The following is a 144179-nucleotide window of genomic DNA, read 5'->3' as shown; positions in this document are numbered from 1 at the left end:
CGACCGAAAAATTTCAACTAGTTTAAACTTTTCCAAAAACAACCCGATTTCATTAAATTATTACAAAAAGGTTTTCAATACAATTAATTTAGAGTATTCCCAGAATCACATCACAAAACATAAACATGAGGAGCGGTACGATCACGCCTTTGCCTTGCCACGGTCTCCTGAAGAACCTGAAAACATTAAACCACAACTGTAAGCCCGAAAGCTTAGTGAGATATCCCCAAAATACCAACCACATATACCATACACGCATAACATGCCATATCATATCCGATCACAGAACAGCCATGCACTTCGGGTCTACTGTGTGACTGGTCCGCCGCTCCGGCCAACAGTCCACCTGGTCCACCCTCCGAGTCTAGCCATATACATCGAGTCTGCAGTGTGATTGGTCCGCCCGCACCGGGGCTTCAATCCACCTGGTCCACTCTCCGAGTCTACAGTATGACTGATCCACCCGCACCGGGCCTTCAGTCGGCCTGGTCCACTCTCCGAGCCTCGGCACGTTTGGTCCGCCCTCTTGAGGCCTACAGCCTATCTGAACCGCTCGCTGGGCCTTCGGGACAACCGGTCCGCCCTCGGTATCTTGGCCTACAGCACAAAGCAGGACCCGCCTCAACCCAACGCCAGTCCAACAACCATGTGCACATAAACATACAATCATATAACAATTCATAGTCAACAAGCCGATCTAACGGATCACATAACATATCATCATCCTAACCAGGATACCGACCTAACCGGTCACTAGCATAGCATCACTCTACATAATAGGATACCGACCTTTAGCCCATCAACTTTACTCTTGATATTCCAGGATGTTACAATTCTCCCCCACTTAAATTAGGCTTCGTCCTCGAAGCCTGTGGCAACTCAACTCCAGAATTACTATCGCATTGCATCACCTGGCATTAACCAGACCAAGTTCCTCAAAGCACAACCATCGAAACCCCAAAACCCAATTTTTCCTTCCCGCGGTGTTCCGACCACCGCTTCAAGATGGCCACTGGCCTCGCCCTCTGACCACCACACTTACCAACTTATCAACTTAGTATCATTCCATGATACCTCACCCGTTCCAATTCACAACAATCACTCGACTCAACGAGCTAGAATCACCATGAACCACCAAACACCCGATCTGAGTCCAAACTCCATCCGCTCCAGGTTGACAGAAGGACACATCCTTCAATCTCATAGTAACTCCCAAGAGTTTCTCCACCGCAATCTCATACCCATGTTGAACTGGCGCTAGCATCTTCGGGTTGGGAAACCCGATACACTGACCACACCTCCAAACATCCCCCAGGATGAATCACCACTACATATACAATTCCTTGATCAGAATCTAGCTGGGAATCCAAGACTCCATCCCTGCATCCCTTCCGAGCCCCTTGGTTCTACACCCTCGGAATTTCTTCCGAGACCTCAGCAGGCATCCAATCCGGATGTGATTCCATACCACTGCCGCATACGCGACTCAATGACCATAATTGGATCACTCCCATCATAACTTTGCACTGCTGCTTTCACTTCCGTGAATTTACACTCCCTCTCGGAGCTACATTCCTCTCCCTTTCTTTATCAAGGAAATCCACTTGGCCGCCTTGTCACTACGACAAGTGCCACGGTGTTTGTCCAACGCTACACCATTCCCCTATAACATAACCGCTATCCATGCATCACACATGCTCTGAATCTAATCGCAAGGACTCTCGAGTCCATGCACTATCTCCACTAATCGAGATCAATACCCGGGGCCAGACCTTCTAATGTTATCACATCGCGACATACTCAATCCATTTCCTCGAACCGATATAATGACACCTGCAGAGTCTTCAGCATGACTGGACCACCTCTCCAGGCCTTTAGCCCATCTGGACCACTCTCGGAACCTTCAGCAGGTCTGGACCGCCCTCCAGGGCCTTCAGCCTGTCTGGACCGTTCCCCGAGCCTTCGGCCTGACTGATACGCCCACCGACCTTCAGTCTATCTGCACCGCTCAACCAGCATCCAACATCCCGAATTATCCTTCCAGGAAAACTCTCCCATGCACATTGTTCTAGCCATCTAGGGGTTCCGAACTCTATCTCCACCCTACACACTCAATCCCGGCCCGATCCCAGGCCTTCCACCAACAATCACCCTTGGTCTGTATCCCGCCCCGCATGCCTGCCACTTACTTATACCAGCCTGCGCTCTCGACTGACAGAAACATTGCTGAATCCCCAGCAGCTAAACACCCTCACATGCTCATTGATCTTCCGAAGAATTTTCCAATTCTCCCCGCTTATGGCACTAACTATCAACCACCAGTCGCCATCACCGACCTCCCTCAACAACCCTACACAACACAATCACTGGCACGCGAACTGATTCCCACTAGCACTAGCAACCTTCACAAAATCTGTAACATCCCCCTCTGGCACGTATCACAATATTGTCCGCTTTGGGCCACTCGGCACGAGGACTTCCCAGGGGGTCACCCATCCTGGTACTACTCCCGCCCGAGCACGCTTAACTGCAGAGTTCTTATGGGATCTGCTGCCCTCACGGCTTTAAAACGCGTTGTGATAGGGAAAGTATCCACACCCCATATAAGGAATGCTTAGTTTTCCTTCCCAGCCGATGTGGGATCAGATCTAACTAAAGTGGGTTAGATCTGATCCCACATCGGCTGGGGAGGAGAACTAAGCATTCCTTATAAGGGATGTGGATACCTTCCCTAACATAACGCGTTTTAAATCCGTGAGGGCAGCAGATCCCATAAGAACTCTGCAGTTAAGCGTGCTCGGGCGGGAGTAGTACCAGGATGGGTGACCCCTGGGAAGTCCTCGTGTCGAGTGGCCCAAAGCGGACAATATTGTGATATGTGCCAGAGGGGGATGTTACAAATGGTATCAGAGCCAGGGCACGGGTCGATGTGTTCGACGGGGACGTCGAACCCTATAATGGGAGGTGAAAGTGGGTTAGATCTGATCCCACATCGGCTGGGAAGGAGAACTAAGCATTCTTTATAAGGGGTGTGGATACCTTCCCTATCACAACGCGTTTTAAAGCCGTGAGGGCAGCAAATCCCATAAGAACTCTGCAGTTAAGCGTGCTCGGGCGGGAGTAGTACCAGGATGGGTGACCCCCTGGGAAGTCCTCGTGCCGAGTGGCCCAAAGCGGACAATATTGTGATACGTGCCAGAGGGGGATGTTACAAATGGTATCAGAGCCAAGGCATGGGTCGATGTATTCGACGGGGACGTCGAACCCTATAATGGGGGGTGAAAGTGGGTTAGATCTGATCCCACATCGGCTGGGGAGGAGAACTAAGCATTCCTTATAAGGGATGTGGATACCTTCCCTAACACAACGCGTTTTAAATCTGTGAGGGCAGCAGATCCCATAAGAACTCTGCAGTTAAGCGTGCTCGAGCGGGAGTAGTACCAGGATGGGTGATCCCCTGGGAAGTCCTCGTGCCGAGTGGCCCAAAGCGGACAATATTGTGATACGTGCCAGAGGGGGATGTTACAAAATCACATATCAACACTGATCATCCCGAGCTCGAAAGAAACCCAATCCTCAGCTAACCAGTCCTCAGACTGCAGATGCTACCCGACATTCAGACCAACCGCCAGATTTCCACTAATAACCCTCATGAATGATAACCAACGAAATTCCCAATGCTAAACCCATAACCATACCATAACCATCAAGGAACAACGAATACCATACCGAAAACCACACAACAAGACTAGCAGATAAACAATACTCCACAATAATCACAAGATAACAAGACATTAAGAAAGATACATACCCGCAGCTGCATCCGGCACTGCTCTGACCTCCTCTGTTGTAAGCCATAACCATACCATAACCATCAAGGAACAACGAATACCATACCGAAAACCACACAACAAGACTAGCAGATAAACAATACTCCACAATAATCACAAGATAACAAGACATTAAGAAAGATACATACCCGCAGCTGCATCCGGCACTGCTCTGACCTCCTCTGTTGTAAGCTGAAAAGCACGACCCAGAGCCCTTGGGGGCTCCGCTCCACCCTCACCTCCACCCGTGATCCTCAAAGTGGCTGGTGCTGGAGCCTGCACCGGTCCTGCAACAAGCTGTGGACAGTTGACCCTCAAATGCCCAACCTGATGACAATGATAACAAATCCTCAAATCCCGAATCGGGGCTGACTGCCGACAATCCCTCGCATAGTGCCCCTCCTTTCCGTACTTACGGCATGCACCACCGGACCTACAAACTCCGGTGTGACCCTTCCCACACTTCCCACAAGTGTGGCCGCTTTGATCTCCCACCCTGGAATCAACGGTCTTGGACCGTTTCGGCGCCGGCTGCGACTGCACCGGAGCCTGCCTCAGCTCACGCAACTGCAACTCAATCTCCAACTCACGCCGCCTAGCGGCCTCCTGCAACTCCAACAAAGTCTCGCACCTCTGCGTAGACACAAACTGTCTAATATCTCTCTTAATCATGCTCAGATATCGGGACATCTGAGCCTGCTCCGAAGCGAACTCAGGGCAAAACATCACCCTCTCAGTGAACATCCTGGTGATCTCCGTTACCGACTCCAAATTGTGCTTCAGCTCAAGGAACTCTTGAGCCAATCTCTCCCTCTCAACCCGCGGAACATAACGAGTGCTGAACATTTCTCTGAACTGATCCCATGAAACCGCGGCCCTCTTCACATCCGAATATGACCCCATGGTCAATCTCCACCAATCCTTCGCCCCGAGCCTCAACAGGTTCAGAGCACACCTCACCCTCTGATCAGCAGGGCATGAACACGTGAAGAAGCATGTAACGACCCGTCTCTGGTATGTTGCTTCCATGATATTTATTTAGAAGTTTTCAAGAGGGACTCGGCGAGTCTATAGCCCGACTCGTCGAGTAGGGACGGGATTTCGAGCACGTGTAAGTCGCCGACTCGGCGAGTCCATATTCGGGACTCGGCGAGTCTGCCTGCCAAGAAGAAACCCTAAATCCCCGGGTTTGCTCACTATTTAAGCAATGTTATGTGCCCCAAACTCGCCTCCTTCACCCTCAGAGAGCTGTGAGAAACCCTAAACCCATCCCTTGATTGATTAAAGTGTTTTTGTGTGGATTCTTGAAGGCTTGAAGAAGGAAAAGAAGAAAGGACCAAAGAGAAGAGGTGTAGAGCAAAGATCCAAGGTCAAAATCAGAGTTCATTGAGGTATTTCTCGGAATCCTTCTGTTTTATGCTTAAAACCTCCATTAGAACACTTCTAGGGCTATTTTGATGTATTTTCCAACCTTATAGTTGTATGGATGCCTTAATAGGTCGAGTTATCCCTAGATCTGTTCATTTAGGAGTTGTAGAGCCCGGATCTATTGCCTTTTTGAAGATGCTTTGCATGAGAACCCTAGATCTAGCCTTTATTATGCTTTTTGAGCCTTATAATCTTCATGGATGCTTATGGGAACGTAAAGATAGAATCTTTACATGTTAATCGAGCTAAGGGAGCCCAGATCTATAAGTTTTATACGTTGGATTCAAGCAGAATCGAGTTTAGAGTAGCTGCATGCATGCGACTCGGCGAGTCGGAAGAACGACTCGGCGAGTCGAGTCGCGAGTCCCCGATTTTTCCCCCTTTTGAGTGATGTCGAGTGGCGACCTGTGAGTAGTAGAGTGGACTCGGTGAGTTGGAGAACAGACTCAGTGATGGAGGGACTCGACGAGTTGTTCATACAACTCGGCGACTCCAAGACAATCTTCTTAGCTCAAGAACAACTCGTCGAGTTGTTCATCCGACTCGGCGAGTCGGATGCAGATTGCCTGAGTTTTTGAATCAAAAGGGAACTCGTCGAGTTGATGCCATACTCGACAAGTAGCCACGAGTAAGGTTGAGAAGTGAGAATAAAGACTCGGCGAGTTGGCGGCCCAACTCGGCGAGTCAGGCCAACTGTAGGTTGACTTTGACCGGGAGAGTTGACTTTGACCAGGGGTAAAAGAGTCATTTTACCCCAATGCAGTGATTAGCATTTGATTGAGTGTGTTTATGGATTTGTAGCCGGGGAGATACCGGAGCAGCAGCAGATAGCTTCCAGAGCCATACACACAGCAACCAGTTCACGAGGTGAAGTTTCCTTCTAGTAGGAACGGGTCTACGGCCACAATCCCAGCCCGTTTAGTTAACAGTAGTTCCGGACTTCAGTCTGATGCAGTAGTTAGAGTGCTTGATGTCTTTGTGATTCAAGCATGTTTTGTGTTATATGTTCCGGACTTCGGTCCGATGCAGTATGTGTGTTATGTTAGCAAATACGTGTTTATGTTATGCTATGCTCAGACAATTCCGGACTTCGGTCCGATGCAGTTAGTTTCGAACTCCGATCCGATGCAGGGGACAAGGTCCTAGTCAGTTCCAGACTTCGGTCCGATGCAGTCAGTTCCGGACTTCGGTCTGATGCAGTTAGTTCCGGACTTCAGTCTGATGCAGTGGGCAAGGCCCAGTATGTGCTTTATTTGTTATTGTGTGGTATGTGGTAGTTTGGGGGAGCTCACTAAGCTTCGTGCTTACGGTTTCAGGTACTTCCGCAAGTAAAGGGAAGAGCTCGGGATGATGACATCGCACACACCACAGCTTCAGTTTTTGTCTTGGGAGTTGATTCAGTTTCTTAGATATGTTTGATACAGTTGTGACACAGTTTTTCTCACAATATTTTAGTATGGTTTTGGGATACGCAATGCATGGTTTTATTATGTGATACTCAGTTTTATGGTTTTTGTTATATTTAAAATGAAATTTTCGGGTCGTATTTTTGGGATGTTTCAAGTTGGTATCAGAGCCTTGGATTGAGGGATTTGGATACACTTCCGGGTGTATCTGAACTCAAACTGAGGGAAAAATAAAAAGATTTTCAAAAGGAAAATGTTTTCGAAAGAATTTTGAAAAGCACTTAGAAAGAAAAAGAATTTTTTTTAAACGAGATAAGGATGTGGTGCATGCGATCAGCCGAGCTCAAGTAAGTACTCCCAAATTACCCATACAAGTTTATTAGTTCAGTTTCAGTTTTAGTTCCTGTTTCAGTTCCAGTTTCAGTAGAACAGCATGCTAGTATAGGACAAAGGATCTAGGAGGATGCCTTATGTGCCTGCTATATGTGTTTCAGCTTTATGAGAATTGCATGCTAGTATTGAGTAGACAGCAGTAGGATAGCCTGTTTAGGTTATGCCTGATAGTATGAGTTTAGCATTGTATGCTAGTACAGTTTTCTCGTTATGAGGATAGAATTGCTTGAGTAGTTACTTGTGTCCGAATGCTGCTTGCTTTGTGCTTTGTGGGACTCCGAGTGATGGGAGTTAGCCATTAGGTGAATACGTCACATCACATGTGATCAGGGTTGAATAATCTCAGAGTGTTGGATTTGACCCTATTGCGCAGCTCTTGTTTGAGTCCAACCGTTGTAAGGACGAGCCTTTTACTCAAAGGATTATCTGAGCCTCATCACATGTGATGGTATTCAGGTGATGGATAATTAGCATTATAAGGAGGCCTTCAGCAGCTGAGGACTGGTTTGAGTGGAGTCAGAGATTTCCCTAGGGCAAGCCTAGGATGAGAGTAGCAGAGAGCAGTAGTAGTAGTAGTGACTTGGTGGAGTCAAGGCAGTTCTTGAGGAAAGTACGGATAGATGTGGAAGGTAGTATGTGCCCGTACTACTGAAAGCAGAGGATCCGTACTCGAATCAAGGAAGGCTGAGGCAAGACCAGGAAGCTAGTAGTAGTATCAATGATCCCTTGAGATATTTCAGTTTTCTGATGTTGCCATGATGTGTTTCAGAATGGTGGTTTTGCGTTCGAGGCTAGCAGACGGCAGTACCGGTGCCGGGGAGGGATCAGGATGAGGCTTGGGGGCCGAGCGTATGGATTAGCAGACCAGAGAGTTTCTTTCTTCGGAGATTACTCGTATCATACTGGAGTAGACTCCTGTGATCTTCGTTTCGATCAAGGAGGGTATCCTAGAGCTGATGGATGAGAGGTTGGGCACCTTCCGTGCCGAGGTGGGGCCATGATGGGGTCGCGCACACTTACGTTCAGGGAGTTCAGGGCATGTGGAGCTCCAGATTACCATGGGGTGCGGGACCCCATAGCGAGTACTAGATGGTTGGCGGATGTGGCCAACGCTTTCCGCACGAGCAGGTGTCCTGAGGGGGACAAGGTTAGATTGGCGTCTTGTCTTCTGAAGGACAGGGCACGGGATTGGTGGGAAGAGGTCAGTCATACCATTGGAGATGATGCAGCGCTAGATGCCATGACCTGGGCTGATTTCTCTACCAGGTTCAGAGCGGAGTTTGCACCGGTTATTGAGGTGCAACAGTTAGCTAGAGAGTTTCAGGACCTCACCCAGACTACAGAGACCGTGGCGGAGATCACCGCCAAGTTCAGGGAGAGGGCTCTTCTCGTTCCTCAGTATGCAGCCGATGAGGAGATGAAGAAGGCCCGTTATCATGAGATGTTGCGGAGCGATATCCACCAGTTTGTGAGCCGGTCCAGCTGTAAAACGCTGGATGACATGATTGCTACGGCTCGGGAGAGGGAGATTGACCTTGAGATGGAGAAGAAGAGGAAACCGGAGGCAGTTTCGGGTACAGGTAGTTCGGGCAAAAAGCCCAAGGTTTCAGATCACAGATCCAGGAGTCAGCAGATCCATGGTCGATGTGGAAAGTGTGGGAGATTGCACGATGGGGTGTGCAAGGCAGGGAGTTCCGGCTGCTACAAGTGTGGTCGGACTGGGCATTTGAGCAGGGATTGTACGACCCCTGCTACCGCCATTGCAGCATCAGATCTGATTTGCTTCCAATGCAATCAAAGGGGACATAAAAAGTCACAGTATCCGAGTTTAGCTGCAGCAGGGAAGGTGGCTGCACCTGCCCCTGCTACTTTGAGGATTACATATAGCCAGCAGGGCTGAACTGAGGCGCCAGTGGCGAAGAGTAGAGCTTTTCAGATGACAGCAGAGGAGGCACGAGCGACTCCTGAAGTGGTGACGGGGTCGTTCTCTGTGAACGGCATTTCTGCTACAGTATTATTTGATTCGAGGGCTACCCGATCGTTTGTATCGCTAGCGCTTAGCAAGAGATTTAGTAGAGCTCCAGGGGAGCTGGATTGTCCACTAGAGGTTGAGATAGCGGATGACAGGACCGTGAGGGTCGCCAGAGTGCATAGAGGGTGTTCTCTTCAATTGTTCGATGAGCAGTTTTCGGTGGACTTGGTCCCTATTCCCCTGCGAGGGAATAAGGTTATAGTAGGCATGGATTGGTTGAGTCCCAATGGGGCAGTGATTGATTGTGAGCTGCAGCTAGTGAGGGTTCGTACTCCCAGTGGGGGAGAGTTAGTGATTCAGGGCGAGAGGCCACAGCACGAACCAGCTTGTTGTTCAGCCGCGAGAGCGAGGCGCTATTTTCAGCAGGGTTGCGCCGGATATATAGCTTATGTTGTAGACTCCCGGGAAAAGGGTAAGGTGACAGTAGATGATGTTCCGGTAGTGAGAGACTACCCTGATGTATTCCCAAAGGATTTGCCTGGAATGCCTCCAGAGAGACAGGTCAAGTTCGGGATCGATCTGATTCCGGGTGCGGCGCCGATAGCTAAGGCCCCGTATCGGTTAGCTCCCCCTGAGATGCAGGAGTTGTCTACGCAGTTGCAGGAGCTGCTAGACAAAGGTTTCATCAGACCGAGTAGTTCGCCTTGGGGAGCTCCGATTTTGTTTGTGAAGAAAAAGGACGGGTCGCACCGCATGTGTATAGATTACTGGGAATTGAATAAGGTAACGGTGAAGAACCGTTACCCACTCCCGAGGATAGATGATTTGTTTGCCTAGCTTCAGGGAGCGTCTTGGTTTTCCAAGATCGATCTACGTTCCGGGTATCATCAGATGCGAGTCCGAAATGTGGATGTGCAGAAGACTGCTTTCAGGACCAGGTATGGTCATTATGAGTTTGTGGTGATGCCATTTGGGCTCACCAACGCTCCAGCCGCGTTCATGGACCTCATGAATCGCGTGTGCAGGCCGATGCTGGATCGGTCTATGATAGTATTCATAGATGATATCTTGGTGTATTCCAAGACACAGGAGCAGCATGAGGAGCACCTGCGAGAGGTGCTAGAAGTTCTGAGGAGGGAGAGACTTTTCGCAAAGTTCTCCAAGTGCGAGTTCTGGTTGCGCAAGGTGCAGTTACTTGGTCACCTCGTCAACCAGAAAGGCATTTTAGTAGATCCGGCCAAGATAGAGGCCGTGATGTAGTGGGAGGTCCCGAAGTCTCCATCCAAGATTCAGAGCTTCCTAGGGTTGGCAGGGTATTACCGGAGATTCATCCAGGATTTCTCCAAGATAGCAGTGCCGCTCACCCAACTGACCAAGAAGTCGGTGGTGTTTCGTTGGGGGCCTGAGCAGCAGGCAGCATTTGAGACCCTCAGGCGGAGGTTGTGCGAGGCTCCGATCCTTACCCTGCCAGAAGGAGTAGAGGATTTCGTAGTCTATTGTGATGCCTCAATCACAGGTATGGGAGCAATATTGATGCAGCGAGGCCATGTTATAGCTTACGCCTCGAGACAGTTGAATCCCCACGAGGCTAACTATCCTACTCATGATTTAGAGCTGGGGGCGGTTGTGTTTGGCCTTAAGATTTGGAGACATTACCTTTATGGGGTCCGTTGTACCATCTACACGGATCACAAGAGTTTGAGGTACCTTATGGATCAGCCGAATCTGAACATGAGACAGAGGAGGTGGTTGGATGTGCTGAAGGATTATGATTGTGAAATCCTTTACCATCCAGGTAAGGCCAACGTAGTGGCCGACGCCCTAAGCCGCAAGGTGACAGCAGCCCCTATCAGAGACTTATGTCTGAGGATGATAGTAATTACTCCGTTGTTGGAACGGATCAGTGAGGCTCAGGTTGAGGGCCTCAAGGAGGAAAGACAGAAGTGTGAGAGGATAGTGGGCCGAGTAGCTTCGTTTGATTATGATAGTCGGGGGTTGTTGACCCTTCATGGGAGAGTATGGGTACCGTACTGGGGCGGAGTACGGCAGGTGTTGATGGACGAGGCTCATAAGTCTTGATTTTCTATCCACCCAGGGGTGACGAAGATGTATAGAGATCTTTGACCCGATTACTGGTGGCTCTGCATGAAGCGGGATGTCGTCTGGTATGTAGAGAGGTGCCTGACCTGCAGGAAGGTCAAGGCAGAACACCAGAGGCCTCACGGCAAGATGCAGCCGTTAGACATTCCCGTGTGGAAATGGGAGGACATCACCATGGATTTTATCACCAAGCTTCCTAGGACCGCACGTGGGGTAGATTCGATTCGGGTAATAGTGGATCGGTTGACGAAGAGTGCGCATTTCATACCGATCCAGGAGAGCATATCGGCGGAAAATTTAGTCGATATCTATGTGCATGAGGTAGTGGCACGTCATGGGGTGCCGGTGTCGGTGGTGTCAGACCGAGACGTCCATTTTACATCCAGATTCTGGAAGCGGTTTCACGACGAGATAGGTACTCGTCTCCATTTCAGCACCGCTTTCCACCCTTAGACGGACGGGCAGAGCGAGAGGACGATTCAGACTCTCAAGGACATGCTCAGGGCATGTGTCCTAGACTTCGGTGGCAGTTGGGATACGTATCTTCCGTTAGCGGAATTTTCGTAAAACAACAGTTATCATGCGAGCATTGATCGACCTCCCTTTGATATGCTTTATGGGAGGAAGTGTAGGACCCCGATTTGTTGGGGCGAGGTCGGTCAGTAGGTCATTGGGAGCACAGAGGTGGTGCTCAAGACGACCGAGTTGATTCAGCAGGTTCATAGTAGACTGTAGACTGCGCAGAGTCGGCAGAAGAGCTACGCCGACATGAGGCGTTCAGACTTGGAGTTCCGGGTGGGCGATATGGTCCTTCTGAAGGTCTCACCTTGGAAGGGTGTCATCAGGTTTCGGAAGAGGGGCAAGCTGGGTCCCAGGTTCATTGGTCCTTTCAGGGTTTTGGCCCGAGTGGGTCGGGTTGCTTATCGGTTGGATCTTCCAGTAGAGCTTAGCCAGATCCACAACACTTTCCATGTGTCTCAGTTGAGGAAGTGTTTGGTGGATGAGTCAGCAGTTGTTCCGTTAGAAGATATTCAGGTTGATAGCAGCCAGAATTATATTGAGAGGCCGGTTGCGATTCTGGACCGGAAGATAAAGACCTTGAGGAACAAGGTAATTCAGTTAGTGAAGGTGCAGTGGCAGCACCGGAAGGGATCTGAGTGGACGTGGGAGGCTGAGGAGGAGATGAGAGAGCACTACCCGAGGTTATTTGTAGATTCAGCCGTAGCAGACTTCGAGGACGAAGTCTGAGACAAGTGGAGGAGAATTGTAACGACCTGTCTCTGGTATGTTGCTTCCATGATATTTATTTAGAAGTTTTCAAGAAGGACTCAGCGAATCTATAGCCCGACTCGTCGAGTAGGGATGGGATTTCGAGCACGTGTAAGTCGGTGACTCGGCGAGTCCATATTCGGGACTCGGTGAGTCTGCCTGCCAGGAAGAAACCCTAAATCCCCAGGTTTTCTCACTATTTAAGCAGTGTTATGTGCCCCAAACTCGCCTCCTTCACCCTCAGAGAGCTGTGAGAAACCCTAAACCCATCCCTTGATTGATTAAAGTGTTTTTGTGTGGATTCTTGAAGGCGTGAAGAAGGAAAAGAAGAAAGGACCAAAGAGAAGAGGTGTAGAGCAAAGATCCAAGGTCAAAATCAGAGTTCATTGAGGTATTTCTCGGAATCCTTCTGTTTTATGCTTAAAACCTCCATTAGAACACTTCTAGGGCTAGTTTGATGTATTTTCCAACCTTATAGTTGTATGGATGCCTTAATAGGTCGAGTTATCCCTAGATCTGTTCATTTAGGAGTTGTAGAGCTCGGATCTATTGCCTTTTTGAAGATGCTTTGCATGAGAACCCTAGATCTAGCCTTTATTATGCTTTTTGAGCCTTATAATCTTCATGGAAGCTTAAGGGCACGTAAAGATAGAATCTTTACGTGTTAATCGAGCTAAGGGAGCCCATATATAAGTTTTTTACGCTGGATTCAAGCAGAATCGAGTTTAGAGTAGCTGCATGCATGCGACTCGGCGAGTCGGAAGAACGACTCGGCGAGTCGAGTCGCGAGTCCCTGATTTTTCCCCCTTTTGAGTGATGTCGAGTGGGGACCTGTGAGTAGCAGAGTGGACTCGGTGAGTTAGAGAACAGACTCAGTGATGGAGGGACTCGACGAGTTGTTCATACAACACGGCGAGTCCAAGACAATCTTCTTAGCTCAAGAACAACTCGTCGAGTTATTCATCCGACTCAGCGAGTCGGATGCAGATTGCCTGAGTTTTTGAATCAAAAGGGAACTCGTCGAGTCGATGCCATACTCGACGAATAGCCACGAGTAAGGTTGAGAAGTGAGAATAGAGACTCGGCGAGTTGGCGGCCCAACTCGGCGAGTCAGGCCAACTGTAGGTTGACTTTGACCGGGAGAGTTGACTTTGACTAGGGGTAAAAGAGTCATTTTACCCCAATGCAGTGATTAGCATTTGATTGAGTGTGTTTATAGATTTGTAGCCGGGGAGATACCGGAGCAGCAGCAGATAGCTTCCAGAGCCATACACACAGCAGCCAGTTCACGAGGTGAGTTTCCTTCTAGTATGAACGGGTCTACGGCCACAATGTCGGCCCGTTTAGTTAACAGTAGTTCCGGACTTCAGTTCGATGCAGTAGTTAGAGTGCTTGATGTCTTTTTGATTCAAGCATGTTTTGTGTTATGTGTTCCGGACTTCGGTCCGATGCAGTTAGTTCCGGACTCTGGTCCGATGCAGGGGACAAGGTCCCAGTCAGTTCTGGACTTCGGTCCGATGCAGTCAGTTCTGGACTTCGGTCTGATGCAGTCAGTTCCGGACTTCGGTCCGATGCAGTCAGTTCTGGACTTCGGTCCGATGCAGCTAGTTCCGAACTTCGGTCTGATGCAGTGGGCAAGGCCCAGTATGTGCTTTATTTGTTATTGTGTGGTATGTGGTAGTTTGGGGGAGCTCACTAAGCTTCGTGCTTACGGTTTCAGTTTTTGGTTTCAGGTACTTCCGCAAGTAAAGGGAAGAGCTCGAGATGATGGCATCGCACACACCACAGCTTCAGTTTTTGTCCTGGGAGTTGATTCAGTTTCTTAGATATGTTTGATACAGTTGTGACACAGTTTTTCTCACAATATTTTAGTATGGTTTTGGGATACGCAATGCATGGTTTTATTATGTGATACTCAGTTTTATGGTTTTTGTTATATTTAAAATGAAACTTTCGGGTCGTATTTTTGGGATGTTTCAAAGCACCCCTCCACATCCGACAACCATCTCATAGCAACAATCGGGTCCTAAACTCCATCAAAGGTAGGAGGCTTCGTATTATCGAAGTCCCGATACTGAAAACCTCGACCGGCTCCTCCCTCTGCCGTTGCTACAGCCGTTGTAGCCGCGGTGGCAGCCGTCTCAGTGAGAGCCGCATAGTGCTCATCAAAATACTCAACCATGGCGGTCTTGATCGACCCAAACAGTTCTGGCAGCTCGGCCCAGAACAACGCAGCAACCTCATCATGCAGGATCTCATGAATCCTAGCATCCGACTCGCCTGTGCTCATCTGACCAATAACCTCAGGCGGTACTGACCCACCCTGACCGCCCTCTTCGGCTCCTGATCCTGACCCGGATCCACTCCTAGCATGCCTCGGAACCTCCTTACTGAAAAACACCACAAGATCTCAGATACTTCCCACAAACCCGGGAACCAACTCCCAGCCCAACCCTAAAGGTCATGGTTTCCCTGATACACGTACGGGTCCTGTGCTTTCAGTAGTACGGGCCCATACTACCTTCCACACCTACCCATATTTGTATAAAGTACTACCACAACACCCTAGTGAAAAACATACATAACAAGCACTCAACCCTCACTCCCAGAGGAACACCAGAAATCTCCCACAGAGAACCCTAGGCTAGCAGGCATCATAATCAGGCAACATTATCATGAATTCCTGAAGATCTCTAGCCTAATACTAGCATGTTGTTCTATCAAGCTCAAAAACAAATATCATGTATGGTATTTTGGGGTTACTTCTGGCTCCGGCTGATCGTACTTCCGCGTCCTCCTTTTACTCATTTTGAAAACCATTTTAATTTCTCTTTTAAAAACTCTCCCTGATTTGAAACTGGATTCACACGAATGTTCCTCCAATTCACTCAAACCAAGGGTCTGATACCAACTTGTAACGACCGAAAAATTTCAACCAGTTTAAACTTTTCCAAAAACAACCCGATTTCATTAAATTATTACAAAAAGGTTTTCAATACAATTAATTTAGAGTATTCCCAGAATCACATCACAAAACATAAACATGAGGAGCGGTACAATCACGCCTTTGCCTTGCCACGATCTCCTGAAGAACCTGAAAACATTAAACCACAACTGTAAGCCCGAAAGCTTAGTGAGATATCCCCAAAATACCAACCACATATACCATACACGCATAACATGCCATATCATATCCGATCACAGAACAGCCATGCACTTCGGGTCTACTGTATGACTGGTCCGCCGCTCCGGCCAACAATCCACCTGGTCCACCCTCCGAGTCTAGCCATATACATCGAGTCTGCAGTGTGATTTGTCCACCCGCACTGGGCCTTTAATCCACCTGGTCCACTCTCTGAGTCTACAGTATGACTGCTCCGCCCGCACCGGGCCTTTAGTCGGCCTGGTCCACTCTCCGAGCCTCGGCACGTCTGGTCCGCCCTCTTGGGGCCTACAGCCTATCCGGACCGCTCGCTGGGCCTTCGGGACAACCGGTCCGCCCTAGGTATCTTGGCCTACAACACAAAGCATGACCCGCCTCAACCCAACCCCAGTCCAACAACCATGTGCACATAAACATACAATCATATAACAATTCACAGTCAACAAGCCGGTCTAACGGATCACATAACATATCATCATCCTAACCAGGATACCGACCTAACCGGTCACTAGCATAGCATCACTCTACATAACAGGATACCGACCTTTACCAGGTCTCTAACATATACCATCCTAGCTACCAGGATGCAGTCATATTAAAGAATTAACATGACAACAAATACCCGGATCTCAATCCGATAAAGGGCCGGCCTTGGTGCCTTAGACCCTGTTGATATAGTGAGGATAACTCACCTCGCAATTGCCGACTGACCAGATAAACCCGAGCTGCTCCGACCACTGATATGATCTCCACCACCGGCCAACCACCAAAACACTGAACTCAAAATAATAACCAACAATTACCAAAATTCCCTCGGAAGACAACCGGACCACCCTTGGTCAAAGACAAGTCAAAGTCAACCCCTGACTGACTCTACTCGCCGAGTCAACCCGATGACTCGCCGAGTCCCCATGCTCAAAATTTTTCCCAATCCGCGACTTAACTCGCCGAGTCATCCCGAGACTCGCCGAGTCTAACAACTCTGAGTCCTTCCTCACTCGACTCACCGAGTCATCCCTTGACTCACTGATACACAACTCACCTTGAAGAAGGATTAAGACCTCACGACCAGACTCGCCGAGTCTAAGGCTATCTTCAACCTACTCGCCGAGTTGTTCTTCTAACTCGCCGAGTTCCAGTCCATCTTCAAGCAACTCGCCGAGTACACCTTTGTGACTCGCCGAGTGCCTCTAGATCTCATCCCATACAGAAGCCTTCCAGGCCATGCAATTGATCCAAAACGTAGATCTACCCTCATACAACCCATTCATCACGTAAAGAGGCAAACTTTATGTGAATCCAAAGAGATCTAGGCATTTTACACTCTAGGGCTAGGGTTTGGGACAAGATGGCTTCACCAAACATTCAAGAACAGGGACTTTAATGCACTCTAGACCTTCTCCATTCCAGATCTGAGGTAGCAACCTCAGATCTATCCTTCAAACTCAAAATACCACAAGCTAAACCTCCCACACATCCCAAAATGATGAATCTAGATGAATAGCAGCCCAAGAACGAGATAATACCTCAAAAGGAAGCCCCAACAGCAAGGAAATTCGAATCTTAGCAAAGCCCCTTGCTCCAAGCCTCCTATCTTTCTAAGATCTCCTCCAAAATCTCTTCTCCAAGGCTCAAATGCACTCAAATCTTTCACAATCGTGTTTCTAGGGTTTTCTGGACTTCAAGGGAGGGTAAGGAGGCTGGGGAGAGGGTATAATGTCCTTTATATAGGGCTCATCCTCCGAAATTAGGGTTTTCTCCACTCAGCACCAACTCGCCGAGTCCAGCCGCGACTCGCCGAGTTGGCCACTTAACACGTGACCAAAGTCGCGACCCTACTCGCCGAGTCCACTCGTGGACTTGCCGAGTTGCCCTTTCCCAATTACACTTTTAGCCCTTCAACTTTACTCTTGATATTCTGGGATGTTTCACACCCTTTAAGCTCATTGGTTGTTAGGGTTTGGGTGTGAACCATTAGAGGCGTGACACTTGTAGCACTTGCTTCAAAGAGTCTTTCAATAAGGAATTTAAGATTGTTTACAATAACAATCGTTAAGGTAAGTTCTTATTCTTACGAGTTAGTTTTCATAGGAAAAGTTTTGTAGATTAGTCATTCATAGTATGTTGCTATATGTGAAAGACATAGATCCAATTAGGTTGCATGTTCCCTAATCATTTGAATTGTTTGAATGTTTTCCGCTTAGTGCATTGTGTTGTAACCTCAAAAACCCATTAGTGGTATCAGAGACTAGGGTTTTCTTTCATGTATTTTCACATTTGTGAATCGATTTTTTGAAAAAATCCATCTCACGACATGAGCACAATTTAAATCTGAAATCTGTTTGCTAACAGGCTGAACCCACGACATGAGCACAATATAATTCAAAATTTTGTTTTCTGACAGACTGATCTAACAAGGTGAGACTTAATGCTCAAGATGTGAGCTTAGAATTTTTCGGGATTTTGTTTACAAAACATCTGTTCTCACGACATGAGCTTAGAGGCTTACAACGTGAACTCAGTGTATTCCGAATTTTCAGATTTTTTTTCCTAACTTGATTTATTTGGTTGTTATGTGATAATTATCTTTTATTAAACCTGCCATAATCCGAATTTTGGTAATATTGGATAATTAAATAGGACCTAAATATTAGGAGATAATTATGGATTAGATAATGATGGATCTATTGTATTAGAATTATCCTTATGGATGTTATTAATAATTTAATTAAATGATTATTTAAAGGATAATTAATAAATCCTTGTTTGATCTTGACTTGTGAAAGCCTAGTGCTCCAAGTGTTGCACCTCTAATGGAGTCACAAACACCTAATGCAAAGAATGACTTAGAAGAAAGGTGAAAATCGGCTACTCTAGGGTTTCATAAAGCTTAGGGCTGAAATTCCTTATGGAGGGGTTCTATATATAGTTGTGATTGCTAGGGTTTTCAGGTGAAAACCCTAATTCCTTGCTTAATGTTTAAGCAGCCCATGAAACCCCTCTTTAGAGCCCTTGGACGAAATCTATAGGGCCTCCCTATAGGATTTCGTCCACTCCACTCTATGGAGTCAATCAGCCCAATTTTGCAACTATCAATGATTCGCAAAAGCAGTCCCACCATTATTAATCAGTTCCTTTAATCCCAAAATTAATATTAAATTAATTTTTGATTAATCACTAATTAATAATATGATTTCCAAATAATATATTATTCTTATAATATATTAATAAAACCATTCTGAGTACCAATTTATTATTCATATAATAAACCGTACTTTCTCTCTCTCTCTCTCTCTCTCCACTAGTCATCCTATCAAGTTACATGAGCGAGGGCAACCCAAAAGGACCATGCTCATAATCATATCAAGTACACACCAAATATAGTTATGGGCTTAGACACCTAATCCAACAGTTTTGAATTCAAATCATTCCAATAACATCCATTCATGGTTATAAAATTCATTTGCTTAACAATTATACCAAATTGCATAAAATCCATTGATGTCCTCATATATTTCCCTAAGTAACCTAAAATTCATGTTTGTGCTTGATTCTACCATCATGGATGAATTTGAGCATTCCAATTGGTTTTAATTCTATCAAATATCATATAGGTCACAGAATCCAATCTCATTTAACCATCAATTGCAATATCCCCAATCTAGGTTTTCTAGGGTTCATGGAGTTTTTCACCGAAATCATTAAATCTGTCAATAGGATGATTGGATTAAGATTGGGATCATCAAAACAACTCAAGGTAGGTTAGAAACCAAAACCCTAATCAATGAAGCAAACTAATTTCGACATTGGGGTTTTCCTCAAACCTTGAATTCGAAATATAAAGTTAAGGGATGAGAAATTATACCTCTCAAGCTTGATGTTGCTTCATATCTTCAATTCCTAACTTGATTCCTCAATAACCACTCTAAATCTTCGTTTGTTTCATAAAAATCACAATTTCCTTGTTCCTTTCTTGCAATCACGTTTCTCATATTTAACACCATTTGATTAATAACTAAAAGGGAACTTATATTTTTCACACTTTGACCCCAAAGTACTTCATTTTATCTAATTAGTCAAATGACTATGTTAACATTAGACACAAATTTTGCTATTTGTCGAAACTAGTCCTTCAACTTTACAACTTTTGTCAAATTTATCATTACTTCAACTATTTTCACATTTGTATAAAATGTTGACATAATAAGTCCTACTCCATCCATTATGTGACTTTAGTAGTCATTTCCACTAACCGAGTCAACCCTTCGATCAACTAACTTCACAAATTTTACACTTTTGCTCCTTTTAACTTTAAAATGTTACTATTTTCACTTATAACTTTCAAAAGTTCATATCAACTAATGATACAATTAAATCATTGATTCTTTAACTATATAAATCATCTTTCATTTATTTACTTTATTAATTTAAGAACCCGGTCTTAATTTTTAGGATGTCACAGAAGACCCCATAGAAAGTCCCAAGTTATGGCTGTAAGGACTAAGAGCTTAATGTTTTAAGCTCGTCAATACAGATCTCACGACGTGAGGTTTGGACCGTCACAATGTGAGAATGTTGTCCATCCCGTCTATTTTGTCCGGATTGGGCCACGACGTGACTCACGGTTAGGTCACGACGTGAAGGAGACTAGAATCTTCTTGATAAGTTGAGTTGTCTCGCTAAGTTGGGACCGAGTTGAGTTGGTCCCCACGACTTGACCAAGGTTTGGTCACGACGTGAGGACCCGTTGTTAGGGTTGGACCGTTTATTTTAGGGCCATGATGAGTTTGGGCCCAATTTGGAAAATTGGGCATGTTTGGGCTTTAGGTGATGATTTTGGAATTTGGGCCCTTTTGGATAGTTGGGTTGGGCCTTTGCTTTGTGCCAAGTTAGGTAAAGGGTAAAAAGGGTCTTTTACCCTAGTTTGGAATCTTAGTGTGATTCGGGATCCAATTATTAGTTAGATGTTATTTTTTATTGATAATGTGGGGATTACAGCGTGCCAACAACTAGAGTTTTATCTGTGAGATTCAACAGTCTGAGGTGAGTTTCCTCACTGGTTTTAGCGAGTCTAAGGCATCAATGCCGGCCCATGATCTGTTATGCTAGAATACTAGATGTTTGTGTGACTATTATATGTGTATGTGCTTGTATGCTTACTGGACGGGGCCCGATGGTTATTCTGTATGCTATTACCTTGTTATGCTTATATGATTTGTATGTGGGCGAGGCCCGTTATGCGAGTTTGGGCGGGGCCCACTATACTCAATGGGTGGGGCCCGTTATATTCAGTGTGCGGGGCCCGTTATGCGAGTGTGGGCAGGGCCTGTTACACTCATTGGGCATGGACCATTATGTGTTAGTTATGTATGGTATGTAGTACTTTGGGGAACTCACTAAGCTTCGTGCCTACAATTTTCAGTTTATGTTTCAGGTACTTCTAGTGCAAAAGGGAAGAGCTCGGGGTGATTGCAATGCACAAATGATTTAGTTCCACATTTTCATGATAACTCTGATAACTTGTGATGTTTTGATAACTTGGGATGTTTTGATACATTCTATCATTTTGATAATTATGTTGATGATTTTGGATAATGTTTTATTAATTGAAAAACAAAATTTTGGGTCTTACTTTTGGGACGTTTCAATTTGTTTTTCATGGAGAAACAATTTAGCATTGGCACAAGCACTAAGGATACTTGTATAAGTGAATGCATCAAACTTGATTCCTAAAAGATTCATCTTTTTTTGACATTTCTAATGATTCGGAAACAAACCTTTTATGCATGTATCCATAAATCATTGCATTTTATGCCACTACTTGCTTTTCATTATTTATACCATCAAAGACTTGGCTTGCACCATGTAAATCGTCATTTCTTATATCCCCAGTTATTATTGTAGTCCATGATACCTCGTCTTTATGTGACATTTCATCAAATAGTTTATGTGCAACATCCATTAATAAAGAAGGTGTTACGAAAGGTGAAGAAGCACACCTGACATAAAGAGAAATAAGAGAGTTTACAACCGATGTGACAAACCCGGTTCCCTACTTCACAATTTCAGAGTGTAGCTACTGACATTGTAATTCGTGCTCAAGTATAAGAGACAACTCAGATAACATGCTTGTGTAGGTGTAGTTATCTGGCTGGAAATTGTTTCTTTTCATGTCACGAGAGAGCTCAATAGCAACGTTACAATCGTCATTATGAGCACAATCTGTTATTATTATGACATTGTATAAAACTCTATCTCGAGTATTTAAAGGAGAGTTGTTAAATATTTCTCTTGCCAACTTTAGATTTCCAGAAGCGGAATATGCAGTAATAAAGGTTGTTCTGGCAACAATATCTGGTCGAACAGTTGGCGTGCGTATACAAGGTTGGACGATTTACAATACAAATCCATCAAACGGTTGAGGATATGAGACATCGTCCTGAACCCAGAAGCGATCATATGGACATGAATCATTAGGACATTGGAATGTGAGGTTGGGATTTGGTTGGAACATGATAGGAGCTGTGCAGCGTAAATGTTGCCCAGAGCACAAACGACGTCTGTTACGTGAACGGCCTGTTTTATGCCAAATCACGAAGTTTTACACACAAAAATGAATAATTAGGAAAGGAAAAAAGTAAATAAAAACAAGAAATGTGTAACACCGTGGAAATTTACAGTAAATTTAAACTTTTCAAAAACAACCATATTCATTAAGTTATTACAAAAAGGTTTTTAATTCAATTATTATCAGAGTATCCCAGAAACATCACATAAAACTGATGAGCGATACGATCACGCCTTCTCCTTGCCACGATCTCCGAAAGTACCTGAAACAATACATTGAAACTGTAAGCTCGAGAGCTTAGTGAGTTACCCCCAAAATACTACATACAACACATACGCCCTTCTAGGCCATAACAACACATACGCCCTTCCAGGCCATACCACCATAGGATCTTCCGATCCATATGTTTCAGGGGATTTCCATCCCATAACTCTGTTGACCTTCCGGTCCATACTCTGTTGACCTTCCGGTCCATATCAACTTGACCTTCCGGTCCTTACCATACATAGCATACATAGCACATACATATCATATAACCGCACATAACATGATGACCTTCTGGTCCATAACATACTGCTCAAAACGTAACATAACGCATACAGCTCTCATAACATCTAACGGAATATATCTCATACTCTTCATAGCACCCAAGACCTTCCGGTCACACATATACCATCCTAACTATCAGGATACCGACCTTAACCAGGTCCCTAACGTATACCATCCTAATTACCAGGATGCAAACATAGCAAGGCAATAACATAACAACAGTACCCGAATTTCCATCCGATAGAGGGCCGACCTTGGTGCCGTAGACCCTATCAGTATAGTGAGGATAACTCACCTGCAACTGCCGATTGAAGAATAAGATCACGCTGCTCCGACCACCGACACGAACTCCTCCACTGAACATTACCAAATAACCGAATCCAATAAATACCAATAATTACCAAAATACCCCTGGAAGTCAACTGGTCAACCCTTGGTCAAAGTCAAAGTCCTCAATCAAATTCATCCTTCCTGGTTGACCCTACTCGCCGAGTCAAACCGTTGACTCGTCGAGTTCCCATACTTAAAACTCCCATATCACGACTCAACTCGCCGAGTCGCCCCAAGACTCGTCGAGTTCAACAATCTCCGAGTCCCATCCTGCTCAACTCACCGAGTCGTCCCTCGACTCACCGATTCACGGCTTAACCAGAAAAGATTATGGTTCCACGACCAGACTCGTCGAGTCCAAGAACAGACTCGCCGAGTCCAAGACAATCTTCAACTGACTCGCCGAGTTGTTCTTCCAACTCATCGATTTCATGCCTATCTTCATCCAACTCGCCGAGTACACCCATGTGACTCGCCGAGTACCTCTAGTTCTTAATACATATAGTGGCTTTCTAAGCCATACAGGGACTCCCAACCATAGATCTACTCTCCTACAACCCATCCATCACATAAATTGGCAAACTTTACGTGAATCCAAAGAGATCTAAGCATAAAACACTCTTGGGCTAGGGTTTGGGATAAGAAGGCTTCACTAACAACTCAAGGACAGGGGCTTTATGCACTTCTGAATCATCTCAATCCCAGATTTGAGGTAGCAACCTCAGATCCACCCTCCAAACCCAACATAACACTATATATGCTCCCAAAACTTCCACAAATGATAGATCTAGATGCACAAAAGCTCGAGCAATGAATTATTACCTCAAAATAAGGCTCCAACTGAAGAATAATCCCAATCTCTGCAAAGCCCCTTGCTCCAATCCTCTAAATCTTCAAAATCTCTTCACCAATCACTTCTCAAGGCTCCAATTTGCTCTCCAATGCTCTCACCAACGAATCTAGGGTTTTCTGGACTTCAAAGGGGGCTAAGGGGACTGAAGGGAGGACATTAAGTCCTTTAAATAGGGTGCAATCCCGAAGATTAGGGTTTTTCTCTCTTCAGCACTAACTCGCCGAGTCCAGCCGCCGACTCGCCGAGTTGGCCACTTAACACGCGACCGGAATCACGACTCAACTTGCCGAGTTGACCATCCTTATTTACACTTTGAACCCTAAACTTGCACTTCTGAACTTGGTATGTTACAAAATGCATGAGGTGAATTTAACAGATAGAAAAAAATGGTAGTTTGTGAACGAGAAAATCTTGTTTAGTACCTATTTCCAGAGATTAGATGCCTGCTTTCTTAATGCATTCAGTTCGTCAGATACGCCAAAGAATATGTTCCTGGTGGTTGTCGAGGCCAACAAAATTAATAACCCTAAATCTTACACACTAAAATAGTGTATAGTGGTAAAGGGGTTGAATCCACGGAGATTGGTTCAATTTATAATTCTATGAAAAATCTCTTTGTAAAAATACTTGTAAAATAACAATAAAAAATAAAACAGGGGGTGTTTAGTCCTTTCGATTGTTTGACAAAAATTAAAACTAGACAAAATGAAAATATGACAAGTAAACAAGTAAAAGATTGGATTAAATTCAAAGAAGTGGAATTAATTGGTTGATTTTGGGGAACACCTCATGGATGATATGATTGACTTATCATTAGACTTAATGGAATAACACTTGTGAATTGGTTTAACTTGGCTATAGCAATTCATAAGCACAAATTGCCTCAACTCTTCTTAGAAATTAAAATGGTTAGAGGAGCTCTTAACATATTTCCTTAATTGTAGTCACAAAATCAATGAAACATAAAATCTTGTGAAAATCAATTAGCTTTAAGTTGTAAGAGTTACCAAGTCCAAAAGATAATCAAATGCTTACATTATCATTATGGAGGAAACATTTCCATGGTCTAAATTAAATGAAAACAAACATATAAACCATTTGTTGCTTACTAATTTGAAGGTCTATTACTTAACCAAGAAATTAATCAACAAAAACAAGCATTCATTCATCCAAGCTCATGATCAAAGATAAATAAACACAACAAGATGTTTAACTAGAAAACATTCCCATAAACATCAAACACAAATGTAATGATAAGTCTTCAAAGCAAATAATCATCCATGGGTTAAACCCTAATCAACCAAATGAAAATTTAGCCAAGCATGGCCAAAGTAAAAGAAAAACAATATAGTTTAGTGGTATCAAACATTGTCTTAGATGCAAGATGAAAGGAAATTACACTAATCTTTCAAAAATTCTTCAAATCTTCCAAGGCTCTTTGAGAGAATATGGTGTGTGTTCTTCAAGTCATCTCTTCACCAAAATGGCTCCAATCTCCAGCAAAAGGGGGTTGATTTCCGGATTCAAAAATGTGCCAAAAGTCACCCACCAAACTTCCACAAATAGAGTCAACAAGTCAAACCCAGAATCAGCTCAGAGCAATTCACGCGGACCGCGTGGGTCACGCTGAATGTGAGACATGGGCCATTAATCATGTATTTTAGCCCAATCTTCACTTCTTCAATTTCAACTCACAATCATAACTCTTTAGGACCCATTTGCCATTCCCAAACCTTCTAATAATTGACGCAATACTCCTTAAATTTTCTTGTAGCTCGATTCCGCGTCGTCTCATCATCATCCTTGTCCACAAATTAAATCCAAATTGATTTCTTCTTTTATGCAAGCACCAATCCCAATCGCACCACTTTAAGTCCACAAGCAAATCACATGCCTCCATAAGTCTCGCATCCTTCTAAACCTCCAATAACAAATAGTCTTCGGTAAATCCTGCAATTAAGCTCAAAAGACTAGAAAGTACCCGGTAAGGAAGAAAAATGACAAAAAGAGAAAATATGCATGAAGATTGACTAAAATGAGATGATTTTAACTAAAAATAAACTATGAAAAAAAGTAATAAAAACGAAACTATCAGTTCCGCTCAAACATTCAAACCATGTTGCTGGATTGGGGGCATCCTAAACTAACTAGCTGAACCAAAGTCGAAACTCAATTATGCCCAACTTTTTTCACGTAATAAGAGAATAGAGGTGCACATTGTGAACCCTTAACTTTGAAAAAACCATAATTAACACCTAACTTAACTCCTCTCAGTTGAATGAGCGAGTCGACCCCAACGAGTCTCATTCTACCTCCGCGCAGACAAGGACGCATGCACATCCAATAGCTTGCAAAAAGAGAAATTGAATCACGCACCTGTTGATCTAATGCGAATTCTGTTTCCAAAAAACCCCTCTGAAATTTTCCCTAATTTGAATGGAAGCCCTAATCCTAAAACATATCCCCTCTGTGAATCTTCCAAATGTGGCCGTCTTTGGATCCTTTATCCATATCAACATTTCTCTCTCTTCTTCTTCTCTGGAGGCGAATTTTAATCTCTCCGTTGTTTTATTGGTCTCGAAGTGACTAAGCAATTTGTTTTAGGTTTACAATCAGTTGAAGAGTTTAAAAACTACACTATATATACATTATTCTGTATAGAATTGGGAAGAAAATAATTTTTTTAAAGGGAAGGAAGAGATGGAGAGCTCTGACGCAGAAACAGGCATGGTTGATTGCGGTGTTGGGACCATCGTCTGGGTTCGGAGGCGGAATGGGTCGTGGTGGCCGGGTAAGATCCTGGGCCCCGATGAGCTCTCTGCTTCTCCTCTCATGTCTCCCCGATCTGGAACTCCTGTCAAACTTCTTGGGAGGGAAGATGCCAGTGTGTAAGTCCTCTAATTCACTTCCTCGATTTGAAGTGTTTTGTCTGGTAGCAACTATGCAAAATCCATTGTCAGTTTTTGTTAAAACTTAAAACAACTTAAACACAGATCCTAAGTTTCTAACAGCATAGATGAAAATCATTGAAATCATTGTGAATGTCATTCATATATGTGATAAATGTCACTCTAAGTTCCTAAATTCTTATAGCGGCTGATGCTTTCACCCATCATAGCCTAACTAGCTCGGCTATTTGACCTCTCATCGTTCATTGCTTCTATTACGTTTCTGAAGACAGCTTCAGCTTCCTTGGTTTTATGTAACCATGGACGGTGGAGCCTGATAACTTGTTACAATCTAGACCTGATACTCACGAATTAGGGCACGATAGATTTGGTTATCGCTGAATGATTACAAATCAGGAAATGAATTCCCAAACAATCAAAAGCTACCTTCTAACTAACTTCAGGTCTATCTATACTTTTGCAACAGATACAAGACTAAAATGACATAAAAGCCCCTAGACCTGTAAAACTTATTCTTTTATTAAAAGTACTGAATCAACTACTAATTCTTAGTTCTTCTTGTGTAAGTAAACCTCAATACATTTGTATAAAGCTATCAGTCACTATAGGTTTTGACATATTATTTATAATCATTCTGGTTATCAGCCAGCCAGCCTTGGAAGGAAAAAACTGAGGAGTGAAATTTTCTTTTTGTTCAGTTGATGTTCTTGCACCTAATAAGCTTTATTTGACAATGAACAGGGATTGGTACAACCTAGAGAAGTCGAAGCGAGTTAAACCTTTCCGCTGTGGTGAGTTTGATGACTGCATCGAGAGGGCGGAAGCTTCACAGGGGATGCCTCCAAAGAAAAGAGAGAAATATGCACGCAGGGAAGATGCTATCCTTCATGCACTTGAGCTTGAGAAGCAAGTGCTGGAAAAGAAATATGGGAAACCAGGTGTCCAATCTAATAATACCAAGTTACTAGGAAAAGACACAACTATAACTCCAGAATTATCACGTGACAGTGGTAAACATGTGGATCTGTCTCTTGATGACAAAAGAAAGGGTCTTTCCTTTCAGTCAAGGAGTCACCTGAATGTAGATGATGTACCTGTACGTCCTATTCTTTTCAAGCATAAACTCTCTTCCTTGGCTGCTTCAAATGGTTCCCATAGGCATGCTTCAGATGTCCTTACACCAGAAAATACGGTTATTGTCGGTAGTAAAAAGTTGTTGGAGAAAAAAAGGAAAAGGTCACAAGAGGGGAATACGGAGGAATCAGTTGGTAAGAGGCGTGACAGACATCGTCCTCTTGTTCAGGTACTCCTGAGTAGTGCAAAACTGCCCCACCATGACCACACTCACCCCTTGCAGCCAAAGACTGATGGAGGGGAGGAGCAGAGAAAAGTTGTACACCGTGCAGTGGGTGGCAATGATCCAGGTGACACTAGAGAAGCTATCCCTGACCAAGTGGAAAATTCAGCACCCAAGTTTGAGAAAAGGGACGAGTCCTTCCCTGTTGCATTGAGTGAAGAAAACACTACTGAATCTAATGAAGACACTGAAACTGATTCTTCTGGCACTGAATCTCTGATGTCGGACACATATGACGCAATGGCTGCACTTTCAGGTTCATATTTTATTGTTTTTCTTCTGGATAATGTCATTGTTTTTCTATTTGCCAATGTCATATGCTTAGTGGTTTGAAACTCTCAGTTGGCCCATGGACACATAATTAATTCCATTGTTGTTGTGAACGTTGGCTTTTGCTTCTCAAAGCTGTTGCATGCATTAATTTGTGTTCATTCACACCCTGGACTTTACATTGATCCAGCGTGCCAACGATTGCATAATAATTACACATTTACTCTTCTTTGCAACTATACCCACCAGACATAGTAGGATTGAGTCTAGATCCTCCCTATGCTTCTCTACAGCTCTTTGAATAAATCCCAATGTCATAAAAAAGCAAAAAACACATCCTTATTAGCAACTGAAACACCATGTTCATGATGTTTAGCAATGTAGCAGGGGGATTTTTCTGCCCAAAAGCCATAAAAACCCATTATGAATCCTGAAGACTGTTCAATTGAAAAATGTATCGATTGTCAAGTATTTACATTAATATCGAAAGATAGTTATTCTCAAATATGTGTTTAGTATAAGTACTTGTTTGTATTTTTGTGTTGTGACATTTAAATTTGTGAGGCCCAATGGCTGCTTGCAAGTGTTATTCATATTACTGTTTGAATTGTATCGAGTCCCTCCTGCTTAGTTTTCTGGTTGCACTTGTTTGTAACTGTTCCTCTCTCTCTCTCTCTCTCTCTCTCTCTCTTATTGCTTTTTGTCTGAACTTTTTGTTATTATTATTTTGATTTGTGGTTTAGATGAAGCTGAAGATGTTGAATTCATACCAAAGGCATTTGGAAGGCAAGGGGTACATGAGGAGAGCATGAGTGATGATGAGTCAGGAGGAGTTCCTGATGATTCCGTAGCAACAGTCTCCAAATGGCAGCTGAAGGGAAAAAGGAATAGTCGCAGTTTGAGGAAGAGAAAGGTAGCTACAAATTCCAGCCACTGGATGACGGGTTTCAATGGAATTGACACAAGTTTAAGTTTGAGAAGCAAAGCTAGTGGAGGCTTGCTAGACATGATGAGTTGGGATGATGATCCTGATCCTTACCCTTGTTGTTTGAAGGGATACTCATACTCATACTCATACTCAGGTGAGTACCAAATATACGATGACGATGACGATGATAATGATGATGACGACGATGATGTGAGGAGGCATGGGACCCGGATGTTGATTGATGTTGAAGTAGGAGTGCAATCAAGTTATCAGAGAGAACACGTGCCCATGATTTCCCTGATGAGCAAATTGAATGACAAGGCCATAGTGGGTCACCCTATTCCAGTAGAAGCCCTGGAAGATGGTTCATCTGATGATATGTTCCAAATGGAATCATTATTATTATTAGGTGGTGGTGACACAAGTGCGCCGCTTCAACCATGGAGGACCGCCAGGAGGACCGCCAAGTGTCGGGGGGTTGCACTTGCACGGCCGCCTCAATTTTTATCAACATTAGAGGAAGAAGAAGAAGAAGAAGAAGAAGAAGAAGAGGCGGTGGCCTCCTTTCAGTTTCAGGAGTATTATGATGAAGATGGAAAAGCAAGTGTTACTCGCAGCAACAGCAAGGGAAGAAAGTGGGCTGCACCAAAAAAGCCACAAAGGAGGACCACCTCATCTTGCAGCAGTCAGAAAATAAGGACGTTATCATCAATAGGCGGGACCCAACAGCAGCAACAGCAGCACAATATGGATTTGAAAGCAGAAGGTGAACAAGGGATAGGGATGATGATGATGATGATGATGATGATGAAACCAGAGTCATTGCCCACAGCAGTTGCTTGTATCCCTGTTAAATTAGTGTTCAGTAGGTTACATGAGGAGCTGGTTGCCCCCCGCCATCAATAAACATGATGTAAATTGTATGTAATTGATTATATGCTTCCATTGCCAAAGCGGTGGTTTTGTTTTTCTGTTTTCATGCAAGAGGAACATAACATTCAGTTAGTGGTGTTTGGTTTGCTTTGGCAAAAAAAATGTTTTTGGGGAAGAGAATACTGTAAAGATAGAAAGGGAGGTTGAAAATTCTAAACCTGTATGGAGAAAGTGTATATGCTATGCAGTATGCAATGTGTTTGATATTTGATTTGATTGAGTTACAGGATGATTTCTTGGTTTCTTTTATGGGTATTGCACGTGATGAACTTGATAAAACACCAAATGAGATCTCTTTTGAGAAGCTTCAGGTCTCTATCCATTTACCTCATCATCTTATCTTTACAGGGCAAATTACAAAAAAAAAAAAAAAACAGATCGAGTATATTTTTGGCAATTATTGTCATTACACCACGGATACTTTATTCTTTCCAATCAAACCATAAAAGTTGAGACTTTTTTCCAAATCAACCCTTCTAATTCTCCAAATTAACCATTTTGACATGTTATATAAGGTCAAATTGTTAAATTTGGAAATATGTCTAAAACTTAAATGGTTTGATTGGAAAAAAATAAAGTAAAAGTGGTTAAATCGCAAAATTGCCCAAAATATAATGTTGTTTCTGTAATTTACCCTTATTTGTATCATCCACTTATCATCATATATCCCATATGTATAGTCAGGGATAAAAGTTATTCACATATAAGAATTATCGTTTCTCCTTCTCTTTTTACCCATTTAGTTCTATCTGAGAAAATAAATGACATTTGTAAACAGATGACTTATGGAAAAAGTCAATTTTCTGACTTTCTTTATGTATAGAGTTTGATGCTATAAATATAATACACAAATAAATGAAAGATAAACTGCTTTTTTTTTTGCAAGTTTACGTTTTTATTTAACAGAATTCAATTTTCAGTCTTTGTTGGACCTTGCACTGCGTTCCACAGCAGTTGCAGCAGATCCTTTGCATGAAGATGTCACATGTTTAGTGGTCAGTTTTATTTATTCCTATTACAACATTCTACTTTGAGAAATGATTAATACTTTATTTATTATTATGGGTTTTCAGGACACAGGTTTTTTGTTAAAGAGATTGAGCATTCTGAAAGATCTTCAAACATGTGGTGAGACAATTTCAAAGCCTGATGTTGTAGAAGAGCCCTTGATCACTGGTATGGAAACCTTCTCTGTTAATTACAAGGTAAATATCAATACACCTTTTGATTCTTTCATCAAATCAATAAATTGCAATGTACTTTCAGTTATCTGATTATCTAATTATCGATTAAATGAAAGTATGTTGGTATTTTTGTTACAGGTTCAATGAGAATTATCCCTTGTGATTATCGATTAAATGAAAGTATGTTGGTATTTTTGTTACAGGTTCAATGAGAATTATCCCTTGTGATACCAAGAAAAGCTCTGACAAAATACCAATTAATTTTTCGATTTCTGTTTCACTGCAAACATGTGCATAGGCAACTTTGTGCAGCTTGGCAACTACATCAAGTATGAGACTAAATATCCATGATATAAATATTTATTAAAAATTACTCTTTATATTTTTTTGCTTTTGTAGGGTGCACGTGCACGTGATATGCACGGAACTGCAATATCTTCATCATCAATACTATGCATGAATATGCTTAAATTTATAAATAGCTTTTTACACTATCTAATATTTGAGGTAAAAATAACCATGTTCTTAAGTTTATAAATAACAATGTACTTACATTTCCTTTCCAACAATAACAATATATAACCTGTAATTTGTATGTAAGATGCTTACAAATTTTATGTTATTGCTATTAATTATTATCAGTAAAAAGGTAAGCGTGTTATGTAAAAAATAAAGTATATTGTGTAAGTTTCATGCTATAAGTATGTTGTTATTATGGGTGAAGAAATATAAATATGTTTCTATTTCCTATTTTTTAATTACTCCGATGTTAATGTGGTTATTTATCTTTCTTTAATTCTTTTGTCAACCAACAAAGGTTGAAGTGGTATTATATTATTATGATTGAATAAGGATAATGTACCCTTGGCAGCACAAAAGAGCCGCACCCAGCTCAGAAGGCTGGTGCGCCCGGCGGGTTTAGCGCCCGCCATCGCCCCTAATGACAGGGCGCTCTGGCAAAAGAATAAGCGCCCGCCAGATCAGCTCCCAGATAAATGGTACGGTCAGGCGACAAAGCAAGGATCAGAGCATTACTGGCAGGACCAATGACAGCGCTATGACAGATAGAGGAGCACGACCCTCCAATCAGCGCCCCGGATCCTGTCTCGTACGGACGAGCAGGATCGTTGAGTGCAAAAGGGGAACGCTCACGACCTCGGTAGGCAAGTTGTCTTCCCCAAGCAACACTTAAAAACACTCGCATAACCCTACTGACTTGACCGTCGGAGTGTCTTTCCGGGAGCCTGCTCCCGGGAAACGGCTGACGACCTTCTTTCTCTATGATCTTATAGGAGCAACTCAGAAACTGTTGCCGGTATCTAGAACCTGAGCAAGGTCGCATCATTTGGCGTCATCCGTTTATGTGACAAAGAACGAAATCAAAAGCACACAGTTCAACGACAAAAATGGCGTCTGACGACTTCGGCGAAACCGACAGGACACCAACTAGTCCAATTCGATCAATGGCGCCGCTGGACGAAACACCGCCGCCCATAACGACAAGCAGAGAAGTCCCGGACGAAAGTGGTTTAGCAGTAACAGTCGAACCACCGGGTGGCCGACAGCCACCAAATCCCGGAGGACAGTTTCCACCAGCAACCGCCTCAATGACACACCCATCCTAGCTGTCGCTTGTGTCATCGGGGGCGGACGCTTATACCACAACGTCGACACTGCTTTAGCAACAAACGCCGGTTCAGACGACGATGCCACCAGTCACATTCTTCCAAATAGGCATGGAAAATTGACCCGACCCATTGGGGAACCCGATTGACCCATCCCGATCGGGGATGGGTATTCCCTGCAAAACCAAAAACCAGGTAACGGGTATGCGACGGGGACCCCGTATAGAAAAAATTGGGGATGGGGCCGGGTATCCTATCCCCCCCCCCCCCCCCCTACCCATATATACATTGATTAGTAATTTAATTAATGTTATTCGTTTAAGATTATGTGTATTAGTTTATTATGGATATTAAGTATTTTAAGTAGGCCCAATTAGTTGACCCAATTTCAATTTGGCAGATCACATTCCACATATACGTACAACATAAGAAATTCATTCGGCAATATTTAGTCGCTGTGAACATGTGACGACATTGTCTTCTTGGTGATTTATACCCACAACTCCTTTCTCAGTATCGTTTCAGGTATTTCGTTCGATTATATTAGTTTCTTACAAGTTAGTGAATAAATTCGTAGACCTACCAATAAATGCATGATTTTTTTTGTTTTTTGTTTTTTTTTTTTTTTTGTTTTTTGTTTTTTTTTTTTTTTTTTTGTATATAGACCCTACAAATTACTCAGATGTATGTATGGGATGGGATGGTTTTTTTGTTTATACAAGACATGTTTATCTATGTTTTTTTATACTTCTCATTGTATATGTGTTTATAGAATATTTATTCAGATTGTTTTTTTTTTTTTGGTTTGAGTCTCTAATAGATCTTAGTGACAACTTACAAAGTGTTACGATTTCTTGTTGTAGTTTTTGATGGCTAATTTAGAAAATGATAAACAACCTGCCATAAACGATGAAAATGAAGATGATAAAGAACCAGAGCTTGTAGAAAATGATACGGCCACCGAGCATCCCAAAAAAAAATTGAAATCCGCTGCGTGGAACCATTTTGATCCGATTTATGTTGATGATGTTCGTAAATGGGCGAAGTGCAAAGGCTGCAATAAACAACTAACCGGTAGATCAAATGATGGAACAACACATTTAAAAGATCATTATAGGATATGCCCTAGGAAAAATACAAGGGACATAAGGCAACATATATTAGTTCAAGGGCAAAAAACTATTGATGGTTTATCTTATATGAGTAAATATTCCTTTGATGCTGAAGTATCTAGAGAGGAACTAGCAAAGATGATTATAATTCATGATTATCCGCTCTCCATTGTTGAACATTACGGTTTTCGAAAGTATACAGAAAGTCTTCAACCTTTATTTAAGGTGTCTTGTCGTCCTACAATCAAGGATGATATAATGAAGATATACAAGAGTAAAAAATGTTATATCTTGAAATGTTTTGAAGAGAACGATAGTAGGATTGCTCTCACGTCTGATATGTGGACTGCAAGTAACCAAAAGAAAGGTTATATGACAATCATGGCACATTATATAGATGACAATTGGAAGTTACAAAACCAAATTATGAGGTATTCACTCTAATTAATGTTATTATTTATATTTTATAGAATTTTGGTTTATAGGAATATGATTTCTGAGCAAGATCTCATATAGTGAATTTAATGTTAATGCCAGATTTCAAATACTTATGGTAGTAATGATTGTGAATGTTATTTTAATGAATTTCTGTGATGTTTTTTTGTTAGATTATTATGTAAAAGAAGTCCAAAATACCAATTAAATTTTCAAAAATTTTTATAATATAACAATTTATGTAAGAAAAAACAAGTGACATCATGTTGTAGAAGTTAATCCCTTATCATAGCTTTTAATAATTTATTAAAACAAAAAAGTCAAAAGGATCTTGCTCAACTAGCTTCATATGTGTTTTCCACTTTTAATCAAAGCACAAACCCTTCTAATTATATTTTTTATTTATATTATATAGAATGTTAGATGAAGTTTTGAAGTGTTATATTTTGTTTAATCCAGCTTTCAACATGTGCCATCTCCACACACTGCTGATGCATTATCAGAAGCTATGATGGGATGCTTTTTGGAGTGGAACATTGACAAGTTGTCAACTTTAACACTTGACAATTGTTCAAAAAATGATGCCATGGTTGAAAAACTTTTAGGTACGCTTACGACTTCATCGCTAATTTTGAAGGGGAGATTATTTCATATGCGATGTTGTGCACACATAATTAATCTTATTGGGCAAGATGAATTCTGTGATTGGGAGTGCAATTGAGAATGTTAGGAATAGTGTCTCATTTTGGACAAGTTCTCCTAAAAGAATACAGGATTTTAGACTTTTTTCTAGACAAGCAGGTGTTGATTGCCAAAAGGAGTTACTTTTTGATTGCAAAACAAGGTGAAATTCCATTTATATGATGCTAAGTGTTGCTTTGGAGTATAGAGAAGTTTTTAATCTTTTGAGCAAAAAGGATAAACATTATGTTTGCTTGCCTAGTGAAGATGAATGAAATATGGCATCAGAGGTTTGTGAAAACTTGAAATTGTTCTATCATGTGACAGAAAATTTTTCTGGTACAAAATATCCCACATCAAACATTTTCTTCCCTCTAATTTGTGAGATAAAACTATCTTTGTTGAGTTGGAAAGTATCTGATAATGAAGTTATCAAGTCAATGACATCAACTATGTTGATCAAATTTGAGAAGTATTGGAATGTAATACATAATGTTATGAGTGTAGCAATTGTCTTGGATCCTAGGTATAAGTTAAAGTTGATCAATTATTTCTTTCCAAAGTTATATGGGGAAGGAGCAAGAAGTGAGATTATGAAAATACGTGACATAATTACTGAGTTGTTTGAAGAGTATAAAAAGAAACATGATGCCAAACGAGGAGCTTCTTGGAAACGACAATGTGCAACTAATGTCTCAGAGGGAGGGGGGTTCTACTTCTAGCAAATCAACATGGGAGTTAGATTTCGAGACTATGCTTTCTGAGGATGATCGATTTGAAAAATCTGAGTTGGATGATTATTTAGCTAAGAAGTTGTTACCAAATGAGGAAGGTTTTGACATATTGATGTGGTGGAAGTGCAATGGCTCCAAGTTTCCCATATTACAGAAGATTGCTAGAGATGTGTTTAACCATTCCAATTTCTACCGTTGCTTCAGAATCAGCATTTAGCATGAGCGGGAATAAGGTGACGAAACAACATAGCCGTCTCAAATCGGAAACAGTCGGGGCGTTAATGTGTAGCCAAACTTGGTTACGTAAGGAAATTCAAGGTAAAATTTTAATAAGTATATAAATTGGTATATTATACATGCTTATAAATACTACTTTTTCAGTATAAGTTTTATGTGTTTCAGGTAAAAATCAATACGAACCAAAGGCTTTTGATCAGACGGTTGCATATGATGATGATGTTGAATAATTTTTCAAATTAAACACAAGAAACAAAGAGAACCAAAGACTTGCAATTTCTTTTGTATAAGCATGTTTTCTTTTTGATGCTTATTAAACCTTATAATTGCCATTTTAATGCTTGTTAAACTTTATGAATGATGTAAACACAATTTAATTATGACCTTTGGTTTTATAGTTTTTTTAATCTTGAAATTGTTTTTTGCGTTAATTGATTCTAGTATGTTAGTAGATTGGGGATGGGTCGGGGATGGACCGGGGATAAGCCCAAAATCTAAAGGGGATGAGATTCGATTCCCCGCATCTGTTGGGGATGGGGATGGGGATAGAGATGCACAAGAAAACTGGTTTGGCCCGTATGATCCGATCCGATCCGGAAACCGGATTTAGTCAAAACTAGTTTTGACCGAACCGGTTCGGATTAAACCGGTGACCGGATTCGAACCGGATCAACGCTTTGGAGACGAAATCGAATTGCACCTCGGATCATGAACCGGATTTGAGGGAAACCGGATCCAAAACTGGTTTCAAACCGGATTTTTTTTGTTACCGTTAAAAAACAGGAAAATTCGATTTTTTTGGTTTTTTTTTTCTAGCCATTGGAACCCCTAAAAAACGGCTACTTTGACTTTTCTTGATTTTTTGGCCATTCCAAACACCTATAAATACCTTTCATTTGTTACATTTCAATTTTACACAAAAATTCTACTACTTATTTTCATAATACTCCAAAAAATGAGCTCGAGAAATTCAACCGCGGGTCAAGATTCGGATGCAACGGTGGTTAAAATCATACCAACCATTCAGAGTAAAGAAGTGTGGGAACATTACGATTTGTTTTTGTTGTCGAACAGGAAGGAAAAAGCGAGATGCAAGAAGTGCGGAATGTTTTTGAGAAAAGATGGCAATAGCACGTTAAGGAGTCATACAACAAAAACTTGTCCGACTGTAAAAGGTCAAAGCGATCCGGATCAACCAAATATTACTCCCGACGGGTCGATCTTTATTTACAACAATGATGACCTTCGTGAAAGCTTTTACAAGTTCGTGATTCAAGAGGGTTTGCCTTTCAACCACTTCGACAACCCACGATTAACAAGGATTTTGCGGGAAAAATGAAACCACAATACCGACAAGTAAGTCGCACTTTTCTTAGATGTGATGCTTTAAAGTATTGGTATATAGCCAAAAAAGATATGCAATTGGGATTTATAAATATAAAAACTGGTGTTTCTTTAACCTGTGATGTTTGGTCCTCCACTAGAAGTTGTCCCAAAAACTATCTTTGTGTCACAGCGCATTGGATAGATCCCTCTACTTGGGTAATGAACAAACGAGTTATTGCTTTTGAACTTTTTGCACATCCTCACACGGGGGCACGATTATTTGCAATTTTAGTAAGCGTTATAGAGACTCATAATTTACGCGATAAAATCTTCTTTATTTCGTTTGACAATGCAAGTAACAATACCGTCGCGGCAAAAAGATTAATTGCAAAATATAAACCTATTTTGGATGGCTCGTTTTTTCATACTAGATGTGTTTGTCACATTATTAATCTTGCGGTACAAGATGGTTTAAAAATAATAGATTCAACAATTGAAAAATTCAAAACTGTGTTAACTAGAGTTTTGGACAAAATAAAGCTACAATGAAAAAATATCGAAAGTTTGCCATTTCCATTCACGTAACTCCATATAGTCCTCATTGGGATGTTGACACTAGATGGAGTTCAACATGCATGATGTTTGAAAGTTTGACACGTCAAAGAATCGCTTTGCAATTATTTTACGACACAATTTAAAAATGAAAAAACCCGGTTTCGGATTATGATTGAGATTTGATGGAAGAGTTTGTGGAAATGTTAAAAGTTTTTAAACAATCAACCACTTTTTTATCGGGCGTGTATTACCCTACAAGTCTGTTGTTACTAAATGAATTATGGTTGATGTCCGCACAATTGGAACGTTTTGAACAAAGAAGTGAAATATTTGTTTTGGTTTGTACAAATCCAAGGTCTCCAATGAAGTTCTTTAGCCATATTTCTTCCTTCGACGCTTCACTTGCTACTATGTACTCTAATTCGCACGTTGAATCAGCTACAATCTCCTGTTTGGAACTTTTCCATGTTACTGCTCCTCCATTTAAGGTAAATACCCAGCCCGACTCAGAGCGGAAATTATCTTTGTCGGTCTAAAAGCTGGCGTCACTATACCCTGTCACTCTCAAGTCATCACTCCCACCGAGGGTAAGGACCCAGTCCTTAGTCCTCCGCAAGTACTTAAGAATGTTCTTTACTGCAATCCAGTGTGCTCTACCAAGATTCCCTTGATATCGACTAACCATGCTTAAAGCAAAAGTCACATCAGGGTGAGTACATGTCATAGCATATATGATCGAGCCAACAACATAAGCATATGGTACTCGACTCATTTATGCTATTTCGGCATCGGTACTCGGACTCTGAGTCTTACTCAGTTTGGTATTGCTCTAGATAGACAATTCTCCTTTCTTGGAATTCTCCATGTTGAAACGTTTCAACACCTTGTCCAAGTAGGTACTTTGACTAAGTTCTATTAGTCTTTTACTCCTATTTCTCAATATCCTTATCCCTAGAATGTAAGCAGCTTCCCCGAGGTCCTTCATAGCGGAACACTTCCCAAGCTAGGACTTAACCTCCTGCAAGGTTGGAACATCGTTTCCTATGAGTAGTATGTCATCCACATACAATACCTGAAAGCTAACTATACTCCCACTAGCTTTGACATATACGCATGACTCATCCTCGCTTATCAAAAATCCAAACTCTTTAACTTTCTCATCGAAACAAAGATCGCATCTACGAGATGCTTGCTTTAATCCATAAATGGATTTCTCAAGCTTACACACTCTATTAGGGTACTTCGCATCTACAAAACCCTCTGCCTGACTCATGTAAACATCTTCATCTAACTTCCTATTAAGGAAAGCGGTTTTGACATCCATCTGCCATATTTCATAATCATGAAACGCACCTATGGCTAGCATAACCCTTATAGATTTTATCTTCGCTACTGGTGAGAAAGTCTCGTCATAGTCAACTCCAGGAGTTTGAGAAAAGCCCTTCGCAACCAATCGCGGATTATATGTGTGTACTTTCCCATCCATATCGGTCTTCTTCTTGAAGATCCACTTGCACCCGACCGTCTTAAGACCTGGTACATTTTCAACCAAGTTCCAAACATAATTGTCATGCATGCACTGAATCTCGCTGTCCATCGCCTCTTTCCACTTTGCATACTCTTGGCTTGCCATGGCTTCCTTGTAGCTGTTAGGTTCATCCAAATTTATCAATGTACTATCATTGATAAACGTATCACCTTCCGTTGTTATATGAAAACCATATAACACAGGTAGAAAAATAACTCTATTGGAACGACTCAGAGGTACGGACTCGTCAACTGGTTCAACAAGAGTCTCATCCTTAGGTTGATTGCTAGTGTTAGAGGTTCCTTCATCGCTTAATTCTTGAAGCTCTTCAAGGTCAATTTGCCTCCCACTATCCTCGTGGCATATGAGTTCATGAAAGACACCCCTTCGCGCTACGAAGATCACGTTCTCACTAGGTTTATAGAACAAATATCCAAAAGATTTATGTGGGTAGCCGATGAAAATATAACGCTCACTGCGAGGTTCGAGCTTGTCATGAGTCTCTTGTCTTATGAAAGCCTCACAACCCCAAACCTTGATATGCGCTAACGAGGGAACCTTCCCTGTCCACATTTTGTGAGGTGTTTTGGCAACCTTCTTAGTTGGGACTAGATTAAGGATATGGGCGGAAGTCTCTAAGGCATACCCCCAAAATGAGATAGGTAACAAATCTTGACTCATCATGGAACGAACCATATCCATCAAGGTTCGATTGTGCCTCTCAGCCACACCATTAAGGTGGTGTCAATTGTGAAACAATTCCACATTCTTTAAGATAGTCGTGAAAGTCGATACTAAGATACTCACCACCTCGATCGGATCAGAGCTGTAACACCCAAAGTTTTGAAGGCCAAGAAAGGAAAGAAAACCCTAACTTTAAGGGGGGACTCGGCGAGTCCAAAGAGGAACACGGCGAGTCCAAGCGGGATCCAGGTTGAGGAGTAAGTGACCGACTCGGCGAGTCGGCCAAGGAGACTCGGCGGGTCAGGTCTGTTCGAGGAAAACCCTAAATCGGGACTTAGGGCCTATTTAAGCGCCTCATTCTCTTCCCTAGGGTTCCTTTATTGCCTCTTTAACCCAGAATGCCAAACCCTAGCTGCCATATCCATTGGTTGAGCCAATTGTTGTCTTGAGGAGTGCATTAAAGCTTGGAGAAGGAAGAAGGATCTTGAAGGTGCAAGGAGGGGGCTATAGATCTGAGATTGGGAAGATATTTCTGAACATATGAAGGTATTAAGTCGTTTCCCTTCCTTTATATCTATTTTGGTTGTGAGTATTGGGGCTTTTAGCCATGAGTAGTGATCCATTTGAGTTAGAAGTCGGATCTGGAGTTGCTACTTCAGATCTAAGTATATTTTGGTCTTGGAAAGCATAAAGTTTCAGCCCTTGAGTTGATTATGGAGCCTCTTTGCCTTAAACCCTAGTTTATGGTGTATTTTGCCTAGATCTCCTTCTCTACACGTAAAGTTTGCAACTTTACGTGAGGAATAGGCTTGGGAAGGGTAGATCTATAGTTTGGAGTCCATGCATGACTCAAAACTCCTCTGCATGTATGGAGATCTGAATGGAGTCGGTGAGTCCTTTGAGTGGACTCGGCGAGTAGCATGAAGATTTGAAGGAACTCGACGAGTGGGATGAACAGCTCGTCGAGTCGGATGAAGTTGGGCAGGAACTCGACGAGTTGGAAGAACAACTTGGCGAGTTGGTTGAAGATTGCTTTTGACTCAGCGAGTCTGTTCTTGGACTCGGCGAGTCAGGTCGTGAAACCCCAAACCCTTCGAGTTGAGACTCAAATCAGTGAGTCGAGTGGAGACCCGGTGAGTTGGTCAGATCAGGACTCGGAAATCGGTAGACTCAGCGAGTCATGGACTGACTCGGCGAGTCGAGTCGCAAAGAGAAGGACTCTAAACATATGAACTCGGTGAGTCACTAGGGTGACTCGGCGAGTAGGGTTGACCTGGAAGGTTGACTTTGACAAGGACTTTGACTTTGACCAGAGTTGACTTGGTAGTCTTTCGGGGGTCAGTTAGACTCAGTGTTGCATTGATATTGGTAGTTCGGGGAGCGAGTGGAGCTGAAGTTCAGAGAGTTGCTGGGCAGCAGCTAGTAGGTTCATCAGCCAGTTCAGCCAGTGCAGGTGAGTTTCCCTTTGTGTGAATGGGTCTAAGGCCACAATGCCGGCCCATGTAGTTATGAGTAGAAGACCCGGGGGTTAGCCCTAGGCACAATATGCTAGTATGACATTCAGGACGAGGTCCAGTGGTAGTGGGCGGGTGCCCAAGGAATGGTTTATGTGGTAGTTTATACTTGTTCTCTGTGTGATGCTTGTATGTGCCTGGTAGGGAGGTGAGTGTGGGAGAGGTCCCGTAACTCACCAATAGTAGAGTATGGATGGTGTTCCACATCTCATTAGCAGCAGATCAGGGGCGAGGCCCGAGTTAGGAAAAGAGTGAGTGTGGGTTGGGCCTGTACCTCACAATCAGTAGGAGTATGGACGGGATTCCATGACTCATCAGTAGCAGGGCAGGGGCGAGGCCCATGATAGGTGAGGCCTTAGGACAGGATCAGTTGTATATGTTTAGCTTATGTTTTGCAGTATGATTATGTGCTATGACATGTTAGCGGGCGAGGCCCTGTGACAGGCGAGGCCTAAGTGAAACAGATCTGTATCCGAGCGGGGCTCGAAGCCAGGCGGGGCCTGGAGTGGCGGGGCCGTTGTATTGGGAGAGGCCCGAGGTAGGGGCAAGGCCCGGGATAGCGGGCGTGGCCCAGTATGTGCAGTATGTGGTTATGTATGGTATGTGGTAGGGTGGGGAACTCACTAAGCTTCGTGCTTACGGTTTTCAGTTTTGGTTTTAGGTACTTCCGGTAGCGGAGGGAAGAGCTCGGGGTGATCGCATGGCACACACCATAGATTAGACAGCCTGGGAATGTTTACTCTGATAACGAACATGTATTTTGGAAACTAATACTCTATTTATGTTTTGAAATGATGAATTTGCTTAAAGTAACGTTTTATTAAAAGAAATTTTTAGTCTTGAATTTTGGGACGTTACAAGAGAATTTGTATCTTCCTACCTAATTGATTCTCCATTTCTTGCTTAAACTCTTTGAACTTTTCAAAGGTTTCTGACTTGTGCTTGATTAAGTAATGTAACATCCTGTTTAAAATGGATAATTAATGATAAACCCGGAACCCCGAGAAGTAATGTTAATATGATTTTATTATTATTATTGTCCAAAACCAAATAATAATTAGTTGGGAGTTGGTTCGGGAAGCCAAATGACAAGATGTATATCTCTAGGGCTTAAAGTGTAATTTTGGGACTTAATTTGTAAAGATTTTCATAAGTCAAGGGGTGTTTGGTATCATTTGGATTTAATATGAAAAGATTTTGGATGGATGGGGTTGAATGGGTAAATTATGTACCTAATTTGAAAAGAAATGGTCATGGAGGGGCTATATGGTAACCTTTGGGGCTTGTATTGTTATAAATCTTGGATGTTGGGGGCTGATTTGTAACTTTTAGCCTTAGTTTGAAAAAGATTTTGTGAGGAGGGGCCAAACATGTAAAATGTGTATAGATTGTTTTGGAACGGGACTTATACCTGACTCCCATCCTTCCCCCGTCGCCTTCTTCCCATTCATTTAAAACACATAGAAAACCCTAACCTTACTTGGATGTTGTAGTCGCCTCTCCTAACTCCCGACGCCGCCACCTCTGTTGAGGTCATCAACCACTGGATGCCACGCCTAGCTCGTTTCTGTTCCACCAACGCGTCACAACCCTAGTTTCCAGCGAGAGCAAGTCGTCGACGAATCTCAGGGGTGCTCGCTACTACCGCTAAGCTCCATCAATTGAAGACGAAGGCGCCGCTAGCCGGCGGTCAATGCTGTTTCAGACCACTACAGCCTCCGCTCATCCTCCTCATCGTTCTTCCGGTGTTATTTCTCATTCGTGACCGTGGTTCCATATGGCTCAAATATGTCGCTTCGGTCGTTTTTTGCCACCCCGAGGGGCTGTTATGTTCATAGGTTGGGCCTTTTAACGAGTAGGAGTCGTGAAGAGCCACCATGGTAGCCAGCCATGGTGGCTGTCACCGCAAGCCTTCGGTGTACCGCATTAGCCGCCGTTGTGTTGTCGTTGTCGTCGCTATGAGCCACCAGGTGAGTGGCAGGGATCGTTTCTCAAAGCCTTAGTGTGGGTGTATGTTCTGTTTGGCCGGAAAGCTAAGAAAAGGCCACCACCACCACCGTGAGGTGGTGGCTGCCGCCATCTACCACCGTCGGCCACTACAAGGTGGTTGTGTGTGTGTGTGCGGGGGTGTTAGTTTAGTGGGTGTATTATTTGAGTTTTGTGTTGTATGATGTAATCGTTAAAGGATAATGGAAAGAAAACCCTAACCACCACCGTAGGGTGGTGGTCGCTACCTCTTGCCGCCACCGGCCGTCGTGTCGGGTGGCGGTGTGATTCTCATTGGTGTGGTTGATTCATATGGGATGCATGAAACCCTAGTGGACCCAATGAAGCCCTAATGGGCCCAAAAGAACTATACTTGACCTAATAAAATCCTAGTGGGCCCAATAAGGCCCAATGTGATCTAAAAACCCAATCAATGGACTAACGGGCTAATATTGGGTTGGGAAACCCTAATTAGGGTCTGGAAAACCCTAATAGCATAAAACCCTAATTTTTGGGAATTGATCGGCACGCACACGAGAATTATTTAATAACTTGAAATATTAAATAATAGTCATTGACAAATTAATATAAGGCAACAATAGACTTAATGGATTAAGTCCTTAATGGGTTAAGTAAGAAACACTTAACCCTAATCATCATTTCATTTGAAAACCCTAATTTGGGATTATGGGCTTGGACTTATCGGGACCCACATTTGGGCCATTGGAATGGAATTGTGTATTAAGCCCAATCACACCATATGACTTATTTAGTAAAGTGAGAGACTTAATGGATTAAGTCCTTAATGGGTTAAGTGAGAAACACTTAACCCTAGTTGTCATTTTATGTGAAACCCTAATTTCACTTGGGCCTTGAGTTGGGCCTTCCTATAGGGTTTTGGTGGTTAGACTATTGATGGACCAACCAAGAACAAGTTAATGGACCAAAGTAATTAGATAGGCTTTAGGATAAGGCCCATGTGAGGACTTGGGCATAATTTGGAAGATTAGGCCATATGTTGGGCCTTGGCCCATTACTTGACTTTTGGGCTTTTGGAGTGTGAGTTGGACTTTGAGCTTGGAACCTAATTATTAATTGGGTATTGTTTGATGCTGATAGTTCGGGAATCTATCAATCAGTATTTGGAGCGTATCTGTAGGACTTCAGCAATGCCAGGTGAGTTCTCCTCACTATACCAACAGGGTCTATGACACTAGGTCGGTCCCTTGGGATTTTATCCCGGAGTTAGTATATGTTTCATATTCATGATCAGTTAGATTGGTACCCTGGTACCTAGGGTGTTATGTGGTTATGATCTGTTGGATTCGTACCTTGATAGATAGAATGGTGTTATGCTTAGCAGTTAGTATGATCTGTGCTCATTGCTTGATTATGTGCTATTTATATGTTGGCATACATGGATGGGTTGGGTTGAGGCGGTGTCCTGCTTTGTGCGGTTGAGGCCAACATACCCGGGGGCGGTCCGGATAAGCTGTAGGCCCGTAGGAGGCGGTCTAGTCATGCCGAAGGCCCGGCGAGCGGTCCGGATAGGCTGTAGGCCCGTAGGAGGCGGTCCAGTCATGCCGAAGGCTCGGGAGCGGTCCAGATAGGCTGTAGGCCCGTAGGAGGTGGTCCAGTAGTCATGCTGAAGGCTCATTATGTATGTTGTTATGTATTTGTATTGATATGATATTTGTTTTGGTTAGTATGGGTTGGTATTTTGAGGGTAACTCACTAAGCCTTCGAGCTTACATTTATCGATTATTGTTTCAGGTATTCGGGTGATCACAGGAAGGCGAAGGCGTTATCGTGCACCTCCTTACATTTTCATGATTGATTATGGGGATACTCTGATGTTTAAATTATTTTGAAAGTAAACTGTAATGACTTAATGGTTTTAAATGTTTTAAAAAGTTTTAACTTGGCTTGAATTTTTTGGGTGTTTCAAGTAAACATATCCATATCTACTATAATTGTCGGTAAAGGTTACATAAAAGCGGTTAGCATCCCTTGTGGTGGATCTGAAGGGTCCACACATATCGGTGTGCATGAGATCCAACAAACCCTCACCTCTTTCACAAGTACCAGTGAAGGGTGAGTTGGTCATCTTTCCAAGTAAACAAGATTCGCACGTGTCATCCGAATTTAAGTCAAATGAGTCCAACACTCCATCCTTTTGGAGTTGGGCTATGTGCTTATTATTGACATGTCCAAGACGACAATGCCACAGGCATGCCTTGTCCAAACCATTGGACAAATTAATATCCAATACATTATTTCCTAAGTTGTATACAACCATCACAGTTTCATATACACCATTACAAGGCAATGCTTCAAAATAAAATTTACCATTATAGAAAGTATTTATAGAACCAATTTCATTATTAAACGAAAATATAAAACCTTGTTTATACAAACCATGAAAAGAAATAATGTTTCTCTCCATATCCGACAAGTAGCAACAATTATTCAACTCTAAACCTAACCCATTACTAAGAAATAAAGAATAAACTTTAATCTTGGTGACAAACGACATTTTCCTATTCCCTATGATCATGTTCATCTTTCCGTGCTCCACATCTCTACTTCTTTTTAGACCCTACAAATTAGAAAAAATGTGAAAACCACATCATGTATCAAGGACCCAAGAATTAGCATGTGATGAGTTGTTAGATTGAATAGTATAAATACCTGGGAAGGTGGGCTTTATCTTCCCATCCTTAATATCCTGCAAGTATTTAGGGCGGATTCATTTCCAATTCCCTTTTTCATGACAATGGAAGCACTCTGCTACCTTTGGGTTGGATGAGGGTGCATCAGAACCACCTTTGGACCCACTGGAAGAGGATATACCATGAGACTTTCTGTTGTGATAGGATGAATTATGGAGAGAAAGGATTAAATATGATTTATTAATATATTATGGGAATAATATATTAAAGGAGAAATCATATTGTTTAATTAATATTAGTCAATAATTAATTGGTAATTAGTTTTGTGACTAAAAGAGATTAATTAAACTTAAGAGACTGGAATTGTAATTATAAGATAATTGCAATTTGGGCCATGGATTGCCTTAAAATAAGGAGTGGACGAATTCTATGGGGAAGCCCATAAGGAAATCGTCCAAGCCCTTAAGAAAAAGGAGTCCATGGGTTACTTAGGGCTTAAGCATCCAAATTAGGGTTTCCTTGTTAGATAACCCTAATAGCCTCACTATATATAAGACCCTTATGACCCAAAAACGTGGTGAAGCTTCATTCTAGGGTTACACACGTTTTAGGGCAGCCTCCATCCTCTCTCCTCTTCATCCTCTTGCTTATAATGTTTGTGAACCATTAGAGGAGTGACATTTGTGACTCTAGGCTTTCTAAAGTCAATACAAGGAGATTTGGGATTGGTATTACTACATAACAATCAAGGTAACATCTTAAACCTATTCTTATGTTAATATGATTACTTGTATGCTAGAATTAGGGTTTATAGTCTTGGATAACTTGCATGTTCAATAGAGAAACCTAGATCCAAGCATTAGGGTTTGTATGAGCACATAGGATGTTCTTAGGACCAAAACCCATCAGTGGTATCAGAGCCTAGACTGGTTTCTATTGTATTGATGCATTGTATGATTGAAAAATTTGATTTTTGTGGTTCTGGAGGCTGGACTCGCCGAGTCCATAGATGAACTCGCCGAGTCCATGCCTGACTCGGTGAGTCGGCTCGTCAGATGGAAGGAAAACCGGGATTTCTTGCTGTTTTTGCTTAAGGATAGTTGCCTTATCATATTAGATCAATATAAATCCGATTTTATAATATATTTGACTATATTCTTGATCTAATTGAAGATATTTATCAATTAATAAAATATTTGTTTCCTTATGTGATAATTGATTAATTATTTTGATTAAATTGGTAAATTGTTTTGCAAGAAATCATTAAATAAATCAAATATAGATAATTATGTGATTAAATGTTAATTTAGATTATTTGTTATTTGATACTTGTGTTATGAAAAGTTTCATATTTTCCCCTTTAGGTTTTATAGTTTAAATTTGAACCCAAAAGTTTTGTTGTTTTGAAATTTAAATAGTTAAAACCCTAATGTTTTGAAAAAAGTTTCAAAACTTGCCCTCAAGTTTTGGAATTTAAATTTTGATTAATTGTTTAATTTTGATGTATATTTAAATTTTAAACCCTAATGTTTTGAAATGTTTCAAAACTTGCCCTCAAGTTTTGGAATTTAAAAGTTGATTAAAAGTTTAATTAGGAATGTTAAATTCTAAAACCCTAGTATTGTTTTGAAAAGTTCAAATCACACCCTTATGGTTTTATTAATTAATTAAGGTGTATAATTAAAAGAGGTTTAATAAATCCATAAAAGTTTAGGTTTACAATTTAATTGAGTTAAAAGTATAATTGTTAAATTTGACCACCTAATATTTTAAAAGTGTAAAATACACCCTATACTATATATAACATTAAAAGTCTAACATTATATATATGTATGAGTAAAAGTCAGTCTTACCGTTAGTAGGCCTCATTCACGAAGCTAGTCTATAAGGGGTGTTTAAGGAAATTGCCTATAAAATGGCGATTGAATGGGTATCCACTCTTACCCACCGCACTCTTGACTAGTGGATGGTCGTTAGCCGAACGGGTAGGATAGGACGAAAACCTTCCATTATAAGTATAATGAATTACAAAAGTAACTAAATGTTTTCATAAAATTCCCAATCTTAGTTACTTAGGCAAAAGTGAATTGATGCAATTCCATGAAATTACACTTTGTGCCCTTGCAAAGACGTTAGTGGATCGTGTGTGGTTTACCGGCACACTAAATGGTTCTAATCAAAGGTAGCAAAGGGTGACTCAATGTTTGTCATAGTTCGGTGGAGTGTGTGTGGTTTACTGGCACATCGAATAGGTGACTGTAACATGTGGGGGCAACATGTAAGTTTGCATGGTTATTCACACCCGCTTTGTGATCCTCGACATCCCAGTCACAGTGTTCAATGAATCTCATAGGATCTAGGAGTTTTCATAGATTTAAAACTTAAATTTCTTTTTCGTTTTTCATGGTGGAAATTAGTGAATCGTCATTCACTTACCTTCAAATGTTCTGCAATTTGGGTTACGGCATCCCTCTCCCGAGTTGTAGAATATTGTGTTGGGTCCTAGCCTTAGTATCTCATTTGGGTGATTTACTAAGGACTCAATCAATCAACTAACTTGAATTCGTTTTCTCCCGTTTTGTAGATGTCAAAGTTCGACAACTATGGTATTCCCAAATCCCGTGGAACAAGCATTCCACATGAAGATGATATTCCACGATTCGATCGAGGAACAAGAAATCATGCTTCACTTACTCTACCTCCTCCAATTATTCTCCCTAACCCACAAGTTTGAAGGCTTGAAAAGTTCAAGATCACTTAAGCCCTTTTGGCAAGTAAACATAAAGAAGGAAAGCCGGTGTGTACACACGTCCTAGGGATGAAGTTACACATTGATAGGTTAAGAATGTTGGGATCCGTTGTCTGTGAGGAGATGGCTGTTGATTGGGTTCTTCAGTCACTTCCTAACTCATATAGTGAGTTCGTAAGAGAGTACTATATGATGAACCGCGACGTGACCCTTATAGATCTCACCTATATGCTTATTGCTGCTGAATCAGCAATGGTTTGGCGCAATAGAAAAGCAAAGTTGATTGGTGAATCTGCCTTCAAGACCTCTATGGATATAGACAATGGCAACGAAAGACATGCTATGATCGAAAAGTTTGATCATAAGAGAAAGGCAATGTCTGAAGTAGTTCCATGTCATGTTCCAAAAGAGTCAATTTGCTTTTATTGCCAAGAGAAAGGGCATTGGAGACGAAGCTGCCCCATTTATCTAAGAGATCTAAGAGATGGGAGAGTCGAAACGTATGGCTCTAATATAGGTAAAATCCATTAACTAACTCTTTTAAGCTTCTATTCTAGATTCTTAATACATAATGTGATAAGATTGCAATTGATGTTTTGTAGGATCGAAGAAAAGAAAGGAAGCTTAAGGGAAGAAGTGAGCAGAATCTAACCGTGAAGGAATGGATTTCGATCGCATTTCTCGAAGATTAGATTCTTGAGCTACTACTTAGAATTAGAATTAGATTTCTAAGAAAGATGTATTAGCATAGTTTTTCAATGAATTGCATTGTAAGGACAAATTTTTCCGCAATAAAATAAATTTTGATTTTAAATTTTATTTATTTATCCTTGCAATGGCCTGTATGAAAATTGATGTTAAAATGTTTCTATTGTTAGCAATAATGGAGTTGATTCTTAATTATGTTGTTTGTGGAAATGTCGAGAATTTACCAAATAGGGAGAGTTTCTCATCGCCCAAGTTTCAATTGGACAGAAACTTGGAATCATGCAACTTGGTTGCACGATGAATGAGAAATTTCATATTTGAAAATTAGACTAATTCATTGACAAAGTGTCAAGTGAAGGACTAGGAGATCGAGTACACAAAGTTGCGTGTTGATCAAGTCCACCATAAGAGTAACAAGATATTCGTCGTGATTTACTAAAGGTTTAGTAAATATGATTATACTTACAAGATTAAGTGTAATTCTGAATTGATTGAAAAGGTTTAAATCAATAGCAGAACGAATAAGAAGAATCAAGTAGGCAGAAAGATTAAAAGTTTCTCCATTCTAAGAAGAAGGTAGAGTACCTTTTATTATGATAGGTCTTAATGATTAAGAACCATATCTCAATTGATCCTCTAAGTGAGTCTTAGTACAATTGTATGTCTAAGAAGAGGAATCAAGAATTGAAGAAATGGTTAAATCAAGAAGTCAATCATACTTCGTTCCAAGACAAGTCTTAGAGTTAAGATTGTGACAATGAGTGAAATGTATTAAGAAGGTTTATAACATTCATCAAATGTGGAAAGTTGTGATGTCTTGGATAAGACAAAGACCAACTCGAACCAATTTATGAAGTGTTTTGATAAAAACTACACTAACTCTTGAATATTTGTTTGTCAAGAAATGGTTATTGACAAGAGAATCTTATATGTCAAGGAGTAAGTGGGAGTCTTATTGGTCTTGAAAGGTTTCAAGAACAAATCAAGATAGACCTTATCGATCATCACTAGCACACGAGTTGAGGTTTACAACCTATCGTGTTGACATTATTTTGTTTCTGTGCCATTCCAATTGAGTTAATTATGCATGTGAGTTTTATGAGTTCTCATTTTGAACGCATAAAAGGCAAGGCACCTTAATCAATGAAAAGTACATTGATAGGAAATAGTGAGCTGCTTAACTACTTGGAAGACGTGGTGGGCAGCTGTGCTACCATAAGGCAAGAAATCGAGATTAAGAAAGTTCGATCCATATGAGTTTGAATTTGTCGTAAACTTTGGTTTTGACAAATTCACATGGATAGGAACAAATACACCGTTTAAATCTAAGTGTCATAAGATTTCCTCCTTCATGAAAATGATTGTGAGGAAATGCTTTCACTAAGAATGATTTTAAGAAGATAGTGATTGTAAAATTGCATTCTCGAATTCGATCATGGTTACGGTATCCCTTTCCATGATTTGAATTGTGAGGTTTGACAATTAGTCTTAATTGTTTAGACACACATATAAGCTATCTAAGGCAAATGTGTATAAGTTTAAGAGGCCTTGGTAAAAGATTATCAAAGCATTAAGTATTAGAAACATGGACTTAAGAAATTCAATAGGTATTGTTTTTCTGAAAGTTAAGATGTTTATGAATACATGTCGAAGCTAATGGGAGCATAAGTGTTATGTTTTATAATAATCATCATGATAGTGGGAGCATAAATGTTATGATTGTATGATTATTAAGGAACGTATTGCAAGTTTGAAATATTAATTATAGAAAACAAGAGTTATACCTTGCAAAGTCGAAAGGGTTGTAAAGTTGTTTTGCTATAATTAAGGGAGAGAATATTATGCTTCATTTCAAATCTAAAGGCTTAGGTTGTGGAATGTTAATAAAATTTAGTCAAAGGTACATAGTGTGTTCTTAAAATTTCGATTATGATTACGGCATTCCTCTTCACTATTCGATTTTTGAGAACATAGCAAATAAAACATTATGCGTCGTGTCCCATACGCTTCGGGTATAGGATCGATTGCAAATGCTTTAATGTTTGACCATTCTAAAATTTTCCAAATGTCTAGCGCATTTAGAGGGAAAAGGGACTAGAATCGGTTTTGACTAAAATAATTAAACAACTATCAAAGGACAATCCAAAGTTCGATGAGGATTGGTTGCTTGTGAGTAGTTGGAAGCATGGTATTGAATGGACCATATCGACATTATTATGAATAGAAAAGATTCTATTAAGGATAAGTTGTCATATGGAAAATATGGAAATGTTTCCATATTGGATGGACCATATCGACTTTATTACGAATAGATAAGATTCTATTAAGAATGAGTTGTCATATGGAAAATATGGAAGCATGTCCATATTGGGAATTGAATATTAAAAAACAATCTATGACTAGATTAGAAACTTTTATGCAAAAGGATGTTCAAAGGAATGTACTTTGAGTGAGAGACATCATATCTAAGGAATTGTATTGTAACAATCTCCGATAGAGGACTTTGTAATCTCATTGGCAATAGTCTTTGTGACTTTGGTGCAGTGATATTACGAAAGGATCATTGCATAAAATGTTAGAATCTAGCATATTCTATAAGTAGCAAGAATTTGATATTCTTTCACTTATGAAAAAGGATTTGGGGTTGTGAAATGAGAATGATTGGAAATGTGCTCAATTTGGTCTATTTCACAAAGTAAGAACCATAGGTAAACATTGTGTGCATGCTAAGAGCATAGGACAAGTGTAATAATTCAAGTAAGAAGTTGATTACCCGAAACGACAAATAATGAGTAATCGATATGGTGATAAATAAAATGTGTTTTATTTATTCTCAAAGGTTTGAGGCCATATGCGATTAGTATCATTCTTGTGTTTCACTTTGCATGTTTTGACTTCCAGAATAATTTAATTGGTTAAGAACAGTCAAATTATTCAAACGGACCAGAGTCGTTCATATGTTGGAAGTAGATATGAAAGAAGATTGTCATGAATTGGTGTGTGGAATGTCTAAACGAGTATTAGACATAAGCAAATGTTTGCTGCAACGTTCGTGAGTGCTTATGAATATGAATTTGAGCATTGGATCAAACCCACGCTCACTTGGATCACTCCATGAATTGGATCACGAGTGATTGGTGAGACGATAACATCTTATATTCTCGAAACCGAGATGTGTGAGTTGTATCTTTCAAATCGGTTGCACATTGATAATATGTAAATGCACTAGTAACTTGGTGTTATAAAACATATTGTTGTGTGTGATTCGGTGAGTAAGTGCAAGCAAGCATTGTATCAAAGTTTATCCGTTCCATTTATCCAAAGTAGGATAAAAGCGATATCTTTGGGCCCCTCGATGATTTAGTGATGACAAACGTAAATGCTCGGCCGAGCTAGGGCTAATTTGATTTGTTCAATTAGTCAGTCGTCATAAATCGGGAATCGAGAAATAGTACAAAGAGAATGATTAGAAATCATGTCTCATACGATATCTAGAATGGAGGAATATATGATCCCTTATCTAAGGACACGCGTATCTGATAGGATCAGAGTTGACAACGGCTTTGGAAAGCTACGATTGCAGATCAGGATCTGAAGTCATACACATAATAGTTGTTAGACTTATCCAAGTGGGAGACTGTTGGATTAGTGTCTAAGTCCATAACTATTTTGGTATGTACTTGACCCGATGGTGCATGGTCCTTTTGGGTTTCCTTCACCAAAGCAACTTGATAGGATGAATTATGGAGAGAAACGATTATATATGATTTATTAATATATTATGGGAATAATATATTAAAGGAGAAATCATATTGTTTAATTAATATTAGTCAATAATTAATTGGTAATTAGTTTTGTGACTAAAAGAGATTAATTAAACTTAAGGGAATGGAATTGTAATTATAAGATAATTGCAATTTGGGCCATGGATTGCCTTAAAATAAGGAGTGGACGAATTCTATGGGGAAGCCCATAAGGAAATCGTCCAAGCCCTTAAGAAAAAGGAGTCCATGGGTTACTTAGGGCTTAAGCATCCAAATTAGGGTTTCCTTGTTAGATAACCCTAATAGCCTCACTATATATAAGACCCTTATGACCCAAAAACGTGGTGAAGCTTCATTCTAGGGTTACACACGTTTTAGGGTAGCCTCCATCCTCTCTCCTCTTCATCCTCTTGCTTATGGTGTTTGTGAACCATTAGAGGAGTGACATTTGTGACTCTAGGCTTTCTAAAGTCAATACAAGGAGATTTGGGATTGTTATTACTACATAACAATCAAGGTAACATCTTAAACCTATTATTATGTTAATATGATTACTTGTATGCTAGAATTAGGGTTTATAGTCTTGGATAACTTACATGTTCAATAGAGAAACCTAGATCCAAGCATTAGGGTTTGTATGAGCACATAGGGTGTTCTTAGGACCAAAACCCATCATTATCATGGAGGCAATGATTTCATACATTTCTTGTCGGACACTCTGATGGTACCTTTCCATCAAGTCTTGGTGCATCTCGAAAGGCCAGAAGTCCTCATAGGATTTCTGAAGCTCAGAAGTCATAGTGGCTAGCATGATGCACGACACCTTTGTCGCGTCCTTCTCATGAACATTATACTCAGCCAGTTGCTCAGGAGTAGCAGTTCCTTCATCAATCTCCTTTAGCTCTTTGTCGAGGACATATTCCTTTTCCTCGTAGCGAATGGCCATGTGAATGTTTCGAATCCAGTCATTGAAATTCGACCCATTGAAAATGACCCTCCCACATAGGTTCATGAGGGAGAAAGAGCCAAACGCATTTGAGTTCGAAGCATTGTTTGAAGCAGACATTTGAAAAGCAAAGACAAGTTTTATTAGATAGAAATTCCTTAATATAACACCCAAATGACATATTAAGGCTAGGACCCAACACAATATTTCACAATTTGGAAGAGGGATGCCGTAATCCAATTGCAAAATATTTGAAGGTAGGAAAATGACGATTTACCAATTTCACCACCCAAAACTAAAATTTTAAAGAATTAAGTTTTATGAAATTCCTAGTTCTTTGAGATTCATTGAACTTTTCAATGACATGTTTAAATCTCGATTATGTCCTTCAACTTTGTGACTGGGATACCGAGGATCACAAACAAGGTGTGAATAACCATGCAAATTTGTTTGGCATTGTCGAGTCATTTACCACCTAATCAATGTGCCGGTAAACCACACACGTTCCATTGATCTATGACAATTCTTGAGCTACCCTTTGCCACCCTTGTTAGCCCACATTAGTGTGCCGGTTAACCACACACGCTCCACTAACGACTTGGCAAGGTGCAAAGTGCAATTTCATGGAATAGCCCAATTTTCACATTTTTCCTAAAGTAACTAAGATTGAGAATTTATGAAAAACATTTAGTTACTTTTATAATTATCATTATAGCTTTTAATGAGAATTAATGTCTTATCCAACCCGTTCGGCTAACAACCCTCCACCAGTCATGGAAGCGATGGGTAAGAGTGGACACCCATTCAATCGCCATTTTATAGGCAACTAGTTTATAACCCGTGAGAACCACGGTTATAAAATTAATTAAATTTTCATATCAAAAAATCAAAATTATTAATTGATATTTTAAATAAATTATTACCTGAGAGATATTTTTTTAGTTATATAAAATTATAATCATTGATTTAAATAAATACGTGAAGTTATATCATCTTATAGTATGTATTAATTTTATTTTATTTTTCAATTTAATGTTATTAATATAATATAAATAGAGTGAGAAAATTAAAATTTGAAATTTAAAATGAAAAATCAATTATTAATTTAATATAATTAGAGTGGGAAAATTTAAAATTTGAAATTTGAAATGCATGATCAATTTTAATTTAATCTAATTAGAGTGAAAATTTAAAATTTGAAATTTGAAATTGATAATTAATAGGTTAACAAGTGACATGATAAGCGATATATAACATTAAAATATAACATTAATGAGGAGTTCTAATTGTATGACACTTGTCAATATGAGATTAAATATATTATTTTATTAGAATAGGAAGATTTCCTTATACCCCTTATAGACCAGCTTCGTGAATAAGGCCTACTAACGATAAGATTGTCTTATATATATATATATATATATATATATATATATATATATATTAAGCTTTTAATATTATAATAATATAAGGGTTGAATTTTAGACTTTTAAAATTCTAGAGTTTAGAATTTAATGTTTCATAATTAAGACTTTTCAAATTCCAAAACTTGAAGGAAAATTTTGAAACTCTTCAAAATCTCTTAGATCAAATTATTGAATTTTAGACTTTTAAAACTCTAGAGTTTAGAATTTAATGTTTCATAATTAAGACTTTTCAAATTTCAAAACTTGAAGACAAATTTTGAAACTCTTCAAAATCTTTTAGATCAAATTTTAAACTAATAAAATAATCATATAATTTTATCTCTTACTAATTTGACTTAGTTCAACTCATATAGCAAGGCAATTCAAATAAAATAATACAAATAATTAGCTTATCATATAATCAAATTGTCTTTTAATTGGATGAGGATATTCACTACCATATCAGAAAAATCGAATTTTATGACACAAAACAATTTGTGGTAATGATCCCAATCCAATTCGTGGCCAAAAACCTGAAAATGTGCCAACTGAAGAGACACCACGTCGTGGTAACTTTGACCACATCGTAGTCATCAGGCAGATTCCAAAAAACAATTTCCTTTTGCTTTGAACAATTAACCAATGCATAAATATAACATAAAACACCATAGGCTTTGATACCATTAATGAGTTTTGAGCATTATAACATCCCTATGGTGCACATACAACCCTAATGCTTTGGATCTAAGTTTTCTCAAGTTATACATGTAATTTCATTTTATCCAAGTTATACATGCAATTTCATTTTATCCAAAGCACATACCCTAGCTAGCATGCAATCGGAGATATACAACATAAAAACTAGTTAGACAAATACCTCTTAGTTGTAGCTTGTAGTTCTTGGCATTTCAAGAGCTTAGTATCTCAAGTGTGATACCTCTAATAAGTTACAAACACCAAAAGCAAATGGAGGCTTGTGAGAGAGAGGTTATGAAGCACAAAATCGGCTAGGGCTTCACCTTGGAATACATTGGCCGATTTTAACGAGTTAGGGGTTACATTTATAGTGTGGAATTTCTAGGGTCTCTTACATTTAAACCCTAATTCACCATGACTCTTCACAATTCATAGGCCCTTTGGACTAAACCTTGATGGACTCTCATATAGGTTTAGCCCATCCCTAATCGACATAGATCATTAGCCCAAACTATAAGTATCACTGATTTACCTAATCAGTCCCTGTAAATTTAATCAGTCTCTTTTGATCACTAAATTAATTCCAAATTAATTCTTAATCAATACAAATTAAATAATATGATTTCTCAATTATATATTATTCCTATAATATATTAATAAATCACAAATAACCTCTTTCTCAAAAATCCATCCTATTAGTATCCTGGTAGATAGGATGTTATTATGCTGTTATGATCCGTTAGATCGATTTGTCTGTCTATCGACTGTTATATGATTATCTGATATATGTGCACATGTTTGATTGGTGGTTGAGGCTTATCTGCTTTGTACGAGAGCCAACAGACCTGGGCATTCCAACCCGATGGTTGTGGGTCGTGAGTATTCCATCCCGAGGATGATTGGACTCCTAATATGTGGGCATTCCAACCCGATGGTTGTGGGTCTGGGGTATTCCATCCCGAGGATGATTGGACCTATAGTATGTTGGCATTCCAACCTAATGATTGAGGGCATGGGGTATTCCAACCTGATGGTTGACTGGACCCATAGTATGTTGTTTGTGATTATATGTATATTGTTGTGTGTATGGGTATTTTGGGGGAACTCACTAAGCTTCAAGATTACAGTTTCAATTTTGGTTTCAGGTACATCAGATGATCGCGGGAAGGCGAAGGCGTGATCGTACAACTCCTCATATTTTATGATTTTTGATTTATGGGATACTCTGACATGAAAATATTTTGAAAACACTTTGTAATAATTAATGGTTTTTAATTGGTTGAAAAAGTTTTAAATTGGCTCAAATTTTATGGATGTTACAATGTTCGTGTTGCCCGAAAGCTGTAATCATCACGTTCCAAGACACCGAATATAAACATGGCATTGTAAGGAATACATATTGTGAATCTTGAAGGACCCCACATCATGTGTACATTATGATTAAAGAAATGGAAGAAGAAAGGATCAATTCAAACCCTATTTGGACAAGTTGAGCATGGAGCTGGCGTCCATGGTTTAATGATTTCATAGCTGCACATGATTTAATCGCGCCTGCTAATGAATAATCACATGGTTGACATTCGGTAGATTTCATTTGGTTGAAAAACTTCAAACCCTCTTCTCCTGATCCGTTTTGGGCAAATCCTGATATCATCACACTCCATGTCATGTGGTTTTTTTCGGGCATTTTGGTAAATACCAATCGGGCTTCTTCGATTCGGCCTACATCAACGTAAGCAGATAGAATGTTGTTCCATGAAATAAGATCTCTTATTGGCATCCTATCGAAAATCTTTCTTGCATCATCTGTTTTACCACATTTCCAGTATAATGTAATCAACGCATTGTTGACACTATATAGAAAGTGGTGAGATGGGTTTATTACAGTTCTGATCATGTATGCGTGTATTTGTTTTCCATGGAGAAACAATTTAGCATTAGCACAAGCACTAAGGATACTTGTATAAGTGAATGCATCAAACTTGATTCCTAAAAGATTCATCTTTTTTGACATTTCTAATGATTCAGAAACAAACCCTTTATGCATGTATCCGGAAATCATTGCATTCCATGCCACCACTTGCTTTTCATTGTTCATACCATCAAAGACTTGGCTTGCACCATGTAAATCGTCATTTCTTATATACCCTGTGATTATTGTAGTCCATGATAACTCGTCTTTATGTGGCATTTCATCAAACAATTTTTGTGCAACATCCATTAGTAAAGGTGTTACGAAAGGTGAAGAAGAACACCTGATATAAAGAGAAATAAGAGAGTTTACAACCGATGTGACAAATCCGGTTCAGACTTCACAATTTCAGAGTGTAGCTGCTGACAATGTAATTCGTGCTCAACTATAAGAGACAACCCCGATAACATGCTTGTGTAGGTGTAGTTATCCGGCTGGAAATTATTTCTTTTCATGTCACGAAAGAGCTCAATAGCAGCATTACAATCTTCATTATGAGCACAGCCTGTTATCATGACATTGTAGCAAACTATATCTCGAGTATTAAAAGGAGCGTTGTTAAATATTTCTCTTGCCAACTTTAGATTTCTAGAAATGAAATACGCAGTAATAAAGGTTGTTCCAGCAACAATACCTATTCTCCAAGATTCGACACCTGCTTTCTTAATGCATTCATTTCGTCAGTTGTCAATCTACCGTAATACTTTCATTTTTAAATCAGACGCCGGCGGATATCCGCTCAAACCATGTTGCCGGATTGGGGGCATCCTAATTCCTAGCTCGACTCTTGTGAAGGTCCTAAACTAACTAGCTGAACCAAAGTCCAAACTCAATTATGCCCAACTTTTTTCACGTCATAAGAGAATAGAGGTGCACATTGTGAACCCTTAACTTTGAAAAAACAATAATTAACGCCTAACTCCTCTCAGTTGAATCAGCGAGTCGACCCCAACGAGTCTCATTCTACCTCCGCACAGACAAGGACGCATGCACATCCAAGAGCTTGCAAAAAGAGAAATTGAATCACGCATCTGTTGATCTAATGCGAATTCTGTTTCCAAAAAACCCCTCTGAAATTTTCCCTAATTTGAATGGAAGCCCTAATCCTAAAACACATCCCCTCTGTGAATCTTCCAAATGTGGCCGTCTTTGGATCCTTTATCCATATCAACATTTTTCTCTCTTCTTCTTCTCTGGAGGCGAACTTTAATCTCTCCGTTGTTTTATTGGTATCGAAGTGAATAAGCAATTTGTTTTAGGTTTACAATCAGTTGAAGAGTTTAAAAACTACACTATATATACATTATTCTGTATAGAATAGGGAAGAAAATAATTTTTTTAAAGGGAAGGAAGAGATGGAGAGCTCTGACGCAGAAACAGGCATGGTTGATTGTGGTGTTGGGACCATCGTTTGGGTTCGGAGGCGGAATGGGTCGTGGTGGCCGGGTAAGATCCTGGGCCCCGATGAGCTCTCTGCTTCTCCTCTCATGTCTCCCCGATCTGGAACTCCTGTCAAACTTCTTGGGAGGGAAGATGCCAGTGTGTAAGTCCTCTAATTCACTTCCTCGATTTCATTCTTATGCTTTCTGTATCTCGTGTATATTTGCTGAATTGCTGAAAGAACAAAGACAACTGGTGCGGTATTCATTTGTTGAGGAAGTAAAAAAGAATGATTGGGTTAATGTCATTTTTTTTGTTTCTCACATTCGAACCTGTTGAACACACACTTGATATCACATAGCTACTTAGCTCAGCTCACATAAGGTGATTGCTTCGAACAGTTGTAAATGACTTGGATTTGTTGAAAAAAACTCAAATATGATTAAATCATCTAATAGTTCTTCTTGGAGCTTACATCTCTTTGTACATAATGATTATATTATGGAGAAGGTAGATGCTTATTCTACCAATAATACTATTACCTATCCTTTAGTTGATTAAATAAATGATTACAATCGTTAAAACACAATTTTGTTTGTGCTAAGCTTGCAATCGTCATTGATTGGTAAGTGAAGCTTGATTACTGACTTGGTTCTTTACTACTTGTTTTATGATTAATAAATCCTTACTCATTGTCTGCACTCATGTGTTGATCAACCGGACGTAAATAATTTGTACTTTATGTGAGCTAAATTCTAGGAGGTGGTGTATACTTGAGTGTCCAAGGATATTGTTATGTGGGATTTGGGATAAGTTGATATAGGAAGATTCAGGACAAAAGATGTTTTTTTTGTTTTTTTTTTTTTTTTTTTTTTTTTTTCCAGTTACACCACATGGATCATGGTGTGTACACTTCCAAAGCAGTTTGTCAGCTTCTGCTTACTTTTATAGGAATTAGGAAGTAGGAACTATGTTCCCTGTCTTTGTCCATCGCATATCAAGCCACCAAAAGTTGATCAACATTTGAAGTGCTTTGTCTGGTAGCAGCTAGCAAAATCCATTGTCAGTTTTTGTTAAAACTTAAAACAACTTAAACACAGATCCTAAGTTTCTAACAGCATAGATGAAGATCATTGAAATCATTGTGAATGTCATTCATATATGTGATAAATGTCACTCTAAGTTCCTAAATTCTTATAGCGGCTGATGCTTTCACCCATCATAGCCTAACTACCTCGGCTATTTGACCTCTCATCGTTCATTGCTTCTATTACGTTTCTGAAGACAGCTTCAGCTTCCTTGGTTTTATGTAACCATGGACGGTGGAGCCTGATAACATGTTACAATCTAGACCTGATACTCACGAATTAGGGCACGATAGATTTGGTTATCGCTGAATGATTACAAATCAGGAAATGAATTCCCAAACAATCAAAAGCTACCTTCTAACTAACTTCAGGTCTATCTATACTTTTGCAACAGATACAAGACTAAAATGACATAAAAGCCCCTAGACCTGTAAAACTTATTCTTTTATTAAAAGTACTGAATCAACTACTAATTCTTAGTTCTTCTTGTGTAAGTAAACCTCAATACATTTGTATAAAGCTATCAGTCACTATAGGTTTTGACATATTATTTATAATCATTCTGGTTATCAGCCAGCCAGCCTTGGAAGGAAAAAACTGAGGAGTGAAATTTTCTTTTTGTTCAGTTGATGTTCTTGCACCTAATAAGCTTTATTTGACAATGAACAGGGATTGGTACAACCTAGAGAAGTCGAAGCGAGTTAAACCTTTCCGCTGTGGTGAGTTTGATGACTGCATCGAGAGGGCGGAAGCTTCACAGGGGATGCCTCCAAAGAAAAGAGAGAAATATGCACGCAGGGAAGATGCTATCCTTCATGCACTTGAGCTTGAGAAGCAAGTGCTGGAAAAGAAATATGGGAAACCAGGTGTCCAATCTAATAATACCAAGTTACTAGGAAAAGACACAACTATAACTCCAGAATTATCACGTGACAGTGGTAAACATGTGGATCTGTCTCTTGATGACAAAAGAAAGGGTCTTTCCTTTCAGTCAAGGAGTCACCTGAATGTAGATGATGTACCTGTACGTCCTATTCTTTTCAAGCATAAACTCTCTTCCTTGGCTGCTTCAAATGGTTCCCATAGGCATGCTTCAGATGTCCTTACACCAGAAAATACGGTTATTGTCGGTAGTAAAAAGTTGTTGGAGAAAAAAAGGAAAAGGTCACAAGAGGGGAATACGGAGGAATCAGTTGGTAAGAGGCGTGACAGACATCGTCCTCTTGTTCAGGTACTCCTGAGTAGTGCAAAACTGCCCCACCATGACCACACTCACCCCTTGCAGCCAAAGACTGATGGAGGGGAGGAGCAGAGAAAAGTTGTACACCGTGCAGTGGGTGGCAATGATCCAGGTGACACTAGAGAAGCTATCCCTGACCAAGTGGAAAATTCAGCACCCAAGTTTGAGAAAAGGGACGAGTCCTTCCCTGTTGCATTGAGTGAAGAAAACACTACTGAATCTAATGAAGACACTGAAACTGATTCTTCTGGCACTGAATCTCTGATGTCGGACACATATGACGCAATGGCTGCACTTTCAGGTTCATATTTTATTGTTTTTCTTCTGGATAATGTCATTGTTTTTCTATTTGCCAATGTCATATGCTTAGTGGTTTGAAACTCTCAGTTGGCCCATGGACACATAATTAATTCCATTGTTGTTGTGAACGTTGGCTTTTGCTTCTCAAAGCTGTTGCATGCATTAATTTGTGTTCATTCACACCCTGGACTTTACATTGATCCAGCGTGCCAACGATTGCATAATAATTACACATTTACTCTTCTTTGCAACTATACCCACCAGACATAGTAGGATTGAGTCTAGATCCTCCCTATGCTTCTCTACAGCTCTTTGAATAAATCCCAATGTCATAAAAAAGCAAAAAACACATCCTTATTAGCAACTGAAACACCATGTTCATGATGTTTAGCAATGTAGCAGGGGGATTTTTCTGCCCAAAAGCCATAAAAACCCATTATGAATCCTGAAGACTGTTCAATTGAAAAATGTATCGATTGTCAAGTATTTACATTAATATCGAAAGATAGTTATTCTCAAATATGTGTTTAGTATAAGTACTTGTTTGTATTTTTGTGTTGTGACATTTAAATTTGTGAGGCCCAATGGCTGCTTGCAAGTGTTATTCATATTACTGTTTGAATTGTATCGAGTCCCTCCTGCTTAGTTTTCTGGTTGCACTTGTTTGTAACTGTTCCTCTCTCTCTCTCTCTCTCTCTCTCTCTCTCTCTTATTGCTTTTTGTCTGAACTTTTTGTTATTATTATTTTGATTTGTGGTTTAGATGAAGCTGAAGATGTTGAATTCATACCAAAGGCATTTGGAAGGCAAGGGGTACATGAGGAGAGCATGAGTGATGATGAGTCAGGAGGAGTTCCTGATGATTCCGTAGCAACAGTCTCCAAATGGCAGCTGAAGGGAAAAAGGAATAGTCGCAGTTTGAGGAAGAGAAAGGTAGCTACAAATTCCAGCCACTGGATGACGGGTTTCAATGGAATTGACACAAGTTTAAGTTTGAGAAGCAAAGCTAGTGGAGGCTTGCTAGACATGATGAGTTGGGATGATGATCCTGATCCTTACCCTTGTTGTTTGAAGGGATACTCATACTCATACTCATACTCAGGTGAGTACCAAATATACGATGACGATGACGATGATAATGATGATGACGACGATGATGTGAGGAGGCATGGGACCCGGATGTTGATTGATGTTGAAGTAGGAGTGCAATCAAGTTATCAGAGAGAACACGTGCCCATGATTTCCCTGATGAGCAAATTGAATGACAAGGCCATAGTGGGTCACCCTATTCCAGTAGAAGCCCTGGAAGATGGTTCATCTGATGATATGTTCCAAATGGAATCATTATTATTATTAGGTGGTGGTGACACAAGTGCGCCGCTTCAACCATGGAGGACCGCCAGGAGGACCGCCAAGTGTCGGGGGGTTGCACTTGCACGGCCGCCTCAATTTTTATCAACATTAGAGGAAGAAGAAGAAGAAGAAGAAGAAGAAGAAGAAGAAGAAGAAGAAGAGGCGGTGGCCTCCTTTCAGTTTCAGGAGTATTATGATGAAGATGGAAAAGCAAGTGTTACTCGCAGCAACAGCAAGGGAAGAAAGTGGGCTGCACCAAAAAAGCCACAAAGGAGGACCACCTCATCTTGCAGCAGTCAGAAAATAAGGACGTTATCATCAATAGGCGGGACCCAACAGCAGCAACAGCAGCACAATATGGATTTGAAAGCAGAAGGTGAACAAGGGATAGGGATGATGATGATGATGATGATGATGATGAAACCAGAGTCATTGCCCACAGCAGTTGCTTGTATCCCTGTTAAATTAGTGTTCAGTAGGTTACATGAGGAGCTGGTTGCCCCCCGCCATCAATAAACATGATGTAAATTGTATGTAATTGATTATATGCTTCCATTGCCAAAGCGGTGGTTTTGTTTTTCTGTTTTCATGCAAGAGGAACATAACATTCAGTTAGTGGTGTTTGGTTTGCTTTGGCAAAAAAAATGTTTTTGGGGAAGAGAATACTGTAAAGATAGAAAGGGAGGTTGAAAATTCTAAACCTGTATGGAGAAAGTGTATATGCTATGCAGTATGCAATGTGTTTGATATTTGATTTGATTGAGTTTCAGGATGATTTCTTGGTTTCTTTTATGGGTATTGCACGTGATGAACTTGATAAAACACCAAATGAGATCTCTTTTGAGAAGCTTCAGGTCTCTATCCATTTACCTCATCATCTTATCTTTACAGGGCAAATTACAAAAAAAAAAAAAAAACAGATCGAGTATATTTTTGGCAATTATTGTCATTACACCACGGATACTTTATTCTTTCCAATCAAACCATAAAAGTTGAGACTTTTTTCCAAATCAACCCTTCTAATTCTCCAAATTAACCATTTTGACATGTTATATAAGGTCAAATTGTTAAATTTGGAAATATGTCTAAAACTTAAATGGTTTGATTGGAAAAAAATAAAGTAAAAGTGGTTAAATCGCAAAATTGCCCAAAATATAATGTTGTTTCTGTAATTTACCCTTATTTGTATCATCCACTTATCATCATATATCCCATATGTATAGTCAGGGATAAAAGTTATTCACATATAAGAATTATCGTTTCTCCTTCTCTTTTTACCCATTTAGTTCTATCTGAGAAAATAAATGACATTTGTAAACAGATGACTTATGGAAAAATAGTCAATTTTCTGACTTTCTTTATGTATAGAGTTTGATGCTATAAATATAATACACAAATAAATGAAAGATAAATTGCTTTCTTTTTTTTGCAAGTTTACGTTTTTATTTAACAGAAAATAAATGAAAAATACTTAGTCTCTCTGTGGGACCTTGCACCGTTGTGGACTGCGTTCCACAGCAGGTGCAACAAATCCTTTGCATGAAGATGTCACATGTTCCTTTGCATGAAGATGTCACATGTTCTGTGGTCAATTTCATTTATTCCTATTATAACATTCTACTTTGAGAAATGATTAATACTTTATTTATTATTATGGGTTTTCAGTGTTGGTAATCAGGCTATAAATGATCTCAACAAAAAACTGCACGAACTGATATAGGGACAAGAGTGCAAACATAAAATGTGAAACAAACTACAAACTGATTGCAATTTATAGACTCTGTTACTTTGAAATCTGAATTAAAGTGCTTTAAAACTACCAAAAACTATAACTAAAAACTTTTACTACCATGTTAACCATAATATGGTAACTGATTATTCTCTTTATTGCATTAAACTCAAATTCAAATCAAAATTAACTCCAACACTCTCCCCCCTAATTCTGAATAGGGTCTTCAAGCTTTACAATTCCCAAAAGACTTTTCATCTCAGCAAACTTCACCCGGGGTAATGCTTTGGTCAAAGTATTTGCCCGTTGCTCTTCTCCACTTATATGCTCTACACTAATTAATCCATTTTCAACACACTCTTGAATGAAATGGTATCGAGTCTCAATGTGTTTGCTCCTACCATGGAATACAAGGTTCTACTGTAGATTTGTTGTCTACATACAACTTGACCTTTCTAACCTCCCAGCTGGTCAATTCTTTTAACAGGTTTCTCAACCACAACGCTTGACACGCCATTGATGTTGTTGCCATGAATTCTGACTCGCAAGAAGACAAAGCCACATTCCTCTGCTTTTGTGAACTCCATGTGACTAGATTTACTGAGAGATAAAATGTCATTCCAGTTGTACCTTTTCCATCATCGCAATCCATCATGTAACTACTATCACTATAACCCACTAAGTTTCCATCTCCTCCTTGACTATACACAAGACCATGATAAAAGTTTGTGGCTGCGGTGATGGAAAAGGTACAACTGGAATGGTACAACCCAGTTGTATCGACTGACCACCCCAACTGAGTAACTAAGATCTGGCCTTGTGTGTATCTGGTAACGTAAGCTCTTAATGAGACTCCAAAATTTTGTAGCATCTACCGTTGCTTCATCTTCATTCTTGGCTAAGTTTAGTTTTGGTTCCATTGGATATTTTGCCTCATTACAATCTACCATACCTGCTATTGCTTTTGTTAGCAATTTCTATGCATATCCCATTTGACTGATTGCTATACCTTTTTTTACATTGTTTCACCTAAATTCCAAGATAGTAGGTTATCAACCCCAAATCACTCATATCAAATACTTTCTTCATTTGGTTCTTGAATTCAGCTATCTTTTCTTCACCCGTACCTGTCACAATCAAGTCATCTACGTATACACCAACTATTAGTACCACTTTTGAGTTTTGAAGTCGGTACACGGCCTGTTCTTGGGGGCACATGTGAAAACCCATATCCTTGAGTGTTTTATCGAGCTTAACGTTCCATGCTCTAGGAGCCTGTCATAGCCCATAGAGAGCTTTATTTAACCGGTAAACTTGATGTTCCTTGTATGCAATAACAAACCCGTCCGGCTGTGAAACATATACCTATTCTTTTAACTCTCTGTTTAAGAAAACGGATTTCACATCAAGATGGTGAACTTTCCAGCCTCCCATTGCAGCAAGAGCTAGGAGCACTCAAATTTTCTCTAATCGTGCAACGGGCATAAAAACTTCATCAAAAGCAACCCCTTTTCGCTGCACATACCCCTTCGCAACCAATCGCACTTTGTGTCACACCCCAAAACCGGAACGGCGGAAACGTTCAGGGGTGGAGGACGTCATGTTTAGTATCACAAGACATGCATCATAGTAATCAAAGTAATGAACAACCATTTCATTATAAGGAAAGTGTTTACAAAGTATGTGGTTCACATAACATAGACTACAAAGTAAATAACAAAACAAGACTTGAAGCTATACCGCTCCATCTTCTGAATCCCAGTGCGCGTACCTGTCTACTGGTCTCCTGAGAATACAAATTATTTTGAAAGCGTAGATCAGCATTTAAGCTGGTGAGTTCATAAGATTTTAGTGATGTAAGAAGTTGTAAGAGAGTTGTAGTAAGTACTTGTTTAGAAAAGTTCGTCTGTTCCTCCAGAAAATCCTATATTTCATGCTTTGATGAAAGATAAGTAAAAATGACTCTACAATCCTTTCTATGAATACTAAATGGATACAAGTTATATAAAACCCAGAGTAAACAAACAATCGATTGTGTGTATCTGCCCTAAGCCCACAACCAAACAAGGAACAGGAAATGAGGCGGAAGGCACACATCCCATTGGTTGTTAGATCTTTGTTGTATATAACCCTGGTATATTCACTTGGTACTCACGAAGTTAATTGTAATAGTTCCTTTAATTTGATGTAAACATTCTTTAAGAAAACCTTTATTTCTTTTAGTAAAAATGGTAACCATAGTGGTTCCTTCTATAATCACTTTTTTATACTAGCTATATATAATCTAATACTGAATAGGTAGTTAATTGTGTGAATCTGCCCTAAGCCCACAACCAAACAAGGAACAGGAAGTAAGGCGGAAAGCACACATCCAACTACTTATCGGGTATCAATTATATATAACCCTGATGTATAAACTAAGGAATTATAGAGTTGACCACCTAAGGTCCTTTAAGTTTATATTGGTTTAATAAAATGGATTAAACCCTTTATTGGTAAGTTTCTAGTTTTGTCTACCAAATGTTCTATTTGAAAAGTATGTTTTGTACTAGAAAACGGTGTATTGAATTTGTATACTATGACCTGGCTCATACCTGGTACTCCTTATGATTACTTGGTGTATACGGAATATATATGTAACTAAGATCGGATAGATAGTAGGTTGGGTGAATCTGCTCTAAGTCCACAACCAAACAAGGAACAAGAAATGAAACGGAAAGCACACATCCTACTACCTGTCGGATCCAATTAATATATATCCCTGATGTATACACTAAGGAATCATAACGTTAGCATTATAGGCCCCCTTTCTACTGGATGTACTAGACTCGACTGTTCTGTTTGCCGTTTGTAAAATGTAAGTTGTCCCTAGTTTATAGCTATCTTGACTCGAAAATAGTTTGCATTAACTTTCAAGTGGAACTGTCACAATATGAAAGTAATGGGAAAAGTAAGTACACAACTGTCTTTTAATTTGACATACCGACGTACGGATTACCTTAAAACGTAATTGTTTTATTTAGGTCATTATGTGAAGGCTAGTACCCATACTATACGCTCTTCATGTCAAGAGATTCTGGGGACCAAACGCGACTTCAACAAACAATTGCTAGGCCGTGTAAATTCACATTAAAGTTATACGATCATGTATACCTAATTTAACGATCGCCTTTTGTTTAGAACAATGAGTTAGTGATTCATTGGTATAATTAGATCTTGTAGTGTTCTCATGCTATAGCGTTTAGTGTGTTCGTTCTGTTATAGTATCTTAGTACATTCTTTCTGTTATCATGTATTGTGTATAGTAGGGATGAAAGTGGGTCCAAACCCGGACCGGATGGACCTGGACCCGGAACCGTTTAACGAGATTTTTTAGAACCGGAAACCGGACCGGTATATAGGAACCGGTTCCGGGTACGGTACCGGGTAAAGTGAGTCTAGAACCGAAAAAACCCGGAAATAGGAAAGTGGGTAAGGTGGAGCCGGGTAAAATGGGTTTAGAACCGGAAAACCCAGATTTTTTTTTATTTTTATTATTATTATTATTTTTTTGTAATTACCTCAATTGCATAATCTTTCAACCGTTATAAAAAAAAAATTAATAAACAAAAAATTACATTTAGGTTATTGACGACATTGATTTTTTTTAAAGTAACGTGATATAACAAAGTTGGTTTAATATTACTATGAAATATGAGCTTTTAGTTATGTGATTGTGAAATATACTGTACGTTCCTAGGAATGAGTCAATTGTAACATGATTAGAGGTTCTAATTAAAAAAATAGTTAGAATAATTAAACAACAAAATGAATATATAACCTTTTGTAAAAGATCCACTGTAAATAGGCTAAAAGCTTATAGAACTTTAACCCATTAAGCCAACAAAACAAATTGATACTAAAAGTAATAAAACTTTTGATTTCACTCTTTTTGATCAAATACACTATTATATAGTCAACTTCACTCAAATAAAACACCATAAGCCAATTTTTCAAAATTTCCTACAAATAACGAAATCACCCTTTTTAATTAAACCATTGTTTAACATATAAAACCAAACTTATAACCATTTATTTAATATTAATATTACATATAAGTTATGGTTCTTACAAATAAAATTCACCTGAGAGGGGACTGAGAGATAGGCTGAGATTTTGTTAGATGAATGTCATGCTTCATATCTGTGAGTTTTTCATTACTTCAATGTTTTCTCTTTATTATTATTATTATTATTATTATTATTATTATTATTATTATTATTATTATGAGAGCTCATATGCAAATTGAGATTATGATAAACAACCATCTCCAATCCTATATCCATTTTCTTTAGATCAAAATTGTATAAATAATATTTCATCTTTAACTGACACTATTTTTTATACAAATTTCTATACCAAAAATATATTCCTACTATATTCATTTTTTAAAACTTATATAGATTATGATAAAATACCCATCAACTTATAATCTTTTTTACATTTATTTATATTTCCTATATAAAAACTTTATAAAACGTACAAAAATCGGTTTCGGTCCATTAAACCCGGTTCCGGTTTTTTTACATATCCGGTTCCAAAAACCTGTTCCGGTTTTTTTACCCGGAATACCCGGACCCGTTGGACCCGTACCCGAAATACCCGGAACCCGGATAAGACTAAATTTGGAACCCAATACCCGGACCGTTTAAACATTTTCCGGTTATACCGGTTCCGGTCCGATTCCGGTTCCGGTCCGGTTTTTCGGTTTTATAACTCATCCCTAGTGTATAGTATGTCTCTCTGATGTATTGTATCTACCTCCCCGTTTTTCTTTATAGTATGCTCTATTATCTAGTATGCTTGTACTTTAAAAATGGAATTTTGTTAAACTATAAAGTAACATAACTTTAAAAGAGTTTTTGAAATGTTTTGATAACTTATAAAGACATAAACAATCTTTTGAAAGATGTTTATAATAAACATCTACATAATTATCATTGTGTTCAACTTGTATCCCCCCTAAAAGCATTTAAAACAGTTAAAAGATTCATTATAGGGGTATGAACTCACCTTATGTTGATGATTCAAACGAATATGCACGTAAGGATGAGAAGTTCCACGAATGAAGTCCCGAGACACAAACGAGTCCTAAATGACATATATGGCATGTATTTGCATGAATATAGTGTTTATAAGCAACTACATACAAGGAAACACCCTTAGGGACTAGGAAACACTTGGACCAAGTGTTAGAATCACATGTGATTCATCTAAGGGATGTTTAAGGCCAAGAAATTGTGTTTACGGCCATGGTGTAAACTCATGGTAAAATGTGCATAAGAGGGTGTTTGAATGCTAGGGAAACTTGAGGGACCATTGCTTTACACAAGGATGAGAAAAACCAACTTAATGGAAGGTGTTGAGGTGTTTACGGCCACACCTTGAAGTGTATGGCCGTAAACTCTCCAAATGGTCTCATTTTGGGTCATAAAGGCAAGGAGTTTCAAAGGTTCAAGTGTTCCAAGTGTTAGCAAGGGTCTATAAGTGTGTAAGGCTCAAAACATGACATTTACAAGGGTTTACGGCCAAAGGAGATGCTCCTGGTCGTAAACTCTCATTGATGTTGAGTTTGATGATGTTTCAAGGCTATGATCTAGTGTTTAACATGTACAACTAGATGGTAGATGGAATACTCACACTTTGGAGGGCCTTTGAGGAGTTTTCAGCCACCAAGAACAAGTGTGTGTTCTTGGTGAAAGTTGAAGATCTAACCAAAAGTTTATTTCCATGGATGAAATCAAAGGGTGATTCAAGAATAAGAAGGATAACAACAACTAGATGGAAGAATCACTTACGTTTTGGAAGATCGGGAATGAAAATCTTGATGATACTTGAGAGAGTAATGAAGTGTTCTTGAGGTTAAAGTGAAATAATGAAAGAAAAGTGAAGGAAATGAGTCTTATGGAGGGAGTTTACGACCCACCTTGAGTTTACGGTCGTAAACTCATGTGTTGTGGCCGTGAACATCCTTTTGGTGGTGTAAATGCTTGAATGTTGCACAGTGTCTCTAGCAGGTACATTCTAACACTCATTACTTAAGTGTACTAGGCTTAAAACCCAATAGAATGACCCTTAACAAGGCTAGAAGGCAATAAATTTTTGGGTTGTCACACTTTGTGTTTTAGTACTTTACCTTCCATATCCTTCTTTAATTTAAATACCTACTTCAGTCCAATGGGTCTATGTCTATGTGGCAAATCTGTCAGATTCCACGTTTTATTTTTTTTCAAGTGAGTCGAGTTCAGATTTTGTTGCTTCTAGCCAGTCTCGATCCCCTGTTGCTTCCAGATAGGTGAAGGGTTCTCCACCAACAAACATTAGGTCCACTTCTTCATCTTCAGTGGGGTGAGTTTTAACAATATCTCAGGTAGAGATCAAAACCCACGCATAAGGGTATTATCAAACATAGAAGGGCTTATTCCTTGGTTGTGTTCAAAAGATGCATTTGAAAAATCAAACGTAAGAGGGGTTGAGTTTGTTTGATTACCTGTGCTCGTGCTTGTCGGTGTCGTTGAAGGAGTAACCACCGATGACTGGAAAGAAGGATTTTCTTCATCGCCTGGGTTTTCATATGCTTCCTCTCCATATGTTGGTGAATTAAAAAAACTTCTAAAATACCCAGATTGTTCACCTTGCTCTCCATTTTGGGCTTCAACCCAATCCACTTAATTTTCTCTTCAAATATGACATCTTGGCCCACCATTATCTTATTCTCTTTAGGGTTGAACAATCTATAAGCCTTGCTACCTGGTTCGACCCCCAAATACACCACTTGGATACTTCGATCACTTAGCTTAGTTAATTGATTTGATGGTTTCTTCATGTGTGCAAGACAACCAAACACTTTGACATGATGAAGTGTTTGTTTTTTCCCTTTCCACCCTTCACACGGTGTCGTGTCCTTTACTCCTTTCGTTGGCCTTCGATTTAGAACATACACTATGTGATGAACAACCTCCCCCCACAATCTTTCTAGCACACTTATAGTCTTCAAGAATGATCTCGTGGCTTCAAGAACGGTCCGATTTCGACGCTCAACTACACCATTCTATTGGGACGAATACGGTGCACTTAATTGCCTTTTTATGCCTTCTTTGCTGCAAAATTTTGAGAAAACTTGGGAGGTGAATTCCCCTCCCCAATCTGTCCTGAGTGCCTTCAACTTGTATGGACTCTCATTTTCAACCAGAGCTTTAAACTTCTTGAAGGTTGCAAAGGCTTCGTCTTTTGATTTGAGCATATGTACCCACATGTATCTGCTAAAATCATCGACCATTAACATGATGTATCTATTACCTGCCAAAGTTTGTGGTGTTATAGGACCACAAAGATCAGCATGAATTAGCTCGAGGGGTTTACTTGTTTTCCATATAACTTCTTTTGGGAATGGTTTTCTGACTTGTTTCGCGACCAAACACCCATCGCAAACTTGTTTCGGTTGTTTTATCCTTCGTACACCTTCTAATAATACTTTCTCAACCATTGATTCCATAACTCGAAAGTTTACGTGCCCCAACCTCGCATGCCATAACCAAGCCTCATCATCAATACTAGTTTCCATACAAATCGGTTGTGAAGTATTGAGGGTGATCTTGTACAACCAGTTCTTGGAACGTTGTACCTTCATTATCAATCTTCCATGTTCATAATGTATTCGTAGATACCGATGCAACATCTCAATCTTGTATCCTTCTTTTATCGTCTGCCCTAGACTTAGGATGTTACTATGTAACGCTGGAATAAAATATACGTCTGGTATAAGCATTTGATCACCATTCTTGTACTCAAACAAGATTGCCCATTTTCCTTCAATCTTCACTTTAGAACCATCTCCAAAACGCACCTGTTCGGTAACCTTCTCATCGAGTTCAGCAAAGAAACTTCTCATGCCAGTCATATGATTACTACACCATTATCCAAATACCAATGGTCTTTATCACTGCTTTTCTGTCCCGGGAACACCTTGTTTTCATTTAGTAACACCATGTTGTTTGTCTCTTCCCCAATGATACTCAAAAGAAGTGATTATGGTTCATCATCGCGATTTTGAATTTGAGTTAAGTTTACTTCATCCTTTCTTTCCTTTGGAGCTTTGCATTCTGATGCATAGTGACCATATTCTTCACAATTGTAACAATTTATATGACTTTTATCCCTTCCTTTTTGACGATTATTGTTTGAGTCTTGAAACTTTGTAAATCTTCCACGACCACCTCTGCCCCGTGTACTTCCTCTACCTCGTCCACCACTTCGACCACCTTTGTCGTGATGTGATGTTCTGCGTCCCTTACCACTCGAGAAGGAAACCCCCCCCCCCCTTGAAGCCGTTTGACTGTTTTAACCTTCTGATTGGTTGAGCAACAAACTTCCTTCCCTGGTTGTGTTCATAGGCCTTGAGCCTTCCTATAGCTTCCTCAAATGACATTTCATCCACATTTGCATATGTTCTAGGGATGCTACCAGTTGCAGGTAGTTATCTGGGACGGAGTCAAGTAACTTTCTAACGAGCACACTATCTTCAAGAGTTGTACCAAGACTGTTGTGCTTCGAGATCATTGCACCTAGCTTTCCCGTGAACTCATCTATAGACTCCCCGTATTTCATCCGTAAGGCCTCGAACTCACTCTTGAGAGTGTGCAATCTTGCTTTCTGAACTCTGTCAGCCCCGAGGAACCTAGTTTTTAAAGAATCCCACACCTCCTTTGTTGTCTTCTTCTTTTCCACCTGTAACAAGATGTCTTCCGGTATTGCTTGGAAAAGATTAGCCCGAGCCGACTTGTTCTTTTTCTCATCCACAGTGTAACGTTCCATTTAAATTAAATAAATAGTTAACCTTAAACCCCGAGATGTATAATATATTTTATTGTAGCTCTAAATCCATAATATCTTAGCGAGGTGTTGGTCTTCGAGAATTAAAAGCCATAATTGAGAGTTTGGGGGTTAAAATGTACTTTCCGGATTAGTTTGTAAAGAATTTTGAAGGTTGAGGGCTGTTTAGTAAATTATGGGTTTAATTTGAAAAGGATTTCAGAAGTCAGGGTGTGTTTGGTAAATTATGGACATATCATGAAAAGATTCTTGAAAGCTGGGGGCTGAATGGTAACATATGGACTTATGTTGAAAATAATTCAGCGAGGAGGGACCATAGTTGTAATATTAGCTTTAAAGTTTGAAAAGAAAGCACGGGACTTAAACCCGTGCTTCCCCCTCGTTGCATCTTAAAACCCTAAACCTAGGAGACCTTCTTCAGACGCCGCCATGCATGACCCTTTCAGCCGCCGCCACCATCCTTCTTTCTCGTTTTCCGATCGGGCAAGGCCACCAAGCACTACTGTTCCAAGCCGATGCCCTAACCGCTGATATGAGCTGTCATTCAGCGTCGTCATTACTCACATTATCGACGACGACGAGGACTGCGAGCGGGCTTCCTTCCCGCTGCTGTTGCTGCTGGTGTTGATGTTCTCGGCCACAACCTTTCTCTCCATCTTTCTATACTACGCCTCAGTTGGCATGTCCGCCGCCGCCCATACGGTTCATTCTAGCCGCTCCGGTTAACACTCACCACTCCGAGGGAGGCTGCTGTGTACATATCAGTGTGTGAGTCGCATGTATGTGCGTTCTTATGTCTCGCTGTTCGTTGTAGGTGTGTTTGTTTGGCCTGAAAACTGAGAACAACCACCATGGCAACCGACCATGGTGGTTGCCACCTTGTACCACCACTCTGCCACCACCAACCGTCGTGTGGCGGTGGCTGTGTGTGTGATTTATTGTGTTTAAGTATGGGTTTTATGGGGTTATGTGGAATGATTCTTTTTTGGTTGGATTAATCAAGGAACACCTGTCACCACCACCGCGAGGTGGTGGCTGCCATCGTGAGCCGCCGCCGACCACCACTGCCCGAGGTGGCAATGGGTGGTGTCTGGCCTAATGAAACCCTAATTGAACTAATGAAACCCTAACTAATCTAAAAACCTAATTTAGGACTTTGTTGGCGCGTTGTTGGGTTAGAAGCCCTAATTAGGGTTTAGAAAACCCTAATTATGAATATGTTAGTTTGGAATTATCGGGACATGCGTTTTGGGCCATTGGAATTGAATAATGAATTACGTCCGACCAAACCATATGAGTTACCTAGTAGAATGATGGACTTAATGGATTAAGTCCTTAATGGGTTAAGTGTTTCTAATTAACCCTAATCGTCATTTTATGTGAAAACCCTAATTTTGTTTGGGCCTTGAGTTGGGCCTTCTGTTAGATTTTGGGGATTAGGCTATTGATGGGCCATCCAAGAGCAAGTATATGGACTGGAATATTTGGATGAACTCTAGGGTAAGGTCCATGTGAAGGGTTTGGGCCCAATTTGGAAAATTGGGCCATAGATGGGCCATAATTAGACATTGATGATTACGAGACATTGGACCATCGGAATGCCAAATATTTGGACTAGAATAAATGGTTGGGAATTAAGGTAAGACCTTGTAGAGGTTTGGGCCCAATTTGGAGAATTGGGCCATATATTGGGCCTTGATATATTATTTGGCTTTTGGGCCTCCAAAGTTTGAGTTGGGCCTTGATTATGGTCCAAGCTAGGTTAGGGGTAAAATAGTCTCTTTACCCTAAGTATGGAGTTATGGTTATGCATTGGAACCTGATTATTAATTGGGTGTTGTTTTGATGTTGACAGTTTGGGATCTGTCAGCCAACAACCACAACTTTATCCGTGGGACTTCAACAGTGTGAGGTGAGTGTCCTCACTGTTTGTATGGTTCGAAGGCAATAATGCCAGCCCATTTGGTTTATGTGCTATAGGAAGACCCGGGGATTAGCCCTAGGCATTATGTATGAAAGACCAGGAGGTGGCTCATGGCATACTGTATGCTATTATGTATGGTAGGAAGACCCGGGGTTAGCCCTAGGCATTATGTATGAAAGACCAGGAGGTGGCTCCTGGCACACTTTATGTTAATTGGCTAAGTAGAGTAGTATGTATGCTAGTTGTCTTTGTGATTCTTGCATGGAAGACTAGGAGGTGGCTCTTGGCATTTGTCTGTAAGACCAAGGGGTGGCCCCCGGATTGGCAAGAAAGACCACGTGGCGGCCCGTGGCATAATGACAAGACTATGTCCGGCACATAGCATCTTTATTGATTATGATATATGTATGGCTCATTGTTATGTATGACAGTATGTGATTTATGTGCTTATATGCTAGACAGTATCCAGTTTAAAGAGACCGAAGGGGTAGGCCAACACCTAGATATGTTAGGCAGTATGTTGATATGTATGGTATGTGGTATTTGGGGAACTCACTAAGCTTCGTGCTTACGATTTTCAGTTTTGGTTTCAGGTACTTCCAGTTTTCAAATAAAGAAGCTCGGGACGATCGCAGCGCACACACCTATGTTTTCCGCACTATGTGATTTCTGGGAATGAACTTTGATAAATGTATTATTTGAACTGCTTTTCAATGTGTGAACCAAATTACAAATGTGTTTTAGTTATATTAAAAATGAAATTTTTGGCCTTGAATTTTGGGATGTTACACACAGCTTCTCCCCCTGCTGGTTCAATAGATTCCCATACTCCCTGGGCATCCATTATAGCTTCCATTTTGATTGCCCACGTGGTGTAGTTCGCGAGAGTCAACATCGGACATTGAAATGGCACTCCACCATTCTCTCTTGTAACAAGTTGGCTAGATGACGACATGGATTCGTAGCGGATGTAGTTGAGCATGAACCGAAAGCTCTGATACCAAGTGTTGGTAATCAGGCTACAAATGATCTCAACAAAAAACTACACCAATTGATACAGGGGCACGAGTGCACACATAAAATGTTACTGAATTCCTTTATTCGACACACAAAACAAACTACAAACTAATTGCAATTTATAGACTCTATTACATTGAAATCTGAATTAAAGTGCTTTAAAACTACCAAAAACTATAACTGGAAACTTTTACTACCAGGTTAACCACAATATGGTAACCGATTATTCTCTTTATTGCATTAAACTTAAATTCAAATCAGAATTAACTCCAACATTCAGGACACATGTTCTTTGTTGTAGAAGAGCCCTTGATCACTGGTATGGAAACCTTCTCTGTTAATTACAAGGTAAATATCAATACACCTTTTGATTCTTTCATCAAATCAATAAATTGCAATGTACTTTACGTTATCTGATTATATAATTATCAATTAAATAAAAGTATGTTTGTATTTTTGTTACAAGTTCAATGGGCATTATCCCTTGTGATATCAAGAAAAGCTCTGACAAAATACTAATTAATTTTTCAATTTCTATTTCACTGCAAACATGTGCATATGCAACTTGACAAAATACCAATTAATTTTTTGATTTTTGTTTCAATGCAAACATGTGCATATGCAACTTTGTGCAGCTTGGTAACTACATTAAGTATGAGACTAAATATCACTCATATAAATATTTATTAAAAATTAAAAATATTTCCTTTTTTACTCTTTATATTTTTTGTAGTTATACCTTTTGTTTTTGTAGGGTGCACATGCATGATATGCATGGATCAGCAATCTCTTCATCATCAATATTATGCATGAATATGCTTAAATTTATAAATAGCCTTTTACACTATCTAACATTTGAGGTAAAAATAATCATGTTCTTAAGTTTATAAATAACAATGTAATTACCTTTCCTTACCAACAATAACAACTAGTGTTATACCCGCCCATTGGTCGGGTTGACGGATTTTTAAAAAAATGAATCATTTTTATTTTTTACCAAATGAATGTGGTTTCTAACATATTTACTAAAAATATTTAGATAAAACCACACAAACAGGCTGCAAGGACTTATTTGATGGCTTTATGCTAAACGATTTGTGTTGTTTTTTAGTGTATAAGTCAAGGACTTATTTGATGGCTTTATGCTAAAATCTTATTTCTTGAGTTCATTGAACTTTTCTTCCACAAAAATTGATATCTTACAAAAATTAAACAAAATGGAAACAAAAATAGTATATGCTCGAAAGTATAACATGCTCGAAAGTATAACATGTTTCAAACATGAATAGAATGAAGAAAGCCAACCATATTCTTATTGCAGAGATGAAATAAGACTTTTCTCAGAAATTGAATAAAAAAACAAACAATGACATGATGATCACTTGAAAATAATAATAGGATGTGAGTAGGATGATGAATAACTTGAGATTAAGTGCAATTGTAATTTTTACTACCTTCTCCACATGTTAGCGTGCGATTTTCAATAAGACTTCAATCGCCTGAAACAAAACAGATTTCAAATTACATACTGCAAAACTTAAATATATTACATAAAGATGCCACATGGTTATGTTTACCTCATAGCATAACAGATCCGCTCTAATTGCAACCATATACCTAGGATCAACACAATACATTTGGAGTTCATAATCACATTCTTCAAAACACAAAAAAGAATTGTGATAATTTGAAGCATTAAACATGAATTCACATTGTACACGTTGAAACTAACCATTACTGAGCCTAAGAGCGATTCTCCAAAGCTTCATAAGGCTTTCCCTAAGAAAACAAATTGTTGATGGTATGTGTTATCAGATATGTGTTACTTCTAAGCAAGAAAAGATGAATGTGTGGAAAAAGAACATGCTGATAGAACTTTAATTCTTGTGTCTTGTTGTGTTCACAAAAACTAAGAAAAATAAGGTAACTATTTGTGTTGAAAAGGAATTACAATAAATTTAATGCTCTTCATAAAACCGGTTTAAGCATACTTTATAAACTTGATTAAAAGACTGCATAAAAATATGATTTTCTTAAAGCAAATAAGAAATTGATTTCTTCAAAGTTAAAACCCACCCATTTCATAAACTTATTGATAAAGATGGTTCATGTTTCTTATAGCAACAAAGTAGTAGGAAAATCGGGCATGCCAGGTTGAAACACATTCACTTTCCTCCATTCCATGTAGATGATAAAAAAATTAATGCTATTTATAAAACTAATGAAGTTATTTGTACATGATGAGTAAATACATATCTTATCCCCAGTCCAGATAGAAGCTTTCTGCATCATCATCATATGTCAATACAATTGGTGGGCTAGTGCTAAATTAGTGAACTTTACATATAAGCTCAATAGTGTGACATCCAAATGATCAAAACGTAACCTAAGGTGTGGCTAATTGGGCAAATTAATAGGAGGTTATGTTTTTATACAATAGATTTACTGAGAATAACATTTTTTTTTTCGTAGTTTTCGTTACCGAGATATCTTTTTTTGTTTTTTCATTGTTCCGAGGTATTTTTTGGGTGGCTAATTGGGCAGATTGGTAGGAAATCTTTGATGACCCATCATTTTTAATTTTTATTTGGGTCATTATCAATAACTTTTTGTTTTATTGTAAAGCAATTAAATCTTAGTATGGGTTTTGTAACTCTTACCTCTTCTTTCAAGTTCAATCGCAGTGTTTCCCCTTATTTTTATATAAACCTCTGCAAATTGCATAACATTATGAAGGTGTGTTTTGTTGCTCTTTTTTACCTTTGGTCCGTCAATCATAATCAAAACAATGACAGGAAAAATGAACAAATGAAAGTTAGGGTTACAAAATATGAAAATGCATGTAAGTAATTACCTGATTGGAGGAAATAAAAAATAAAGACCGATAGCAAAGGCATGACCTGAACAACTCCTACAAAGAAGCCAAATCAAACCGGTTAGAAAACAAATGAGTAAATGTTTGTATTTTTAAGAGAAAGAGAAAGAAATCATGATAAGATCTAGCGGGAGTAAAGCTAGTGGTGAATAGTTTGGTTGTACACGAAAATGTCATCCCAACTCTTCTCCTCAACTGAAAAACACACAAAAAAAACATTCTTAGTTCTAAAAACACACAAAGATCTAACACTTCACCATATAAAGCAATACTTAATCACAATATGATTAATGGTTTTATTGAACATAATATTTGATAATTTCATAAGAAAATTACTCAATTTTGCTTATTTGCAATCATACACAGAAGTGACAGAACCCATTTATATAAACTCTAGTAAAGATCTTTAAACATTGTTCAACATTACCATATCATATACTCTAGTTCTCTTTGCAAAAACAAATGAAGAACCACTTTGTTCCACTGGTATGCATCTGCAGGAAAAATCAAGTTGCTTTTCAATAGAACATGGTATGGATCTTTACTTTCTATTCCTCAACTATCCATAAGCCCCACTTCCCTGAATGTCAAGATGTCAAAAAAATTCACTGCAACCAATAACAAATGCCATGTACATGCAAACAAAAATTAATAAAAATATCTTTCAAAAACAGAAAAAATGGTTTTACCAAACTAAACTGAAACAAAAAAAAATGGTTTTACCCTACTGTCATTAATCCACACCTTGATTCCATTAGTCTCGGAGATAAATTTAATAGAACTTCGTTCATGGTAGTTCATCCATATCCAACACATCAAGCAGAAAGCAGGTGATGCTTGACATAAACATAAACCATATGACTTTTTTTTAAATATGGTGTCACAAACTAAATATCCACTAATAACAAAGAAAGATAAAGATGGAAATTAGCTATCTTGCTCTAAAAATTAATGCAATCTAGTGATGTAAATAAGGAGAAAAATGAATTTTCAAAACTTGAGGTCAAGAGTGTCACACCCCGAAAACCGAAGGCGGAAACATTTCCGGGGTTGACTCCACGTTGAGTATCAAATCCAATGTACATAGTAAGTAAAGTAGAACAACCATTACATTACATATAAAAAGTTTTACAAGTGTTTCAAAAGTAAAGTTGTACAGTTGTGATACATTGTATATATATATATATATATATATATATATATATATATATATATATATATATATATATATATATATGAGTTAGGTTCAAATGTTTTTAGCAAGTATTGTGTGCCTAAATGCACCAATGAGAATTCAGGAATTAATAAATCATTAAATAAATTAAAAAGGGTATAATGGTAAACTTGGTTTATCTAATTATGGTAAAAAAATATTTCAATTAATCTCTCCTTAATTAGTTAAACCCTACCAAACTAACATCCCTTTATCAGTCGGTCGTCGATCACAAAATCATCTCGTCTCAAAATAATTTCTCGAGTGTATGGCAGGGAGCCACCCTTGAAGCCTTAAACCCGACAGGAAAAGGAGTGGGGGATGAGAGAACTTGGTGGTGGTCGATGATTCTATGGGTGTTTGTTGTTGTTGATTTACAGAAAGAACGAGGGAGGAAGGATTTGCAGCCAATAATGTGGGTGGTGACAAACAGCATCTCTGATGAGGGTGGTTTGACAGTGAGGATCGACGGGAAGTAAGGGAAAGGGTCTCCGGTCTTTGACTGGCCGCATGAGGTGTTATCATTCGTCGATCAAGGGGTGTTTGGCTGGTTTACCGGTCGTCGATCATCAATCAGGTAAAAAAATTCTTTTTTTATTTAATGTTTAATAGAAATCATTGGGGTGTTTGGGTTTTCCTGGAAAATTGATATAATGAAGGGGATATGGGTTTGAGTTTTGAAGGAAATCCATGGGTGTTTTGATTGGGTGTTTGAGCTTTGGTGTTTTGACAGGGAAAATGAAGGAGAAGCAATGAAGGTGTGATGTCCCATTTTCTTGATTGATTTGTCAAGAACAACACCGTGTTCTTGACTGGAACGTGATACTCAGAAGAAGAAATAAGGTAACTGGATGTTGCTTCTTTGGTGATTCATTGACTGTCAATCAAAAGGAAACACATGTTGAAACAGAATAAAAGTTAATTTAAAACTCAATCAGGTGTCTTATTTTCTTTATTGATTAAAATATTCTATTATCTGAGATTTGATCAGTGTGCTTCGATTTTACTGCAATTGGATGGTTTTGTTAGGACCAAATTAACAGTTGCCCTAAAAGTGTTTGATGAAATGCCAAAGAGAAATATTACCGTATTGATCGCTCAACATGTCATGGCTTCAAATTGTATTCATGGTTAGTAATTGAATTTTTATCGAATGTTTATCGATTTTGCATATCATCTCCATTGTTCTACTGATTTATGCATTTTTCCCTTTGATATTTTTCCAATAGAATATTTTTCCAATAGAATGCATACGGTAACTGAATCTTGAATTCAAATTCTATCGGAATGGAATCAAGAATTACAATTCTGTTGGAATGGAATATGGATATTTTTTATAGTTTTTATTCTCTTAGAAACCGAACACATGAGGTATAACCTCCTGTGACTTTATTAATTAAAATGAACCATCATCTATGAACTTTTAATCCAATTGCTTTTCGATTTTCATTTTGAATCACGAATTCCAGTTCTGTTGGAATGGAATATGGATTAATTGTTTTATTCTATTTAATGCACTAAATTTTTTATTATTTTGAAAATTGATTATGTTTTCCTTGTGAATTTAGGTTTTGAAGATGTTGCCATTAATGTGGAAAATGAAGAAAACATGGAGAACGATATTTGTATTCTAACAGAATGTATTCTGTCAGAATTTATAAATTGTTTCTTAGCAATAATATTCTTTCGGAATAGAGTAGTGTTTTTGTTAGATTTTGATGGTTTTTTTCTTTTTTAACCATTTTTAGTTTTAATCTTTAAGAATAAATGTAATCATTAAACCATTATTAGTCATAATTTTTTAGAATGATTGTAATAATTGTTTATAGTATTTTTCTTTACCGATGAATGTAAATAGTGATTCTTAAAGAATAAAATCCGTATTCTTTAGAAAATGTTATTCTTGATAATATGTTGTATAATTCTTTAAGCATGTTTAATATAAAAAATATATTAAATGAAACAATATTCTACAAGAATAAAACCGCAATATGTTTATTAGTTTATTCTTGACTTTTTTGTCATTCTGACAGAATAAAATCGGTTGTTATTAAAAGTAATATTAAAATTTGAATTAGAATTCATTTAAAAAATCCAGATTTTTTAAAAATAAGGGAATTAATCATCCCTTAAAACCCGAAAATTTCCTTTTTCAAAATAGGTTAATTGACCAAAATACCCTTTTGCTGAAATTTGTGTGATTATAGGATACATGATACCCTATTGTAATATCATAGACCCTCAGATCACGATTGTTGATTCTATTCATCCGGTGGTCCAGATCCGTGCATTCTGGCACACAATAGTTACTAGAAACAATATAACCTAACCCATATATATATATATATATATATATATATATATATATATATATATATGAACAAAATGAAACGGGTCTTCTGAGCACTCCGACGTCTGGCAAAAGGATCTTCGGTACCTGTTCTAACGTTGACCTGAGAACACAAGCAGTTTGAAAATCAGCATAACGCTGGTGAGTTCATAAGTGATTTTTGTTTTGTGAAAATGTTAATGTTTCCTTTCTGTTTCTGAAAATGTAACACACGCCAAGAAAATCTCACATTTTCTTAAAAAGGTTGGTTGTTGTTATTTCACTTTATGTAAAGTAAAGTTGTACACTGAAAACGTGTTTACCATGGTGAAACTGTACATTTAGGTTATCTGTTTTGTTATACTGTTCTGGTTATGTACCAATGGATCCCCAGGAAAGTCCCATACCTTCCTGATTGTATGTTACCATTTGTCAAAGATGTAAGGTTATCCAGTTCGTTACACTTATCTAGTTATGTAAATGTTTTCCCCAGGAAAGCCCCAATCTTTCCTGAATGTTGGTTACCTTTTTGTAAAAGATGTAAAAGATGTATTCTGGTTAGACCTGGTTATGTACAAGGTTTCCCAGGAAAGTCCCATACTTTCCTGAATGTTGATTACCAATGTAAAAGATGTATTCCGAACCTGGTTATCTTGTGAAGTGTATAAAGTTATTCATTATTACTATAAGTAAATCTCTGTTATCCTAATTGCGAGTTCCATAACCATACTATAGACTGAACCTGTGGCAATAAGTAGTCCACAACCTTATGACTTTCGTCACCCTTGAACCATTTCGGTTTGGCTGTAGCTAGCAGCCAGGTGTGGGGTAGTCAGCCCCGTATAGATCTATACACTCAAGTGACGCTCTCTAATCCCCGAGATTCTGGTTATAGGTGTAGTCCTCCACTCGCGTATCTCTGTGGAGTGTTCGCCGAGGACGTGTCTCCAATCATACAGGAATAACAAATTTACTAGTAATAATATGATAGTCCTCCACTCGCGTATCTCTGTGGAGTGTTACCGAGGACAAACAGTGTACAAGTTATATTGTTCATGTGTTCTAATGTCATGCTTTTAACTGATAAAATGTGGAAAAACATTTGTGAAATATATAAAACATAACAGTTTATAAAACCCATTTCACAAATAAATGTTTACGTGATCTGCATGCTCGAATGGTTATCAGTTGTATCAATCAGTATTAAAAGCATATAAAATGTGAAATACACACACGAAAACAAGTTTTTGAGTACAAGAAACCCTTGTACTTTGCTTGTGTTCCCCCCCCCCCCCCCCCCCTGAAAACAGTGAAAAACAGTGAAAAGCGGTAGGGGTATGAACTCACCAGACGAGGAAATGCGACGGTTTCGGACACTAGACGTTGGTTCGGGGCTTGATTACTCACGATGTCCCTATGTAAAATGTAATAATGTCCATATATATCCAATTAAATTTACAATCACTAATTATATGGAACATTACACTCCAACGAGGTTAAACACCTCAAAACAAGCGTTTGGAGTGATCCGGGTGACATCTTCGGACGTGTAATGACACTAGGGACTTGGGATTTGAGTTTACTCTCCAAGAGTAAACATATTAGGGAGTTTAGGGCCATATATCACACACACACACACATGAGTTCACAGCCGTGAACTCATGTTTGGGTAGTTTTGGGTGCTAAAATGGCTTAAATGGACAAGGGAATGTTGGAATGAACTTCTAAAATGCCTTGGATTAATTTGTTTGGATTTATACTATTTAAAAGGGAGTTCACGGCTGTAAACTTGGAGTTTACGGCCGTAAACTCTTCTATGGTCAAGAGAAATTGATTTAAGGCACTTAGAGCAATCACATGTGATTCTAGTTAATTTTCCAAGCTTTAGGATGGTTTAAAGGCATCATTTGACATATAAATAGGAGTTTATGGCCTTGGAGTATGTTCTATGGCCGTAAACTCTTATATGTGGTATTTTGATATGTTTATGGTCTCCAAACTATTTTTAGATGGTTCTATGATTTATTCCAAGGCTATTGGTTAAGTTTCAAGGCATTCTAACATGTATAAAGGTGTTTACTCCCCATGTTTGAGGAGTTTACGGCCCAAGCACATGCCTTGGCCGTAAACTCTCTTTTGTCCCACAAAATTCATGTTTTAAGTGTTTCAAGTCCTGATTTGAAAGCCTCAAAGTCGTATCTAAGTCCCAAAAATGCTTTGGAAGGGTTAATTGGCTTAAAAACCCCATTTTTAAGTGTTTACGGCCCAATCTTGATCCTTGGCCGTAAACACATGTTCTAGGTTCTAAAACTCAAATTAAACATCAATTTGAAGGCTAAAGAGGTTAGATAACAAGTTAGGGATGTTACCTCTTTGATTTGGAGCCTTAAATCTTTGTTTTTGGACCTTTGATTATGGATGAGGAGAGAGGTTGGAGAGTGATTAAGGAAAGATGGCCAAAAGCTTCAAATGAAAGTTTTGAAACATTTATATAGTGCTCGGAAATTGGACACGGCGGAATTCTACCCGATACCGGCGTTAGGCGGGGCTTTTGGTTGCACCCGACCAAGTTGCCGTAACCCGATATGGTCGATTCTAGAATTATTCTGGTAACTATTATGGGGTGTTAGAATGATTTCAAATGGCATTAAGACACCCATTAAGTCATTTTAGATCAATACAAGTTAATGAATTAATTAAATGGCGAAATCGGAAACGGATTTGGAAACGGCGTTTGGTTGATCGAATTGGATTATAATTTGAGTTACAAGAAGTGATATGAAATTTCGGGTTGTTACATTATCCCCCCATTAGAGGGAATTTCGTCCCGAAATTCAAGACAAGATATAAGACAAAATATAAATCATGGATCTGGAAAGAGTTGCGGATACTTCTGTCTCATCGAGTCTTCCCGCTCCCAAGTGAACTTCGGTCCTCGCTTGGCATTCCAACGAACCTTCACTAACGGGATGCGACTTTGTTTCGTACGTTTGACTTCTCGATCCATGATTTCGATCGGTTCCTCAACGAAGTTGAGGTTTTCATCGATCTCGATCTCGTTTGAAGGAATCACTAGGGTTTCATCGGATAGGCACTTCTTGAGATTTGAAACATGGAAGACGGGATGGATGTTACTGAGCTCGTGAGGTAAACGAAGTTTATAGGCTACCGGACCAATCCTGGCGAGGATCTCGAAAGGTCCAATGTACCTCGGATTAAGTTTCCCACGCTTACCAAAGTGTACAGTGCCTTTCCAGGGCGATACCTTCAACATGACATGGTCTCCAACCTGGAATTCCAATGGTTTCCGACGGTTGTCAACGTAACTCTTCTGGCGATCACGTGAAGCTTTCAGTCGTTCTCGGATTTGGATGATCTTCTCGGTGGTTTCACGGATGATTTCAGGACTAGTGAAAGCACTGTCCGGGACTCGACCCTTGGCTAACTGTGTATCCCCCACCTCGGCCCAGCACAGAGGGGATCTGCACTTGCGACCGTATAGGGATTCAAACGGGGCAGCCCTAATGCTGGTGTGGTAACTGTTGTTGTACGAGAATTCGATCAAAGGTAAATGTGTGTCCCACGACTTTCCAAAGTCAATGACACATGCTCTAAGCATGTCCTCCAGGGTTTGGATTGTTCTCTCACTTTGTCCATCGGTCTGAGGATGATATGCCGTGCTCATATCTAGTTTGGTTCCAAGAGCTTTCTGAAGAGACTGCCAAAATCGGGAGGTAAACCTGCTATCTCGATCAGAGATAATGGACGCTGGTACACCGTGCAGTCGGACTACCTCTTGGATGTAAATCCGCGCGAGTCTTTCCATCTTGTATGATTCTTTGATCGGAACAAAGTGAGCGGACTTTGTCAAACGATCGACAATCACCCAAATGGTACCGTACCCACTTGGACACCTAGGTATTTTGGTGATGAAATCCATGGTAATCATCTCCCATTTCCATTCGGGTATGTCGGGTTGCTGGAGCAGACCCGAGGGTTTCTGATGCTCAACTTTAACTTTGGCGCAAGTCAGATACTTGCCCACCAATGTAGCTATCTCAGCCTTCATGTTTGGCCACCAATATTGTTTCTTGAGATCTAAATACATCTTGTCAGATCCCGGGTGAACAGAGTATCTGGTTCTGTGCGCTTCCTCCATAACTATTTCTCTGAATCCTACGGACTTGGGAATCCAGATCCGATCCATGAAACGATAGACTCCGTCACCTCTGATCTCAAATTTCTTTTCCATTCCTCTCAAGGCTTCGGTCGACACGTTCTCGGGTTTGAGGGCTTCTAACTGGGCTTCTCTGATTTGCATGGGTAGATTGGAATGGATGATCATCGTTTGGTTCCTCACTTTACGGCCTGCACTCTCCTTTCGGCTAAGGGCATCTGCTACCACATTGGCCTTGCTGGGATGGTAACGGATTTCACACTCATAATCACTGAGTAGTTCTACCCATCGCCTTTGTCTCATGTTTAAGTCTTTCTGGTCAAAGATGTGTTGCAGGCTCTTGTAATCGGTGAAGATCGTGCACTTGGTTCCGTAGAAGTAGTGTCTCCAAATCTTCAATGCAAAGACTACGGCTCCTAACTCCAAGTTGTGTGTGGTATAGTTGACCTCGTGTGCTTTCAACTGTCTAGAGGCATAAGCAATCACCTTTCCTCTTTGCATCAGCACACAGCCTAAGCCTTGAGTAGACGCATCGCAGTAGACAATGAAGTCCTCTGTCCCTTCAGGTAGGGACAAAACAGGCGCGCTGCACAAGGCTTTCTTCAGTGTCTGGAATGCGGTTTCTTGCTTATCACTCCAAAAAAAGGGTACACCTTTCTGTGTTAGAGTGATTAAGGGTTTGGCGATTCTGGAAAAGTTCTGGATGAATCTTCGATAATAGCCAGCGAGACCCAAGAATTGTCGGATTTCTGTGGGTGTCTTCGGTGCTGACCAATTCTCTATCGCCTTTATCTTGGAAGGATCTACATGAATACCCTCCTCGCTTACTACATGACCGAGGAAAGTTACCTTCCGAATCCAGAACTCGCATTTGGAAAATTTCGCGTACAACTTCTCGGATCGCAGGGTTTCCAACACTAGCCTCAAATGTTGTTTGTGGTCTTCTTCGCTTCAGGAATAGACTAGTATGTCATCAATGAACACAATGACAAACTTGTCCAGATAAGGACGACACACCCGGTTCATCAGGTCCATGAACACCTCCGGTGCGTTGGTTAGACCAAAGGGCATCACTACGAACTCGTAGTGTCCATATCGAGTCCTGAAAGCTGTTTTGGACACATCACTTTCATGAACTCGTAGCTGATGGTACCCTGACTGAAGGTCTATCTTGGAGAAGTAACTGGCTCCCTGGAGTTGATCGAAGAGGTCATCTATTCGCGGGAGAGGATATCGGTTTTTGACGGTCAACTTGTTCAGTTCGCGATAATCGATACACATCCGAAAGGACCCATCTTTCTTCTTGACAAACAGTATCGGAGCTCCCCAGGGTGAGGAACTCGGTCTAATGAATCATTTACTGAGCAACTCGTTGAGTTGACTGGATAACTCCTACATTTCTGCCGGAGCTAAGCGATACAGAGACTTCGCTACGGGGGTAGCTCCAGGAATTAGGTCAATACGGAACTCGACCTGACGCTCGGGAGGAATTCCTGGGAGCTCTTCTGGAAATACATCAGGAAAGTTACAGACTTCGGGGATGCTCGCGAGGTCTTTAACTTCCTGCTTCTCGTTGATTACATGGGCCAAGAATGCAATACACTCCTTTCGCAGGAGCTTCTGAGCTTTGATGCAAGAAATGATACGAAGGTTGGAACTGAGTTTCTCGCCATAGATTACAAGAGATTGACCCGAAGGAAGGTTGAGACGGATGGCTTTTCGAAACAAAGGATATCTGCATGATTGGGACTCAACCAATCCATGCCAATGATGACATCAAAGCTCTTTATGGATACCGGCATGAGATCGATAGGAAATGAATGGTCGTTCAGGGTAAGGGTACAACCTACAAACACTTCGCTCGCGTTTTCTTTCTCACCGTTCGCCATCTCGACGGTAAACGTTTTGGTTAGAGGTTGGGAATTATGTTTTAGGTTATGTTTGAATGCATGACTAATAAAGCTTCTCTCAGCACCCGAATCGAAAAGAATATTAGCATATGAGTTGTCGAGAAGGAACGTACCCGAGACAACAGTGGGATCGGCGACCGCTTCCTCCCGTCCCATGGCGAGGACCCTTCCGGTGTTGTCAGCTATAGACTTCTTAGGGCAGTTCTTTTTAAAGTGCCCAACTTCACCACAATTGTAACAGGCTTGACCAACGCCTGCTCCAGAAGATTGATTGGCTGATTAGGCCGGAGCTTTGCAGAATCAGACTGTGTGCCCCTTCTTACCACAATTGGTACAGGAAAGTTCTCGATAGGGTCCAGGGTTGTGGTGATACTTGCACTTGTCACAGAGAGGGAGATTACCAGCATACCGGCTGGTAGGAGTTGGAGCTGTGGATCCCACAACTGAGGCAGCAGCAACGGGGGTAGTAGTAGCATGGACTGCTACTGTTTGCTGTCTTTTGGAGGATCCTTGGGAAGATTGACCCTTCTTCTTCTTCCAGAACTTGCTCTTCTCACCACTGCTTTTAGTTGATTCAGGAGCGGTAGTGGTTTCCTCGACATCATTACTGTGGTCAGTTATAGCTTGGGCTAAAGTCTTAGCACTATCATATGTATCCGGGCGAGCAGCTAAGACATGACCCTTTGTTGGATTGGTTAACCCCCAAATAAACCTCTCGATCTTTTTGCTTTCAGGAGTGACCAGACCAGTACAGAGAAGGGCAAGATCATCGAATCGGGAAATGTATGCAGCCATGTCGGAACCTTTCATCTTCAGGTTCCAGAGATCGTGCTCTAGCTTCTGCATTTCACCACGGGGACAGTATTCGGCTAGGAGGAGTTCTTTCATGGCGTCCCAGCCCATGGCATTGGCTACGGGTAGGGTCAAGGATTTGACTCGGCCGTTCCACCAAGTCAAAGCTTTATCACTAAAGGTACAGGCTGCAAATTTGACCTTATCGGACTCAGCACAGGCACAGATTTCGAAAATGGATTCGATTTTCTCGAACCATCGGGACAAGGAAATGACACCACCGGTGCCATCAAAGGATGAAGGCTTTGCATTCATGAAGTCCTTGTAGGAACCCTCCTTTCGGTGTTCCTGGTTACTTTCTTGATTTTGATTGCTACCCCCTGAACCACTGGAACCACCGGTGTTTAGTTGGGACATGGCAGCTGCCACCGCGGCGGTAACAGCTGTCTGAAATAACACAGGATCAATTTCAGGAGGAGGTGGTGGCGGAGGGTTGTTGGTCTTTGAGCTGGGTCTCTTTTTGGGAGGCATCTTGATCTAATAAGATCAAGAAAGAGAGGATGATAAGTCCTCTGAATTGAATCGAGAAATATGACAAATTTTTATTCCAAATAAGCGATAAAGCAGAAAAGAGTTATCAAAGCAGGTAAACTATCGCTAATGGAATGATCAAGGATCTATACGTGAACGAGGATTCTTACAAAGAATTAGCTCGAGAAATACTCCCATAGTATTTCATGATTCGTTACTACACTGACGCGATGGTTGTGGTATTAGGGTAAATTTTAGGCATGTCGCATACCACAGTCACTCCCAAGCACATGTTGGCCGTGTCTCGAATGAATATAGTTGGCCAGGCTATATTGATCCTAGACACGACTACATAACTGCCCAGGTTTAACCGTAGTACACAACACCCATTTACTTATGTTTTGTTCTACTTGTAGTTACGGATCTCGACGGCTCGGTATACTTATATACTTTTTGAAAATACTTATAGTTTGAAGATACTTTTTTTTCAGAGCACTTAGGCCCTTTAGTGTTTATAGTTTTATACCATGTAAGGTTTGGTATACTTTATTCACTATAAACAAGGGCTCTGATACCAATCTGTCACACCCCGAAAACTGAAGGCAGAAACATTTCCAGGGTTGACTCCACGTTGAGTATCAAATCCAATGTACATAGTAAGTAAAGTAGAACAACCATTACATTACATATAAAAAGTTTTACAATTGTTTCAAAAGTAAAGTTGTACAGTTGTGATACATTGTATATATATATATATATATGAACAAAATGAAACGGGTCTTCTGAGCACTCCGACGTCTGGCAAAAGGATCTTCGGTACCTGTTCTAACGTTGACCTGAGAACACAAGCAGTTTGAAAATCAGCATAACGCTGGTGAGTTCATAAGTGATTTTTGTTTTGTGAAAATGTTAATGTTTCCTTTCTGTTTCTGAAAATGTAACACACGCCAAGAAAATCTCACATTTTCTTAAAAAGGTTGGTTGTTGTTATTTCACTTTATGTAAAGTAAAGTTGTACACTGAAAACGTGTTTACCATGGTGAAACTGTACATTTAGGTTATCTGTTTTGTTATACTGTTCTGGTTATGTACCAATGGATCCCCAGGAAAGTCCCATACCTTCCTGATTGTATGTTACCATTTGTCAAAGATGTAAGGTTATCCAGTTCGTTACACTTATCTAGTTATGTAAATGTTTTCCCCAGGAAAGCCCCAATCTTTCCTGAATGTTGGTTACCTTTTTGTAAAAGATGTAAAAGATGTATTCTGGTTAGACCTGGTTATGTACAAGGTTTCCCAGGAAAGTCCCATACTTTCCTGAATGTTGATTACCAATGTAAAAGATGTATTCCGAACCTGGTTATCTTGTGAAGTGTATAAAGTTATTCATTATTACTATAAGTAAATCTCTGTTATCCTAATTGCGAGTTCCATAACCATACTATAGACTGAACCTGTGGCAATAAGTAGTCCACAACCTTATGACTTTCGTCACCCTTGAACCATTTCGGTTTGGCTGTAGCTAGCAGCCAGGTGTGGGGTAGTCAGCCCCGTATAGATCTATACACTCAAGTGACGCTCTCTAATCCCCGAGATTCTGGTTATAGGTGTAGTCCTCCACTCGCGTATCTCTGTGGAGTGTTCGCCGAGGACGTGTCTCCAATCATACAGGAATAACAAATTTACTAGTAATAATATGATAGTCCTCCACTCGCGTATCTCTGTGGAGTGTTACCGAGGACAAACAGTGTACAAGTTATATTGTTCATGTGTTCTAATGTCATGCTTTTAACTGATAAAATGTGGAAAAACATTTGTGAAATATATAAAACATAACAGTTTATAAAACCCATTTCACAAATAAATGTTTACGTGATCTGCATGCTCGAATGGTTATCAGTTGTATCAATCAGTATTAAAAGCATATAAAATGTGAAATACACACACGAAAACAAGTTTTTGAGTACAAGAAACCCTTGTACTTTGCTTGTGTTCCCCCCCCCCCCCCCCCCCCCTGAAAACAGTGAAAAACAGTGAAAAGCGGTAGGGGTATGAACTCACCAGACGAGGAAATGCGACGGTTTCGGACACTAGACGTTGGTTCGGGGCTTGATTACTCACGATGTCCCTATGTAAAATGTAATAATGTCCATATATATCCAATTAAATTTACAATCACTAATTATATGGAACATTACACTCCAACGAGGTTAAACACCTCAAAACAAGCGTTTGGAGTGATCCGGGTGACATCTTCGGACGTGTAATGACACTAGGGACTTGGGATTTGAGTTTACTCTCCAAGAGTAAACATATTAGGGAGTTTAGGGCCATATATCACACACACACACACATGAGTTCACAGCCGTGAACTCATGTTTGGGTAGTTTTGGGTGCTAAAATGGCTTAAATGGACAAGGGAATGTTGGAATGAACTTCTAAAATGCCTTGGATTAATTTGTTTGGATTTATACTATTTAAAAGGGAGTTCACGGCTGTAAACTTGGAGTTTACGGCCGTAAACTCTTCTATGGTCAAGAGAAATTGATTTAAGGCACTTAGAGCAATCACATGTGATTCTAGTTAATTTTCCAAGCTTTAGGATGGTTTAAAGGCATCATTTGACATATAAATAGGAGTTTATGGCCTTGGAGTATGTTCTATGGCCGTAAACTCTTATATGTGGTATTTTGATATGTTTATGGTCTCCAAACTATTTTTAGATGGTTCTATGATTTATTCCAAGGCTATTGGTTAAGTTTCAAGGCATTCTAACATGTATAAAGGTGTTTACTCCCCATGTTTGAGGAGTTTACGGCCCAAGCACATGCCTTGGCCGTAAACTCTCTTTTGTCCCACAAAATTCATGTTTTAAGTGTTTCAAGTCCTGATTTGAAAGCCTCAAAGTCGTATCTAAGTCCCAAAAATGCTTTGGAAGGGTTAATTGGCTTAAAAACCCCATTTTTAAGTGTTTACGGCCCAATCTTGATCCTTGGCCGTAAACACATGTTCTAGGTTCTAAAACTCAAATTAAACATCAATTTGAAGGCTAAAGAGGTTAGATAACAAGTTAGGGATGTTACCTCTTTGATTTGGAGCCTTAAATCTTTGTTTTTGGACCTTTGATTATGGATGAGGAGAGAGGTTGGAGAGTGATTAAGGAAAGATGGCCAAAAGCTTCAAATGAAAGTTTTGAAACATTTATATAGTGCTCGGAAATTGGACACGGCGGAATTCTACCCGATACCGGCGTTAGGCGGGGCTTTTGGTTGCACCCGACCAAGTTGCCGTAACCCGATATGGTCGATTCTAGAATTATGCTGGTAACTATTATGGGGTGTTAGAATGATTTCAAATGGCATTAAGACACCCATTAAGTCATTTTAGATCAATACAAGTTAATGACTTAATTAAATGGCGAAATCGGAAACGGATTTGGAAACGGCGTTTGGTTGATCGAATTGGATTATAATTTGAGTTACAAGAAGTGATATGAAATTTCGGGTTGTTACAAAGAGCTTCATCAGTTCATCAGATGTAACTCAAGCTCTCCCTAAGTACAAACATCAACAACTTTATTGGTTTTGGCAATCTAGATGTTGACACCACTGTAATGATAAAGTTAAAATAAAAATCAAATAATTTATTTTGAAACAATATAGAAAATTTTGCACCTTCAGAATTTTCCTAGAAGCAATTGCATTATTTATATCGTAACTTCAGTTAGGGAAATCACACAACCGAGGAGCAAAAATATCAAAATAAAATACCAAAACTTGGATTATTTACCTTCAGAAGTGAAGGACTCAATAATATCCATGAATATATATAGCTATCAAAATGACCAGCTTGTGTCCCATACCTTCAGTGGTGCGATTCAGATCTAAAGTGCTTTACCTGCACAGACTTGTAATGGAGCCATGGATTCTTCTTTATCTACATCCTTCAATGAAGTGAACATCTTCAACTTATTTTTTTTCTTCTCCTTTTTCTTATGTATTTGCCCACTTGGATAATAAACTACATAACTTCAGAAAGTACAAGAATTAAAGAAAGAGATAGTGAGGTTGTCGATAAGAAGAAACTGATGAAGGAACGCAACAATCAGACACAGGAGAAATTAATCAGAAAAAAATTACGAAACTCTTTATTCAGAAAAAAACACGCAGGAAAAAGAGAAATCAATACCTAATCGGATGCATGAGAAATCCATAAAGTATGTGCCCACAATTCGTTCTTGAGTTCAAAGATTTGAAAGACGCATATTTAGGCTTCTTTGGGATGAAGCATTGAATGAATTGAACAAATTACATTCAATCAATACTCTTATATAGGCATGAGCAACCGACTGTGAATGTGGGGGAGGAGGAAACGTGCGGACGACCAAAAGAAGGAAGGGAACTCTGATTAACCGTAAATGCTGAGTTATTCCAGCTGAGATTGAATGAGGAGAGAGTTTGAAGGGCTGAGATTTGTTGGACGGTTTTCAACTCACTATCAACAATAGTATAAAGAATATATAAACTGTAATTTGTATGTAAGATGCTTACAAAATTTATGTTATTGCTATTAATTATTATCAGTAAAAAGGTAAGTGTGTTATGTAAAAAATAAAGTATATTGTGTAAGTTTCATGCTATAAGTATGTTGTTATCATGGGTGAAGAAATATAAATATATTGCTTTTTCCTATTTATTCATTACTCCGATGTTAATGTGGTTATTTATCCCTTTTTAATTCTTTTGTCAACCAACAAAGGTAGAAGTGATATTATATTATTATGATTGAATAACATATTCTTTTATCTTGTAGGTTCTTGAACCAAATTGACATGTTATGTATAATAAACTTGAAAATGCAAAGAGCATAGATGAGGTATATGTTGATTTGGATTCTAACTCTTGGGTTAAAATGCAAGAAATAGCAATGTACTTAAGTTGATTTGTTTATATTGTGCTTTGAAAAATCTATCCAGTTATAGTAATGTCATCCAAATACAAAGCAATTTTCACTTCCTTAGTTTGGTAAGTTGTTAGAAAATATAATGTTCTATTAATAAGAAAAAATGATACTACAATGCTTGTAAAAGAAAATTAAAGTACATTGCTATATTTCACAAATAAGTTAAAGTGCGTTGTTATCATTTTCCTTGTGTGTGCTTCTAATTTTTGTACTTAAATAAGTAACTCAATATCATTACTTTTTCATGGAGAAGTGTCTCAAGGAATGTTCACTTCTTTCTCCAATCCTCATTTATAAAAATGGACTCTCTGTTGTACCAATAGAAACGAGAATAATAATAATGATATTGGTTATTCGATAAATAAGATCAAATCAGTAGCTCTACTAATCATAATTAACACTTGAATAATTCTAAAGTAGATCTCAATTGTTTATATAATTTACATGTTGAAAGTATGTCAGCCTTCTCTTGTTGAAATTGTATTTTCAAAGTAATTTCTCATTCATTGAAAATTTCAAGAAAAAATTTACATACTAGTTTGCATGTAGCACCCTCTTCTAATCTAGAAGAAAAAACAAACACACTGTTCTTGTTCAAGACTTGTAATCATGAAGATAAATCGACAAAAAAACTCAAATTCTTGAAATTCGTATTTTAAAAAAAAAATAATAATTAAAATGGCAAAAACAACATAACTTATCCAAAAAGAGCTGCATTCTGTCGACTTCTAATTTTTCTAAATTTCAATTTCACAAGTATAATCATGGTTTGTCAACAATAATATACTTTTCTAAGGATTGGTCTCCTTATAGACCTGTTTGTATACCTGATTTACATCTCACATGATATTGTTGATCACAACAGTGTGTTGTTGCTTTCTTCTCACCAGTAATTGCCACAAGAACATTTCCCATTCCTGAAATGATGAAACCTCTTCCCATCTCTCACAACAATGTCTCTCTCCACAACTTGCGACATGAACTCAAACGCATTATGACAATCCCCACAAATCCTCAAGTTCTTGAAAACCCTAATCATAGCTCCCGAAGGAAGCTTCAAAAGCCCAAAAGCAACCGCAAGCTTTTCACTATGAGTAGACAATGCGTATTCCTTTTGCTCATTCTCCATATCATGTAACACAAACTTCGTATCTGGAACATATCCTAATTTCCTCATTTTAGAAACCAATTCCTCAAGGTACTCATACACCTTTTGAACCTCAGGGTGCTTAGTGTCATCCACCAAAAATACATGGACCATATTGTCAACTTCAATCCAACTACATGCAGGCTCTTTCTTCACTCCTCGAGACCTCATCAAATTCCGAACCTGTGCAGCATCATTCCATTTTCCCGAGTTGGAGTACATGTTTGATAAAAGTATGTAGGTCCCATCATGATCCGGGATTAATTCAAAAAGTCTTTCTGCAGCCTCAACCCCTAACTCCATATTTCCATGGATTCTACACCCACCAAGTAGTGCTTCCCAAACCGGTGCACCGGGGTAGAATGGTAATTTTTCAATCACGTTTTTTGCTTCGGTGAATTTCCCGGCTCTACATAACAAATCAATCAAACGACCGTAATGATCTTCACCTGGGGTTATACCGTACGAATCTTTCATCGAGTTGAAATACCGTTGACCTTGGTCAATTAAACCCGAGTGGCTACAAGCAGAAAGAATCGTGAGGAATGTTATTCGGTCAGGAACTATGTCCTCTTTTAGCATTTCTTCAAAAAGCTCAATTGCCTGAGCACCATGCCCGTGCTGCCCGAAAGCTGCAATCATCGCGTTCCAAGACACCGAATCTAAACATGGCATTGTAAGGAATACAGACTGTGAATCTTGAAGGACCCCACATCGTGCGTACATTGTGATTAAAGAATTGGAAGCGGAAAGGCTCGATTCAAACCCTGATTGGATAAGTTGAGCATGGAGTTGGCGTCCATGGTTTAATGACGCGATAGCTGCACATGATTTAATCGCGCCTGCTAATGAATAATCACATGGTTGACATTCGGTAGATTTCATTTGGTTGAAAAGCTTCAAACCCTCTTCTCCTGATCCGTTTTGGGCAAATCCTGATATCATCACACTCCATGTCACGTGGTTTTTTTCGGGCATTTTGGTAAATACCAATCGGGCTTCTTCGATTCGGCCTACATCAACGTAAGCAGATAGAATGTTGTTCCATGAAATAAGATCTCTTATTGGCATCCTATCGAAAATCTTTCTTGCATCATCTGTTTTACCACATTTCCAGTATAATGTAATCAACGCATTGTTGACACTATATAGAAAGTGGTGAGATGGGTTTATTACAGTTCTGATCATGTATGCGTGTATTTGTTTTCCATGGAGAAACAATTTAGCATTGGCACAAGCACTAAGGATACTTGTATAAGTGAATGCATCAAACTTGATTCCTAAAAGATTCATCTTTTTTGACATTTCTAATGATTCAGAAACAAACCCTTTATGCATGTATCCGGAAATCATTGCATTCCATGCCACTACTTGCTTTTCATTGTTCATACCATCAAAGACTTGGCTTGCACCGTGTAAATCGTCATTTCTTATATACCCTGTGATTATTGTAGTCCATGATAACTCGTCTTTATGTGGCATTTCATCAAACAGTTTTTGTGCAGCATCCATTAATAAAGAAGGTGTTACGAAAGGTGAAGAAGAACACCTGATATAAAGAGAAATAAGGGAGTTTACAACCGATGTGACAAACCCGGTTCCAGACTTCACAATTTCAGAGTGTAGCTGCTGACAATGTAATTCGTGCTCAGCTATAAGAGACAACCCCGATAACATGCTTGTGTAGGTGTAGTTATCCGGCTGAAAATTGTTTCTTTTCATGTCACGAAAGAGCTCAATAGCAGCGTTACCATCGTCATTATGAGCACAGGCTGTTATCATGGCATTGTAGCAAACTGTATCTCGAGTATTTAAAGGAGTGTTGTTAAATATTTCTCTTGCCAGCTTTAGATTTCCAGAAGCGGAATATGCAGTAATAAAGGTTGTTCTGGCAACAATATCTGGTTCTGCAATTTCATCGAATAGTTGGCGTGCGTATACAAGGTTAGACGATTTGCAATACAAATCCATCAAACGGTTGAGGATATGAGACCGCGGCCTGAACCCAGAAGCGATCATATGGGCATGAATCATTCGGACATTGGAATACGAGGTTGGGATTTGGTTGGAACATGATAGGAGCTGTGCAGCGTAAAAGTTGGCCAGAGCACGAACGGCGTCTGTTACGCGAATGGCCTGTTTAATGCCAAATCACGTAGTTATACACACAAAAATGGATAATTAGGAAAAGAAAAAAGTAAATAGAAACAAGAAAGGCATGAGGGGAATTTGACAGATAGAAAAAGATGGTAGTTTGCGAACGAGAATCTACCTGTTCTTTGAGATTGGATGCCTGCTTTCTCGATGCATTCATTTCGTCAATTGCCGATCTACTGTAATATTGACGCCGGCAGATATTTTCCGCTCAAACCATGTTTTTCAGGGGCGGTACTTGAACATATACTTTGGGGTAGGGGGTATTAGAAACTAAAAATAACGTTTTTACAAATAAACAAACTTAATTTCAGCAATTAAACATCAAAATTACCGTGATTGTATCTATAAAAATCAAAATGGAGGAAAAATTCATTCAAAATCAGCCGAACAGGAGATCACTCAGGAGCATACCTGATTTTCTTCGGTTCTGTGAACAAGAAAGGACAGCAGAAGTGCTCAACAGCAGGTGGACGGTGGTGACAGGAGGAGCTGCGATGGGCAGTGGTGACTAGCAGGCATCCGACACTCCAATGCCATATGAAGTTTTTTTAACAATACGTTCACTTTGATTTTCTTTTAAGCAGAACCAAATCAGTCTTTTTTTTTTCTGTTACTGTGGTGTCCTTAATCGACAGCTTGAAGAGCTAAACAAATCATCAACTAGAGTACTAGACAGCTAAGTCAAAAACAGAAACTAACTCAGGATACAGGATAGGAGAATTGAGATTTCTGATTTAAAAATTATAATTCCTAACTCTACTATTCCAATTTCAATAAGAGATGAATCCCAGAGATTTAGAGAACGGGAGAACAGGAGCATTACATACCTGATTTCCGGTGACCGGTGACAGCTGCTGCGGTGGTGAATGGCGAGACCAACGGGCAGCGACTGAGCGAGTTACGTAGGCAGCGACTAGCAACGAGGGGGAGGAAGAATCGATTTTGACTTGTCGCTTGGTTTGGAAATCGGACTGAAATCCGGAGGGGCCACAGCCCAATTTTGACACTAACACTAACATGCCTATAATTAAAAATTTTGAAGATATATTTGCTATTTCTAACCCAAATATACATAATCCGCCCATGATGTTGCTGGATTGGGGGCTTCCTAATTCCTGGCTGGCTGGCTCTACTCATTTGATAAACTTTTTTCAGGTAACAAGAGAAGAGTAATATGACTTTTAAGGTAATTAACTTTTCGATATATTCGCATCTGGGTAACTATCTTTTTTTTGTACACATCGGTATATTCGCATCTGGGTAACTATCTTTTTTTTATACGCATCTAGATAACAAACTTGTTGGAAGTGTTCACATATGACCATTATGACCTGCTATAGCAGGTTAAATCCTAGATGTGAACGTTTTCAACAAGTTCGTTACCTAGATGTGTACAAAAAAAATAGTTACCCAAATATGAACAAAACAATAAGTAAAAATTAAATTACACGAATGGTCCCTGTGGTTTGGGGGAATTCTTTTTTTTTTTTGTCTCTAACTTATTTTTTTAACTTGAATGGTCTCTACTGTTTATTTTTGTTGCGCGTTTGGTCATGTGTTACTTAAAAAGACTATTGTGCCCTTATTAATTTATTTTTTAATTAATTTTCTTATTTATGTATTTATTTTTTACATATTTAAAAAAATTAATAGACCACACATATTAGTATGGTCTATTAATTTTTTTAAATATGTAAAAAATAAATACATAAATAAGAAAATTAATTAAAAAATAAATTAATAAGGGCATAATAGTCTTTTAGGTAAAGCAGAGACCAAACGCGCAACAAAAATAAACAGTAGACCATCCAAGTTAAAAAAATAAGTTAGGGACTAAAAACACAAATTCCCCCAAACCATAGGGACCATTCATATAATTTAATTTTTACATTTCGTTTTGTTTATATTTGGGTAATTATTTTTTTTGTACACATCTAGGTAACGAACTTGTTGAAAGCGTTCACATCTAGGATTTAACCTGCTATAGCAGGTCATAATGGTCATATGTGAACACTTCCAACAAATTTGTTACCTAGATGTGTACAAAAAAAATAGTTACCCAGATGTAAATATACCGAAAAGTAAATTACCTTAATAAGTCTTATTCCCTAAGAGAATAGAGGTGCACATTGTGAACCCTTAACTTTGAAAAAACAATAATTAACACCTAACTTAACTCGTCTCAGTTGAATCAGTTGCTGTGGTGTTTGGTTTGCTTTGGCAAAAAAATGTTTTGGGGAAGAGAATATTGTAAAGATAGAAAGGGAGGTTGAAAATTCTAAACCCGTATGGAGAAAGTGATAATAATAATTTTATGGGTATTTCGCGTGATAAACTTGATAAAACACCAAATGAGATATCTTTTCAGAAGCTTCAGGTCTTTATCTATTTACCTCGTGTGTTATCTTTTGTGTTATCTTTACAAGCATAATAATAATAATAATAATAATAATAATATTTTGTGCAATTATTGTCATTACACTATTCTTTCCAATCAAACCATAAAAGTTAAGACTTTTTTCCAAATTAACCATTCTAATTCTCCAAATTAATCATTTTGACCTATTATATCGGGTCAAATTTGGAAATATGTCCGAAACTTTAATGGTTTGATTGGAAAAAATAAAATAGAAGTGGTTAAACCGCAAAATTGTCCAAAATATAATGTTGTTTCTGTAATTTGCTCTTATTTGTATTATCTACTTATGAACATATATCCCATATGTATAGTTAGGGATAAAAGTTATTCATGTATAAGAATTATCGTTTCTCACTTTCTTTTTACCCATGAAGTTTCATCTGATAAAATAAATGACATTTGTAAACAGATGACTTATGGAAAAATACTCAATCTCATGACTTTCTTTCTGAAAAAAGAGTTTGATGCTATAAATATAATGCACAAATAAATGAAAGGTAAATTGTTTTTTTTCTTTTTACAAATTTACGTTTTCATTTAACAGACTTCAATTTCAATCTCTGTTGGACCTTGCACTGTGTTCCATAGCAGCTGCTTGGCATGAATATGTCACATGTTCTGTGGTCAATTTCATTTATTCCAATTACAACATTCTACTTTGAGAAATGATTAATACTTTATTTAAAATTATGGTATTCAGGACACAGGTTCTTTGATTGAGCATTCTGAAATATCTTCAAACAGGTGGTGAGATAGTTTCAGAGCTTGATGTTGTAGAAGAGCCATTGATCACTAGTATGAAAAACTTTTCTGTTAATTACAAGGTAAATATCAATACACATTTTATTTCTTTCATTAAATCAATAAATAGCAATGTACTTTCAGTTATTTGATTTCTAATTATCAATTAAATGAAAGTAAGTTGGTATTTTTGTTACAGGTTCAATGTGTTGGATTAGTGTCTAAGTCCATAACTATTTTGGTATGTACTTGACCCGATGGTGCATAGTCCTTTTGGGTTGCCTTCACCAAAGCAACTTGATAGGATGAATTATGGAGAGATAGGATTAAATATGATTTATTAATATATTATGAGAATAATATATTAAAGGAGAAATCATATTGTTTAATTAATATTAGTCAATAATTAATTAGTAATTAGTTTTGTGACTAAAAGAGATTAATTAAACTTAAGGGACTGGAATTGTAATTATAAGATAATTGCAATTTGGGCCATGGATTGCCTTATATTAAGGAGTGGACGAATTCTATGGGGAAGCCCATAAGGAAATCGTCCAAGGCCTTAAGGAAAGGGATCTATGGGTTGCTTAGGGCTTAAGCATCCAAATTAGGGTTTCCTTGTTAGATAACCCTAATAGCCTCACTATATATATGACCCTTATGAGCAAAAAACGTGGTGAAGCTTCTTTCTAGGGTTAGAACACATTTTGGGCAGCCTCCATCCTCTCTCCTCTTCATCCTCTTGCTTATGGTGTTTGTGAGCCATTAGAGGAGTGACATTTGTGACCCTAAGCTTTCTAAAGTCAATACAATGAGGAATTGAGATTGTTATTGCTACATAACAATCAAGGTATGATCTTAAACCCATTCTTATGTTAATATGATTACTTGAATGCTAGAATTAGGGTTTATAGTCTTGGATAACTTGCATGTACAACAGAGAAACCTAGATCCAAGCATTAGTGTTTGTATGAGCACATAGGATGTTCTTAGGACCAAAACCCATCAGTGGTATCAGAGCCTTGATTGGTTTCTATTATATTGATGCCTTGTTAATTTGTTCATGCTTGAGAAAATCGTTTTTTGCCTCCTGCCTGATGTACTCAGTGAGTCCCATTGTGGACTCGGCGAGTAGGCCCCTACTCGGCGAGTCCATAAGGGGACTCGGCGAGTTTAGCTGTCAGAAAGGCGGATTTTCGGGATTTTTACCTATTTTGACTTAGGATAATTACCACAATTGTTTAAACTTAATAAAATTCGAATTTTGTTAATCCCTTATGATTATCCTTGTCAAAATAAAAGATTTTGATCATCTAATTAGATAATTGTTACCTTATTTGATATATGTTAAGTTATGGAAATTATTTGATCATTATCTTGCAAGAATTTGAACTAGATCTAATTAGATAACCACCAATTATATTTAATTGCCTTATTTGAATTATGTGATCTAGAATATTCTTGACAAAGTTTGGAAAATTTTCAAATTAATCCCTTAGGTTTTATAGTTTAAATTAGAACTCAAAAGTTTAGTTTTGAAATTTAAATCGTTGAAACCCTAATGTTTTGAAAAAGGTTTCAAAACTTGCCCTCAAGTTTTGGAATTTAAAATTTTGGATTAATAGTTTAATTTGATGTGTATTTAAATTCTAAACCCTAATGTTTTGAAATGTTTCAAAACTTAACCTCAAGTTTTGGAATTGAAAAGTTGATTAAAAGTTTAATTAGGAATGTTAAATTCTAAAACCCTAGTATTGTTTTGAAAAGTTCAAATCACACCCTTATGGTTTTATTAATTAATTAAGGTGTATAATTAAAAGAGGTTTAATAAATCCATAAAAGTTTAGTTTTACAATTTAATTGAATTAAAAGTATAATTGTTAAATTAGACCACCTAGTATTTTAAAAGTGTAAAATACACCCTATACTATATATAACATTAAAAGTCTAACATTATATATATGTATGAGTAAAGGTCAGTCTTACCGTTAGTAGGCCTCATTCACGAAGCTAGTCTATAAGGGGTGTTTAAGGAAATTGCCTATAAAATGGCGATTGAATGGGTATCCACTCTTACCCACCGCACTCTTGACTAGTGGAGGGTCGTTAGCCGAACGGGTAGGATAGGACGAAACCTTCCATTATAAGTATAATGAAGTATAAAAGTAACTAAATGTTTTCATAAAATTCCCAATCTTAGTTACTTAGGCAAAAGTGAATTAATGCAATTCCATGAAATTACACTTTGTGCCCTTGCAAAGACGTTAGTGGAGCGTGTGTGGTTTACCGGCACATCGAATAGGTGACCGTAACATGTGAGGGCACCATGTAAGTTTGCATGGTTATTCACACCCGCTTTGTGATCCTCGGCATCCCAGTCACAAACAAGAAGTGCATATCGAGATTTAAACATGCCAATGAAATGTTCAATGAATCTCAAAGGATCTAGGACTTTTCATAGATTTAAAACTTAAATTTCTTTTTCGTTTTTCATGGTGGAAATTAGTGAATCGTCATTCACTTACCTTCAAATGTTCTGCAATTTGGGTTACGGCATCCCTCTCCCGAGTTGTAGAATATTGTGTTGGGTCCTAGCCTTAGTATCTCATTTGGGTGATTTACTAAGGACTCAATCAATCAACTAACTTGAATTCATTTTTCTCCCGTTTTGTAGATGTCAAAGTTCGACAACTATGGTATTCCCAAATCCCGTGGAATAAGCATTCCACATGAAGATGATATTCCATGATTCGATCGAGGAACAAGAAATCATGCTTCACTTCCTCCACCTCCTCCAATTATTTTCCCTAACCCACAAGTTCGAAGGCTTGAAAAGTTCAAGATCACTTAATCCCTTTTGGCAAGTAAACATAAAGAAGGAAAGTCAGTGTGTGCACACGTCCTAGGGATGAAGTCACACATTGATAGGTTAAGAATGTTGGGATCCGTTGTCTGTGAGGAAATGGCTGTTGATTGGGTTCTTCAGTCACTTCCTAACTCATATATCGAGTTCGTAAAAGATTACTATATGATGAACCGCGACGTGAACCTTATAGATCTCACCTATATGCTTATTGCTGCTGAATCAACAATGGTTTGGCGCAATAGAAAAGCAAAGTTGATTGCTGAATCTGGCTTCAAGACCTCTATGGATATAGACAATGGCAAGGAAAGACATGCTATGATCGAAAAGTTTGATCATAAGAGAAAGGAAATGTCTGAAGTAGTTCCATGTCATGTTCCAAAAGAGTCAATTTTCTTTTATTGCCAAGAGAAAGGGCATTGGAGACGAAGCTGCCCCATTTACCTAAGAGATCTAAGAGATGGGAGAGTCGAAACGTATGGCTCTAATATAGGTAAAATCCATTAACCAACTCTTTTAAGCTTATATTCTAGATTCTTAATAAATAATGTGATAAGATTACAATCGATGTTTTGTAGGATCAAAGAAAAGAAAGGAAGCTTAAAGGAAGAAGTGAGCAAAATCTAACCGTGAAGGAATGGATTTCGATCGTATTTCTCGAAGATTAGATTCTTGAGATACTACTTAGAGTTAGAATTAGATTGCTAAAAAAGATGTATTAGGATAGTTTTTCAATGAATTGCATTGTAAGGACAAAATTTTTCCGCAATAAAATAAATTTTGATTTTATATTATTTATTTATCCTTGCAATGGCGTATATGAAAAATTGATGTTTGAATGTTTCTATTATTAGCAATAATGGATTTGGTTCTTATTATGTTATTTATGGAAAGTCGAGTATTTACCAAATAGGGAGAGTTTCTCATCGCCCAAGTTTCAATTGGACAGAAACTTGGAATCATGCAACTTGGTTGCACGATGAATGAGAAATTTCATATTTGGAAATTAGACTAATTCATTGACAAGTGTCAAGTGAAGGACTAGGAGGTCGAGTACACAAAGTTGCATGTTGATCAAGTCCACCATAAGAGTAACAAGATATTCGTCATGATTTACTAAAGGTTTAGTAAATATGATTATACTTACAAGATTAAGTGTAATTTTGAATTGATTGAAAAGGTTTAAATCAATAACAGAACGAATAAGAAGAATCAAGTAGGCAGAAAGATTAAAAGTTTCTCCATTCTAAGAAGAAGGTAGAGTAGCTTTTATGCTTTATGATAGGTCTTAATAATTAAGAACCATATCTCAATTGATCCTCTAAGTAAGTCTTAGTATAATTGTATGTTTAAGAAGAGGAATCAAGGATTGGAGAAATGGTTAAATCAAGAGGTCAATCATACTTCGTTCCAAAATAAGTCTTAGAGTTAAGATTGTGACATTGAGTGATAAGTATTAAGAAGGTTTATAACATTCATCAAATGTGGAGAGTTGTGATGTCTTGGATAAGACAAAGACCAACTAGGACCAATTTATGAAGTGTTTTGATAAAAGCTACACTAACTCTTGAATATTTGTTTGTTAAGAAATGGTTATTAACAAGAGGATCGTATATGTCAAGGAGTCAGTGGGAGTCTTAATGGTCTTGAAAGGATTCAAGAAAAAATCAAATAAACCTTATCGATCATCACTAGCGCACGAGTTGAGGTTTACAACCTATCGTGTTGACATTATTTTGTTTCTGTGCCAATCCAATCAAGTTAATTATGCATGTGAGTCCTATGAGTTCTCATTTGAATGCATAAAAGGCAAGGACCTTGATCAATGGAAAGTACATTGATAAGAAAAGGTGAGCTGCTTAACTACTTGGAAGACATGGTGGGCAGCTGTGCTACCATAAGGCAAGAAATCGAGATTGAGAAAGTTCGATCCATATGAGTTTGAATTTGTCGTAAACTTTGGTTTTAACAAATTCACATGGATAGGAACACATACACCGTTTAAATCTAAGTGTCATAAGATTTCCTCCTTCATGAAAATGATTGTGAGGAAATGTTTTCACTAAGAAAGATTTTAAGAAGATAGTGATTGTAAAACTGCATTCTCGAATTCGATTATGGTTACGGTATCCCTTTCCATAATTTGAATTGTGAGGTTTGGAAATTGTTTACACACACATATGAACTATCTAAGGCAAAGGTGTTTAAGTTCAAGAAGCCTTGATAAAAGATTATCAAAGCACTAAGTATTAGAAACATGAACTTAAGAAATTCAATAAGCATTGTTTTTCTGAAAGTTAAGCTGTTTCTGAATGCATGTCAAACCTAGTGGGAGCATAAGTGTTATGTTTATAATAATCATCATGATAGTGGGAGCATAAATGTTATGATTGTATGATTATTAAGGAAAATATTGCAAGTTGGCAATATTAATTATAGAAAACAAGAGTCATTCTTTGCAAAGTTGAAAGGATGGAATAGTTGTTTTGCTATAATTAAGGGAGAGAATATTATGCTTCATTTCAAATCTAAAGGCTTAGGTTGTGGAATGTTAATAAATTTAGTCAATGGTACATAGTGTGTTCTTAAATTTTCGATTATGATTACGACATTCCTCTTCACAATTCGAATTTTGAGAACATAGCAAATAAAACATTATGCGTCGTGTCCCATACGCTTCGGGTATAGGATCGATTGCAAATGCTTTAATGTTTGACCATTCTAAAATTTTCCAAATGTCTAGCGCATTTAGAGGGAAAAAGGACAAGAATCGGTTTTGACTAAAATAATTAAACAACTATCAAAGGACAATCCAAAGTTCGACGAGAATTGGTCGCTTGTAAGTAGTTAGAAGTATAGTATTGGAAAATATGGAAATGTTTCCATATTGGATGGACCATATCGACATCATTATGAATAGACAAGATTCTATTAAGAATGAGTTGTCATATGAAAAATATGGAAATGTGTCCATATTGGGAATTGAATATTGAAAATCTATGACTAGATTAGAAACTTTTATGCAAAAGGATGTTCAAAGGAAAGTACTTTGAGTGAGAGACATCATATCTAAGGAATTGTCTTGTAACAATCTCCAATAGAGGACTTTGTAATATCATTGGCAATAGTCTTTGTGACTTTGGTGCAGTGATATCACGAAAGGATCATTGCATAAAATGTTAGAATCTAGCATATTCTATAAGTAGCAAGAATTTGATATTCTTTCACTTATGAAAAAAGGATTTGGGGTTGTGAAATGAGAATGATTAGAAATGTGCTCAATTTGGTCCATTTCACAAAGTAAGAATCATAGGTAAACATTGTGTGCATGCTAAGAGCATGGGACAAGTGTAATAATTCAAATAAGAAGTTGATTACCCGAAACGACAAATAATGAGTAATCGATATGGTGATAAATAAAAGGTGTTTTATTTATACTCAAAGGTTTGAGGCCATATGAGATTAGTATTATTCTTGTGTTTCACATTTGCATGTTTTGACTTCCAGAATAATTTAATTGAATGAGAACAGTCAAATTATTCGAACGGGCCACAGTCGTTCATATGTTGGAAGTAGGTATGAATGAAGACTGTCGTGAATTGTGTGTGGATTGTCTAAAAGAGTATTAGACATAAGCGAATGTTTGCTGCAACGTTCATGAGTGCTTATGAATATGATTTGAGCATTGGATTAAACCCACGCTCACTTGGATCACTCCATGAATTGTATCACGAGTGATTGGTGAGACGATAACATCTTATATTCTTGAAACCGAGATGTGTGAGTTGTATCTTGCAAATCGGTTGCACATTAATAATATGTAAATGCACTAGTAACTTTGTAATGACCCGTCTCCGGTATGATGATTCCATGGTATTTATTTTTGAAGTTGCAAGAGGGACTCGGCGAGTTCATAGCCTGAATCGCCGAGTAGGGACGGGATTTCGAGCACGTGTTAGCCGGCGACTCGGCGAGTCTGTCTGTCTGAAAGAAACCCTAAATCCTCAGGTTGCTCACTATTTAAGCCACCTTATAGCCCCCAATCTCGCCTCCTTCACCCTCAGAGAGCTATGAGAAAACCCTAATCCGTTCTTGAGTGATTTAAGTGTTCTTGTGTGCATTTGTGAAGGCTTGAAGAAGGAGAAGAAGAAAGGAGCAAGGAGAAGAGGTGTAGAGCAAAGATTCAAGGGCAAATCAGAGTTCCTTGAGGTATTCTTCGGATTTCCTTCCCTTTTATGCTTAAAGACCCCATTAGAACTCTTTTAGATCTAGTTTGATGCTTTCCTCAAGTATTATGATGGTATGGATGCCCTATTAAGTCGAGATATCCTTAGATCTGCTCATTTAGGAGTTGTAGAGCCCAGATCTATTGTCTTTTGTTGATTCCTTGTATGAAAACCCTAGATCTAGCCTTCTCTTTATGATTTTGAGCTATTTTATCTTCATGGATGCATATGGGCACGTAAAGATAGAATCTTTACGTGCTAATCGAGTTAAGGGAGTCCAGATCTATAAGTTTTATGCACTGGATTCAAGCAGAATCGAGTTTTGAGTTGTTGTATGCAAGCGACTCGGCGAGTCGAGTCGAGAGTCCCCGATTTTCCCTTTTCGAGTGATGCCGAGTAGGACCAGTGAGTGGTAGAGTGGACTCAGCGAGTTTGAGGTTAGACTCAGTAATGGAGGGACTCGGCGAGTTGTTCATACAACTCGGCGAGTCCAAGGCAATCTTCTTAGCTCAAAGAACAACTCGTCGAGTTGTTCATATGACTCCGCGAGTCGGATGCAGATTGCCTAAGTTTTGATTCAAAAAGGAAACTCGTCGAGTTGATGCCATACTCGACGAGTAGCAGCGAGTAGGGTCGAGAAGTGAGAATAGGGACTCGGCGAGTTGGCGGCCCAACTCGGCGAGTCAGGTCAACTGTGGGTTGACTTTGACCAGGAGAGTTGACTTTGACCAAGGGTAAAAGAGTCATTTTACCCCAGTGCAGTGTTTAGCATTGATTAAGTGTGTTTATGGACTTGTAGCCGGGGAGATACCGGAGCAGCAGCAGATAGCTTCCAGAGCCATACACACAGCAGCCAGTTCACGAGGTGAGTTTCCTTCCAGTAGGATCAGGGTCTAAGGCCACAAGGCCGGCCCATTTAGTTAGTAGCAGTTCCGGACTTCAGTCCGAAGCAGTAGTTCAGTATGCTTGATGTCTCCGTGATTCAAGCACGTTGTGTGTTATGTTAGTCGACATGTGTTATGCCATGCTATGATGTGTAGTTCCGGACTTCGGTCCGATGCAGTTAGTTCCGGACTTCGGTCCGATGCAATCAGTTCCGGACTTCGGTCCGATGCAGTTAGTTCCGGACTTCGGTCCGATGCAGTTAGTTTCGGACTTTGGTCCGATGCAGCTAGTTCCGGACTTCGGTCCGATGCAGTGGGCAAGGCCCAGTATGTGTTTTATATGTATTGTATGGTATGTGGTAGTTTGGGGGAGCTCACTAAGCTTCGTGCTTACAGTTTCAGTTTTGGTTTCAGGTACTTCCGCAAGCAAAGGGAAGAGCTCGGGATGATGGCATCGCACACACCACAGCTTCAGTTTTCATCCTGGGAGTTGATTTAGTTCTTGATTTTGATATGATATAGATATGATACAACATTCCTCACAGTGTTTTTACTATGTTTGAGATACATCACGTATGGTTTTATGATATGATACTCAAATTATGGTTTTTGGTTATATTGAAAAATGAAATTTTTGGGTCGTTTCAAGTTGGTATCAGAGCCTTGGTTTGAGGGATTCGGATACACTTCCGGCTGTATCTGAACTCAAACTAAGGGGAAGATAGAAAGATTTTTAAAAGGAAAATGTTTTCTAAAGAGTTTTGAAAGCACTTAGAAAGAAATAAATTTTTAAACGAGATAAGGGTGTGGTGCATGCGATCAGCCGAGCTCAAGTAAGTACTCCCAAATTACCCATACAAGTTATTTGTTCAGTTTCAGTTTCAGTAGAACAGCATGCTAGTATAGGACTAAGGATCTAGGAGGATGCCTTATGTGCATGCTTTATGTGTTACAGCTTTATGAGTATTGCATGCTAATATTGAGTAGACAACAGTAGGATAGCCTGTTTAGGTTATGCCTGATAGTATGAGCTTAGCATTGTATGCTAGTACAGTTTCCCCGTTATGAGGATAGGATGGCTTGAGTGGTTCTTGTGTTCGAATGCTGCTTGCTTCGTGCTTTGTGGGATTCTGAGTGATGGGAGTTAGCCATTAGGTGAACACGTCACACCACATGTGATTAGGGTTGAATAATCCCAGAGTGCTGGAATTGGCCCTATTGCGCAGCTCTTGTTTGAGTCCAACCGTTATAGGGACGAGTCTTTTACTTGAAGGATTATCTGAGCCTCGTCACATGTGATGGTGTTCAGGTGGTGGCTAATTAGCATTATAAGGAGGCCTTCAGCAGCTGAGGACTAGTTGAGTTGAGTCTGAGGTTTCCCTAGGGCAAGCCTAGGATGAGAGTAGCAGAGACCAGTAGTAGTAGAAGTGACTTGGTGGAGTCAAGGCAGTTCTTGAAGAAAGTACGGATAGATGCGGAAGGTAGTATGGGCCCGTACTACTGAAAGCAGAGGATCCGTACTCGAATCAAGAAAGGCTAAGACAAGACCAGAAAGCTAGTTGTAGTATCAATGATCCCTTGAGATATTTCAGTTTTCTGATGTAGTTGTGATGTGTTTCAGAATGGTGGTTTTGCGTTCGAGACCAGCAGCCGGCAATGGAGGTGCCGGGGAGGGATCAGGTTCAGGCTCGGGGGACGAGCGCATGGATGAGCAGACCCGAGAGTTTCTTTCTTCGGAGATTACGCGCATCATTATAGAGCAGACTCCTGTGATCTTCGGTTCGATCAAGGAGGGAATTCTAGAGCTGATGGATGAGAGATTGGGCACCTTCCGTGCCGAGGTGGCGGCCATGATGGGGTCGTGCACCCTTACATTCAGGGAGTTCAGGGCATGTGGAGCTCCGGACTATCATGGGGCGCGGGACCCCATAGCGAGTACTAGATGGTTGGCGGATGTGGCCAATGCTTTCCGCACTAGCAGGTGTCCCGAGGGGGAGAAGGTCAGATTGGCGTCCTGTCTTCTGAAGGACAAGGCACGGGATTGGTGGGAGGAGGTCGGACATACCATTGGAGATGATGCAGCATTGGACGCCATGACCTGGGCTGACTTCTCTACCAGGTTCAGGGCGGAGTTTGCACCGGTTATTGAGGTGCAGCAGTTAGCTAGGGAATTTCAGGACCTCACCCAGACTACAGAGACAGTGGCGGAGATCACCGCCAAGTTCAGGGAGAGGGCTCTTCTCGTTCCTCGGTACGTAGCCGATGAGGAAATGAAGAAGGCCCGTTATCATGAGATGTTGCGGAGCGATATCCGCCAGTTTGTGAGCCGGTCCAGCTGTAAAACGCTGGATGACATGATTGCTAGGGCTCGGGAGAGGGAGATTGATCTCGAGATGGAGAAGAAGAGGAAACCGGAGGCGGTTTCGGGTACAGGTAGTTCGGGCAAAAAGCCTAAGGTTTCAGATCACAGATCTAGGAGTTAGCAGAGTCACGGTCGATGTGGCAAGTGTGGGAGATTGCACGAGGGGGCGTGCAAGGCAGGGAGTTCCGGCTGCTACAAGTGCGGTCGGATTGGGCATTTGAGTAGGGATTGTACGGCCCCTGCTACTGCCGTTGCAGCATCAGATCTGATTTGCTTTCAGTGCAATCAGAGGGGACATAAAACGTCCCAGTGTCCGAGTTTAGCCGCAGCAGGGAAGGTGGCTGCACCTGCCCCTGCTACCTTGAGGATTACAGATGGCCGGCAGGGCCGAGCTGATGCGCCAGTGGCGAAGAGTAGGGCGTTTCAGATGACAGCAGAGGAGGCGCGAGCGACTCCTGATGTGGTGACGGGTATGTATCTTCCCTTCATCTCTTTATTATTATTGATTGAATATTGCTTATGATTGTATGTTTTATTTAGGGTCGTTCTCTGTGAACAGCATTTCTGCTATGGTATTATTCGATTCGGGGGCTACCCGATCATTCATATCGCTTGCGCTTAGCAAGAGATTTAGTAGAGCTCCAGGGGAGCTGGATTGTCCATTAGAGGTTGAGATAGCAGATGATAGGACCGTGAGGGTCAGCAGAGTGCATAGAGGGTGTTCTCTTCAGTTGTTTGATGAGCAGTTTTCAGTGGACCTGGTACCTATTCCCCTGCGAGGGAATAAGGTTATTGTGGGCATGGATTGGCTAAGCCCCAATGGGGCGGTGATTGATTGTGAGCTTCAGCTAGTGAGGGTTCGCACTCCCAGTGGGGGAGAGTTAGTGATTCAGGGCGAGAGGCCACAGCGTGGACCGACCTTTTGTTCCGCCGCAAGGGCGAGGCGCTATGTTCAGCAGGGTTGCGCCGGTTTTGTAGCTTACGCCTTGGATGCCCGGGAGAAGGGCAAGACGACAGTTGATGATGTTCCTATAGTGCGAGACTACCCGGATGTGTTTCCCGAGGATTTGCCGGGGATACCTCCTGAGAGGCAGGTTGAGTTCAGGATCGACCTAATTCCTGGTGCGGCTCCGATAGCCAAGGCACCATATCGACTAGCTCCCCCTGAGATGCAGGAGTTGTCTACGCAGCTGCAGGAGCTGTTAGACAAGGGTTTCATTCGGCCGAGCAGTTCGCCTTGGGGAGAGCCGATCCTGTTTGTGAGGAAGAAGGATGGGTCGCATCGTATGTGTATAGATTATCGGGAGTTGAATAAGGTAACGGTGAAGAACCGTTACCCACTTCCGAGGATAGATGAATTGTTTGATCAGCTTCAGGGAGCGTCTTGGTTCTCCAAGATCGATCTACGCTCCGGTTATCATCAGATGCGGGTTAGAGATAAGGATGTACAGAAGACTGCTTTCAGGACCAGGTATGGTCATTATGAGTTTGTGGTGATGCCATTTGGGCTCACCAATGCTCCAGCCGCGTTCATGGATCTCATGAATCGCGTGTGCAGGCCGATGCTGGATCGGTCAGTGATAGTATTCATAGATGATATTTTGGTGTATTCCAAGACGCAGGAGCAGCACGAGGAGCACCTACGGGAGGTGCTGGAGGTTTTGAGGAGGGAGAGACTTTTCGCAAAGTTCTCTAAATGTGAGTTCTGGTTGCGCGAGGTGCAGTTCCTTGGTCACCTCGTCAACCAGAAGGGTATTTTGGTAGATCCGGCCAAGATAGAGGCCGTGATGCAGTGGGAGGTCCCGAAGTCTCCATCTGAGATTCGGAGCTTCCTAGGGTTGGCAGGGTATTACCGGAGATTCATTCAGGATTTCTCCAAGATAGTTGTGCCGCTCACCCGACTGACCAAGAAGTCGGTGGTATTTCGTTGGGGTCCTGAGCAGCAGACAGCGTTCGAGACCCTCAGACAGAGATTGTGCGAGGCTCCGATCCTCACCTTGCCAGAGGGAGTAGAGGACTTCGTAGTCTACTGTGATGCCTCGATCACAGGTATGGGAGCAGTGTTGATGCAGCGAGGCCATGTGATAGCTTACGCCTCGAGACAGTTGAAGCTTCACGAGGCTAATTATCCTACCCATGATTTAGAGCTGGGGGCGGTTGTGTTTGCCCTCAAGATTTGGAGGCATTATCTTTATGGGGTCCGTTGTACTATCTACACGGATCACAAGAGTTTGAGGTACCTTATGGATCAGCCGAGTCTGAACATGAGGCAGAGGAGATGGTTGGATGTGCTAAAGGATTATGATTGTGAGATCCTTTACCATCCAGGGAAGGCCAACGTGGTGGCCGACGCCCTAAGCCGCAAAGTGTCGGCAGCCCCTATCAGGGATCTGTGTTTGAGGACGACAGTGATCACTCCATTGTTGGAGCGGATCAAGGAGGCTCAGGTGGAGGGCCTCAAGGAGGAGAGGCAGAAGTGTGAGAGGATAGTGGGTCGAGTAGCCTCGTTTGATTATGATAGTCGGGGATTGTTGACGCTTCATGGGAGGGTGTGGGTACCGTACTGGGGTGGAGTACGGCAGGTGTTGATGGACGAGGCTCATAAGTCTCGATTTTCTATCCACCCAGGGGCGACGAAGATGTATCGAGATCTTCGACCCGATTATTGGTGGCCCTGCATGAAGCGGGACGTCGCCTGGTATGTTGAGAGATGTCTGACCTGTAGGAAGGTCAAGGCGGAGCACCAGAGGCCTCACGGCAAGATGCAGTCGTTAGACATTCCAGTGTGGAAATGGGAGGACATCACCATGGATTTTGTCACCAAGCTTCCCAGGACCGCACGAGGAGTGGATTCGATATGGGTAGTAGTGGATCGGTTGACGAAGAGTGCTCATTTTATCCCGATCCAGGAGAGTATATCGGCAGAGAAGTTATCCAATATCTATGTGCGAGAGATTGTGGCACGTCATGGAGTGCCGGTATCGGTGGTGTTAGACCGAGATGTCCGTTTTACATCCAGATTCTGGAAGCGGTTCCACGACGAGATGGGTACTCGTCTCCATTTCAGCACCGCTTTCCACCCTCAGACGGACGGGCAGAGCGAGAGGACGATTCAGACTCTCGAGGACATGCTTAGGGCATGTGTTCTAGATTTCGGTGGCAGTTGGGATACGTATCTTCCATTAGCGGAATTTTCATATAACAACAGTTATCATGCGAGCATTGATCGACCTCCCTTTGAGATGCTTTATGGGAGGAAGTGTAGGACCCCGATTTGTTAGGGCGAGGTCAGTCAGCGAGTCATCGGGAGCACAGAGGTGGTGCTCAAGACGACCGAGTTGATCCAGCAGGTCCGTAGTAGACTGCAGACTGCGCAGAGTCGGCAGAAGAGCTACGCCGACAGGAGGCGTTCAGACTTGGAGTTCCAGGTGGGAGATATGGTCCTTCTGAAGGTCTCACCTTGGAAGGGTGTCATCAGGTTCCGGAAGAGGGGCAAGTTGGGTCCCAGGTTTATTGGTCCTTTCAGGGTTTTGGCCCGGGTGGGTCGGGTTGCTTATCGGTTGGATCTTCCTGAGGAGCTTAGTCAAATCCACAACACTTTCCATGTGTCTCAGTTGAGGAAGTGCTTGGTGGATGAGTCAGCAGTCGTTCCCCTAGAGGATATTCAGGTTGATAGCATCCTGAATTATATAGAGAGGCCGGTCGCGATTCTGGACCGGAAGACCAAGACCTTGAGGAACAAGGAAATTCAGTTGGTGAAGGTGTAGTGGCAGCACCGGAAGGGGTCTGAGTGGACGTGGGAGGCTGATGAGGAGATGGGAGAGCACTACCCAGAGATATTTGCAGATTCAGCCGTAGCAGACTTCGAGGATGAAGTCTGAGATAAGTGGGGGAGAATTGTAACGACCCGTCTCCGATATGATGATTCCATGGTATTTATTTTTGAAGTTGCAAGAGGGACTCGGCGAGTTCATAGCCTGACTCGCCGAGTAGGGACGGGATTTCGAGCACGTGTTAGCCGGCGACTCGGCGAGTCCATATTCTGGACTCGGCGAGTCTGTCTGTCTGAAAGAAACCCTAAATCCTCAGGTTGCTCACTATTTAAGCCACCTTATATCCCCCAATCTCGCCTCCTTCACCCTCAGAGAGCTGTGATAAAACCCTAATCCGTTCTTGAGTGATTTAAGTGTTCTTGTGTGCATTTGTGAAGGCTTGAAGAAGGAGAAGAAGAAAGGAGCAAGGAGAAGAGGTATAGAGCAAAGATTCAAGGGCAAATCAGAGTTCCTTGAGGTATTCTTCGGATTTCCTTCCCTTTTATGCTTAAAAACCCCATTAGAAATCTTTTAGATCTAGTTTGATGCTTTCCTCAAGTCTTATGATGGTATGGATGCCCTATTTGGTCGAGATATCCTTAGATCTGTTCATTTAGGAGTTGTAGAGCCCGGATCTATTGTCTTTTGTTGATTCCTTGTATGAAAACCCTAGATCTAGCCTTCTCTTTATGATTTTGAGCTATTTTATCTTCATGGATGCATATGGGCACGTAAAGATAGAATCTTTACGTGTTAATCGAGTTAAGGGAGTCCAGATCTATAAGTTTTATGCACTGGATTCAAGCAGAATCGAGTTTTGAGTTGTTGCATGCAAGCGACTCGGTGAGTCTGAAGAACGACTCGGTGAGTCGAGTCGAGAGTCCCCGATTTTCCCTTTTCGAGTGATGCCGAGTAGGACCAGTGAGTGGTAGAGTGGACTCAGCGAGTTTGAGGTTAGACTCAGTAATGGAGGGACTCGGCGAGTTGTTCATACAACTCGGCGAGTCCAAGGCAATCTTCTTAGCTCAAAGAACAACTCGTCGAGTTGTTCATATGACTCCGCGAGTCGGATGCAGATTGCCTAAGTTTTGATTCAAAAAGGAAACTCGTCGAGTTGATGCCATACTCGACGAGTAGCAGCGAGTAGGGTCGAGAAGTGAGAATAGGGACTCGGCGAGTTGGCGGCCCAACTCGGCGAGTCAGGTCAACTGTGGGTTGACTTTGACCAGGAGAGTTGACTTTGACCAAGGGTAAAAGAGTCATTTTACCCCAGTGCAGTGTTTAGCATTGATTAAGTGTGTTTATGGACTTGTAGCCGGGGAGATACCGGAGCAGCAGCAGATAGCTTCCAGAGCCATACACACAGCAGCCAGTTCACGAGGTGAGTTTCCTTCCAGTAGGATCAGGGTCTAAGGCCACAAGGCCGGCCCATTTAGTTAGTAGCAGTTCCGGACTTCAGTCCGAAGCAGTAGTTCAGTATGCTTGATGTCTCCGTGATTCAAGCACGTTGTGTGTTATGTTAGTCGACATGTGTTATGCCATGCTATGATGTGTAGTTCCGGACTTCGGTCCGATGCAGTTAGTTCCGGACTTCGGTCCGATGCAGTCAGTTCCGGACTTTGGTCCGATGCAGCTAGTTCCGGACTTCGGTCCGATGCAGTGGGCAAGGCCCAGTATGTGTTTTATATGTATTGTATGGTATGTGGTAGTTTGGGGGAGCTCACTAAGCTTCGTGCTTACAGTTTCAGTTTTGGTTTCAGGTACTTCCGCAAGCAAAGGGAAGAGCTCGCGATGATGGCATCGCACACACCACAGCTTCAGTTTTCATCCTGGGAGTTGATTCAGTTTTGGTTTCAGTGTTTTTACTATGTTTGAGATACATCACGTATGGTTTTATGATATGATACTCAGATTATGGTTTTTGGTTATATTGAAAAATGAAATTTTTGGGTCGTTTCAAACTTGGTGTTATAAAACATATTGTTGTGTGTGATTCGGTGAGTAAGTGCAAGCGAGCATTGTATCAAAGTTTATCCGTTCCTTTTATCCAAAGTAGGATAAAAGCGATATCTTTAAGCCCCTCGATGATTTAGTGATGACAAACGTAAATGCTCGGTCGGGCTAGGGCTAATTTGATTTGTTCAATTAGTCAGTTGTCATTAATCGGAATTCGAGAGATAGTACAAAGAGAATGATTAGAAATCATGTCTTACGATATCTAGAATGGAGGAATATATGATCCCTTATCTAAGGACACGCGTATCTGATAGGATCAGAGTTGACATCGGCTTTGGAAAGCTACGATTGCAGATCAGGATCTGAAGTTATACGCATAATAGTTATTAGACTTATCCAAGTGGGAGACTGTTGGATTAGTGTCTAAGTCCATAACTATTTTGGTATGTACTTGACCCGATGGTGCATGGTCCTTTTGGGTTGCCTTCACCAAAACAACTTGATAGGATGAATTATGGAGAGATAGGATTAAATATGATTTATTAATATATTATGAGAATAATATATTAAAGGAGAAATCATATTGTTTAATTAATATTAGTCAAGAATTAATTAGTAATTAGTTTTGTGACTAAAAGAGATTAATTAAACTTAAGGGACTGGAATTGTAATTATAAGATAATTGCAATTTGGGCCATGGATTGCCTTATATTAAGGAGTGGACGAATTCTATGGGGAAGCCCATAAGGAAATCGTCCAAGGCCTTAAGGAAAGGGATCTATGGGTTGGTTAGGGCTTAAGCATCCAAATTAGGGTTTCCTTGTTAGATAACCCTAATAACCTCACTATATATATGACCCTTATGAGCAAAAAACGTGGTGAAGCTTCTTTCTAGGGTTAGAACACGTTTTGGGCAGCCTCCATCCTCTCTCCTCTTCATCCTCTTGCTTATGGTGTTTGTGAGCCATTAGAGGAGTGACATTTGTGACTCTAAGCTTTCTAAAGTCAATACAATGAGGAATTGAGATTGTTATTGCTACATAACAATCAAGGTATGATCTTAAACCCATTCTTATGTTAATATGATTACTTGAATGCTAGAATTAGGGTTTATAGTCTTGGATAACTTGCATGTACAATAGAGAAACCTAGATCCAAGCATTAGGGTTTGTATGAGCACATAGGATGTTTTTAGGACCAAAACCCATCACAATGGGCATTATCCCTTGTGATATCAAGAAAAGCTCAGACAAAATACCAATTAATTTTTCGATTTCTGTTTCACTACAAACATATGCATAGGCAACTTTATGCAGCTTGGCAACTACATCAAGTATGAGACTAAATATCCATGATATAAATATTTATTAAAAGTTAAAAATATTTCCTTTTTTACTCTTTATATATTTTTTAATTATAGTTTTTGTTTTTGTAGGGTGCACGTGCACGTGATATGCATGGAACTACAATCTCTTCATCATCAATACTATGCATGAATTTGCTTAAATTTATAAATGGCCTTTTACACTACCTAACATTTGAGGTAAAATGTAACACCCATAAAAAATCAAGCCAATTTAAAACTTTTTCAACCATTCAAAATCATTAAGTTATTAAAAGTGTTTTCAAAATATTTTAAACATCAAAGTATCCCAGAAATCCAGATCATAAAACATGAGGAGGTGTACGATCACACCTTCGTCTTCGCACGATCATCTGATGTACTGAAACGAAATCCAAAACTATAAGCCCGAAGCTTAGTGAGTTCTCCCAAAATACCCATACACACAACAATATACACGTAATCACAAACATCATACTATGGGTCCAATCAACAATCGGGTTGGAATACCCCAGGCCCTCAACCATCGGGTTGGAATGCCAACATACTATCGATCCAGTCATCCTCGGGATAGAATACCCTCGTCCCACAACCATCGGTTTGGAATGCCCATATACTACGAGTCCAATCATCCTCGAGATGGAATACTCACGACCCACAACCATCGGGTTGGAATGCCCAGGTCTGTTGGCTCTCACACAAAGTAGATAAGCCTTAACCACCAATCATACATGTGCACTTATTTTAGATAACCACATAATAGTCTATAGAAAGACAAACCGATGTAATAGATCATAACAGCATAATAACATCCTATCTACCAGGATACAGATCTAACATATCATACTAGCATAACATATTAGGATAACAATCCAAAAGGATCGGCCTTGGTTCCTTAGACCCTTGAATATAGTGAGGAAAACTCACCTCACAAGTGTCGAAATGTAGTGATAAGGTCAAACTCTCAAATCACAACCACGAACTCCACCACCTATATTCACCATAGGACCAATTCCAAAAATTCCCAATTTACTATAATACCCCCAAAAGTCAAACTAGTCAACCCTTGGTCAAAGTCAAAGTCAACGGTTGTCACACCCCAAAACCGAAACGGTGGAAACGTTCGAGGGCGGAGGACGTCATGTATAGTATCATATCAATGCATAATAGTAAACAAGCATCAACATCATCCATAACATTAATAGTATAATTTTAATACAAGTGTGTTTTGTGTATAGTTTTCAAGACACCAAGATATGAATCAAAATAAAAGACGAGTCTTGTATGAGCTCCGTCTTCTCAAAACCTGGTCCAGTGTACCTATCTACTGGTGACCTGAGAATACAAGTTATTTTGAAAGAGTAGATCAGCATTAAAGCTGGTGAGTTCATAAGTATTTTAGTGTCATTGTTTTGTATGAAAGTGTTTGTAAATGTTTGTAAGTGTTTGATGTAAAGATTGTATCTCCTAGAAAATCCTATATTTTCTACTTTATTATGAAATGTAGTCTTCTACCAACACCCGAATGTTCTGTATGTTTGTTCTTTTGTAAAAGTGAGTGTTTTTCCCAAATATGACTATCATTACCAAAATATAGTTTACATTACCGTTTATGTGAGAAGATCACAATGTGAATGTAATGGGAAAATAAATATGTAATGTAGTTTTGTATATAAGTAACTACCAATGTACTAACTACCTTAACCCAATTTGTTTAATTAAGGTAAAATGTGATGAGGTTGTAACCATACTTGATTGACTAGTAAAACATGACGATCAAAGTCGTGGAAATGGTATGACATTCATCACCTGTAGACTTGCAGGTCCCACTATAGCTAGCAACAAGGTGTAGGATGGTCAATCCCATATAGATCTATACACAAACTCACGCTCTCCCTCCAGGAGACTCTGGTTACAAAACGTGACACAACAGTATATTGCCATGCCATGAAGTAGTGGCTCACATTAGTGTTATAGTATTCTTGTATTTGTATAGTATGTTCTCTCTGTTCTAGTATATAGTATGTTTTCTCTGTTCTAGTGTATAGTATGTTCCTCCCTGTTTCTCATTATAGTATGTTCTTTCTGTTTCTTGTTATAGTACGTTTGAGCTAACTCATGTATGAACTGACTCTAGTATGTTTCATTGTTCTAAAAAATAGTGAGTAGTAATCCCCTAAACTATACCTATTATAGTTTCCTAGTAATGTTGTTTGAATGACTGGGTATGTTTGTACACCTTTGCTACCCAAAGGTGTTGAACCGAGATAAGAACTTTTATGTCTATATACATATACATAATATATAACATAGATTCAAACGACACTCGGAAAAACAACCGGATACCCTAAGTCCACAACCAAACAAGGAACGGGAAATAAAGTGAGTTATCAGTCCTAAGCCCTTTCAACCTTACTTATATAACTATATCTATATACACAAGATTTTGACAATATATAAGTTTAAAAGAGTTTAATAAAGAGTTTAGCATATAAAAGAGTTTTAACCATTTGAATGGCTATTGATGACTTGATGTTAGTTTATAAAATGTTTTGAAATAGTTTGCTTGATAAAACAGTTTGTTGAAGTATAAGAAATCCACTTGTTTGATAGTTATTAATCACATGCGATTGATATAACAACTATAATGTTTATACTTGTACCCCCCCCCCCCTCATAAAAGCATCTAAAATCATTTAAATGATAAGTTAAGGGTTATGAACTCACCTGTAGTGAGTGATACGAATGTGAGATCGATATAGGAAGCTGAGTGTCAAGTGAAGTCTTGAGCACAAACGGATCCTATTAAGCATATAGTGATACATATATGGATATAATTAGTGTTTATAACAATTAATTATGCAAGGAACCCACCTTAGGGACTAGGAAACACTTAGATTGAAGTGTTTTAATCACATATGATTGCCTTAAGGGAGTTTACGGCCACACAAAGGGGTTTACAGCCATGGAGTTTACGGCCAAGGTGTTTACAGCCCAAGAAGTTTGCGGCCACGGGAGTTTACGGCCTATGGTGTTCTTGAGAAGGGTTTACGGCCAAGGGAGATGCTCATGGCTGTAAACTCTTGATGATCCATCTAAAGTGGTTGATTTCAAGGGTGTAATTCAAGCTTCTAATGGGAAACTAGTATATGGAAAGGATACTTACGTTTTTTTGAAGCTTAAAGGGGTGTTCACGGCCACCAAGAACTAGTGTGTGTTCTTGGTGTTCTTGGTGAAAGATGATGATCTTGATGATCTACCCAAAAAAGATGAATTTCATGGATGAAATCAAAGGGTTTTACTAGAATAAGGATAACTACTGAATGGAAGAATCACTTACATTTATGAAGATCAAGATGATGATACTTGATGATACTTGAGAGAGAATTCGGGTGTTCTTGACTTGGAAGGGTGAGAAATGAAGAAAAGTGAAAGAATATCACACTTAAGGGCATGAGTTCAGGACCACCTTGGGTTTACGGTCGTAAACTCATGTTTGCGGTCGTAATCTCCTCTTGATGGAGTTCTTGGATCGAAAGCAACACGATGAAATTAATTTAAATCATCCTTAAACCCAAATCTTGAATGTAATAGGCTTAGAACACTCAAACAGACCCTAAACAATGCTAAAAGATAGCAGAAACGAGTATGGGTTTGATTGAATTGAATGGCTGTACAAGATAGAAATTTCGGGTTGTCACATCATCCCCCCGTTAGAGAGAACTTTGTCCCAAAATTAGAGTTTAAGTAATTACAAATAACTAAGTAAAAGATGAGGATATTTCAGTTCCATCTGATCCTCTCGCTCCCAAGTGAATCCAGGTCCTCGCTTGGCATTCCAGCAAACCTTCACTATCGGGATACAACTTTGCTTCGGTTTCTTGACCTCTCGGTCCATGATCTCTACTGGTTCTTCCACGAAGTTGAGGCTCTCATTGATCTCGATCTCGTCGAGTAGGATTACAAGAGTCTCGTCGGACAGACACTTTTTCAAGTTCGAGACGTGGAAAGTAGGGTGTACGTTACTGAGTTCGTGAGGTAGTTTAAGTTTGTAAGCTACATGGTCGATTCTAGCGAGAATCTTGAAAGGCCCTACGTATCTTGGATTTAGCTTTCCACGCTTTCCAAAGTGTATCAAGCCCTTCCAGGTTGAGACCTTCAATAGAACACAGTCACCAACCTGGAATTCCAAAGGTTTTATTCTCTTGTGTGCGTAGCTTTTCTGATGGTCTCTAGAGTCTTTCAATCGTTCACGAATATAAACGATTTTCTATGTCGTTTCCCATATGATTTTAGGACCTGTGAGAGTACTGTCAGGAACGCATCCTTTAGCTAACCGTGTGTCACCCACCTCAGCCCAGCACAAAGGGGATCTGCACTTCCGACCATAGAGGGCTTCAAATGGAGCAGCTTTTATGGGAAACTTAGAGGGAATTATCGCTCGATATCTATTTCGAGTTTTTAGTTGTCTACTACTACTCCGAAACTTAGAAAAATCCTAACTTCCTCATACGAAGTCAGATTTGGACGTTCTTTTTATGTATGTTCACGTTTTAATGATATCATGGTTTAGGGTTTAGGGTTTATGGGTTTAGGGGTTTAGGGTTTAGGGTTTAGGGTTTAGGGTTTAGGGTTTTTTTTTGGATAAAAGGGATTACCCTTGGCAAATATTATTAATAAAAGAAAAAAATACAATGGAAAGAGGGAAAACGCCCTAGAAAAATAAGAACAGACCAAACTAAGGGACATGCCCCAAAGCTAAGACAATCAAGACAAAAAAAACTAACTAAATAAAGTCCTAAATCGTCATTCTTGATCAGTTGGAGAGGAGATACGACCACCATGAGTAGAGATCGAATGTGCGATAGTTGATGGGTGGGTATCTCTCGGATGGATAACAGGAGGGATATTGGGGTCTTCTTGAGTGTCGTCAACGTTTTGGTGTGAAAGAGGATCAAACATGTTGGTCGACACATTTTTCTTTTTCGGATCACGAATGATTGGCTTGTAAACTTGAGCGATCTTTAGAGCTGGCCCTTTATCTTTACGATTGTCGACTTGAGCCTTCTTTTAGGGAGAGGGAAAGCTCTTGTTTTCCTTTTAACCGTTTGAAAACCTTCTTTGTCAACTTCTTTCGGGATGGGCGTGACCGTCTTTTGGACGGGAGTGCTAGTCGTGTGTATGGGGCAGGTGGCATGGTCATGACGGAAAATTTTGCAGTGGTCACATCTCTTCGGGTTCCAAGAGTACTCCACACGGAGGGAAGTAGAGGTTGAGCCTTTAGCCGTGAAAGCTTTGATTTTTATTTCTTTAGCCCAAGGATCTTTAGCCGACATCTCAATGAGAATACGAGCATAAACCGCTCTACCCGAAGCCCGCTCACACATGGTGGTAGTGTAAGATTCAACCTCCAAAGGCTTACCAAGTTTGCTTGCAATTAGACTAAGACCATCTTTATTAAAAATTTGGAGAGGGATGCCAAATATGTTGACCCAAACTGGAACCCGATCATGAGATGGTTTTTCAATAAAAACATCCGCATCCCATTCGCGGAGAAAGAGCGGGATACCGTTAATCTTCCAAATGCCCTTTTGAAGAACATAATTCATACCGTCATCGTTTTCAAATTTAAAAAAGAACACATCGTCTTCGTTAATAAAAATGTCACAAAGACCATGTTCCTTCCACATATCTTGAGTTCGACTTTTAACACGGTTGAACCCAAGTCTATCTCCCACAAAATATCTATATAAAGTTCGTTCGTAAGGAGCACTGCCATTCTCCATTATAGCCGTGGGAATTAAGATGTGATCATCTTCTAACATGTCAATAATATTAATGAAATCAAGAGTGAGTGGCTTTGAAATTAAAGTCTCAAAAAAACTTGCGCCACATGAATTATCGACAGGAGAAGCGGCCATGGAAGGGGCTGGCATGGGCTCAATTAAATGTGGGCTGCTGCTACCCATAACAATATCAGCAAAGGAAATAGAGGCCTGAACATACCTTGGGCTATTAGGCCCAAACGACAGTTGAGATGGGTCATTAATATCTTTGGGTGCCATATTAGAATTGGAAGCGGAGTCAAGGCGCGTGACCGGCAGAGGAGAAGAAACAGGAGCAATAAATGCATCATCCCCTAAAAAAGAGTGACAATTAATGCACTTGGGAGGGTCTTCACATGTTGTATATACCTTTTCAACTTTATTTCCAAAAAAGGCGGCTGTATAATCGGACCCAACATCCAACGATGGTTGACTTTCCCCACTTAAAAATTCACCCGTTCCCATGGAAGAAGGAAACGACATAGGAACCTTTTCGACGCAGGCAGAGGGATCTTTCCCTAAACAATCTTGGATCATTTTCAATGGGCGATTAGCATCATCGCATGGAAGGAGGTGGCCGGCGACGCAACATTCGGCTATAATGTCCAAAAATTTCAACCAATTTAAAACATTTTATTTCATTCAAAAACCATTAAATTAATACAACTTGTTTTCAAAATAGTTCAAACATCTGAGTATTTCCCATAACCATATCATAAGAACATAAAACATGAGGAGCGGTACGATCACGCCTTTACCTTGCCACGATCTCCTGAAGTACCTGAAACAATAAACCACAACTGTAAGTCCGAAAGCTTAGTGAGTTCCCCCAAAGTACCCATACACACATAAACATATGCATACAGCAAAGAACAACATACTATGGGTCCAATCAACCTTCCAGTTGGAATACCCCTGACCCTCAACCATCAGGTTGGAATGCCTACATACTACGAGCCCAATCATCCTACCGGGATGGAATACTCTCGGTCCACAACCATCGGGTTGGAATGCCCATACACCTATACGTACAATGATAGCTTCATTTTATTTACTTCTTTTTATAGTTTTTTTAGCACATTTCATTCGCATTTTAGTTAATTTCCATGCATATTTTCATTTTTGTTATTTTTATGACCATTTCGGTACTTTCTAGTTTCTTGAGCATTATTGCAGATTTTAAGGAAACTAGAGGAGCGAGAGTGCGCGGGATCTTTTGGAAGAATTTGGACTTGAAGGGAAATGGGGATTTCGTGCTTGATGGCTGTGGAGGTGATTCATGGAGTGGGCTAGTAAATTGCTTGAAGGCGTGGAAGTGTTGAACTTTAAATTTGAAAGACACGAGAGAATTCTTGAGTGTGCAAGATCGATGTTTAGGAGTTTGCGGAAGTTTTGAGTGATGTAGAGAGACAAATTGGGCTCAAATTGAAGAAATATTGAAGAAAAATGGGCTAGAAGCTGATTGGACTCGAACCGGGCCAACAAATTAGCTGTGAGGGCCCGCATAAGATTCCCTATGGCCCGTGTGGATTCCTGATGGGGGCAATTTCGGGATTTTACCTAGAGCTCTATATTGAGAAGGTTGGTGTGCCTCTTCACCCTTATCTTGGAGGTCCGAGTTTGACATTTTCTCTCTGGAGTTTGGAGCACTTTTGAAGGCAATAAGACTTCAAGAATATCTTCTTTTCATCTCTTGATTCTTGTCAAATGTTTGGTACAATCTTTACTAACTTTGTTTACTTGAGTTTAGCCATACTTGGCTAAACTAATCTTGGTTGACTTTTTGTTGAATCCTTTGAATTTTTGTTGAATGTTGAAGAATCCATGAACTTGTTCTTAAATCTTTATGGAAATGTTTTGTATTTTATCATATTATCACTACTAGTATGTTTTTATTCATGAGTTTAAATGTGTTTGTGGTGATTAGTTGACTAATTTCTTGATTAAGTAAAGGATCCTCAAATTAGCAAGTAACAAATGATTTTTGTGTTGTTTTTGCTTCACACAATCATAAAAACATTTTCTCCAACATGGTAGTGAAAGCAGTTGACTCCTCTTGGATTTGGTGACTTTTTGGTTCTTAATGCTAGTTGACTTTCAATAATTACATGCTATTTGGAATTAGTGACTTTACTAAGGAAATTGTTATGAGCTTCTTTAGTCATTTCAACAATTAAGAAAAGTCTAGGTAATCTCAAGCTCCTTGGATTAATATAGCCAAATTAAGGATTTAAATCAAAGTATTGCACCATTGGATTCTAATGATATGTTCATCAAAAGTCAAAGTGAGGAAACTTTAAGTCAACCATCTCTCCCTTATTGATTTTACATCAAACCCTTATTTTTGTTGAAATTGTCTATTTAAATCATAGTTAATTCTAGTTTGTTTCAAGTATTTCAATACACCAAAACCCCCCATTTTATCTTTATTGTTATAAACCGAATAAAATTATTTTGATTTTTTTTTTTGTTTTGAAAATGTTCATTTTTGAAAAATTTCAAGCTTTATTCTCACCTTTGGTCCAAACTTTTTGTTGTGTTTTTGAAACCGGGACTTTACGAGAATTGTTTTGGCCGAAAATCAAGTTTTTAGAAAAAAAATCAAATTTTGAGGTATAGGAAGTCACGCGGCCCGCGTAAGGTCATGTGCGGCTTATGTACGGCCCATTCCTTGCCCGCATAAAAGAATCACCTCCAGCCTTGTTCAGCACACGCGGCCAGCGTGCGGGTTCCACGCGGCCCGCGGGGCTGGTTTCAACACTTAGTATTTTTTGAGCTTTAGTTCACGCGGCCTTTACGCGGCCCGCGTGTTTGGACCCAAAATTCTTCCGAACCTTCTGTGAACTTAAGAGGAAACCAAGAATGTTACATGCGGCCTCTACGCGGCCCGCGCTCCATACAAAAACTCGATTCCCCGAAGATCTACCGGTCGGAATCCCGCGAGACCACCGCCATTCTTCACCATTTTTTGTAACGTCCCAAAATTCAAGACTAAAAATTTCTTTTAATAAAGTATCACTTAAAGCAAAATCATCATTTCAAAACATAAACAGAGTATTAGTTTCCAAATCACATGTTCATTATCAGAGTAAAACATTCCCAGGCTGACTAATCTATGGTGTGTGCCATGCGATCATCCCGAGCTCCATCATCCGCTACCGGAAGTACCTGAAACCAAAACTGAAAGCCGTAAGCACGAAGCTTAGTGAGTTCCCCAGATACCACATACCATACAAACCATTCATAGCCAAGAACCATACAAAACTGACTTATCCATAACCAAATAAGGTGCTATGTGCCAAACATAGTCTTGCCATTATGCCACGGGCCGCACGTGGTCTTTCCTGGTCAAGCCTGGGCCGCTCCCTGGGTCTTACAGACAAGTTCCAAGGGCCATCCCCTGGTCTTACAGACATGTGCCAAGGGCCACACCCTGGTCTTCTATGCAAGTATCACAAAGACAACCGTACATACTACTCTACTTAGCTAAACAGCATACAATGTGCCAGAAGCCACCTCCTGGTCTTTCATAACTATAGCATACAATGCGCCATGAGCCACCTCCTGGTCTTTCATACATATTGCCTAGGGCTAACCCCCGGGTCTTCCTGTCATACATAATAACATACTGTGCGCCAGGAGCCACCCCCTGGTCTTTCATGCATATTGCCTAGGGCTAACCCCTGGGTCTTCCTATCATACATAATAACATACTTTGTGCCAGGAGCCGCCCCCTGGTCTTTCATGCATATTCTAAATGGGCCGGCATTGGTGTCCTAGACCCATACAAACAGTGAGGAGACTCACCTGATACTGCTGAACTGCTGCTGCTAACCCCTTTGACCGCTACCTGACCACTGACTCCGAACTGCTACTCCGCTAGCTCCCCGAGCTACCAATATCAACATAACACTTAGTCTAACTGACCTTCAAAGGTCAACCAAGTCAACTCTGGTCAAAGTCAACGTCCTGGTCAAAGTCAACCTTCCAGGTCAACCCTACTCGTCGAGTCACCCTACTGACTCGCCGAGTTCATAAGTCCAGAGTCCTTCCACTCGCGACTCTACTCGCCGAGTCAGCCCCTGACTCGCCGAGTCTACTGATTCTCGATTCCTGTCCTGTCAAACTCACTGAGTCCTGGCTCGACTCGCTGACTCGAGACTTAACTCGAAGGGTTGGGACCACGCGACCTGACTCGCCGAGTCTATGAACAGACTCGCCGAGCACATGGCAATCTTCATCCAACTCGCCGAGTTGTTCATCCAACTCGCCGAGTTCATGCCTATCTTCATCCGACTCGACGAGCTGTTCATCCCACTCGTCGAGTCCCTCCTCATCTTCATGGTACTCGCCGAGTCCACTCAAAGGACTCGCCGAGTCCATTCAGATCTCCCAACATGCAGAGGGCTTTTGAGTCATGCAGGGACTCCAATCCTTAGATCCATACTTTCAAAACTCAATCCCTACGTAAAGTTGCAAACTTTATGTATAACTAAAGAGATCTAGGCTCAAAACACATTAGGGTTTGGTTTAAGGACACAAGGGCTTCACCAACTACTCATCTCCTGATGCTTTATGACATAATGGTCTCACCCAACCATAGATCTGAAGTGGCAACAACATATCTAAGCCCCTAACCCGATTTGGGTCTCAAACAACCATAAACACCCCCCCCCCCCCCCAAATCTCATGACAAAATAGATCTAGATGCAAAGAAGGGAAAATGGCAGCTTAATACCTCCAAGATGAACACAAACTGAAGTAGATCTCGAGCACACACTTCTCCCTTGAAGCAACCCTCTTGATCTTCAAGTTTCTCTCCAAAGTTTCCTTCCTCCCAAAGCTATTTCTCTCAATAATGGAAGCTCACACGAATTATAAGGTTTACAGGTCTTCTGGAGTGATATGGGGGCTGAGGGAGGGACATAACACCCTTTATATAGGATACAACTCCCGGAATTAGGGTTTTCCTCGCACAGACCAGACTCGCCGAGTCACCTTGGCCGACTCGCCGAGTCAGTCACTTATTCCTCGACCCGGATCCCGCTCCGACTCGCCGAGTCCCTCCTTGGACTCGCCGAGTCGACCCCTAAACTTAGGGTTTTCTTCCCTTTCTTGGTCTTCAAAACTTTGGGTGTTACATTTTTCCTCCTCTACAAACCCCTATCCTTTACCCAACCCTCCGATTTAGGTCATTTCCACCCTTTCCTTAAGCATTGAGGACAATGCTTGTTCTTAAGCTTGGGGTGTGGCATTTCCCTTATCTTTTACTTTTTCATGCATTTTTAACTAGGTTGCATAACATTTTTGTATTAAGCTAATTTTCATTCATTTTTTTATTTATTTAAAATTTCAAAAATATTTTATTTTCTTCTTTTCCACTTTTTATTTTTGCAAAACATTTAGATTAAGGCATTAGCATTCATGCATTTTTATTGTCTATTTATTCTCACTTCCTTGGATACCGTGGAACAGGTTCATAGTTATTGTATCATTATTGGTCCGGGATCTTGTTGCTATCTCACCCATCGAACCGGGACCATTGGCTGCAATTTGGGATTTCATACTTGGGATCAGATGTTGGAAGCTTAAAGGGGTAAGTGATCATGGCCAGGTAGTTTCATGAAGAATTATGCATACAATACTAACAACTGTAGGATATACTATAACAATTGATGTTCTTAGCCTTGCGGTCACTACCGCCGATAGGATCACACTTGATCATGTTTGAACCGTTAGGATGAAGCATTGATGCTTGTCCCCGAGTAGAATCCATATCCAGTCTCTTTACATCACCATATCTTTTTGCGATTTTCTTAGAATTTTAGAGAGTCTTTTAGTCCACATTTGGACATTTTCATCATCTTTGAAAAACCACAAGTTTGAAAAGGAGATTACATTACATCTTTATGCTCCACACATGGTCATTTTCACACTTAGGCCATTCGGATTATATCATTACCCTTTCGGTTCCACTTACACACTTTTGGGAACCAAATTTTGAGTCAAAGGGTTTTCTTGTTAAAAATTTTGATTGTTGATACATTACTTTCAAGTATAACAAAAAAACAAAAAAAAATGGCATGCAAATTTTCAGTTGCAACTATCTTAGATAGGTGGCCGGTTCAATTATTGAACAAAATTTCCAACATCTTGGTCACCCGGCGTTTGATATTCATTTGTATATATTGTATATAGATCGAGTTGTTTTTTCGCAAATTGGTGATGTTAGGGAGACTGTCGAGTCGGATACTACGGGAGGTTTGGGCCAACACCAAGTGAGCCGATTCCTATAACGGTGCCCGAGTGATTAAACCTAGTCACGCATGAGAGAAACCGGCAGACGTGAGATCAGAGTGTGCACTTAAAGAAGAGCTCCACCCAAGCCCATCCAGTTGCTTTCTCCCTACTACAGATGTTCTTCATTGTATGCATGTTCCATTAAGACTGCGATTGACCATCCCTCCTTACTCACCTAGAGGAGTTGTCCCGGCTGTGGTTTATGGTCCCATTGTCATCGGATGAAAAAGTTGTGAGATAGCAGCGAGATCAATTCTGACCATGTTGACTAACGTCGAACAGGTTCCATGGTTCCATCCATTCTTTTATTTCTAGGGTAGTTCGTCCCAAGTTCATTTTAGTCTTGTCTTACATGAGGACAAGTAAGGTTTAAGCTTGGGGTGATTTGATAGCTTCATTTTATTTACTTCTTTTTATAGTTTTTTTAGCACATTTTATTCACATTTTAGTTAATTTCCATGCATATTTTCATTTTTGTTATTTTTATGACCATTTTGGTACTTTCTAGTTTCTTGAGCATTATTGCAGATTTTAAGGAAACCAGAGGAGCGGGAGTGTGCGGGATCTTTTGGAAGAATTTGGACTTGAAAGGAAATGGGGATTTCATGCTTGATGGCTGTGGAGGTGATTCATGGAGTGGGCTGGTAAATTGCTTGAAGGCGTGGAAGTGTTGAACTTTAAATTTGAAAGACACGGGAGAATTCTTGAGTGTGCAAGATCGATGTTTAGGAGTTTGCGGAAGTTTTGAGTGATGTGGAGAGACAAATTGGGCTCAAATTGAAGAAATATTGAAGAAAAATGGGCTAGAAGCTCATTGGACTCGAACCGGGCCAACAAATTAGCTGTGAGGGCCCAAGACTTGAAGAAGCCCAAAATTTCGTTACCGTCATGTGGCCCGCGTAAGATTCCCCGCGGTCCGCGTGGATTCCTGATGGGGGCAATTTCGGGATTTTACCTAGAGCTCTATATTAGGAAGGTTGGTGTGCCTCTTCACCCTTATCTTGGAGGTCCGAGTTTGACACTTTCTCTCTGGAGTTTGGAGCACTTTTGAAGGCCAAGAACACTTCAAGAATATCTTTTCATCTCTTGATTCTTGTCAAATGTTTGGTACAATCTTAACTAACTTTGTTTACTTGAGTTTAGCCATGCTTGGCTAAACTAATCTTGGTTGACTTTTTGTTGAATCCTTTGAACTTTTGTTGAATGTTGAAGAATCCATGAACTTGTTCTTAAATCTTTATGGAAATGTTTTGTATTTTATCATATTATCACTACTAGTATGTTTTTATTCATGAGTTTAAATGTGTTTGTGGTGATTAGTTGACTAATTTCTTGATTAAGTAAAGGATCCTCAAATTAGCAAGCAACAAATGATTTTTGTGTTGTTTTTGCTTCACACAATCATAAAAACATTTTCTCCAACATGGTAGTGAAAGCAATTGACTCCTCTTGGATTTGGTGACTTTTTGGTTCTTAATGCTAGTTGACTTTCAATAATTACATGCTATTTGGAATTAGTGACTTTACTAAGGAAATTGTTATGAGCTTCTTTAGCCATTTCAACAATTACGAAAAGTCTAGGTAATCTCAAGCTCCTTGGATTAATATAGCCAAATTAAGGATTTAAATCAAAGTATTACACCATTGGATTCTAATGATATGTTCATCAAAAGTCAAAGTGAGTGTAACATCCCGATTATTGAATAAATAAATAGATAAAGATTTATAGCTCCAAAACAAATAATATTTAGCAGAGTAAGCGTGTCAGGGAGCCAATTGATGTAATTTTGGATTTTTGGGGGTTAAACGTGTAAGTTCATGATTTAAATTGTAAAGATTTCGGAGGGCAGGGGCTATTTGGTAAGTTTTGGACTTTAATTGTAATGAACACTACTAGAAAAACAGCCTTTTACGACGCTCATTGTGCTTCGTAAAAGGCTCAGACGACGCGCAAATGCGCGTCAAGGAAGGCCCTGTGATAACGAGAGACGACGCACATTTACGACGCTCAATTACGACGCACGCTTACGACATGCAATGCGTATCAAGGAAGGCCCTGTCATAAAGGAAGACGACACGCATTCGTGTGTAGTAACCTTACGATGCGCGTGTTAATGACACACAATGCATATCATTAAAACCCTTGTCAAGAAAGGCCATGTCATAAATGAAGATGACACACATTTTTGCGTATCGTAAATTTAAATGTTTAAAAAAAATATGTTTATATATTTATTAATTTTTAAATTAAATTTGCATTTACTGTCTCATAATAGAAATAAAATACCATATAAAAAAAAATACAATCCATTGCATAAAATTTAATGTCATACAATTCTATTTCTTACAATATATAATGTTACAATAAACAAAATAAAGAAAGTAAATTGCTATTTTGAATATGTGAAGCATTATAACAACCTGCTCTGTGACAATTCCTTTGACCTGTCTACCAAGAATTGCACATGACTTGATGCCTCTTTCAGATTGTGGTGCTTTGTCATCAACAGCCTCCTGACCCAAATAAAAATTATATAAAAAAATGGAAGTCAGAAAAGATGACATCAGCGAGTGAGGTTTTATTATGTTATAAAAAATGGAAGTCAGAAAAAATTGTAAGCATGGTGACATATTTAACATAAAATGTTAATTTAGTGACTTAATAGGCAATAAAAATAGTTTTTTAGCCAAATTAATGAAAATGAGACATTTGGTTGCTATACTAGGGCATTGTACTTTCAAATAAATGAAAGCACATTGCTATTTCTTGCATATAACCTACAATATAATAGTGACTAGGATGCTATACTTACATTGTCATGGACCAACACTTCAATTCCTTCATCAATTATCTCCTTCATTGCAAAGAATTAGCCACCAATAATATTTCAAGCAAATCTGGGTTTCAGGACATGATCAATTATGGTTGTGATAGTTTGAATGAATTTATATGAAAATGATTCAGTAGTTACGTACCTAGAGTGTATATGTATAAATCAACAAGTTATGTTTACCTAGATAACTGGAATACAAAGGACGTCACCTCGCAAAGTCATGATAAGAGAACTAACAACCATCGTTTCTACTACAAACCTCAGTAGCATCCCAAAGGCAGTTAGAGTCACACCACAATTAATTATCTTGGGTTGTAATGCTCCTGAAAAAGATCAAGTAAAGTTTGTAAAATAGTTCATATAGAGTACTTAAAAGGGTAAAAATGAAATTAATTTATTTATATTATAAAAAATTAATAATCACCTTATGTAAAGCTTCAACTAAAGTTGTTTTATATAAAGCTTCAACTTTGTAAAATAGTTCATATAAAGTTGTTTTATATAATATCCATCACGACCCTGTGCAAGCCCTTTCTCTATTGCTAATTTAGCATACCTTAAAAGTATAGGAATTGCTAAAAAAGAATAAATAAAAAAAATAAGCATTTTTTATTAAAATTTGTAATGTTACTTGTGAACAGGATAGACAATAAACAATTAAATCTGAAACAACAGCTTTTCGAACTTCTTCATGAAAGTATCATCTTGATCACCCATCTCCTATCATAAATAAAAAACGTTATTGAAAGATGGAGAAGATAAATAAAAACATCAGTTATTTTCTCTCAATAGAAGGGAAGACGCTAAGTAAGAGCTACCTTCCAAAATGTTACCTATGGCTCCAAGCTTGCTCGCTTTTTGGTGAATATGAAAGAACAAAATTTGAAAGTGAAAGCTCATCTTAACCATCTTTTTAAACTTGGGAGTTGGGATTTTTTAATTAAATAAAATTTATATGTTTAATACAAACAAAGTGTGTTCAAGCCCATAAAAAACATGCGCCCATCTAAAAATTCCATACAATCTCTAAAAAATCTCAAAATTAGGCATCCATGGACACATGTTTTGGATATGTAAATCAGCCCCTAGTTGACCAGTATTTTGTAAAATATGTTAATCTGAGTTTAAATCCCAGATTCTTTAGTGTGTATGGACTATGGACAATAACATGGTATAAAATCGCATCATGGCCTTATAATTCAAGAGATTACTCATAGCTATAATGTGTAAAAAAATTAAAGTAAAACGCCCTAAAAAATATTTTGAAAATACAAAGCAGAATGCTATAAGGAAATAAATGGAAACTACAATGCTATTTCTTGCATAATCGCATTTTCTCTTTTATAATATGCTATCAAATGCCTGAGCCTGAGTACAGTAATTTTAGGCGAAGAGTGTGGTGTAGCAAGTTTTGAAGGGTACCTTTTTGACGATAACGCCCTTGCATTGTCGTTCGCCCCTAAAGATGAACATGAAGCACAAACTGAGTTTGCTCTTGTCATAGGCTGCAATTTTTGCTGTCATGAGTTTGTATTAAGTTTTGAAGGGTACCCTGAGGCACACAATCTCCTCCATCAGACCATCTCTTCTCCATGCTAACAAAGAGATAATTCCAGTGCACACAAAAGCTACATGAGTTTATATTAAGATCATTGATTATAATGTTATATAACTTTTATAACCTGCTTGCAAGTGTAAAATTACACCTGTGATTGTAGAAGTTGATAGAATTATAAGGCAAGGAGGGAAACTGATTGTTGGTGACGAATATAGTACAATAAGGGAAGTTGAAAACATGTTGAAGCCACTACATTGCAATGTAAATTTGTATGTTTTTATAAGAATTAAGAAGAATTACTCAGTGCCCAGAAGTCAACTTGGAGGCCCAACACATATGCATTGGCTTCATGATCTTATTCATTTAGAGACTAGATATAGCCCAATGTTTTGTTTGTTTAATGCAATTTCCTTTTTGTAAAGTATAAAAACACAAGAGAAGCTATATTTCTGGGATATAAGAAAGAAGAGCAAATGATGTTATGAATCAGAGAAACATAAAGAAACCTGCAGTTCCAAAATCACAACTCAGCAGCAAAAGTGCTCTGCTATGCTTCATTAGTTCGTTTTGAAGACCAGTTAGAAGAGATGAAGTGGCTGAGATATTATCCACTTTCTTTGAATGTAAACCAATCAACATCTTATATTGTTGCTGTGAAGACATAAATGCATGTTTAGCAGCAGTGTATAATGGGTGGATTGAATCAGTTAAGATGCCCAATTTGTGATCTTTACTCCAGAAATCCATATCCATATCAGAAGTATTAGCTTGTGAAATGTCACTCATGGCAGCAAATTGGGATGGATGAACAAACCCCACTTCATCACTGTTTGCAGATGAAAAGTAGAAGATAAAGATACGATATTTTATTCATAAGATTTGGTATAGTAGTAGCGCATGGAAAACATACATTAAAGGATCCGATTCAAGAATGGACTCTAATTGATATAGAAGAAAAGAAGAGTCTGAGTAGCTGGATGGAATTGCTTCGGTCATGAATTGAAGGACTAACAGCTTGGCTCTAATATTAGGCACACAAGGGCATTTTTGTCCTTAAAAAAAGTCTCATGATTTGAAGGACTAACAGCAATAGCCTCTAATCGAGCATTCAATGAGCTTTGAATTTTCTTCTCATCTTCTGATGGAATGCTGATAGCTTTATAACCTTCTAATATTTCTGCAAGGTTTGCCAACAGATATAAAACAGAATTTTAATCGAAATTAATGTTTAATTATAAAACCAAAATTAATGTGCTAAAATATTTATTCTTACCTTGCTCATTAGCCATGTCAAAGAAAGCTTGAAGCTTCAAAGCCCTTCTGTAGTACATCATCCCTCTAACTGAACTGGTGGATAAAGGAAAATGTGGTGTTTTACCTGGTGTGCCTATCAGATCCCACCACAACAGCTCTGCCAAGTTAATAGTCGTCCCCGACTACCACCACTTGGATAAAACTGAAATAACACAAAAAAATCTCCATAACACGAAAGCCAAAAGGAAGCTCTTCATTTAACCAGTACAGACACCAACATCTAAATCCGTAAAAACCAACCGCTTGGGAAAAAAATTAAAAAAAAAGACGACACAACTTTTAATACAAAAAGAAAAGAAAAACTTGCCAACACGCAAGCAAAAACTGAATAACCGTGACTACCTTAAATCCCTAATGAACAAGAAAAAAGACATGAGGTTACAAGTTGAGTGTAAATTTAAGAATTTACCCCTTCTGGATATATCACTTGGCTTTTTTCATGAGTGTTTTGGTTCTATATTCACTGTCATCATGAATAAAGCTCCACCAGATATAAGAAACAGGAACCACAATGGCATGTGAAATAGCATGGGCATCCAAAAAACCCTTGTAGGGTGGAAAATCATAAATTTGAAATAAAATAATTAATCCTTCACCAATTGTCACAACCCAAATCTTCCATTTAGATGGATGATTCGAAATTCCAGCCCATACCCCCCAAATCAGTACCTCTGCTACTCCCATTATAGCACAAGCCTTCATATTTAAATCTGTATATAAAAGGTTTAAAAAGTCAAAAAGCTTAAAAAGGTCTTTTCCTTTTTGTATTATGAGGGGAAATGAACGCTTACCATAGTCAAATTGGTAGCATTTTAAATAAAGAATGTGGGTAGTTACAAAGGCGATTAAAGGAGCTGCAACCATGACACGTGTAGCTTCACTTTTTATACTGAAAGCTATTAGTATTGATACTATGAGAGAAAATCCAATAACTACTGCTGCAGATGAGTAATCTAGCTTCTATGTCATTTCCACATCCCTGAAGGCTAAAATGGTCATTCATCATTTCAATAAGAAAACTTACGTTGTTTCTTTTTGAGTTAATCTGGACTAATATAAAGGAGTGTTTATTTTTAAGTTAATGATAACAGAGGCATATTAATCTCATTTGTAAATAGAAGGGTAAGATGGTAATTTACTCAGATTCAGACAGTCCAGAAAAGAAACATTAGTGTTTCTTTTTAATACTAACAGAGGCAACATAATATGTTAAGTGGGAAAGATGGTGTTTTATTGTTTCTAAATAGAAGGGTAAAGTGGTAATTACTTAGATTCAGACAGTTGAACAACAATATTAAGAGCAGAGAGTGCCACAGACACAACTTCCTGAAATTAAGATTTAAGAATCAAGAATGAATAATTATCAAAGAGTTGATGTAATGTAGAAGAATTTGATGCACCTCAATCCTAAAGGCACGTCTGAGTGGCCATTTTCCATGATATTTGACAGTTGTATCGCCGACTGTCTCTCTTTCTTCTTCCGTAACAAGCATACATTGGAATCTGCAGCCACTGAGACAATCCCATTTTATCCATTTTATGTATAGTGGCTCTTGTAGATACCAAGAATCCTCACCAATCAAGCATATAACTTGAATGCTATTCCATATATTATTTTAGTTATATTTAACGAATTTTTTTTTTTATAAAATAAGAAACTGAACATAAAAGTTGTTTAAAATAATCCAAGTAAATCATCATAACTATGATATTTTTATTACTTTTATTTAAAAAAAAATGTCATTAAAAATTACACAGATAGAAATGTAGTATTTTTGCAATTTTGCATTCCATTCCATGATTAACTTAATCAAAGGTAAGGTATGAGCATAGTTCCACCACCAGCTGTAAATTAAGAAAATAAATATGAATAAAGCTTTCAAACCTTCAATTGAGCTGTTCACACATAAAAAAGTTTTTATAGTATTTTGCACCCAAACCTTAGTTGAATTGTACTTACATGGTACTGGTTAAGAAGATGGATCAGCTTTTTGACCACAAAAATGCAGGGGATGTAGCTAAGAAGGTAAGCCCGAGTAGCAGTTCAGATAACACAAGTAAGACTGCTACAAAAACAGTAAACTATAACATAGATAGGTCAAAATTGAACTTCTGAAATGTTTCATGCTGCAAACTCTAACATAGATAGGTCAAAATCTTACCTACATCAACTTTAAGGTTGCCTTGTTAGAGAGAACGACTAGAATAGATTTCCCTTTTTGACCATAAAACGTTTTATCTGCATTGTTAATGATCTCATCTGAACAGGTGATTCTTCAAAGGTTAATTCATGTCTCACAATAACACATAAAAGAACAGTACATGAAATCTACCTCAATGTTATTGCTATTGTATATTACACTTCAGATTTAATAAAAACATGTGTAGTTCCTTGCTCAAAATATATAATATAGCATTAAAACACAAGAGTCACTCATTGGGGCATTTTATCAAGTAGTTGGTGTTCACCACAAAGTATCCCTAAACAGGCGGTGATTAATTATTCAAAGATTACCAGGTTGTTGTCTTATATAGTAACAAAGCAACCAAAAATAACAAGTAGTAGCCCGAGTTGTAGGAGCGTAAAGAAATAAAAATCAATTGTGTTTAGAAGATTCAAAAGATTTACATGCAGCGTAATTCAGAAAAAAAGTATTTACTGATGACTATACTAAGATTTGATTACTCACCTGTATATATAAATGTCTGATGGTTCCATCATTGGCAGTGGGTAACAAGTTCACGAAATCAACCACTTTGTAGTCATGAAACCTTGTGGTGAGATTCTTGAGGGTTTCAACGACCCTTGTAGGCTCGAGAGTAACGAGTCGCAGGGTTGTGTTGCCATACCGGGAATCCGTAGCCAAGCTGGGTGAAAGAGTAAGATGATTTAATAAGATAATTCTAAAATAGGAGATAGAAACCTAAATTGCCTTTTAGGTTTTGAAAACGTGAATTCAAGGAGAGGAGGAAACCTTTTTGGGCTTAGAATCCGTAGTTCTGCGTCATGGAGCCCTCGATCGTAATGATTTTGTAAGGTCTATTTTTGGGAGCAAAAAACCCTCAATCTCAACAGTCTTATTCCGCCTTAAGATTTGACGAAGGTGAAAGCTAAACTCTATCATCTCCATTCCATACGATTTCAACCCTTTGTAATAGCCTCTTAAGCTATTCTATTATGTCTCGTGCCCGTCGATCACAACCAAAAACCCTAGCACGTACTAAGTCGATAGAAAAATGAGACGGAATTTTAGAAGAAAATAAAAGATCTCCCGCTACCTACTAAGAAGAAAGACGCACATTAGGGTTCTTCGTTGTGTGTTGTTTTGATTTATCTATGGGAAATCAGAAACAAACGAGAATCAAGCTTTGCATTCCACACTTCATAGCGATAACTCATGGAATTTGATGTGCACAAAAGTACTCACTTATTTTAATATTTATAACCTAACAAACTTAACTAACTATGCACTTATAGGCAGTGTACCTAGTCAGATTACAATATAACTTGGGTAAGTCGGGTGTCGATCACAGGGAACGGTGTTCTAATTAATTTACTTACTATTAAATTAACCTAATTTATTAACAAGTTTAATAAGGGGTTTTATCTGGTTTTACAAGATCAGATGAACTTAAATCAAATTCAATAAATAAAAACACACTCTTGTTTAGTTTGAATCCACTTCTCCCTTATGGCTAGCTAATGATTATGGATTATTAAGTTGGTTTTTAGTTGTATTAGTAATTTAGTTCTATCTTACCAATAATTAACTAATTCATGTCAAACCATGTATGTTCACACATAATTAAACACAGAACTAATTATGAATGTAAATATGTTATGTAAGATTTGTTGTATAAACGCAATTATGGTCACAATACACGTTTTCTAGCACAACTAAGCTTTATTTATTATAATTACTAACTAAGATTGGTCAATCCCAGCTCTAATAATTCAATGTTCACTAAATCATTAGGTAAACAGGTTCATGCAGTTTAATGGTCACTAAGCTACACAGAACCCGCGCCACGTCGTGGCCAGATGTGCCACGTCGTGGGCTTCAAGCAATCCGTATCCTTCAAGGAAATCCTCCGCGTCGCGATGTTTATCTTCTGGAACACCCGTGCCACGTCGTGGGCTTCATCGCCACATCGTGAATTGAGTGTCTATCATGAATTTATTATTTTCTTGTCTTTCAAGCCTCCCATGTTCCAGATTTTGGCATTTTTGGTCCCTCTCTTCGAAAATCCTTTATATTGACTGAAAATAACAATTGAAAGTCATAAGTATCATTATTCTAAACATATTACCACTTTATTAATAAAAATGTACTTAAATATTGCCTAAAAATAAGTATAAATATGGCAATATCAAAATACCCCACACTTAGGCTTTGCTTGCCCTCAAGCAAATTTAAACTTAATTCTTAATTACTAACACCACACAGAACAATCCGACTCTAGTTCAACCATTATGCCAAGACCTCAACGCATACTTTTGTGTCTAAAATTTTCCTAAAGTACCCCCCATACTTTAAATACTCACAATCTTCATAAACACTCGCCCACTTTTTCCGAACAATGCTCATTTTATGCAACCCTCCGAATCCATCCTCAGAAAACCTCCTTATCCTAAAGATATTTTTAGTTGAGCAACCTAAGCATACATAATCTAGAATTACAATCATTGATACCACTATAGAGCTCTTTTGGAATTCTTCATTTCTTTGACATTTGATCTCTTTGAATTCACCACCTTATTTGAATTGATTTCTGGTATCTTCAACTTTTGAATTTCTTGGAATTTTGATCTTTTGATCTTCACTTTATTTGCTCCAAAATTCTTCACACTTTTCTCGTAATTCTTTTTTTTTTTACATGTACCTCACTTTTTTTTTTCTTTTCACTCAAAACCTACATGCTTAAGCAGAGGCGCTCAACCTCAACCTTTATCGGTTAATGATAATAATTTTCCTGGATACATTTCAGGTTTTGGCTACTAAACATATTGCATCCCTCAAACCAAGCGGGGTTGTGTTTTTGCTCCATGATTTCACTAAAATAAGGGAGGCCACAAATGCAATATAACGTGTATTGGCTCAACTAAACATTTGAACTTTCATTGGATTATCCCAAATAATCCTAGCAATTATAGCTCAAATTATTATTACTAGATTCAATTATTCAAAAATTTCACTTTTTACTATCAAATTCTATGATTTTCTAGCAACTTACTTTTTCTACCCCTACCCCACACTTATTTCATACAATGCCCTCATTGTATTCATAAAAATAAATCAAAATTAAAGAAAAGGGAGAAAAAGGAACAGACTCCCCTGGGATAGTGGCGTGAGCATCTCCAAAAGTGTGGAAAACGTGCGATTGGACTTCCAAAAATAGAAACTTGGTGTAGAACTGGTTGAATACGTAAATAAACCACGAACATGACTCGAAACTATAATTCTTCAAAGTGGGTATTTGTAAGGAAAAATGTGGGCAATGATAAACTGGGTCACGTCGTGGCAGGTAATTGGCCACGTCGTGATATGGGTTGAAACCGCGAACACCAAAATGCTGAATTTCTTTAAATGGTTTCAGACGCTGCTATGCAAATATATTTCCCAACTATAACCTCTCTCCTAATACACCCCACACTTATCTTGAATTGTGGGTTCCGACTCACGACTCTAAGCTTCCTTGACTAGACAAACACGACTCGAAAGTTAACCTTTTATGCTCCTTAGAATTCCAATGCTAATCTGAAAAAAAATGGACAACCCAAAAGAAATAAAAAGTAACATCATAGTTTAATAATGTTTTACATCACACACCAAATTCAACATAAAAAAAAACTACTCAAAAACAAAACAAAAGAAATCAATCATCATCTTGATCTTGTGCTCCACTTGGCCCTGCCCCGTCATTCTGCGGACGCCATAGCTCCTCCCATGTCGGAAAATAGGGATACTGTGGTGGC

At 39.3% G+C, this 144179-nt stretch overlaps 5 protein-coding genes, 1 long non-coding RNA gene and 2 pseudogenes across 7 annotated transcripts; 3 read left to right on the top strand and 5 right to left on the bottom strand.

The window, feature by feature from the left end:
• Positions 1-26125: 26125 nt before the first annotated feature.
• On the top strand, positions 26126-30464 carry LOC145058023 (uncharacterized protein At1g51745-like). Its single transcript, XM_079005941.1, has 3 exons — positions 26126-26749; positions 27512-28383; positions 29141-30464. The coding sequence occupies exons 1-3, from the start codon at positions 26562-26564 to the stop codon at positions 30229-30231; spliced, it is 2151 nt and encodes a 716-aa protein (XP_078862067.1). The 5' UTR covers positions 26126-26561; the 3' UTR covers positions 30232-30464.
• Positions 30438-32043, top strand: LOC145058024 (gamma-tubulin complex component 2-like). The gene is made up of 4 exons (XM_079005942.1): positions 30438-30569; positions 31179-31253; positions 31332-31463; positions 31646-32043. Exons 1-4 carry the CDS (start codon positions 30441-30443, stop codon positions 31652-31654), a joined length of 345 nt encoding a protein of 114 aa, XP_078862068.1. The 5' UTR covers positions 30438-30440; the 3' UTR covers positions 31655-32043.
• Positions 32044-58100: 26057 nt separating this feature from the next.
• Positions 58101-59539, bottom strand: LOC145058007 (pentatricopeptide repeat-containing protein At1g25360 pseudogene; annotated as a pseudogene).
• A 139-nt stretch (positions 59540-59678) lies between these two features.
• Positions 59679-64881, top strand: LOC145056659 (uncharacterized protein At1g51745-like). The gene is made up of 3 exons (XM_079004366.1): positions 59679-60315; positions 61910-62781; positions 63543-64881. The coding sequence occupies exons 1-3, from the start codon at positions 60128-60130 to the stop codon at positions 64646-64648; spliced, it is 2166 nt and encodes a 721-aa protein (XP_078860492.1). The 5' UTR covers positions 59679-60127; the 3' UTR covers positions 64649-64881.
• A 9425-nt stretch (positions 64882-74306) lies between these two features.
• On the bottom strand, positions 74307-74714 carry LOC145058004 (uncharacterized). The gene has a single exon (XM_079005924.1). It carries the CDS (start codon positions 74712-74714, stop codon positions 74307-74309), a length of 408 nt encoding a protein of 135 aa, XP_078862050.1.
• A 4234-nt stretch (positions 74715-78948) lies between these two features.
• Positions 78949-79313, bottom strand: LOC145059450 (uncharacterized). Its single transcript, XR_013686777.1, has 2 exons — positions 79251-79313; positions 78949-79172 (listed from the first exon to the last, which is right to left on the bottom strand). It is a non-coding gene; the product is annotated as an uncharacterized LOC145059450 (long non-coding RNA).
• A 15869-nt stretch (positions 79314-95182) lies between these two features.
• Positions 95183-100793, bottom strand: LOC145057765 (Pentatricopeptide repeat (PPR) superfamily protein). Of its 2 annotated transcripts, none has more exons than XM_079005655.1 (5): positions 100594-100793; positions 100178-100442; positions 99882-100036; positions 95689-99745; positions 95183-95528 (listed from the first exon to the last, which is right to left on the bottom strand). In XM_079005655.1, the coding sequence occupies exons 3-4, from the start codon at positions 99921-99923 to the stop codon at positions 97346-97348; spliced, it is 2442 nt and encodes an 813-aa protein (XP_078861781.1). In that variant the 5' UTR covers positions 99924-100036; positions 100178-100442; positions 100594-100793; the 3' UTR covers positions 95183-95528; positions 95689-97345. The 2 variants fall into 2 exon arrangements, with proteins under 2 accessions (XP_078861781.1, XP_078861782.1); XM_079005656.1 differs by having other exon boundaries at positions 99882-100012.
• Positions 100794-138625: 37832 nt separating this feature from the next.
• LOC145058002 (uncharacterized) overlaps positions 138626-144179 on the bottom strand; it is a 7798-nt pseudogene continuing 2244 nt past the window's right edge.

The sequence above is a fragment of the Lactuca serriola genome, chromosome 6 (assembly GCF_051521515.1).
Source record: "Lactuca serriola cultivar US96UC23 chromosome 6, Lser_US96UC23_V15, whole genome shotgun sequence".
NCBI lineage: Eukaryota > Viridiplantae > Streptophyta > Magnoliopsida > Asterales > Asteraceae > Lactuca > Lactuca serriola.
Note: the sequence above shows the minus strand (reverse complement) of the source record. Positions and strands in the feature narration are given on the sequence as shown.

Excerpts from the sequence above, each read along its gene's own strand:
- LOC145058023 (XM_079005941.1), top strand. The coding sequence starts at position 26,562 with ATGGAGAGCTCTGACGCAGAAACAGGCATGGTTGATTGCGGTGTTGGG. Across the intron at positions 26,750-27,511 it reads GGGAGGGAAGATGCCAGTGT|GGATTGGTACAACCTAGAGA; the intron begins GTAAGTCCTCTA and ends GACAATGAACAG. Across the intron at positions 28,384-29,140 it reads CGCAATGGCTGCACTTTCAG|ATGAAGCTGAAGATGTTGAA; the intron begins GTTCATATTTTA and ends TTTGTGGTTTAG.
- LOC145058024 (XM_079005942.1), top strand. The coding sequence starts at position 30,441 with ATGCAGTATGCAATGTGTTTGATATTTGATTTGATTGAGTTACAGGAT. Across the intron at positions 30,570-31,178 it reads TCTCTTTTGAGAAGCTTCAG|TCTTTGTTGGACCTTGCACT; the intron begins GTCTCTATCCAT and ends TTCAATTTTCAG. Across the intron at positions 31,254-31,331 it reads AAGATGTCACATGTTTAGTG|GACACAGGTTTTTTGTTAAA; the intron begins GTCAGTTTTATT and ends ATGGGTTTTCAG.
- LOC145056659 (XM_079004366.1), top strand. The coding sequence starts at position 60,128 with ATGGAGAGCTCTGACGCAGAAACAGGCATGGTTGATTGTGGTGTTGGG. Across the intron at positions 60,316-61,909 it reads GGGAGGGAAGATGCCAGTGT|GGATTGGTACAACCTAGAGA; the intron begins GTAAGTCCTCTA and ends GACAATGAACAG. Across the intron at positions 62,782-63,542 it reads CGCAATGGCTGCACTTTCAG|ATGAAGCTGAAGATGTTGAA; the intron begins GTTCATATTTTA and ends TTTGTGGTTTAG.
- LOC145058004 (XM_079005924.1), bottom strand. The coding sequence starts at position 74,714 with ATGGAACGTTACACTGTGGATGAGAAAAAGAACAAGTCGGCTCGGGCT.
- LOC145057765 (XM_079005655.1), bottom strand. The coding sequence starts at position 99,923 with ATGAATGCATCGAGAAAGCAGGCATCCAATCTCAAAGAACAG. Across the intron at positions 99,746-99,881 it reads CATCCAATCTCAAAGAACAG|GCCATTCGCGTAACAGACGC; the intron begins GTAGATTCTCGT and ends GGCATTAAACAG.